General features: G+C 44.4%; 1 protein-coding gene across 1 annotated transcript; it reads right to left on the bottom strand.

Annotated features, from left to right (window-relative positions):
- Positions 1–7,145: 7,145 nt before the first annotated feature.
- Positions 7,146–113,594, bottom strand: CHD2 (chromodomain helicase DNA binding protein 2). Its single transcript, XM_029065848.2, is given in 40 exon segments — positions 7,146–10,747; positions 10,749–10,839; positions 12,064–12,313; positions 14,428–14,638; positions 18,012–18,111; positions 20,013–20,191; positions 21,600–21,734; positions 23,705–23,842; positions 24,418–24,546; positions 26,117–26,239; positions 27,336–27,486; positions 28,035–28,173; positions 32,108–32,247; positions 34,803–34,844; positions 37,640–37,815; positions 39,383–39,556; positions 43,842–43,934; positions 46,001–46,097; positions 47,838–47,986; positions 49,071–49,220; positions 52,831–52,902; positions 55,438–55,590; positions 55,981–56,143; positions 58,549–58,737; positions 62,656–62,846; positions 64,629–64,718; positions 65,569–65,785; positions 67,020–67,144; positions 69,275–69,453; positions 69,715–69,759; positions 70,281–70,381; positions 73,650–73,875; positions 76,637–76,770; positions 79,551–79,700; positions 82,749–82,904; positions 84,316–84,377; positions 85,021–85,107; positions 87,945–88,176; positions 112,455–112,586; positions 112,931–113,594. Coding segments are annotated over 39 exon segments (5,544 nt in total). The 5' UTR covers positions 112,517–112,586; positions 112,931–113,594; the 3' UTR covers positions 7,146–10,504.
- Positions 113,595–115,552: the final 1,958 nt, after the last annotated feature.

The following is a 115,552-nucleotide window of genomic DNA, read 5'->3' as shown; positions in this document are numbered from 1 at the left end:
TAAAGTGTAAGCTCCTTGAGGGAAAGAAATAAGCACTTAGGTCAATGATCTGCACACAGTAAGCCGCTGGATAAATGCGATTGAATGAATGTGTCTTGCTATTGCTGTACTCTCCCCAGGGCTTAGAATGGTGCTCAGTGATTACCATTGATTGATTGACTGAAAACAACCATCAGTTAAACATCAAAGAAACCACAGGGAACATCTTGACGCCTCTGCCCCTTCTTTCGTCTGCCTGCCTCCTCAACAGTCTGGTAAATAGAGAAATCCCCAGTGTTTGAACCTTGCTGGCCCATTTAAACTGGTACTCATTAGCCCCCTGATCAGCCTGATGGAACAGCAAAGATTGAAACAGCATGGGCTAGTGGTTAGAGCACGGGCCTGGGAGTCAGAAGGATCTGGGTTCTAATCCCCGCTCTGCCGCTGGCCTGCTGTGTTGGTTAAGTCACTTCCTTCTCTGTTGTCTCAGTTACCCTCTCTGTAAAACGGGAATTAAGACAGTGAGCCCCATGTGGGAGAGGGACCGTGTCCAACCTGACGAGTTTGTGTCTACAGTAGTTTTTGACACACGGAAAGCATTTAACAAATACCATCATTATTAAATGGGATTTTGAACAGGTGATCAGTATACCCACCAGGACCAGGACTCAATTTCCAGAGGAGTGAATTGCCCGGGGCCGCCTTCTTGGGGGCGCTGCCAGATGCGCCTGGAGAAAAAGAAGAAAAAGATTTTCTTCCTGCTTTTTCGTCCAGTTTCTGCAGTGTGGGACCTGAGCCTCGGGAAGGACACATGCCCTCTCTTAGGCCTATTTCTAGACAGAACTGATTTATTAAGCAGGCTGTTTCTTAGAAGTCTGCTACCCTCTGGTGGATATGTTGTTAAATAGCATATCTACCACTGGGCAAATCTGGGTTCGCCAGGACTTTTCCCTCGGATCTCCCTCGTCCTAGGTAATCTGAGCCTTGCAAACTGGGGCCAGTCAGTAGGCAGGTATTTGGGTGGGTAGGTGGGAGAGGAGCGAGGTCCTGCCCTCCATAATCCATTTGTTCAGTAGACATTTGGCCTAGTGACAAGGGCATGTGCCTGGGCATCAGAGGACTACTAGTACTACTACTAATAATTGTGGTATTTGTTAAACGTTTACTATGTGCCAGGCACTGTACTAAGGCCTGGGGTAGATACAAGGTAATCAGTTTGGGCACAGTCCTTGTCCCACATGGGGCTCACAGTCTTCATCTCCATTTTACAGATGAGATAACTGAGGCACAGAGAAGTGAAGTGACTTACCCAAGGTCACACAACAGATAAGTGGTGGAGCCGGGATTAGAATCCAGGTCCTCATAACTCCCAGGCCCGTGCCCTATCCACTAGGCCATGCTGCTTCAACTTATCTAAAACAAAACTCAGCATCTTCCCATCCAAAGTCTGACCTCTGCTAGACTTCTACATTTATTATTATTATTACATTTCTTATGCACTTACTATGTGTTAAGCACTTTTCTCAGCACCGGGGTAGATACAAGGCATTGTTGGCAACACCATTCATCCTCCCTATCTCACAAACCTGTAACCTTTGCATCATTCATTCATTCATTCATTCATTCATTCATTCATATTTATTGAGCACTTACCGTGTGCTGAGCACTGTACTAAGCACTTGGAAAGTACAATCATCCTCTACTCATCTCTTTCATTTAACTCGCATATTCAGTCATAAAATCCTGTCACTTCTACCTTTACAACATTTCTAGAATCTGCCCCTTCCGCTCCATCCAAAATGCTACCACATTAATCCAAGCACTTATATCCTGCCTTAACTTCTGCATCAGCCTCCTCGCAGACCTCCAAGTTTCCTGTCTCTGCCCACTCCAGTCCATATTTAAATCTGCTGCCGGATAATTTAAAAAAAAACAAAACCTCAGTCCACTTCTCTCTACTTCTCAGAAGCCTCTTGTGGTTGCCCATCCACCTCCACATCAAACAAAAACTCTCTACCATGGGCACATTTAAAGCACTCATTCAGCTATCTCCCTCCTACTTTACCTCACCAATCTATTACAATTCAACCTGCACACTTTTATCCTCTAATACCAACCTACTCGTTGTACCTCATCTCATCTGTCTCACCACCAACCCCTTGTCCACATCCTCCCTCTGGCCTGGAACTCCCTCCCCTATCATTCCTATCATGACCACCATTCTGCTCATCTTCAAAGCACTACTATAATCACATCTCCTCCAGGAGGCCTTCCCTTACTAATCCCTTGTTTCCCCACTGTATTTGCCTTTTAGTACTAAACCTACCCCCAATCCCACAGCACTTATGTACACATCCTTATACACTATCTTAAACTCAATCCCCTATTTATAATATATTTTAATGTTTGTCATCCCCTGAAGACTGTAAGCTCCTTGAGAGCTGGAATCATATTTACCAATTTCCATTCAATTGTAGTCTCCCAAGAGCTTAGTACAGTGTTTTGCACAAATTAAGCACTCAATAAATACCACTGTTTAATTGATTGACCTAGGTTCTAGTGCCAGCTCCTCCACTTGTCTGCCCTGTGACCTTAGGCAAGTCATCTAACTTCTCTGTGCCTTGGCTTCCTCATCTGAAAAATGGGGATTCAATGCCTGTTCTCCTGGCTATTTAGACTGTGAGCCCCATATGGGGCAGGGACCATTCCCAGCCTAGTTATCTTATATCTCCTTCAGAACTTAGTAGAAGGATTAGCATGTAGTCAGCACTTAAATACTAAAATAATTATTTTTCCAAAAACAAAAATCAGTCAAGAGGGAAGATACTGAGTGGGCGGGGAATGTGTCTTAATTGTTGTATTGTACTCTCCCAAGTTCTTAGTACAGAGCTCTGCACACAGTAAGCACTCACTAAATACGATTGAATGAATGAATGAGCAACAGCTGATGTCACCAGGCACCAAGGCATTGGAGGATTTGAAAATGGTGACCCTCCTGTAGTCTAGAAAACTCTTTGAGGGCAGGGATAATGTTTTCCAATTCTAGGGTACTCTCCCAAGTGCTTGGTACTCTCCAATTCTAGGGTACTCTCCCTTAGTACAGTGTTCTGTGCCAAGAAAGTGCTCAGTGCATTCTATTAATTGATGAGGATGGATGTCCAAGAGGGGAGGCAACCAACTCACAGTTCCTAACAGCAGAACAGTAGTGTTATGCTGCCACTGTCAAAGACAGAATGCTGGATTGGATGGATCACTGGGGGTCTGATCTAGTAATGGCATGGTCTTAATGCAGGAAAAGATAAACTCACCTTGATGGATGATCCAGTAAGTGCCTTTTATGGGTTTTAAAGGTGCTGGCACCCTGTTTCTGCCAGGAAAAACACTAACTGCCCTCAAGCCTCTAGACTGGAAGCTCATTGTGCGCAGGGAATGTGACAACCAACTCTTCCAAGAACTTAGTACAGTGCTCTGCATACAGTAAGTGTTCAATAAATACCACTGATGATGATGATGATGATGATGATGATGATGAAGTCCACCCATGGCCAATTTGGAGCTGATCCCACAGATGTCCCCTTCCAGTGCTGGCACCCCAGACTCTTTCAGGGCTCCATGGCTAGTCAGAATCTATGGCAGGAACTGGGGTGTCAAGGCTCAAGGACTGCTGGAGGTGTTCTATTATGCTGGAAAGGGAAACCCCTTCTGGAAAATTTCCACATCTTCCAGATTTGCTGCATCTCTTAGGTGAGCACACCGCACACTGAGGCATTTAGTATGGTGCACGGTAACCAGTAGGTGTTCAAAAAATACCAATACCACTTACTCCCCTGGTACTACTTAGCACAAGGTCCTGATGATGTTCCATGCTGAGAGATGGTTGGTTGTCTCCTGCAGCTGGGGTGGCCCCGCCATGACCTGCAGTGGGGTGGAGACCGTAAGCTCGTTGTGGGCAGAAAATGTGTCTACCATCTCTGTTATATGGTACTCTCCCAAAAGCTTAGTACAGTGCTCTGCACACATAAGCAGTAAGTAAAATGGGGCATAAAAATGGGGATTAAGACTGAGAACCCACGTGGGACATGGACTAAGTCCACCCTAATTAGCTGGTATCTACCCCAGTGCTTAGTACAGTGACTAGTGCATAATAAGCACTAAACAAACACCATTAAAATAGAAGTAAGCGCTCAGTAAATTCCAGTCAGTCCAATAATATGTTTTGAGCACTTACTGAATGCAGAGCACTGTACCAAGTGCTTCGGAGAGTACAATACATTTCCTGCCAACAACGAGCTTGCAGTCTAGAGGGGGAGATGGACGTTAGCATAAATAAAATTATAGATATGAACATAAGTACTGTGGGGCTAGGAGGGGAGATGGATAAACGGAGCAAGTCAAAGTAACACAGAAGGGCGAAGGGGAAATGAGGGCTCAGTTAGGGAAGAACTCTTGGAAGAGCTGTGCCTTCACTAAGACTTATGAAGGCTTCAATAAGGCTCATTGATGATGGTCGGAGTTGGAAGGTTGGAGCTATCTCTTTAAGACTCCTGGCTTTGAATTCCAAGGCTGGCTTCTCATCTGGGCAAACGTGCAGCACTCGTGTGAGTCTCCATAAATGACCTTTATGTTGGCGCTAATTGACGAGGACTTGCACGGTGCCAGGCGCTAGAGGCCCCCGATGGGGAGCCGGGCCCAGCTCTTTCCAGTAAAAGGCAGGAGCTCTGGCCGCAGACCATTTGGAAGCCTCGTTACTATTGTAAATCATAATAGGCTGATTATTGCAGCACTTGTTCTTAAAATAAAAATCTTCCAAGGCTGCTCCAGCTGGGCTGTGGGTTGCAATAGCCATTCTGAGAACTCTTTATGAACGGCAATAACCCTTTGCTTTTCTTCGCCTTGCACTCCAGTATGTCCAAACCCTTAGCCAACACTGACTAAAACACCCCCTATTTATAAGGATGGGGGAAACGGAGGGTGGTTGGCTACAAGCCTTGAACAACTGAGTCAAGGATCCAAGAGAACCCCAATCTCTGGTCTGAGTGGTACGTCCCCTCAACTCCACCTCCATCTTCCCGAGTGAGAACTAAATCGGCTTCCTGCCTTTGCTCCGGAGTGAACTTGAAAGAGAGCAGACCTGGGAGTTAGAAGACCTGGGTTCTTATCACAGCTCCGCCTCTTGCCCCCTGTGTGACCTGGGGCAAGTCACTTGACATCTCTGGGCCTTCGTTTCCTCACCTGTAAACAGGGAGCAAGTATCTGTTCTCCATCCCTCTTAGACTGTGAACTCCATGTAGAACTAGGACTGTGATTCTAGCTCACTGCTTAGCATACACTATGCACTTAAATATCAGTTATCATTATTATTATGTGCATCTAGAAGGCAGATCAGGAAGGAGTTTGGGTTAAACTGTGCAGGCTCTCCTGTTTCCCATCTCGCCAAGGCATCTCCTCCAGTCATGAACTTCTGCAGGCCGGGCCTCTTTGGCCAAGCCCACCCCCTGAGCCAAATAGCTTTAGTTCACGTCTGTGTCAGTGTTTCCATTATAAAATCCTTCTCTTTTTTTCAGGGTATATAACTCAGCTGTGAAGTCTCCCTTGCGGCTGGAACTTGGCTGTGGAGAGAGGAGGCTGAGTCGTTTTTATTCCCCCTCCTGGCCCCAGGTTGAGTTTAGGTTTGGTGCAAACAATTTCCAGCTCTTTGGAAACACCTCTGCTCCATCAGCAAGGCAGTGAGTGGGGCCGTGCAAGCCTGTGAGTACCCCTTATCATCCACAGGGCCTTTTGGAGAACCAGGGTCAAACAACCCACGACTACATGTTGGGCTCTGCCTGTGCTATCCCGCCTGTGGTTCTCCCATCTCCTCCACAGTGGCTTCCAACCTCCGTCTCTTAGCTCCTCTACAGCGGCTCCCAACCCCCATCTCCCAGCTTCTCTCTAGCAGCTCCCAGCTCCAGTCTCCCATGTCATGCCCAGTGCCGTTCCCATTAGAAACAGTATGGTTTAGTGGATGGAGCAAGGGCCTGGGAGTCAGAAGGTTAAGGTTCTAATCCCAGCTCTGCCACTTTTCTGCTATATGATCTTGGAGAACTCAATTCATTTCTCTGTGCTTCAGTTCCCTCATCTGTAAAATGGGGAATGACACTGTGAGCCCCAGGTGGGACAGGGACTGGGTCCAACACGATTTGCTTGTATCCACCCTGTGCTTAGTACGGTGCCTGGCATACAGTAAGCACTTAACGAAAGCCACGATTATTATTATGATTCTCCCAGCTCCTCCACAGCAGGTCCCAACCCCAGTATTTTAGCTTCTCCACGATGCCTCCCAGATCCCAAACTCCCAGGTGCTCCACAGTGGCTCCTGATCCTGTTGTCCCAGACCCTCCACAGCAGCTCAAAGCTCATCTCCCAGCTCTTCCACAGCGGCTCCCAGCCCGTCTCCTTGTTCCTCTGCAGACACTCCCAACCCTGTTCTCCCTGGTGCTCCAGTGGTAGGGAGGGGACATGATTTATTAACATCAGTCTCCCCTTCTAGACTATAAGCTTCTTGTGGGCAGGGAATGTGCCTGTTGTATTCTCCCAAGCACTTAGTACAGTGCTTTGCACACAATAAGTGCTCAATAAATACGATTGATTCTGATTCTGCTCCAGACCACAGCCTCCTCAGATCCATCATCGCCACAGCTAATTAAGCATGCTCAGCCTTAAAGGGCCACGGGGTCTGAGACCCCAAGTAAAGGTTATCCCAATTTAAAAAGCAAAGGCAGGGAGGATTGGATCATTCAACTTTTCATTACATGTGCCCAGGCACATTAATTAATACTGACAAGAATATAATAAACTTGGTTTGGAAAGGCATCAGCAATGACTACTCAAAGATGAGGGATAAAGACTCTGGGAGAAAAGTGGATTTTCTGACTACTTTCTTTAGTTCCCCCCTTCTTTATAATCATCAAATCACGGCCGGCAAGTCCCAGAACCACTGGCACTCATGGACTCGCAAAGCCTATGAGTCGACTTGGCAACAAAAAGCTGCCACAGCCAGGTCTGCCTTGAGTTTGGCTGAAAATGGGGGTTCCCCCCACCAGTTCTCTTCCTGAACCCTGTTGGAGAAAGGGGGTAGGGCACATCTACGTCATATGGGATACACCAGATACAGTGGACCAGCCTGGTTCTGAAAATCCTCAGTTACACTTTTTAATATACAATAATCAAAAGTACAGCAGTTTTACAATGTAGGAAAATTTAATACATACTATATAAACAAACATATTTACATCAGAAATCACTAGGACAGTGGCATTTTTCACAAATATAAATTAATGTTAATTACCATTTGCGTCAACAGGTGTTTTAAAAGTCCACAATCTTACAAGAAAGGGAAAGTCCTTCCCCAACAGCGTTGGGGCCCAAATGACCAGAACCTTCCGGATCAGTGGCCTCTATCTCCCCCTACTTCAATCATGGAGGGCCAGAAGGGCCACCTGGCCTGGCCACCTTATCAACCGTCCCTGCTGACAATAGGTTTTGGTCTATAGGGTTTCAGTGTGTTTTAGTGTAAATTCATAAATTGAATCAGATTTGCAGCACACTCCCTGATGCTCGCTTTCAGCCATCAGGCTAGACATTCTTAAGTTAAAAATACGGCAAGAGGAGAGAGGTTTGAGCTTTTCCCACAAGAGGCTAAAAAGATGAGGGGGGAGCAAGGGGGAGGGGGGAGGGAGGTTCAGGAGCCGCTGCACAAGATGTCACCCTAAACCCCAATACCGAGCACAGCTGAGTCTCCCCTTTGGTACTTCCACTGAGCATTTTCAATGGCTGATTTTTGGTTTCACGTTGTTCTCTTTTGAGGGTGGCAGCAGTTCACCCACCTTGATGCAACTCATGCTGAAAACAAACCAACAAGCAAAAAAAAACCACACAACAGAGATTGATTTGCCATTTTCTATCCTTCTTTCACACTGTCCACCAGGAATTCCAAGATCATTATCTCAAATTGGGTTCAAGCTATCATCTGGGTCCTGGGTTTGCCGTCCTTCTCCAGACAAGCCGGACTTAATTCCCATCACTTCTACCTTCAGGATGATTCGCATTTTCAGAGAGGAAATACCTTCTTTCTCCCCCTCTTTGGACACAGCTCAGATAAAGGAGAATTTGTACCTTTTATTTGGGATACTGCAATTTCACAATCAACTTAACACTGATCTGGCCAGTACTGCCTTTTGCTACATAATATGGCACTAAATGTCTTGCAACATTTCATACATGTGAAAAATGAGATTTTTCCCTCCTCTCCAGATTATAAAATGTCTTTGTGCATAGCTCATCCCTCCAGCCAACCATTTCACTTTCAAGACAGCAACACTGGTGAAAATCAGAAGTCACTTTCACCTCATCCCACCCACCCACCCCACCCAAAATAAAAGGAACTGAAGCCTGGGAGGAAAATACAATTTCCAAAGGGAAAATGAATGTTGCTTCTCATTTGTCCCCTTTCCTCATCCCTTTCCCTTCTCCTAAAAGCAGAGATGAAGTGACAGCATGATGGGAATTGGTTTGCTCTGGACAGGCCATGGGACCAGAACCTTGAGCAAAGCTTCCACTGTTTATTTCCCCATCACTTCCCCAGCAGCCTCAGTAGAAGAGAAAGCTGGATGATGTTTGCCATGGGCATGGTGACCCCAATGGGAGCTGGGCCTCATGGGCATGCTCTTAGCCCCACCCCCACTGACTTTGCAGACTGAACTCCTCAAGGCACCCATGGGGTTAAACCAAAAGATGCAGGGGAGATCCATGGGACAACAGCTGCTCAGACTGTGGACTAGGTGCCCACATCACAACCAACCAGGCAACAACAGACCACAAAACCACATCTGCCTTAGCGACCAGACCCAGATGGTCCCAGATGCTCATTTCTAAAGTTCTCCGCCCTTCATTTCTGGCGGCTTGACATCTCTGGCTCCTCAGGGTCGGAGAGGAAACCCACAGGTCCAGCCCAACGGGTACCAGCCTTGACCTTGAACTCTGGAAGTGGCGGCATCAGCAACAGAACTTCCTTGGGCTTTGCTACTTTCATCTTTTGCAGGTTCCGGTTGAGGCCCCCTGCTCCCTCCCGTCCCCCCGGCTCATTCTAGCTATTACTTTGGACTTTGTGCAAATTCAAGAACACTGACAAACCATGGCTGAAACCCCCAAATGGCCCATGGGTGCGCCTAATCCTCCTTCCCCATCTTGCCTCAGAATGAAGCAGCAAGTCCTTCTATAGGGAACCTGTCAGGAGAGCTGCCCAATCACATGGACTGTGTGGAACTTCTGACAGCTTGGGCATCGGCAGATGCGGCACCACTTGGCAAACCGACTGAACCGAGGCCTTGGCATCAGCCCGGTGAAACCCCGAAAGAGTCCAGGTTGCAGTGAGTGCCTCTCACTGCACCACACCCTCTCAGCTGCCCTGGGGACACTAAGTCCACCCAAGGTGGGCACTCTCAAAAAACTTGACGGCCAGCGACAAGTGCTGGGTGGAAGCCCGTGGGCAGCCTTCCCGCTTTACTTCTTGGACACAAGGGTGAGTCACCCATCAGTAATCCAAGTTTCTAAAATTCTCCTCCTTGCCCACTCTCCCTCTGCCCCAGCCCCTACCGCCCCCGCATGATCCAAGCTGATTTCAATCTGTCCAGGCTCACCAAACTGAAGTTCAGTCAGGCCCCGGGATCCCTTTCTGGGAAGATCCCAGCAGGGCCTCCGAAGATCCAGACCCTCCGAAATGCTCTACTGAATGGAAGGAAAACCATAGAGGGGTGGAACTCTGCTCCATTTCCCCTCTTACCCTTCCTTCCTGGGGTGATATAATACACGTGTTCCTCTCCTTCTCCAAGGCAGTTTGTGGGAAGGAAACATCGAGGTCCCACATGGTCATAGTGGGAGGGTGGGATCGCCTTTTCCTCTCCAAGCCTCGGTGCAAAGAACCACCTAAACATGTTTATCTCCCCACCCTCAGCAGCATCCATCATATAACGGTCCAGCAGACAAGCACAAATGACCAACCGATAACACCCTCAGCAGCAGTCTCCGACCTCTCTCCCCCATGGCCGCCTTCCAAGTCCGGGGTCAATTGCCTGGCTGTGAAAACGTTCACAAGTCCATCAGGCTTGCTCTTCGATGAGGGGGTGGGAAAGAATCCCACAAAAACCAGGGAAAACACAAACAAGACAAAATCTGCCCCCTAATGACACCTTTTTCCTTATTACCAACATCAGGGAAGGAAGAAGGAAGGAGGGAGGGAAGTTGGGTAGGAGTGTGTTTGGAAGGGTAGCAACCAAATCCATGTGGAACAGAACTAACAACTAAGGAAAGTTCTTCCCTTTTTGGCGCTTCCCCTCGGCATCCTCCTTCAGCCAGTGGGGTGTAGCAGCAGCAGCAGCATGCCCAAAGTCTCCGGTCCCCGGCCTATCGGACCAAATCTTAGAGGCTCGTTCATTCTCTCTCTCTTGCTCTCTCTTCTCTCTCTTTCTTCCCTTCCCCAACCACCCCTTTATGTTTTCCGAGCGTTCCAGTTATAGTCTGGGTTGTTTTTCTGTTCTAGGGATCTGTCCAGGGGCGACCTGTGATCCAGGGGGGATTTGGAATCGTGGGGCGATTTCTGAGATGGGGGCGAGCGAGGGTCGGAGACGGCCGGGTGCGGAGGGGGGAGCGGCTGTTTGTAGTCTCCGGATTTATCTGTGTGGAAAGACCGGTAATGGTCTGAGGGTCCCTGGCCGTGGTAGCCCATCGGGGGGGCGGTGATCCGACATCCTTCGGAAATCCTGCTGGTGGTAGTTCTGCGGCCTGAACTCATCTGACCTGCGTCTCTTCGAGTCGTGGTGATGTCTGGAAAGGGAGATCCAGAAAAGATGATGATAATGGTATTTATTAAGTGCTTACTATGCACCAAGCACTCTTCTCAGCACCGGGGTAGATACAAGGTTATCAGGTTGAACGCAGTCCCTGTCCCACACAGGGTTCACTGTCTTAATCCCCATTTTACAGATAAGGTAAGTGAGGCACAGAAGGGAAATGATTTGCCCACCCAGGTCCTTCTGGCTCCCAGGGCCACGTTCTATACACTATGCCACGCTGCTTCTCTAGACACAAAAGGGAGTGGGGAAGGCTCCCACAGTCTCTGTTCCCTGAAGCACAGGTCTCTCTGTAAGCCCATCCACAGTTCACAGGCGACCCTGCAAGAGTGACCCATTAAGTCCCCAAACAAGAGGTGCCCTTTAGGCCCCGCGAGAGCTGCTACTGTCTGATTTTGCTGACCAGGCCCCTTGGTGGGCTGGAGGAAGGAGGAGCCATTTCTGATAACTATCTTCCCCAGAGATCGCTGCAGTTGAGTCTTCAAAACCCCCATGGGCAGCACTGGGTGCCAGGAAACCTGATGGGGAATAGATTTCAGGGCTGAGTCTCTGAGGGTCTCAAACAGCTGCAGGCTGACAAGGAAACCTGGTTGGGGGGGGGTTAGGGAGATGGGGGGCCCGGGGGTAAGCTTTCTAACTCCACTGCAATTTTGCCCCCTGCAGATCAACTATTAGTCCAATGCTTTAGGAAGGGGTGGAGGGCTGGTCACTGGGATTGGAGTCTGTGTCTGAAGGTGGGGGCAGTTAAACAGAGGCCAGAGTGGAGGGTGTTCCTTCCAGTACCAGATCGGGGGCTCCAAATGCTCCTCCAGTGGTCTGGGGAGGGAGGGCACCTGCCAGCAGCCAGCCCAAGGGGTGGCACTAGACTGCACAAGTCCAGCCAATCACTCTACCCCACACAGGAAAAGAGGAGGAAGGACCCATGCTCAGAAGAGCCCAAGGCAAATGTCAATCTCCATCCTTTTTAGACCTTGGGTTAGGGGTAGTCCCAGACGCTCCAGAGCCTCCTTCTGGCAGCAAGCCACAGGCATCAGTGGAGCTCTGTAAGAATTTGAAAGGTCACCTTTCAAAACCTACAGGCCTCCACAGAACTTCTCCGGGCACCAGACCAGTCTGTATTTCTCGCCCTCCCTACATATGGAAGACCAGTTCCGGTTCTTTGCCCTTACTGTAAAGGCATTGTGGGCTGCCCACTTACCTGTCATAATAATCTCTGTGTCCCCTATGATCCCGGTCACTACTGTACTGGTCGTATGGCCTCTTCCGGGACAGGCTATTGGGCCGGTAGTTTCCCGAGCTTCGGTGGGGCTCGCCGTGGGACCGCCGGTCCCCGTAGTGGTGATCCTTGTACCAGTGCTGCTCGTACTGATGGTGCCGGTCTCCGCCCCACAGCTGGTTGCTGTTGCCGCCGTAGTTGAACTTGCGATCCCTCTGCCAGTCTCCTCGATCTGCAGGAAGGCACACCAGAACTGATGATGTCCTCGGTGGCAACTTATTTCCCTTTCTCCCGTGGTCCACTGGGATAGAGGGTCACCGGTCCCTGGTCTTAAATCTCCCACCCCCAGCTGAAGTAATCAATCAATGGTAGATAAAACTAGTCTGTAAACTCGTCCTCTAGACTGCAAGCTCATGGAGAGAAGGGACCGTGATAACCAACAGTATGTATGCACGATAAGTACCGCTGACACTGAACGATTGATTGAGCACATGTTATAGCCAGCTATCTTAAGAGACCTTTCCAAAATTTTCCAAACCCAAGTCTCTTTAAACCTCTTCCCCTCCCATCTTCTGACCTGCCAATTTCCCATTAACATACGTGCTTAACTTCCAAACCTTCAAATTCATGGCAGCCCCTCACAGGACAGAACTAAGGAATGGCTGTAGTTCGAAAAGCATCCTAAAAATGATCCTGGAGGGCTCCATATCTGTCCTCTCTCCAGGACATCCGGAGCCAATCTACCCAATTGGCAAGTCAAAAGAATATTTAAGCTGCCTGAGGTTTCAGAACTAACAGAGTTCTTGCTTCCTCTGACACCACAAATAATGAAAGAACCCTCATGGTGAATCAATAACTCTCTCTCTCTATCTCTCCAGAACACAAGAGGCAGAACTGAAATCAGCATTGGGTCTTCTGGAGTTCCCTCAGCTTCCCCAATTAATCGATCAATGGTATTTATTGAGCACTTATGGCGGGCCAAGCACTGTACCCAAAGCTGTTTAGTTACCGGCAAATGGAGGAAGAGGGAACAAGGGAAAATGGGGACACTGGTGGAGGATGTTAGATGGGAACTGAAATCACTTTGTGAACTGCACAAAACCCTCTGGACTGTCAACAGGCCTGACTTCAGTTCATTACTGATCTAGCCTGGCTCATATGAGGAGATCTAAAAGTGAAGAGTTATTTTCTCAATTGACTCTACAGCTTAAGAAATAAAAATACACATGAAAGCATTGCTACAGATGGTCGAAAGCCATCTGGAAAGGAAGGCCTTGAACATGTGGCATCAATGTCCATGGAATTACTTAAAAGTCAAGCCAAATGTACTTCCCCCTCACCCTAAATCAAACAGTTTGCTTTCTTCTTGAGTTCTCCATGAGGAAAGACTGGCTAGACCATTGGTCAGAGGGACAGAGGCATCAGAGAGCAAGGCAGGGGGAGGTGGCCTCAGCTCCTGAGACCCTAGCCATACTAATAATAATAATAATAATGTTGGCATTTGTTAAGCGCTTACTATGTGCAGAGCACTGTTCTAAGCACTGGGGGAGACACAGGGGAATCAGGTTGTCCCACGTGGGGCTCACAGTCTTCATCCCCATTTTACAGATGAGGTATCTGAGGCACAGAGAAGTGAAGCGACTTGCCCACAGTCACACAGCTGACAAGTGGCAGAGCTGGGATTCGAACCCATGACCTCTGACTCCAAAGCCCGTGCTCTTTCCACTGAGCCACAAAACACTCAGACACTCAGACAAAATGCAATGCAAAGAACACTCACATGTTCACCCTCTGATATTCCTGCTTTCAAAAAAATGGTATTTATGTCCTTATTAAGTGCCAGGCACTGTACTCAGCACTGGGATAGGCACAAGATGAACAAGTTGGACACAGTCTCTGTCCCACATGGGACTCACAGTCTTAATCACTACTTTACTGATGAGATAACTGAGGCACAGGGAAGTGACTTGCCCAAGGTCACACTGCCAAGTGGTGCAGCCGGGATTAGAACCCAGATCCTCTGACTCCCAAATACGTGCCCTTTCCACTAGGCCACGTTGTTTCATATAACTTGGCAACAGGATGCCTATAAAGTGGGATAGGTTAGGCATCCCAATCTGCTCCCTTCTGCCCAGTAAGAGGTGGAGAAATGATTCTGGATGATCCTGGTGGGAAAAATGAAAAAAGGTCAAAGGTAAAGTGGGGGACAAGCAGGCGTGGACCTAGGCCTGGACTTTCCACGGGAAACAGCAGCACCCTGGCATTTTAGGACCCGGCATATACCCCACTGACCTCATGGGACTGGAAGAATTCCCCTACGTACAACAGCTGGCCCCAAGGACCCACCTGCATTGAAGTGTCTTTTGTTGGGGTGATTATAGTTATCCCGCTGGTGTCCATGCATCTGGGGCGCATGGGACGGGGGAAGGTGAAGTTTCTGTGAATGAAGGTTGTGAGGCGTGTGGGACTGAGACATCAAAGAATCTCGGCTGGAGCCTGAAGGCTCTGGGCGAAATGGCTTTTTGCTGCTGGACGTATCATCTTTCTTTTTTTGCTCCTGTGAGATGAGACAAATAAATTGAAAAGAAGAAGAAAAAATACCTTAGAACTCGGAATTAATGGTATTTACTGAGCACTTCCTGAGTGCAGAGCACTGTACTCAGTGCTTCAGAAAATGCAATGCAAAAAAGTTAGTAGACAGGTTCCCTGCCCATAATGGGCTTACAGTCTAGAATCCAGAAGCCATCAAATGTCTGATTCTAGCTGCAGCCAGATTTTTCAAGGCAAGCTGACCCCACTGGTGGCTCTTCATGTTTCCTTAGTGCTCTCACAGAAGGGGAGATTCACCGCCAGCCCAGAATGCTCACACCTCCCATTGAATTACCCTTATCTTTGGGAAACACCCCGTATTCTGAAATCAATTTGGAATCAGTGCATCAATGGAAATGGGTTGGGGGGAGGAGAAAGGGGAGTTGGTGTGACTTTTTAATGTTTCGAAAATAATTCTCGGGGTCCAGACCTACATGCAGTTCTGAAAGTATCTCCGGGAGCAGGGGTGTTGGAGCTAGTCCATTACCTTAATCTCCCCTGACCTTGGTTTCAAACCATTAATCAATGGTACTTACTGAGTGCATACCATGTGCAGAGCACTGTACTAACAGGGTGGGGGAGAACAACACAGTAGAGTTGACTGTCATGTTTTCTCCCCATTAGGAGCTTAGGTTATGTTCTCCTTAGAAGTAACAGAGGTCAAAGCTTGAGGCCCGGTCAAGACATCAGAGGTGACTCACGATGCGCAGGGAGCAGGCTCTGGCTAATTCAGAGTCAGGGGATAGTCATTTCCCTAACTGCCCCAAACAAAAGCCACTCCCAAACCCATAGGCCCCATTTCTTCTCTCTTTGCTGGACATCACCATTGTTTTAATGGGAACTTTATACAGTTCTAAAAGTTTCCCCGGGAAGGCAGTACCCAGGAAGAGGTTACTGACACCACCACCAGAAAGATCGGGCTGCCGAGCTGCCTGGAACATGACTGTAAGCTTGTTGTGGGCAGGGAATGTGGCTAACAACTGTTATACTGAACTCTCCCATGTGATAAGTACAGCAGCAGCATGGCCTAGTGGTGTGGATTCTAATCCCAAATCTGCCGCCTCTCTGCTGTGTAACCTTGGGCAAGTCACTTCACTTCTCTGTGCCTCAGTTTCCTCATCTGTAAAATGGGGATCGAGACTGGGAGCCCCATTTAGGACAGGAACTGTGTCCAAGCTGATTTGCTTGTATCCACCCCAGCACTTAATACAGTGACTGGCACACAGTACACAGTAAGCATTTAATAAATACCACAATTATTATTTTAGAGCACGGGCCTGGGAGTCAGAAGAATCTAGTGCTTTGCATAGAGTAAGTGTTCAAAAAATAAGACAGAATGAACACGACTGGGTTCTAATCCCAGCTCCACTCCACATGCCCGCTGTGTGACCACTTAATTTCTCTATATCTCAGTTACCTCCTCTGTAAAATGGGGATTAAGGCTGTGAGCCCCATGTGGGACAGGGACTGTGTCTGACCTTATTACCTGTATCTACCCCAGTGATTAGAACAGTGCTTGGCACATAGTAAGTGTTTTAACAAATGCCATAATTATTGTTATTATAGTGCTCTGAACACAGTAAACACTCAATAAAAACGAGTGATTTATTGATGCACGTAGACCACCAGAGTGTTCGGGAGCTTGCTATTGTTTTTGTCTGTATCCCCCGATTAGACTGTAAGCCCGTCAAAGGGCAGGGACTGTCTCTATCTGTTACCGATTTGTACAGTCCAAGCGCTTAGTACAGTGCTCTGCACATAGTAAGCACTCAATAAATACTATCGAATGAATGAAAGAAGAGCCAGGCCGGGGCTGTAGGACACCTCAGGATCCAGACTGGCTGGGACGGGAACTGTGTCCATCCTGATGAACTTGCGCTTGGAACAGTGCTTGACACTTAGTAAGCACTTAACAGATACCATGGTTATTCCTCTCATTATCACGCCACTCATAGTTTTCAGATGTGAATGATTTCTCTGGCCCCTGACAGTTCCCCCATCATGGGTTGCATTGTGTTCTTATCATTTGAGGCTCTAACACTGGAAACCCCTTGATTAGCACTGCTGAAATCATTTCCCAGTAAAGGTTAAAGGTGTCTGCTGAAAAGGAGGCTGATTATTTCCTTCTCCGCATTTCCCTCAAATTAACCTCCAATGGAGCTTAGTTTAAATTTGGCCTGTCAAGCTTGTCTTTGGCATCTCCCGGGGTTAAGGCTATCTATGTAAACTTTGTCTTGGCGGAATGTGCATCTTCAGAAGTTGTGCTGAGAGGTTTTCCCATACCATGATTTTGTCAGGGCTTGTGCAGAGCCCACCCAGTCTGACTCGCCATCACAGAACTGGCACCCTCCTAGAGGAACCCCCTCCAATGGTACGTGACTGCTGCTGCTGCTGCAGAAGAACAATTACTGATTCCTGGGCAAGAAGCCACCAAGACTTAATCCCTTCGCAGAAGTTTAAGCCTTTAGTCTCCCAAGCTTTGATGCTATCGTGCCTGCGGGGTCACGGCTGGTGGCCCAAGGCCGCCCCCGGTGGTCCGCTGCCTCAGGCTGCCAGCCCCTAGTGCAGTTCCAAGGAGCAGCATTTTCCTCTCGTAACCGCCCCATGGGATGGGACTGTGTCCGACTTGTTTATGTTGTATCTACCTCAGCACTCAGCAGGGGGCTTGGCACATAGTGAGCACTTAAATACTACAATTATGAATTCCTTGCAACTCCTTGCACCTTTCAAAATTCATTCATTCAACTATTTATTGAGAGCTTACTGTGTGCAGAGCACTGTACTAAGTGCTTGGGAGAGTGTAGTACAACAATAGACATTCCCTGCCCACAGTGGGCTTACAGTCTAGACAGGGAAGACTCAAATAATACAAGTCAGAGCAGTGCACCCTTAATGGCCCATAGCAAATCTCCCAGAAGGCCCAGGGAGCTAGGTGAGGTCATGGTGGGGTCAGAAGTTACGAAAGGGACAAATGATGCCAAGGGTCAGGCTGGGGAGTGGAGTGTTATCACCAACGATATAATATGTCTGTGAATTCCTCCCTGCCCCCTCCCCAACCAGAGGGGGAAACAGAAGCCCAGGGTCTGCCCCTACCTCCACATCTCGATGGTCAAGCAGGATTCCAAAGGTGGGATATCCCAGTTCCTTTGCCAATATCATTTAAGTTTCTCAAAGCAGAAAAATGAAGCACTATGAAGGCATTTGGAAAAATATAACACTGCTTCCCAAGGAGAAAAAAAAATGGGCTATCTTCCCCACAGCCACTTATTTTTTTCCCTTTGAGAGAAAGAGAAGGATTTAACTGTGTTGGTTGGCAGGGTAGGATAAAATGAAAACTTTACCTCCTCCTCCTGAGATCTTTTCTTGTGGGCCATCTTGTATAATTTATGTAATTTTCGAGCATCAAATTCTGTGAACTTGGACACAAAAATCCATAGGTTTCTAAAAGGACATGAAGAATTCTGGTGAATCATGGAAAAGCAAGAGAAGCTTTTAAATATTCTAGTACCTGACAGATGGCTACCTCTGCAGTTCTGACAGTGAGGACTTCCCTTGGTTGGTACAATCTAAAATCAGGACATTATCCCTTCAGGGTTCTACGGTTATAAATGAGAACTTTTATTTCCACTAAGCCCAGTTTCACTTGTGTAAACTTTAAACAGGGCAGTAGAGCTGATGGGAGAACAGGATTGAGGTCAGAAGATCTGAGGTTAATTCCTCTCTTCAAAAATGACTCATTCCACTCACTGGTGGCAAAAACCATTCATCTCTGGGTTTCGGTTCTGCCTCCCCACATCCCCGCCCCTCTGAGGGGGGAGATTGGTGATCCCCACTTGGACAGGGGATCCATGAGATGCTGTCTATTAGGCAATGTGGAGACCCAGGAGAAAGCACCTCTGTCTGTATGGCGCAGACGGGTAAATAAGGCCAAAGGGTTGTTTTTTGCGTTGCTCCTTGTAAACTGGAGGTCAAAAAACAAGGGTGCGATTTAGAGACGGGGACTTTGGAACCCTTACTGAAAAACTTACTAGCAACGGCCTCAAGTCCCTGGCTGGCTTTCCTGTCTCATTTAAAATGAAATCAGACAGGGAAGAAAATCAGCTTGTTCATGGCGAGGCATGAACAGCAATGTTGAAAGGAAATGGGCTTGGGAGAAAGAATACGGGTGTGCTACTGGGGCCCGAACTGGACAAATATCACCTTGCCTCTCCTTTCCACACATTTCCTCCCACCAATTATTCTGTATGAAGGTTATATCCTAGAAGGGTTCAGAAATGAATGTATAGGTGTTACATGTTACATTATGTAAAAAACTTGGCAAAAAATGATTTAATTATGCAATCCCATAGTGAAAACTGGGACTCAAACTATTAAAAAAAAAAAAAGGAAAACATCACCTGGCCAAAAGAGACCTGATGAGAGCAGGAGAGATAAGTTCAGGTTTAGCACCCCTTGAGCACTGAGAAATGGCACCAAGCAAACCCGGATAGACCTCGTGAAAGGGAGCTGAATTTCAGGGCCCAACAAAACCGTGCCGGCATCAACTGGGCTGAGACAGCCAGGGTAGAAGAACTGCTTTAACTTCCAAGTTCAAAAGCCCGGCTGGCAGCTGAGTAATAACTTCTAACCTAGAGCTCTGGGTGAGCCAGGCTTGATTTGTGAGGTCCATATGGGAAGGGTCAGGTTGGGCTGAAGTTACTCAGATTTGGCTTGGGTCTGCAGGGACCCTCAGATCTGGTGAGATGGGACACAGGAATTGGGCAGGATGGTGGCTGGGAAGCTACTAGGATGGAGGTGGCCAAGGCCTCAGTTCCAGGGGAGTGCTGCCATGCACGTGCACTGGTTCCACATACGCAAGGCCATTCTCTGGCCCAAAAGACTCCAACTCCCAGAAACCCATGGGGAGCGGGGAAGAGGAGGAGGGCACTGATGTCACCCCCACACAGCAACATCCCCTGCAAGTGAGCCCAAACCTTTTTTCCATTTCATTCAGGACTCAGATACTCAGAACTGTACTGCAATAGTAGTCTGTGGCAGGACAGGGCCAGGTCCACCCTGTGTAAGGCTTTGCTCTGTCCCACCATTCATCTTGAGATAAGTATGGTGAGTGGTTGAGAACTGGGAACTTAGTGGCCTCAGTTTCTAGTCTCTCCACTGAAGGAGAGGACAAGGTGGCTGATGATACCGAATGGGCACATCTCCCACCTTAAGAAGCCAAGAGGTGCTTACCCTACTGCCACATGGAAATAAAGAGAGTTGACCTTTCACTTTTTCCCATCTACAAAAAGAGACTCAACCCAATACAACAAAGCAGCCCCAAAGCCAATTACAAGGGCAGTTACCTCCTCCACAGCTTGATGTGCTCCTGGTCAGAATAGACCTTAAGGCACTCGGATATGCGGTCTCCAATCTTGAGGAGGCAGTTGCGAGTGTGCTCCAGCTGTTCCTGCACACTGAGCCCCTTGTCTGGCTTATCCAGCTGTTTCAGTGCCTTTTTAACTGGCCTCATCCTCTCTTTACACTGGGGAAGAATAACAGGAAATGGAGAAGCATTTATTTCTCCCGAGACCCTTCTCCCTCTTGGGCTTGCTCTTCATAATAGTCCTAATCTAGACCGGCCTGAGCTACACCTTCACTATCTTTCCTATAGACCAGAGGTGTGGATCATGAATCAAAGATCATTTAGTTGGGTCAGAGACAGGGTCTGACTATATCTTCCTTAGCCAGCCTTTGGCACACAGTAAGCGTTTTTTAACACATATCATATTATTGTTTTTATTATTATTATTATTATTTAACCTTTAGTGATTTTAAGGCAGATGAAGGCGGGTGGCAGTAGGAGACTTAGTTTTTCTCCTGGCTGCTTCACTGATGGCTGCAATTATGTCATAGCCATCCCTCCTTAGTTTCCAACCTGATGAAAGAAGCCGCCCAGACAGCCCAGTTAGCAGCTGGAACAATAAACGCGAGGTACCTTCAGGACAACCCTGACCTTCTCCCATGCCACGCACAACCTCCAGCATGCTAATCTTGGCCTGAAGGAAACAGGCCCCATTTCTTAATTTGGGGCTCGGAAAACAACCAGAGGAATGTAAGCCTTCAAAGTACCAAAATACTAAGCCGCTGCCCTGCCTCTGCAGTCTATGCCATCCCCTGTGGCAACAAGCACCAAATAAAACCATCTGTTAATGTTTCAAGTTGGACAACAACAATCTGGCAACAAAAACATTCCAACCCAGTTTGCAATATAGCCGTGTTTTCTTAAAACCTAAACTCCTAGAGGGCAGGCGAGGTGCATGGTTGTGTACTTGTTCGACACCTTGATAAACCAGAGTGTTGAATAAATACTGAATATTCCCTTTTGGAGGCTTTCAGGCTCCCCAAGGATCTTTTTGGATCCCTGAGGACTCCTCTGCTTCCCACCCAGCAGATCAATGATGGGACCAGATGGGAGAGCCGTTCTGAAATCTTAACTGCTCTTAGACCAGCCCCATCACCCAGGCTCCACAGTGTACAGTAAAGAGCTGTGGGGCCTAAGAAAGAACACAGGCCTGGCGGTTGGGGTGGGGGGGTCCACCCCCAGCCCAGCCACTCTTGCCTGCCGGATGACCTTGGACAAGTCATTTCACTTCTCTGTGCCTCAGTTTCCTCATCTGTGAAATGAGGATGAATAGATGTCTCCTTTGTCCTTGGACTGTGAGCCCTTTGTGGAACAGATACTGTGCCTGATCTGACTATATTTACCCCAACAATGGGTACAGCGTTTGACATGATATAAGTGCTTCGTAAATATCACAGTCATTAGTATCATGACCAAAGAACTCCAAGGAATCTACACTGGTGCTTTGAGAGCACCCGGCTTTCACTGGCTGCTCCCACCCATGTTACTGACTCACAGAAGCCCTAGGTTCTTGAATTCCAGAACTTACAATGCTGAATGTTTCCTGATCCAGATCATCATCCTCATCTTCTCCAATAGGGATGGGTTCACTTCCTGCCGTAATATGGACCGGGCCCTGAGATCTCTTTGCTTTACTTCCAGATTTGGAATCCCCACTCTTAGGCTGCAAAAGAAAACATCATGTTATGCGAAGCCAGGCTTCAGTGCATGACAAGTGAGTCAAAAAGGTAGAGGACTTCAAAGTGATTTTAATTCATGATGCTCTTCTGACTCATGGGTGAGCATGGCCTCAAAGATCGAGCATGGGCCGAGAATCAGGAGGCCTGGTTTCTAATCCAACTCTCCCCAATGACTACCTTAGCCTCTCTTACACCTGTTTCCTCATCTGGAAAATGGGAATAAGACATCTGCCCTCCTTTCCTCTGAGACAATGAGCCCCAAGAGGGTAGGAATTGCATCAAATCTTACTGCCTTGTATCTACCTCACTACTTAGCACAAATACTCCACCTTCACCAAACCCAAACCGAGATCCCAAGAGATAAACCAAGGCTTCACATTATGTCAGGGGCGCCACTGTGAATGAAAACAAGAATCCTGCATCAGATTCACAACCATTTGAGGTTGTGGTCTTAGCTCCTCTCAGGGAAATCTTTTAATCAACCTTCGATCTAAATTTTCCCACTTTCAACCCAAAACTCAATGCCTTTCTGCCCACTTAGAACACCCTCTTTACTCAATGATGCCAAACCAAATCCCACTCCTTTAAAATTCCTCTAAAAGCTCACCTCCTCCAGGAACAATTCCTGATTAATCCTCCACTATCCTAGTCAGGTCAACCACTCGGCCAACTTAGAACTCCTCTGTCCCTATTTACTACATAGGCTTACTCTTATGTCTCCTCTCAAGCATTTTCGACTATTGTTTATTTGTTAATTTGTATGAGTCTTTCTGAGAACACTGATTCCTTGAGGGTAAGAACTGCATCTTCTACTCCATTATGCCCACTGAGTACTTAGTACAGGGACACAGAGAAGATGCTATGTAAATACTGTTGTTGCTGACGACTGGACTCTGACTTCTACATTACATCCTTTCCCTTGCCTGCCACTACATGTTCCCAGGTATTACTCCAATTGTACAAACTCCACATGCGCTTTACCCCTCTGAAAAAATATCCGGAACTCTCAGTTAGCAGCCAACTTGGCCACTCTCCTAGCTACTGGTTACTACTGCTTGGTGTGAACGCAATCCTGAAATGAGAGATCAGCAAGGAGCTGGGCCTTGTACATTCAAACATGGACCCTGGCTCCCCTCTCTCCACCTCACCCGCCCAGGCCAGCCTCAGATTTTTTACAGTGGTGTAAATCATTCTGCAGTCAATGCGGCTGGGGATTTCTCTCCCCAGCTGCCAGGTTGAGGATGCATTTCAGTACTTGTCTTTCGACTCAAACTGCTTTCTTCCGTTCCTTTTCTCATCAGGCTCCCACCCCAAAATAGTCAGTGGCTGATATTCCTTCTACACAAGACCTCAAGCAACGCCATTCTGAGTCCGATCACAGTACATCCCACTATCCCATCTCCAACAGTGGAAACAGAATTCTTGGATGAATAGTGCAAAAAGACTGTACATATCTATAAATTATATATTATACATTATTTATTTATATTAATGTCTGTCTCCCCCTCTGGACGGTAAGCTTATTGTGGGCAGAGAACGTGGCTACCAACTTGGTTGAATTATACTCTCCCAAGGACTAAGTACAATGCAGTGTTCTGCCCACAGCAGACAACAAATACCATTGACGATGATGATGATGGATACCCTCTTGAATATCCACCCTCAGGTAAGGGACAGCCCACCTCACCCCTTTAACTTTTCTCCTCTAACCAACCCATTATGGGTTCAAGCTATCCATGAATTTACCCAAACCTCTCTTGACCTACTGATACTTCTGCCTGCATAACTTCCTGGGGAGCAAATTCTATATGCTTATGACTGGTTGCTTCCTACTTCGAACAGCAAACCAAGCCCTCCTTGAGGAATCCACACTTCACTCCCATCCCATTTCCAAACTGCCAGTGGTAGCTGCAAGGAAGGTGCATTTCCTGACTGGCTATAAATGTATCAATACCTTTTCTTTCTTATCCTTTGATTTCTTGCGTTCTTTGTCTCCTTCTTTTTCTTTCTTCGAGCTCGCCTGCTTCTCCTTGTTCTCCTTATTTTCCTTTTTCTGCTTTTTTTTGGTGGGACTTTTTTCCAAGCCATCATCCTAGAAAATAAGCAATCGTCACGTGACCCCCACAAGCCACGATTCCCCCCATGAACTAACCCAAGGACCTCATTTTTAGTATTTCCACACTGTGAGGGATCCTGTTTTACAAGCCTTGGAGTACATTCCATGTAGGATCCCTTGTGTCCCCTCTGTGGCCTGCAGAACAGGAACCACATCCTCAGAGGCCGAGAGCCCAGAAGTGACCAGGGTTTTCCCAGTTCCTGGATACCTGGGACTGGTCCAGATTTGCAGTGTTAATACTTAATTGAGAGAGACTCTGAGAACAGAGATTCAGAGAATATTTGGGAAGGGATAGTGCTTGACTTTCTGGGTTCAACTCCCTATATCACCACCCTACTCTTAGGTTATGATGAGGTTCAACGGGCTTTTCAGTTCAGTCAGAGGCTCAGAATTCATCTCTGGCATCTTATTTAAACACCAGAAAGAGGTCCTGAACCACTCCTTCAAAAATCCCACGGATTGGTTGCCACTTGGGGAGGAGAGGGGCCTGGTCACCCATGGTGCCAAACTGAAAACCAAACCGCATGACCGGCTAAAACCTGGCCCTGTACCTTGACCTCCCCCTCTTCTGATGGGTTGTCTGAGTGCCGCGGAGAGGACAACTCATTTCCGTGTTCATCTTTCACTTTGGGAGCTTTGTTTTCCTTTTTCACACGGGGTTTCCGCTTCTTTAACTTGGTCTAGAGAAAGAGAAGAGAAGGAACTGCTGGTTTTTCAACCACTAACAACAAAATAGCCTCTCAAAGACCCGGCCTAGGCCAGGGCACAAGCCACACTAAGCCCAGAGCTGATTAACAAATCCAACCCAACACCCTGCACAAGGGACTAGAGTAATCCAATGCAACTCCTGCACAAGGGATTAGTGCAGGCCCGAATATATATGGGCGTCACAGACACAAGTTGGCTATTACTTGTTTTCCAAGGGCTGACTGTCCAATAAGTGAATTATCCAGACCCCTTTCTTCTCCTCCTCCCCCTCCTCCTCCTCTCTCCTGCTGCCAGCCCTCTGGCTTCAAGTCATTAAGCTTCACTAGTCACTTTTGCTTCTTGCAGGTAGCTCAGGTTTCATGAGTGAGGTTATTTTCTAATTGCTAAAACTGGAAAATAATTCCAACTGCATTGGATTGTCCTGTCCCAAAAACTTAGTAGAGTACTCTCCACATAGTAAATGCTCAATCAATACTACTGATTGACGAAATAAATTTGGGGGTTAACTGTTGATTTCAAATATCCCCGATATCCCTGATTTCATCATTATGGATAACAAATGGACTTTAGCTGCTTGTTGCCACTGATAGTCCTCGGTATTGAATTTTACATTAGAAGTAGAGGATGAGGTAAGACAAAATGAGTACACACGAGAACACTGTGAATAAATATGGTAGAAGGGAAAAACAGAGAGAGAATGATCTGGATAATCTCCCCTGGTTAGAGGGCCCCAAAAGCCTTCATCTATCAGTTTTCCGAAAAATGCCCATCATCTGCTTCCTTAGAGAGAAGCAGCCGTGGCTGAGAAGCAGCCGTGGTTCAGTGGAAAGAGCACGGGCTTTGGAGTCAGAGGTCATGAGTTCAAATCCCAGCTCTGCCACTTGTCAGCTGTGTGACTGTGGGCAAGTCACTTCACTTCTCTGTGCCTCAGTTACCTCATCTGTAAAATGGTGATTAAGACTGTGAGCCCCACGTGGGACAACCTGATTCCCCTGTGTCTACCCCAGCGCTTAGAACAGTGCTCTGCACATAGTAAGCGCTTAATAAATACCAACATTATTGAGAAGCAGCATGGCTCAGTGGAAAGAGCACGGGCTTTGGAGTCAGAGGTCATGGGTTCAAATCCCGGCTCTGCCACTTGTCAGCTGTGTGACTGTGGGCAAGTCACTTCACTTCTCTGTGCCTCAGTTACCTCATCTGTAAAATGGGGATTAAGACTGTGAGCCCCACGTGGGACAACCTGATTCGCTTGTGTCTACCCCAGCGCTTAGAACAGTGCTCTGCACATAGTAAGCGCTTAACAAATACCAACATTATTATTATTGTTAGAATGACCAAGCTTAAAATCCTGGGCTCTGCTCTTTGGCATCCAAATTACAGTGCGGCTGGTTTATAGTACATGTAAGTGGAGGGGGAGAAAAGAAAAACCAGAGGAATAGTTGCAAGACAGTCTAAACAGCCCCACTCAAATAAGATGGAATATCTCCTTAGGAACAGTCACAGATCCTTAAACACCTTTCCAGAACCGTCATCCTCCCGCACCTCTTCTCCATCTTTAACCACTTCCTTCTTCTCCAAATCCTTCTTGAGCAGCTTCAGCAGGTAGTCAGCTCGGGTCTGTAACTGCTTTCCCTGAGGTTTTTTGTCCGTCTCCATAGGGAGAATCTTTAGGAGAGAAGAAATGGATACATCCCATATCCAGATTAATGAGCTGGGGGAGCGAGATAGATATGTTGCTTTAAAAAAAAAAAAAGCAAAAAAACCTTCTCTCTCTCTCTCTCTCTCCCCACCACCCAAAACATCTCAAGACCTGGCTCTTCTTCAGGGCTCCCAATCACTGAGTTTCCCTTATGAGCTGTCCTAGCCTTTACAAAATGGGGGGATGGAGAAATCCAGCTCTCCCACTGGCTCCTACCTGTGCTGTTAACAGGGTAGAACAACTCAGGTAGGAGGACCTTGTTGGCTTCATCTGCTAGAGCATCCCAGCGGTCGTGGCTTTCCTCCTTCCAGGAGCAGGGAATCCCTGGAGCTAGGTTAAAGCTTCATTTTAGATGGAAAATGCTTCTTTGAGCATTGCCAGAGAGCACTGAGCTTCGCCGGGACACGATCCATTCCCTGCTGCTGCATTGGACCTGTCAGCCCCGACCGGATCTGATCCCAGTGCTCCCCGAGAGCTATGGTGTGGCGATTTCACCCTCTTCTACACCACACTTAAGTCAAGCATTCTATATGAATGGGCCAGGGGACAGCCCTGCCAGGAGCACCACACAAGATATGCTTCTGCCACAGTCGAGGCCGCTCTGCTTTCGCTCACTTTTTTTGCAATTTTCACTGAATTGGGGGAGTGGAATTTGCCTGGGATAGAATTGGGAAAATTAGAGACCAGGGGAAGATGTGTAGCTACAAAACTGACGTTTTCTCTCCTCCAACAACAACTGGACGTCCCCTGAAATCTTGCCTGGAAAGAGGGTCCCTTTCCTTTCTTTCTGGATCTATTACATCTTCACTTGTGAAATAGCTGCCATTTCCCACCCCAGGCAGAGGCTTGCATTTCCATGGTGGCTAATGGGATTCCACCAGCATGAGGCAAACTCTTAAGTATTATCATCATTGTTCTAACGCTGAGTTCCGCAGCATATCACTGTTTACTTCCAAGTGGAAAAAAAATAAACAAAACAAACCAAAAAAAGACTTCCCAACACAAGTATCCATTTAAAGCATAAGCCTCCTTAGAAACCTGCAATCTCATATGGAGACTTACTTTGTCAGTTAGTTGAAGTTCTGGATCTGTTTTAATGAGCTCCCAGTTTCCATAGCCATGCTCGTAGATCCCCAGCAGCAAGCGGGAATCTTCCTCCACTCCCCAGTCCACATCAAAATGGGCTGCTTTCACTCGGCAGGTTAAGCAGTATCTGGAGGGATTTCAAAATCAGAACCCTGGTGGTGAAGGGCTTCCTTTCAACCCAGGTAGCCCGAGCCTGGGAGTCAGGAGGACCTGGATTCTAACCCCGGCTCCGCCACTTGTCCGTGGTGTGACCTTGTAGCAAGTTACTTAACTTGTCTGTACCTCAATTACCTCATCTGTAAAATGGGGATTAAAATGGTGAGCCTCATGTAGTAGGTGGACTGAGTCCAACCTGATATGCTTGTATCTATCCCAGTACTTAGTACAGTGCCTGACGCACAGTAAGCGCTTAACATATACCATAAAAAGATACAGGTTTACCATTGTGAAACAGAAAAAAAACTATTATGCAATGCTAAAATAGCAGAAAGGCACAGAGATGATCCTTCTTAGCCAAGTGTCCTGTTCCACCATTGCACACCCTTGTTTATGGGTGCAGTCCAACTATTTACTTGTCTCCAAGTCAAACCCAGTCAAACAAGCAGTTGTACTACCCATCTGTCTCCAAATGTGTGTCTCTCTCTCCCTCTTATACACACATACACACACACTTACTTTTTCTTTTCCTCAGGGTCCACAGGAATAGATTTGTGCAACATCTCAAACTCCTCTTCGTGCTGGATAATAGATTTCACATTCACTTGAACCCCAGATATCTTTATAGTGGGGCCCCTCCTCTTCCCCGGGCCCTTCCCTGAAGTAGATGAATTTAGAGTAAAGAACATTAGAGCAAGTACCAGTTTCTCAATGCTGAAACTTGTAACAGACACCCAAGTTTTTAAGAGGATTTTAGGGGACTATCCTTTACTACAAGATCCCTCTAAACCATAAGTCTGCTGTTGGTAGGGAACATGTCTACCTACAGTATTGAACTGTACTCTCCCCAAGTGCTTAGTACAATGATCTGCACACAGTGCTTAATCAACACCACTAATTTATTCATTTTGGCTCCTGACTAGTATTCTTCGGTGCCCTGAAAAGTTGGCAGTTTACAATGCCTGTCTTCAGACAATCCACTGCATAGACATTTCTTTAAATGTCACGATTAAAAAATGTCTCAATGTTTGATTAAACCTTTGGAAACGTTTCCTGTTTGCTCTGTCCTGTTTGGGATCAAATTTAACTTTTAGAGGTGTTGAACAGTGGAAGTGGATTTCTCTCTCAGGATTCCTTTGAACATTGATCATACCCTCCACCTATTGCAGAGGAGTTTAACATGCTTCCTGATAAATCACTCAATGAATCCACCACTATCCCAGTGGGTAATGAGTGAGTTCTGGGCATGCTTGAAGTTTTACAGATGGGGAAGTGGGACCTAGAAAAGGCAACAAATGCCAAAAAAGACAGCAGTGGAGTGAAATGTACTAATGCTCAGCGACCTCACTAATAGTTCTGTACTTTATTCATTCCATTGATGGACAAGATGGTTGAAAGGCTAAAGAAGTGCAGCTCTTCACTTCCAAGACTGATTAATCAATGGTATTTATTGCACTCTTCCAGCATGCAGAGCATCTAAGATCCAATGAATGTCTCTGGTTTAGTTTCGGTCAGCCAAACATTATTTGTGGCCTCTTATATGAAATTGATTGGGCTAGCAGACTGTTCTCACCAAGAATGCAATAACTACAAACTGGTGTCTACGTAAATAGTCCATTTGGTTCAATAATCGCAATCCATTCATGCATTCAATCATATTTACTGAGTGCTTATTGTTTGCACAGCTCTGTACTAAGCGCTTGGGAGAGTACAATATAACAAGAGAGACATTTCTGCCCACTACAAGCTCATAGTCTGTGCTATACTTCGGCTTATAGGCTTCGCTCTTCTCAAGCCAAACTACTCACCAGGCCTTGTTCCATCTCTTTGGTTGCTGATCTCTAGCACATGCCCTCCCATCTACCCGCACTTCACTTGTCTGGGCCTCAGTTACCTCATCTGTAAAATGGGGATTAAGACTGTGAGCCCATGTGGGACAGGGACTGTGTCCAACCTGATTAGTTTGTATCTATCCCAGTGCTCAGTACAGTGCCTGACGCATAGTAAACACTTAACAAAAACCAGAAAAAATAATTTCCTCCCTCTGCACTGTTCTTCCCATCTTCCAGGTTCTTCTGCAATCACATCGCTTCTGGGAGGTCTTCCCTAATTAATCTCTTCTTCCTAATGTATTCCCCCCACCAACTGCCAATGGAGTATCCCCATGTCATCAAACCACTTGGGTTCTCACCCCCCTGCATTACACTTACATTCACATCTTTCTACTCTCCTGCTTCCTTGAACCTAAAATGTAGTTTAGAGTTCATCTCCCTCACTAAATTGAAAACTCCTTGAAGGCAGTGATCTTATTTATGAACTATTGTATTCTCCCAAGCACTTAGTACAGGATTCTACACAGCGTAGTAGCTCAATAAATATTACTAAATTTACTACCTGAGTCTTCCCCAAGAGTGATTTGATTTGTACTTTTACTGTAAGCACCCATATAATTAGTACAGTACTTTGCACACCATAAGTTTTGGTTATGAGGGCATCTCCTAGCTCCAGAACCTGGCAACCTTCGTGCTTGATTCCTCTCTAGCATTTATCTCTACATTCAACACATCTCTAAAGCCCACTGGTTCTTCTTCTAAAATACTTTCTGCATCTGCCCCTCCCTCTCCATTCTTCCTTCCCATTACCCTGGTTCACAGTCCTATTGCCATCTGGTTGGATTCTTCTAACAGATTACTGGTAGCTCTAATCCCCTTTGGTCTACCCTCCAGCCGGTTGGACCTTTTATCTTCTTAAACCCAAACTCTCTCCCCCAAAGCTATGGCTATCCAATCCTCCCACATAAAATTCAAAAACACTCCTAGCAATTGGCTTCAAGGCTTTCCACCAGCAGACACCCTCTTATATGTTTTTTTTCTCACCACACCTCACCCTGCACTCTTCAGTCCACCCAAGAAAATCATCTATTTCTTGCTCACAATTCTCATCTCCAATACACTATTCACACTTTTCTTTCTGCTTGGGACTCCTACCCACTAAATCCATCCCCACTTTCAAAATCACCTCCTCCGTGAAACCTTCCCTGGCCAATCTCTCCACCTTCTTGGTAATGCTAGCTCACCAGTCACCTTTGCACTCAAATAATCAATCAAGAGTATTTATGGAGCAATTATTGTGTGAGGAGCACTGTACTAAACTCTTGGAGGATTACAATACAATAGAGTGGGTAGACATGATCCTTGTCCTCAAGAACTTTACAATCTAATGGGGGAAACAGACACTCAAATAAAGTACAGATAAGGGAAGCAGCAGAGTATAAGGATATGCTGGGACTGGGGTGAGAATCAAAGTGCTTGAAGGGTACAGACCCAGGTGCTTAGGCACAGAAGGGAGGGTATTTACCTGTTAAACTTCATATTTTTTTTGTTTTTCAGCACGTATAATTATTCTATCCAATATAGTCAAAAGAGCAAATCTGTGTCAGTTTACCTCTCCAATTACATTGAAAGCTTCTTGAGGGTAAGCAGGTCTTTTATTTCTGCCCTATGCTCCCACGGGCAATTTGTGTGCAGTGCTTGGCCCACAACAGAGTTCAATAAATGCCGCTGTTACTGCTGCAGCTGATGATGATGACAGAATGCAAAACCCTTCCACCACAAGTGGACCAGGTGTGAAATAACTCAGCAAGAGATGGCACCGAGGTGGCTGAAGTGCAATAGTCACTGTCCAACCTAATTGAGTTGTAGCAGTACCGGGCTTAGTGCAGCTTACACAGTAAGTGCTTAAATAGTATTAACATTAACAGTCAGAGGACTGACCTGGAGTAGGACAATCCCAACTCCACTGCTTCCTGCCTCTACTCAAGTTCCTGAATTTCAATTTCCCCATGAAAACTGAAGATAAGGATACCTTCCCCACTTTCCTATACATTACACATGTGAAACAAAAATGAAATTTTGAAATCATGGCTGCAAAATCACCTTGAATTCCTCAGAAGACACTAAATAAATGCAACAACATTATTATTTTCCTGACAGTAATGAGCCTTGCCTGTATCTCTTTTTTTAAAATGCTCCAAGATATGCATGCCAGGATGCAATTGCTGCAATTGCAATGCAGTAAGCAATTTTCAATCCTAATTGAGCAAACTGTCCACCTTTTGCAGAAGAGGCAAACAAATACACATCCTCCATTTTGAGATGTTCAATCTGCTGCCCTCCTACTCAAAGGCTCTGGCTCTCACCTGGCCCTGAACATTCCAGACTATTGGGAACCCATTATAGAGACCCATACCTCACAGATCTTTTTTGTCTTTATGTTTAGTGGGTTTTTATCCTCTCCCCTTTTACCTGCCTCCTCTCCATAGCTTCTGTATTTTTAGAGTGAGAACCCCTTGAGAGTCAGGGATAATGTCTAATTCCCACCTGTTTGTTCTTTCCAAGAGGTTAGTACAGTACTCTGCACACAGACTACTGCCACATTATGACCTTTCACAACCAAAAGCATGGCAGGAAAATAAAGACATAGCCCCTGCATCCAAAGAACAGCTTGGTTACGTATTTGGAACCTCTGGAACCTTTTAGGACACAGGAACCTGTGTTTTCAAATCTCGCTGGGACCAGACGTTGTCTACTTACCCTCGCTGGCATTCTCTCTCAGCTGCTCCTCGTGCTCCTGCATGGCTGACACACAGCTGTTGTGAATCAATTCCCCCAATCGCTTCAGATCTGCAACAGACTTGTCAACCAGCTCGGCATCCCGGGCTATGCACTCCAGCCTGGGGAATAACAAATGAGGGACACTTCAAGGCCCTGCTTCTGCTTTTTTCTGCATCACACACACATACGGCCTGTCTTGGAAGCCAGTTCTAGAGACCGAATCTCCTTCTTCTGCCTTCATTTTCCTCCATTTAATTACTTGGTGAGGGAACCTGTTGATTCATCAATCCTGTGCCACTGATGAAAACACTTAACTATGAATAAGGCACACAAAGTTTTCAGAGTTATCTTCAAATGAATCCCTTTGTAACTGGGAAGGGAGATGTGGAAATACCCCATACCCAGGAAAGAAGTAGCCAAAGTTTTTCTTTCCCTCTTTCTTTTTAACTCCCTGAGCCACATGCTAATAACCTCTGAGCTCTACCTCAGTGGCACAACTAACCCGCTGCTCCTTTCCAGCTGCTCACCCCTTCCTCCCCTGACACCTGCCACTTTCTACGGACTCAATTAAGGGCTGAGCTCAAAAATCACTTCTGTTTCATTTGAGGTGAGAGAGCGTATTCAAATGCCCCAGTGACTGCAAATTTGGTGGCCATTTGGGGACCAGGATGAGCTCCAGTAGCTGTTTCTCCTGCTGAAGGAGGTCTGGCACCAGATTGGCTTCCGGCTCCTGACCCGATCATCTGATGTTCTCTATCACAGAGTGTCAGGCCGGCCCAGCTCTGAATTTCCCTGGGACCGAGACCAGCGCTCTACGCTTAATCTCCCATAGCTATTCAGCAGGACGTGTCACTGCCACCAAACCAGCATTTCCAGCTCACCCTTCCGGGCCCACAGGTTCACAAACTACAGATCAGTTAGGATGCACAACATCTCCACATATCCTACTGCAAAGGGAAATATCCATGTTGTTCTAAGACAAGTGGTGCTTATGCTAGTTCCTTCTTCTTTAGGTCATGAGGAAATACCAATGCTTGAGGAATAAGGGCTCTGGGGCAAACCTGACATTTGTCTTTTTTTTTTTAAATAATGTTTGTTAAGCACTTACTATGTGCCAGTCATTGAACTAAGTGCTGGGGTAGGTACAAGTTAATCAGGTTGGGCACAGTCCCTGTCTCACACAGGGTTCACAGTCTTAATCTCCATTTTATAGATGATGCACTGGGAGGGAATACAAGGTAATCTGCTTGTCCCATATGGGGCTCACAGTCTTAATCCCCATTTTGCAGATGAGGTAACTGACGTGCAGAGAAGTTAAGTGACTTGCCCAAAGTCACATAGCTGACAAGTGGCAGAGGTGGGATTAGAACCCATGACTTCTGACTCCCAAGCCCATGCTCTTTCCACTGAGCCACGCTGCTTCTCTGCTTAACAGAAAGACAATGCCTTCCTTTCAGTTCCCTACAGCAGGTGGCAAATACCTGCCTTTGCCTTCCCAACTCCTCTCCTCGGCCCCACATCCTATTCTCTCTACAAGTGAGTTCAGGAGACGAGAGAGGAGGCCTCTACATTCCTCCCCTCCCTTTTGCCAATCCCAACCAGTAGAAGTCTGGTTGTGAAGAGGATAAGGAAAGGGAAATTTACCATCCCTGCCTAGCATTAGGGACCACATTTTTCCAGGCCAGGAAGATGTGTTTCTGTGGATTTTACCTAGATGGGCTGTTTTCAGCTGTCATCCTTCCACGGCTTCCTCAATACCTATATCTTAACCCAGCCTCTGCATTGGGAATCAGGATTTCTCGGTTCTAATCCCAGGCTGGCAACGGGCTCACTGAAGTCCTTAGGTCAAACTCGATCTCTTGAGTTTCCATTCTTTTGCCTGTAAACTGTGTCGACCTAATGTTTTCTGCCACCAATGACTTCGGTTGAGCACTGCAATCGTCCAGTTAGGAGTCAAACACATTCTGATCACTTCTAATACCGTCTCTAATACCACCATTTCTTCTCCAAAGTGCCTCTCACTAGTTACAACCAGAAACCTTACATAGGCTCCTAAATCCCATTTGCTGAGGCAAATATATTATCAGCAGCAATGGCCAGGAGAACAGTTCCCTTGAGATGGCTCTGGTATAGTTTGGCGTTATTAACATCAAACTGAGGAAACATAAAACTGGCTGGTTCCAGCACAAGTCTCCAAAATTCCCATCCTGGTTTAGACTATAATGGGCTATGACAAGTCCCAAACTAGCCTTAATAATAATTATTTGTTAAGTTCTTCCTATGTGCCAGGGACTATTCTATGCGCTGGGGTGAATACAAGCAAGTCACGTTGGACACAGTCCCTGTCCCACATAGGATTCTCAGTCTTAAATCCCATTTTACTGATGAGGAAACTGTGGCCCAGAGAAGTTAAGTGAATTGCCCAAGGTCAAAAAGCAGACAAGTGGTAGAGCTGGGATTAGAGCCCATGACCTTCTGACTCCCCAGGCCAATGCTCTATCCACTATGCCATGCTGCTTCTAAGTGCTGCCTTACAAATTCAGGTAAACTGACTCACAGTTCACAGTTCATGGCAGAACAGCAGACTCCAAGTGCTAGGCACAAAGGAAAAACGCAACACTCACCAGGGCACATGGAAACACTGGAGGAGAAACTGGCAGAGGTTTGGACTTACCTTTCAAGGGGGAGTCCAAACTTCTTGTAAGCCTTGATGAATCTAAACAAGAGGGAGAAAAAGAGCGGGAAGAGTTCCATAAGAAAGATATCCATGTCAATACCCGCTAAAATATGCTGGGATTGTGGATTTTCAGCTAAAATCTGCCCTTTCCTCTCCATCCAAACTGCTACCAAGTTACTCCGGTCCCTTATCCTATCCCGTCTTGATTACTGTATCAGCCTCTCAGATGATCTCCCTCCCTCCTGTCTCTCCCCACTCCAGTCCATACTTCACTCTGTTGCTAGGATCGTTTTTCTACAAAAATGTTTAGGCCATGTTTTCCCACTCCTTAAGAAACTCCAGTGGTTGCCCATCGAACCCCACATCAAACAGACACTCCTCACCATTAGCCTTAAAGCATTCATTCACCTTGTCCCCTCCTACCTCACCTCACTACTCTCCTACTATAATCCAGCCAGGACAGCATGCTCTTCTAATGCCAGCCTTCTCTCTTTGCCTCCATCTCATCTATTTTGCCACCAACCTCTCATCAACATCCTGACTCTGGCCTTGACCACCCTCCCTCCTCATATCTGAAACAATGATTCTCATCCGCTTCAAAGACTTACTTAAGGCACATCTCCTCCAAGAGATCTTCCCTAAGGCTTCCTGTCCTCTTCTGCCACTCTCGTGTCACCCTGATTTGCTCTTTATTCATCGCTCCTCCCAGCCCCACAGCACTTTTGTACACATCTGTAATTTATTAATTTTAATGTCTAGACTGTAAGCTCACTGTGGACAGGCAATGTGTCCATTTATTGTTGTACTATACTCTCCCAATTGCTTTGTACAGTACTCTGCACACAATAAGCGCTCATTACGTACGACTGATCTACTTCACTCCCATCATTTTAGGTAGTATGGAAGGTTGGACATTTGGACATCTTCCCAAGTGACTTCCTGATTATGCAAAATAAAAAATCTGCTTTTGGATGCTGTTCCACCCAGATTTACTAAGAATGCCCCAAAATTGGCTGAAAAGGGGTAACTGAAGAATCAAGCTTCTTAAAACTACCCTAACCAGAGACTGGGTTGTGAATCCTTGCTGGAAACAGGCCCAGATCATGCTATCTGACCTTGCTGATAGGTATTATCTTGGAGTGGGCTTCTATTTCAAGAACATAGGACTCTCTTCTCAGAAGGAAGAGATCAAGGGATTTTATTTCTAAAGGACACCCCAGGTACTATTTGAGTTAGAATGGGACGAGGCTTCCTCAAAAGCAAAATATCCATAAGCAAAACTTGCTTGGCCTAGAAAGTTGTTTCGGTTTATCATGTGGAGGGGGTGAGTGTGTTTAATCCTAATAGAATAGGACTGGAAGGGAAGACCAAAGTGCAATGCCAAAAAGGGATCTTGAAACCTCTGTGATGGGAAGCATGCTTGACCCAATTGGCAGTTCCCCTAAAAGATAAGGGATGAAGACAAGGCATGAAGCGGGGTGTTGCAGGATGGAGAGGGAAATGCTCCCATCAAGGTTTTTAAATTCATCCATCACTCATATATGTTGAGTGCTTACTGTGTGCAGAGCACTTTAAGAAGCTTTTGGCCTAGTATGATACAACAGAATTGGTAGATAATAACAATAATAATAAAGTTGGTATTTGTTAAGCGCTTACTGTGTGCAGAGCACTGTTCTAAGCACTGGGGTAGATATAGGGTAATCAGGTTGTTCCACGTGAGGCTCACAGTTAATCTCCATTTTACAGATGAGGTCACTGAGGAACAGAGAAGTGAAGTGACTTGCCCACAGTCACACAGCTGATAAGTGGCAGAGCTGGGATTCGAACCCAAGACCTCTGACGCCCAAGCCCGGGCTCTTTCCACTTACTTTCCCTGCCCACAACAAGCTTAGTCTAGAAGGACTTGGATATATCAAGGGACAAAGGACTAAGAAAAGGGGCCTCGAGAAAATATTCTAAATGGAAACCCCCCTTTTTCTTGGATGCCCGATTCATTTTTGGGTATAACCTTTGCACTCCACTTTCACTTACTGCTTCTCACTCCTTCCCTCTCTTTTTCACTTCTGGGCCCTCCCCAGAAAGTTCTTCTCCTTGTCATCAAAACGGGGTTTGAAAACTGCTGATGTAAAGCTGTGTCTATGCTATGTAACATGGCCAAAGCAGTTCCATGCATTCCACTGGGCACCTGGATTCCACTCAAGTTTTCTTCTAGCCATACAGAAAATGGATGGCTGAGGACAATACTCCTGATTGGCTTGCTTGAGCAGACACTGTCTAAAACTGGAAACCTCTTTAAAAATATCAAGCACTGCCCAACTGTTGTTTGCTACAGGGGATGGATGATGACTGTTTACTTCGGGCAAACATGCCTGGACTCTCTATAGAACAGCATTTTTTAGAGAAAAAGCCAGTCACACGCCTGTCATTTTAATGAATTTTGCCAACGTCTACCATAAGCCACACAAGATTTTTGCTCAATGCCACTAACTAGGGAAGGGGGGAAGCAGATAATCAATCTTATCCAATGTCAATTAATTAAATTTACTGAATACTTATTGCGTGCAGAGCACTGTTCTAAGTGCTTGGAAGAGTACGCTATAACAGAGTTGTTAGAGGCAATCCCTGTCCAAGAGGAGCTTACAATGTCAGCATTAAACACCTTGGGTGTATAGGGAAGAGCCACTCCACTTCACCAGGGCTCCACTCTCCCACACACCAAACCACAACTTTTCTCCCGACAAAAGGCGAGCAGCCATCTGATCCCATGGCTGATTTGAGATTGGCCAACCAAGTGTAGGCTTTGCAGCTGGGCCTAAGCAGGAGCCCACACTGACCTCCTGATCTCAGCATCGGTAAAGCCCTCTACAAGGTCCTTCCTGACACTCCGGGGACGTCCTCTGCGCTTGGGCCTCTTCTCATCGTCCGTGTCGTCTGTCTCGCTCTCAGAACCGGAGGACCTCTGGGCCCTTCTTTTCGATTCAGCATCCGAGTCGCTATCGTTTGCCTGGGCCTGAAAGAGTCGGTTTGGGAGGGGTATAATAGAAGATGGAAGAAATTTTTAAGAATGTAATTTTTTTTAAAAAATGGTAATTGTTAAGCATTTACTGTGAGTCAAGCACTAAGTGCTGGGGTATATAGAAGTTAATCAGGTTGGACATAGTCCCTGACCCACATGGGGCTCCCTGTCTAACTATAAGGGAGAACAGGTAATGAGGCACAGAGAAGTTGCCCAGAGTCACACAGCAGGTAAGTGGTGGAACTGGGATTAGTTTCCCCAGTTTTCCTGGCTCCCGGGCCCATTCTTTATCCAATAGGCCATGTTGCTTCCCTGAGATGGTTAAGGTATCTTCTATTTGTGAAGCACCGGGCTGATGTATAAGGGTCTGCCCGCTATGGGTCTTAGTGGTGAGAGATGGAAACATTCTGGGTAACAGGCTGATATAGCACAACCAATGGGCTTTCCTCCTGTTAACTCTTTTGTCCTTCCACTAACACAACCCATGATTACTTTGGGGCATGCATTCCAGAAAACAGTAAGTCGAAAAGATGGGAAATAATCCACCCTGAGCTTCCAGGAATGACCACAAATCCTAGGAGAGATGGAGGCTCACAGTGTTGAGATGCAGGTGGGGGCAGGACGGGTGATGAGGTGTCATAATGGACTTTGAGTCTCACGCCAGGAGGAGAGGTGAAAGGCAGAAAGAGATGGCTTAGAGGGATGTGGGAGGGGCAGATCACCTACAATGACCCTGGTACTCTTACCATTTCAAACCCAGGCTCATGCTCAAAACAGAACTGAGAAGAGTTAGGTTTCTTCCAGGTCTCCTCCACCCTTGGGAAATCATTTCTTATGACGAGAAATAGCAAATGAGATCTCAGACTCCTATCTCCTTTTCCCTAGCCCCCCCATTTATTATTATTATTACTATTATTATTATTATGGTATTTGTCATTTGCTTACTGTGTTGTAAGGGCTAGGGTAGATTCAAGTTAATCAGGTTGGGCACAGTCACTGTCTCAGCTGGGGCTCCCAATCTAAGCAGGAGGGAGAACAGGTATTGAATGCCCATTTTCCAGATGAGGACACTGAGGCAGAGAAAAGTTAAGTGACTTGGCCAAGGTGCACACCAGGTAACTGGCAGAGCTGGGACTGGAACCCAGGTCCACTGACTCCCAAGCCTATGCTCTTTCCACTAGGCCACACTACTACTATTTCTCACTGGGCCACAACATGTCGCTTCATAGGGCGTACTACCTTCCAGAGACCCAACCACACTGCAAAGGAGGTTTAACTGACCTTCCAAAAGATGACATCCCCCTTAAAAATGGGGGTGGGCGGGGAAGAGAGGGAAAAAGGCAAGGGAGGTTGTGCAGAAATAGAGGTGGAATCATATTTCAGAAGTCTTATCACAAATCCATGGGTTTTGCTTGGAACAGGAATTAAGAGCTCAAATCAAAGTGTGACTTCTCTTTGTGGCAAATAACACCTTCTGCCCCCTTTAGAGTTCTTGGTTTCTTCCCTGCAACTGACTCCCCACCCACTGACCCCCCAGGGGCATCCATGAACAGCACTGCACCTTTTTAGTAGAACTCCTGATTCGGGGCAGCATGTAGATCTCCTCCAGCTCCTTCTGGCGCTCTTCCTCCTCCACTTTCTTCCTTTGCTCTTCCGGGATGATCTCATCCCAGTCCTTATGGGATCGCTCTTCCAACTCTGTCTCGTCATCCTCCATAGTTGCAAAGTTGGCCACCTTAAAGCAAATGCACCCAAGTCAGCATGAAAAGCTTCTCCCCCGTCAACAAACATGCCAGCTCATTCTATTTAACCCATTATCTAGTACCTATCAATTCTGTTCCTGTTGAAGTCCACTGTGAAGAAACTCACATTCTAGGAAGCATGCTTTGATAGATGCTGTGTCCATTTTCACAGGTACACAAGCATTTCTTCCAGAATCGCTTTGCACTCCATCTAGATAGTTCCCTAATTCCACAAAAAATCCTACCCACAACACACAGTAAAAACATACGGCATGGAAGAGCTGGGAGTACTAATAAATGCTATCATTACTACTATTACTGCGGAACTCATTCGCTCCCGTGGCTTTAACTACCACCCCTATGCAGATGGTTCCCAAATCTACATCTCCAGCCTTGATTTCTCTAACTCTCTGCAGTTTCATATTTCCCCCCACCTTGAAGACATTTATACATGTATGTTCAATCAACACTTCAAACTTAACACATCCAAAACAGAACTCCTTATTTTCCCACCTAACCCCTGTCCTCACCTTGATTTTCCCATCCCTGAATTTCCCTCACCACCATCCTTCCTGTCTCACAAATCCATAACCTTGGTGCTATCCTCAACCTATCAGTCTTATTCAAGCCACATATTCAGTCTGTCACTAAATCTTGTTGGTTCAACCTTCACAGCATCGCTAAAATCCACCCTTTCGTCTCCAGTCAGTCAGATGTATTTACTGAGCGCTTACTGTGTGCAGAGCATTGTACTAAGCATTTCGGAAAGTACAATATAACAATAAATGGACACATTCCCTGCCCACAAACTGTTACCACATTAATCCCAGCACTCATCTCACCCTGATTACTGCATCAGCCTCCTTACTGACTTCCCTGCCTTCTGTCTCTCCCCACTCCAGTCGATAACTTCACTTTCCTGCCTGGATTATTTTTCTACAAAAATGTTCAGTCCATGTTTCCTCACTCTTCAAGAACTTCCAGTGCATCAAACAAAAATGTCTACTGGCTTTAAAGCACTCAATCACCTTGCCCACTCCTACCTTATCTTGTTGCTCTCCTAGTACAACCCAGGCCACTCACTTCACTCCTCTAATGCCAACCTACTCACTGTACCTCCACTTCTTCTATCTCGTCACCGACCTCTTATCCGTGACCTGCCTCTGGCCTGGAACGCCTTCCCTCTTCATATCCAACAATGACTCTCCTCATCTTAAAAGGCTTATTGAAAGCACATCCCTTGAAACAAATTAATGGATCCTTAAATGAAAATACATGGAACCAAACAGGATGTATTTTAGCTAACAGTAATTGACCTATCAGTCAATTGAACTATCAGTCAAACAATGGTATTTAGTGAGCACTTGCTGCGTGTAGAGCACTGTACTAAGTACAATACAACAGAGTTGATAGATACAATCCTGACCCACAGGAGCTTATGGTCTGAAGGGGGAGATGGATATTAAATTACAGAGAGGAGAAACAGTAGAGTCTAAGGATATGTATATAAGAGCTGTGGGGCTAGAATAAGTATAAAAACACTTAAACGGCACACAGCCAAGTACATAGTTGTCACAGAGGGGAGGGCAGATAGGAGAAATCAGGGCTTAGTCAGAGAAGGCCTCTTGGAGGAGGTGGATTTTAGGACTAAACTGTGATCGACCAAAATTGGCTCACTTCACAGCTGTTCGACCTCCAAGGTCATCGTATCTACTCGAGGCAGAAATCCGTAACAGTATTCCTTGGCAAAACTGGAGTTTACAGTAGAAAAGTTTTCAGATGAAAACATTCCGGCTCCGCCACTTGTCTGCTGTGTGACCTTGGCAAGCCACTTAACTTCTCTGTGCATCAGTTACCCTCATTTGTAAAATGGGGATTAAGACTGTGAGCCCTACGTGGGACAACCTGATTACCTTGTATCTACCCCAGCGCTTCGAACAGTGCTTGGCACACTGTAAGTGCTTAATAAATACCATTATTATTATTATTATTATTATTATTATAATACATAAAACAGGTATGAAACAAGCCACAAAAGATGACTCCGACCTTCAAAAAGCAAAAGCAGTACAAGAAAATGGAGAGCAAGAGAGAGAGTTCCTGATTGTCACTGTGTCGAGTGTTTCTAAGCTGATGCTGACTCCAGCTCTACTGACAGTTTCTGAGATGGGTGATATGTCCAATTAAACCAGTTAAGTTCAGCCTAGCTCTTTCTTTTCTTCCATCCCCAAAGAAATGTTATTTCTTCAAGAAAGAAGAATGCAAGTGCCAGGCTAATAGTGTCATATTAATATAGCAGAGACAGATATGGAGTTTTAATACTTTACAAACCTGGGAAGGGAAAGACAGTGAAAGCAAAGGTAATAGAAGTGCCTTTTCCTCTTCACAAAGGTTGGAACAACATACTGTGCAGGGAGAAACTGATATCTAGCAGCTGGAATTTCTGACTCATATGGAGATAGAGGTCCTGGCACAAGTGGAGGGGCTACAAGTTAGTTCCCGCATGTTTGGTTGTTAAGACTGAGATAGATGATAAGCCCACTTAATTTTAGAACTCTGATTACATGACGGAAAAAAAGGTCCTGGACACATGTACACTAATTGTAGCTCTGACTCTGGGCAATTCAGTACTTGGGTATAGAAAGGAAACCATGTAGAACTGAAGTACATTCTCATTGCCCACAAATTAGGAGGAAATGTCATGGCCTAGTGGAAAGAGCCCAGGCCTTGGAATCAGAGGACCTGAAATCTAATCCTGGCTCAACCATTTACCTGCTGTGTGACCTCGGGCCTCAGTTCCCTTATCTAAGAAAGTTGGCATTTGTTAAGCGCTTACAATGTGCAGAACACTGTTCTAAGCACTGGGGTAGATACAGGGTAATCAGATTGTCCCACATGAGGCTCACAGTCCTAATCCCCATTTTACAGATGAGGTAACTGAGGCACAGAGAAGTTAAGTGACTTGCCCAAAGTCACACAGCTGACAAGTGGCAGAGCCGGGATTTGAACCCATGACCTCTGACTCCCAAGCCTGTGCTCTTTCCACTGAGCCACGCTGCATCTCTGCAAAATGGGGATCCAATACTTGTTCCCCCTCCTACGTAGACTATAGAGCACTACCCCGGCATTAAGTATAGTGCTTGGCACAGAACAAGCACATAGCAGACACCACTGTATATACAAATACAAGCATTCTTTTCCCTTCAAGTTGACACACTGGGATGACTGGCAGACCATTCCCAGCTAATCCTAAGGCTTTTGTCTAGAATGTTAACTGCTTTGTCTGCCTCAAAATGGCAGCACACACCCATCTGAAACAAAAGCTGTGATGAACAATTCATTGGGCAGAACCAGTTCCCAGATTAATAAATTACCACCCATGAATTCACTCCTTTCCATTCTTTGTTCTCACATACACTCAGTCCCTGAATCTCTTTGCCCAGAATGAAGCCACGTGGAGTGAGCCAAACAGTCATTAAGGATTGCTGGTCTCCCAAGAAACACCTGAAAACATTATGACTAATTCTGCTCTGAACTGAATCACTCTCAATCCCACCCCATCTGACTACTCTGGGGGAACTGTCAGATCAGACTATGTCAGTCCCCGCCATCTACACATACCTGGACCTCTGCTGACCAGGGTGAGTGGAACTGGCAATGGGAATAGAAATCATTAACTCTCCACCACTCCAGGAACTACATATTAGATATAAAATTAAGGCATGAAAACTGGAGAAAGGCTGAAGTGTCTGTGGTTGCCATGGATTTTGCCGAATCAAATTGGGTAATCAACAACCCCAAATTCCAGGCTTCAGAGCCCAGTAAAACTCAAAAAAAAGACTCATGCTCAGGCCAGTGCTAAAGAAACAGAATGTGCATGTGACAATTATCCTAAACAGGCAAGAAAGAAGTAAAATTTTCCATTTTTACTTGATCCCAACCAGTATACATTTGATTTTGTCTTTTCTTGTCTAGTTCTCCCAAGGAAATCACCCGAAAAGGGACACTTCTCCTCTATACCTAAAATTAGTTTTCCAATCCCAATATGTTACCAAGGGACCACAGAATCCACCAAGAAAAAGGCCATCCTTCTCTGCTGCCTCTCCCAAGGAGCAGAATGTGCTAGAACTGGCTAGGACTGCACTCCTCCAGCCTGGAAGGGGTGATGACATATCTCCACCAACTCCCTGGGTTATCCTGGCCAGGTTAAGCTGCCTGGCATATTCTCACAATGCCAACAGCTCTTTCTTTCTTATGAGGAGTTGGTAGCTGCCATACCTTGAACTGGGACAGGAGTTCATCTGTAGCACTCGTGGACACTTCATTCTCTCTGGTTTCAGCCAAGCGCAAAATTTCATCGATGTCCATTTCCTAATGGTTAGAGAGCAAAAGAAAGATCTTTACCCAAGAGAAGAAGGGAGGGGGGCAGGTGATGCTTGGCAGTAGAGTGAACTTCACTAAGTACCCACACTAACCCATGTAGGGTATGAGTGGGGAAGCAGGTATTCCTCTTGCTAAGGGTGATTCTCATTTTAGCTTTGAGGGGTTCTTGTCCCCTAATCCTCTGTTCTTTGAGATTTGAATAACAGTGCACAGGGTCTGCCTTTTTCTTCCCTTTAAAATAAACTTCAGCCATAATCAGAGATGGAATGACTTGATAAATGGGGTTAGCCATTAGATCAGGAAAGAGAATGGGCCTGGGAGTGAGATGACTTGGGCGCTAATCTCGGTCTCGCCACTAGCCTGCTGTCACCTCGGACAAGACACTTGAATTCTCCGTACCAAGGTTTGCTCATCTGTAAAATGAGGATAAAATACCTGCTCTCCCTTCCTCTTACACTCTGAGCCCCATGTGGGACAGGGACTTAGTCTGATCTGATTATTTAGCATCTACTTGAGCATTGGGTGTAGTAGTTGGCACATAATGATCCTTTAATACCATCATATCATCATTATTACTAATGTCGTGAACCAAAATGTCATGTGACAGCTGGACTGGGAGAAAGGGTAAAGAACAGTGACAAGTTCTGTGGGCAACCCTGGGTGAAAGTAGACAATGGCAAACACAAGCAAAGGGAAGAACAGAGAAACCTTTGCTAACTTTTTTATCTTTTTACTGAAAGGTGTAGAATGGTAACTGGGGACAGGGAGATAATGGGAAAGTCACTGAGCTCCCTGCAAGGCTGCCTCAAAATCTCAAAATAGCAGTCACTACTATTATGACCATCAAGCACTCAGCATGTGGTAAGCACTGGGGTAGATAAAGGATGATCTAACTGGACAAAATCACAGTCACTGGAACACATGTCCCCCGAGGGGCTCATGGTCTCATTCTAATCTATGATGTTTCTTGCTCCAATCTCTGGTTGCTGCTAAAGATTATTTTTACATTTCAAATATTAGTTTTATCTACTCTGCTTTGGGGTGCCCAGACTGAATATGGTCAAAACCTAGCTGGGCCCTAGATTTCTGCAGGGAGTATCTCAGTTAGGTGCCATTCCCACCAGGGCTTTTTCCTAAAGAGGCTAACACATCCCCCTCCAGTCTTACCCGACTCAACAGAGTCAGGATTCTCATAGTAAGAGACCAATTATAATCAAAGTAATCAGGCATAATATGGGTCTAGTTGCTAGGTGAGTTCTCCCTATTAGCAGGTCAATCAAAACAAATCCTCCTATAATCAATAGACTTTATACATGTTAACAGCAAAGCTCTCCATGCCAGGATGCCAGGGAGATGAGAAACAGAATAGCCTACGGGAAAGAGCATGGGCCTAGGAGTCAGAGGGCCTGGGTTCTAATTCCAGCTCTGCCACATATCTGTTGTGTGACCTTGGGTAAGTCTCTTAACTTCTCTGTGCCCCAGTTACCTCATCCATAAAATGGGGATTAAGACTGTGAGACCCACAGGGCACATGGACTGTGTCCAGCCTGATTAACTTCTATTTTCCCTAGTGCTTACTACAGTGCCGGGCATATAGGAAGCACTTAACACATAGCATTAAAAAACATAAAAAAAGTCACCAGACACCTATATCAGTTTATTCTAATAATAAAACCTTTGGTATTTGTTAAGCGCTATGTGCTAAGCACTGGGAAAGATAAAGGATAAGGTTCTGAGGGGGAGAATCTGTATTTCTTTTTCTTATGTGAATCTCACCTCACCTTTCACAGCCATTCAGATACAATGAGCCCAACAGTGCCTCCTAAAACCCAGATCCATCTCTTGGGTGGAAATTCATTCATTCATTCAATAGTATTTATTGAGCGCTTACTATGTGCAGAGCACTGTACTAAGCGCTTGGGATGAACAAGTCGGCAACAGATAGAGACAGTCCCTGCCGTTTGACGGGCTTACAGTCTAATCGGAAATGCCCAGGGACCCTCAAATTGTAGATCACCCTTCTGAAAACCATTTACTTCCCACTGCTTAATCACCTGAGGCTCCGATTCCTCCCCTTCCAGCTCCTTAAAGAGATCCTCTGCGCCGAACTTGAGAATAGCCGTCAGCTCCTCTTTGTTGAAAGGATTTGAGCTGTAGGGGTAAAACAAGAATCGGTTCTGTCTCGGGAGTAGATGGATCCCTAGGGTGCTTTGGTATTTCTAAGATGGCTTTCCTATGCATCAAACCCCCTTTCCCCATCAGGGCCTGTGGGTGGTGAGCATAATGTTTGGGAGCCCAGAAGGAGGCCCTGGTGTTCCCAAATGGCCAGGCACTGCTGCTGTGAAGGAAACACTTTTTGACAGGTAGGAGCTAGGAGAAAGGAGGCGATGAATCAGAAGAGGAAGAGAGGTAGGCAACATAGGGTGCTGCTAAGCAATGATTCATCTGGGCATTAGCGTGTTGGGGCAGTGACAGTGGGGATCCCAGTCAAATGTCTGTCTTAAGGACTGTGCCCAGCTAGAATGAGGCAGAAATTAAAAGGGGCAGGTTTGCGACAAAGATGGCAAAAGCCACACCTTAACCCAGCCCCTTCATCCTAAAGTGCTTTTCCCAAGTGTTTCTCCTGCCGCCGCCTCCCCTCCCCAAAATATGCTATCTTCTTCTACTACAAAGAATTCCTTCAGGAGTTGTATTTTCCACAGGATAACTGTATTGCCACCTCAAATCTGTACCCCAGAAGCCTCCTTTAAACTGCTCTAGGTTAACCTGCAATTTATGTCAGTGCCAGTCCCCCTGCACCCATCTCTAGATGATTAGATCCTTGACAACAGGGATCGTGTTCCACAATTCTACTGTATTCTCCATGCACTTAGTACGGTGTACTAAGTGCACAGAGTATTTGTTCGATATTGATGGACAACTTCCATGGAAGAGTATGTGTGTGTTTCTCGTCTACCACATCAGAGAATTCCTCCACCTCTTTCCTCCCACTGAGGATGAATGGGAGAAATGCTTTTCATCTCTTCCAAAGGCAATGCTAATTAAGCACTGTCTATCCAACTTCCAGCCCTCTCCATGACATCATTTGAGAGCTTACCTGCAGAATCAAAGTGACCAAGGATCAAAGCAGAGACATTTTCATGAAAAAAAAAGAGAAAGATGCTGACTAAGTGGCTTACATCAGGCTTTTAAACCTTTCCAATGTGCCACTGGAATGATAAAGTCAGGTAAGGGAACACAACAATTTCTGAGGTTGCCAGGAGGCAAAGAAAAAGAGAGGACCAAGAAAGAAAAAAAGAAGAATTCAAAGAGGACGCCCCCCCACACCCCAAAAGGGGAGGGGGGACACGGATTGGAGATGGTGGAAAAAAAGACAATACAGATAACAGAAAAATCAGGGAAATGTTCTGCCATTTTCTTTTTGCAGCTCACCTATATTTCCATCTTAACTCTTAAGTGAAGCCCTGATTCCAAGTGTAACACCAGCAACCAACTGAGCCCTCCACCAAGAAGAAAGTTACATTCTGAACATGGTACGTAGCATAATGGGGAAGCAGCGCGACTCAGTGGAAAGAGCCCGGACTTGGGAGTCAGAGGTCATGGGTTCTAATCCCGGCCCGCCATTCGTCAGCTGTGTGACTTTGGGCAAGTCACTTCACTTCTCTGGGCCTTAGTTATCTCATCTCTCAAATGGGGATGAAGACTGTGAGCCCCATGTGGGACAACCTGATGGCCTTGTATGGCCCCTGCGCTTAGAACAGTGCTTGGCACATAGTAAGCGCTTCACAAATGCCACCATTATTATTATAAATTCCCCCAACATTATTTACTGAGTGCTGGTGGGAGACGGGGATCTTCTGCTTCCTCCCAGCCCCTCCCTGTGAAACTTACTTCGACCTGCCTGAGTTGTTATCCAAGACAGTTCGGCCTGTGGTGTCCATACGCTGGATCACAAGGTGATCCAACACCATCTTCTTTTTGGCCCTTTCAATGATCTCCTCTTCCACTGTCCCCTTGGTGACCAAGCGATAAATGTTCACCTGTAGGAAGGAAGCATGATGACCCTTGCACATGGATGCTCCAGGATACGTGGATACCTGGAGCATCCATGCTTCCTGGCCCTGGATCAAGGTGGACCAAAGAAAGCAGGGTCATTCGTTCAGTACCGGGACACCTCCCATTTGGCCTTAATTTTGGGCTCCTGTACCCCACCCAAGCTCTGCATCCTCTGGGCTATGACCCATCCAAACAGCATTCTTAGAGCAGGTTACATAAGAGGATTGGAGAAGCCAATCAATACTAATGGAGTAAACGGCCTTGTGGGTAAGTCCTGGTTTCCAGGAATTAAAAATCTGCTGCCCTATCCCAAAATGTCCCTTAATGCCAAATCTTTCCCTAGGTTTGAAACTATTAAATTATCAATGTAGGTTACTGGCTTTTCTGGATTTATATGAGATGGCAGTAGAACAGGAAAGGAACACTGAAGGGCTAGCAGGAAGCTGCAAACTCAGCTCTTCATAGGTCCAGCACCTACCAGACCATGGCAGAGGCTCCGGCACACCTCAGTATTGGGCTTTACATACCCATTTGGTTTTCCAATGGGCTATTGGGTATTATACCAAGCATGTAGTGCAGTACTCTGCACACAGTAAGTGGTCAATAAATACAAGTGAATGAATGAAAAAGCCAACAGCCCTCTGGGATATCAGAGAGACAGTGGCACCACTCAGAATTGAACCAAGAACTAAGTCTGGTTTAGCCTGGGCTCATTTCAGGTCCAGCTCAGGGATCAGATGCTATGATGCAGAGCTAGATCAGATTGGAGCGGCACCTCAGTTTCCACCCTGCACAGGTCTCTGGCTTGAGAATACACCAAATGGAAGGAGAAGCACAATAAGAGCTTTCTCCAACAGGGGGCACAGAGAACCACCGGCTTTGGGATGCTGATACCAAGATTTCACCTAGTTGTAGTGTTTCCTTCCTAGCTTCCCAAGTACAGTAAGTTTCACCTTCAGATCCAAGTCTACCTCAGGCCCGGCTCCTCCCAATGGGGAAAAGAAAGATGAAAACACTTTCCAGTTTCTGCGCCCCTTACTTACAAGAACTGAGACGGCTTCCACGTACCTGCTTCTTCTGTCCGATTCGGTGAGCTCGGGCCTGAGCCTGCAAATCATTCTGGGGATTCCAGTCGGAGTCAAAGATGACCACAGTGTCGGCAGATGCCAGGTTAATTCCCAGGCCTCCAGCCCGAGTGGAGAGCAGAAAGCAGAAGTCCTGCACACAACACGTCACAATTGTATTACCATATTCTTTGTAGGAGCATTTTCGCTGGGTCTGTTAAATTTTGTATATCCCCAAAATATTGCAGATATGCTGGGGAAAAAGCAAACTCATTTCTGAGGAACACTGCACGTGGCTCAGACTCCCTATGAATTGGGCACAAGGGGAAAGATCTCCATGAGAAGGTGGCTCTCATATGCTGCAGTTGTATTAACCCAAGCACGTATGGTGCCCCAGATTGTGAGTGCACTGAAGGCAGGGATTGTGTCTATGTACCCAAGAACTGTACTCTCCCAGGGGCTTAATGTAGTGCTCTGCATACAGTAAGTGCTCATGGACTGATTGAGTCCCTATGAGAGCAAATAGTCCCCCATGTTTGAAGAGCTCCTTTTATGAATGGTATTTGTTATCAGTGGTATTTAATCAGTGCTTACTATGGGCAGAGCATTGTTCTACTTGCTGGGGTACACACAAGTTAATTAGCACAGGCAAAGTCCCTGTCCCACATGGGGCTCACAGTCTAAATAGGAGGGAGAAGAGGTGCAGATCATTCACTTAACTTCTCTGTGCCTCAGTTACCTCATCTGTAAAATGGGGATTAAGTCTGAGCTCCACGTGGAACCACCTGATTACCTTGTATCTACCCCAGCACTTAGAACAGTGCTTGGTATATAGTAAGCACTTAACAAATACCATCATTATTATGATTAGAACCCCCATTTTGCAGTTGAGGAAACTGAAGCACAGAGAAGTGAAGTGTGTGCCCAAGGTCATATAGCAGGCAAGTGGTGGAGTCTGGATTAGAACCCAGGTAATCTGATTCCCAGGCCCACACTCTTTCTTATTAGGCCACACTGCTTCACCTCTTCACCTCCCTACCCCGAAAAGCACCTTTAGAGCCACCATCTGATTTTATCTTCACAATGTCCCTCTTCTACAGACGAAAAAATTAAGGCACAGACAGGTTAAATTATTTGCCCAGTCTAGGGACTGAGCTGGAACTAGAATCCAGTCTTCCCAACTCTCTGCCCTACGCTCTTTCCCCAAGGACACGAACAACCGTGCTCAGACAAGCTCTCTCCTCTCACTGCATGTCCCAAAGTTAGGTCAGGTCCAAGCAGCCCTGACTGAAAGAAAGACAAGAATCGGATTTCACTCTCCTCCCCTCAGATTAAATTGAGTAACAGAATTTTGGCCAGGAAAGGGCCTGGTAGCAGAGAGGAATTTGGTTATAATAAGGAGGAAAGAAGTGAATATTTCACAATGACTGAAGAGTAGGGAGGGAACAGAAAAACAACCCAAGAAGATGGTTTTAAGCAGCCTCATCTAGAGTTTTGATTTTGTTTTACAAAATCAATGGAATTTCAGGTGAGCTCATTTCCAAGGATAATTAGTAATTATAATTATGGAATATTATTACTTGGTACTAAGTGCTGGGGGGAGAAACAAGTTTGGAAACAGATTTAACACAGTCCCAGTTCCACATGGGGCTCACAATCTATTTGATCCTTATTTCACAGATGGGGAAACTGAGGTCCAAGAGGCTAAGTAACTTGTCCAAGATAATAATAATAACAATGTTGGCATTTGTTAAGTGCTTACTATGTGCAAAGCACTGTTCTAAGCTCTGGGGGGATACAAGATGATCAGGTTGTCCCACGTGGGGCTCACAGTCTTAATCCCCATTTTACAGATGAGGTTACTGAGGCACAGAGAAGTTAAGTGACTTGCCCAAGTCACACAGCTGGCAAGCAGCGGAGCTGGGATCAGAACCAACGACCTCTGCCTCCCATGCCCGGGCTCTTTCCACTGAGCCACGCTGCTTCTCTAAGATCACACAGTGGGCCAGCTTGGTTTCCTGACTTCCAGTCCCATGCTCTATCAACTAACTAGGCCATCGGTCTCTAATTAAACTTTAATTTGTGAGGGCAACGCCCTAGAAAATTCGATTCACAACTCACTGCATATGGTGGATGACTTTTTTGTTTTAAAGACTTATGACAGGTCACATGAGCAAATATTCTCTCAGCTCGGCAATTCCCTAAGGGCTAGTACTCAAACAGAAAAATGGCACCTCGTGGGAAGTGGCAATCTAGGCATGTGAAAAAGGCTCACGAAAGAACCATCAGCAAATGTGTCCAATTGGTTTTTAGGGGGGTGTTCCAGATTGCAAGGAACATAAGAGCCAAAGGAAATGGACAATACAGAAGAATCATTCTTGTGAGAATACTGTGCGATCCTATCTATGAGCCAAGGTTGGAGCTTATGATGGAGGAAGAAAAAGGAAAGAGAGGATATGCTGGAAATAACAGGTCATGCTGGGATGAGGGAACAACATGGGGGGTAGAAAGTTTAAGGTTTGGGGAGCCCAGAGGAAGGGTGAGGAAGAGGAAGAGTTGTTACATTAGGTTCATCCAGATTCCCAGTTCTGAGAACAGCGAACCTTTTCATCAATATTTCTTTTTCAACAATACTTCATTTTAGAACTACCACTGAAAGATAGACCTAGCCTTCCAAGGACTTCAGCGACTCCAATAAGTGTTAGACCAGCAGGACTTTCTGTGGGCATCATATGGGGCAAAAAAACCCAAAAACCCAAAACAAAAAAAAACCCAGAAAAAGGCCCTTGGGTTTTTTGTTTGGGATCTACACAACAGAAAACTCCCAAAGGAACCCAGAGGAAGACAAATGACTCACCTTCCCTGAACAAATTCATTTTAAAAATTAGCTGCCAAAGCCTGGGGTTTGGACTCCCCACCTCTAAGCCGGAGCTCATCCTTGATGAATATACACCAAGATATTCTCTGAAGAATTTTCCTTGCTTCAAGTACCCCAATTATTGGGGACCCCTGGGCCCCTCTCCACCCATAAGCCTCCTGTCCATCTCTCAACTACAAAGGTTTACTTTTCCCTGCCACCAAAAAATTTGGTTTCCATGCCGACCACTTAAAAGCACAAATATGGCTTGCCTGTTGAATGTCTAAAGTGGGCTCTGTGGATCGCTTCTTCCCTAACTGGCCTGAGGGAGGCATGGGAAGGGCTGGGCACTGAAGTTCTGCTCTAAGTGACTCCATCACGATTAGAATTTTTGTCTTCCTATGTGCACACACTGGAAGGTCCCACTTTGCTACAATCACTCCTGCAAGCCCTAATGCTCTTTCCACCCCATAGCAATTTTACTCACTTGAATCTGCCCAAAGCAGACACTGTTGCTGACATGAAAATGTTATTTCAATCCTGGGGGCTGGGGAGATAAACAAATCTGAGAACGCTTGTTCCTGGAAGGCAAGTGGCTTACATTGGTGGGATTCTTTTAGTTTCTATTTTCCTTTGCCCTTGACCTTTTTTTTTTTTTATGGTGGAGGGAGGGGGGGAAAGGATTTAAGCATGGATCTGAAAACTCTGCCAGCCAACCCCTAAGAAATTAGTAACAGAAATCTCCCGGCCCAGACCAAGAATTCATGCTTTTTTTTTAACCACTAATTCCTCCCGGTGGGTTACACCCCTCCCAGCAACCGAGGCAGTGAACAGTCTCGGCAGCACAGCCTGTGCATCTATCCCCTGGACCCAGAGCCCAAGGCGCAACTACAGGGGGAAGCCATACCTCAGACCCATCAGCATTGAAGTGGTCCAGTGCCTGCTTTCGGATTTCTCCCTTAATCGAACCGTCCAAACGCTGCAGAGAAGAACCACGAAAGGATGAGCCAGCTAGAAGAGAAGGCCAGCCGGCTCGACAGGCTGGGAGACCCCCTGATGTCCAGGCTCCAACTGCCCCAAATACCTGCTGATCAAAAATAACCGGAACGCCCCAGCCGGGGCTGTGTGCGCAATAGCCCCACTGGGCACGTGTCACAGTGTACGTGCCACAGGCTCTCTGTTCCAGGCTCAGAGCCAGGAGCTTCAGATTCAGGGTTCTCTCTGAGGCCAACCAGAGAATCAGCACTGACGCCGTAGTCCACACGGAGAAAAAGGGCCAGTCCAACCGCAGTCAGAGCTGCTTTATTTTAAGTTGGGGTATCTGAAGCACTTGTCTGGGGAGGAATCGGAAGCTCCAGAGCTGGGGACGCAGTGTCCGGTGCCAGCATTCAGTGCTAAAATTTCCCTAGGTAAAATTTCCCTACTAAAGCTTGAGGTAGATACTGATTTAGGGCTTAACAGAAAGAATAGCATCAATTAGCTAATTCCACTTGTGACCCTTCTTATTGGGCTGAAATGTGGCTATTTAGTGAAACCTGACAATCAGAACGGTCCCCAATCCCTGGGGACTACCCATTTCTTCTCTCCCAATGGCTACAGATTCCCTTCAGCTGTTAAACCAGAGTGCCAGGGCCCCATGTTCATTTATATAGTCTTTCTGCCTTTTCACGCCCACCATGAATAGAGAGGTGGCACTTTTACCTCCACTGCTCCATTGCTGAATGGATGCCAGCTCCTGGCTTCCATTTGCTGCCCTGGATCCACTGGAGGGATGGGGGGTGGGGCGGTGGGGAGGAGAGTAGGATTTCACACTTGTTTTGCTTGCTCTCAAGTTAACAGCTATGGGTGCAATGGTCTCAGGGATCAGATACACAGGGGGATAAATTGTCTTTTTTATCAGGGTGTTACTTTTCTCAGAATAACAACATTATAAAACACGTCCAAGGAAAAGAATCAACTGCTCAGAGGCTGTGGATGTAATCATAGCTTTTTGGAAAAGGATCTGCTTGCGAAACTAAAGGCTAGGAGGCCCATGAGAAACTCCATCCCATCAGCTAAACACTCACCCTTAGCACTTCTGTACTTTCTTCCTGACTTCAGTGCTCATACCCGTGTATGCTTTTATTTGTTTGTTATATACTTAATTGTATGCTCAGTTACTTGTCAAGTTCTTCATCCTGATGGGTTTATACTACTTTCTGTTCTAATCCTGTTTTTCTTCCTGCTTTCACTAGCTGCAAAGGATTTTGGTCTGTCCTCCCAATTAAAATGTAAGTTTCTCAAAGATAGGAAATATGTGTCTTCCTATCGTTGGACTCTGAAGCACTTAGTATGTGCTCAGCACTCAGAAGGTGCTTGATAAATGTCATTGATGGACTGGAAGTACGACTATGACTTGTATGAATTTGAAAGCTATGGGCACATCTGCTCAGTTCCAGCTTAAGTGCGATGCTTTTCTATAGGGAATGGGATATCCAGAACACTTAATGCCATATCATTTAGCTCAACCCCCAAACAACTATAAAATAACAGAGTTTGAGATCTTGTTCTCCTATTGCCCAGAATTAACCTTTCCCCTAACAGTGGATAAATCTCCTTTGGGACTCACCATCCTGAATGAGAGAAATACCATCTGATGGGACAAATTTTATCCTTTTAAATTCTATATCCCCAAATTTCAAATGAGTCCATTTATCATAATTGAGCCAGAGTCTCCGCAGGATTCAAGCTGCTTCCTGGTAATCAATTTGATACTTTTGCTACTGCAGTTAAACCCTGAGCACATTACTGCTGCAGTGTATAAATGGTTCCTGTGTGGTTAGAGGTGGAGAAGGGCTCCCCTGAGGTAACTTGATGGGAATAATATAGAACCCAACCCAAAACAAAACATATTACCAGTGACTTGGGCATTGAAGAGAATAAAATCTACTATCATTATTCCTTTTATAACTTCAGGTCTGTGGACATGATATTCCTATATCTTTGCAGGGTGATAGACTGACATACTGGCACATATCACAGGATCATCTTTCCTAGGGAAGGTAAGCTATCCCTCTAAACTGTAAGCTCGTTGTGGGCAGGGAACACATCTACCAACTCTGTAATATTGTACTCTTCCAAGTGCTTAATGCAGTTATCTGCCCATAGTAAGTGCTCAATAAATACCAACTGACTGATTCAACCACTTTTAAAAATTATTTTGCCATGCTTCTTCAGGAAGAGCTGGAAACTACTGCTAGCACTGACTTAGGTTAAAGATCAGTCCACATCTCTCCAGTTCAGTCTAAGCAAGAAGAAACGACTGCTGTGTGAGTATTTCCCTTAAAGGGAAAAAAAAGGGGGATTTCAAAAACTGACACTACTCCCTCGCACTCTTTCTTCAGGCAAAATTCCCCCTGTGTATGGCAAAGATATAACTTCTCTTCATCTCAGGGCAGGTTACCTTGGCAAAAGAGCAGCCTGGAAAGCTACCCACCCAATTTCAACTTCTGTATTCAGAGTGAAGTAATCTTACCTGAAAAGGATAGTGCTTAATGGTCAAGTATTCGGCCAAGATATCCAACATCCTCACCATCTGGGAGAAAATCAGGACCCTGTTCCCCCTCTCCCTCAGCCTGGTTAACAGTTTGTCCAATAGAATCAGCTTTCCACTGCTCCGGATCAGGGACTGAAGAAGTAAAAAGTCATTCCAATCAACATTTTCAGAAAATCCCTATGTGCCCCCCAGATTAACCTGATCTTATCCCTAAGTTTTACAGATACATTTTATGTATTTGGTTGGGACCTGATGAGAGAACTGAGGTATAAGGAGAAGGCCCCATAAAAGGAACCTTTACGTTTTTTCTTTTTCATCTTGAGCTAAACATCTCCTCTACCCAGATGCAGAATTTCCTCACTGAGGAGAAAAGCTTCCCCAAGAAAGGAAGAGTGCCAGGAAAGGGACAGGTCTACGATGCAAATTTTTGGTTTTGGGACTTATCACTGATTGGAGGGTTTCTCTAGAAGGGAACGGAAGAGGTTTGGGCAGGAAGTAGTTATGCACAAAACAACTACCTACCAGCAAAATCTCCTGCCCATTTTCCCGTTCATTTTCTTCAGGGGGTTTAATCAGGTAGCAGTGGTTACAGCATTTTTTCAACTCCATCACAATATTAAGGAAACCAGATGTGCTGCCTCTTGTTCCCTTGGAGAGAGCCTTGTAGTTCCTGGTTAAAATCCACCTGCAGGCAGTGACAGGGATAGAAATCTACATATCAGATCCAGCAGTTGAAGAGTTTCAATTAGTTGTTTTCGATCTAGGTACCGGGTTCACAGGCATACTGGAGAGAGACATATGATGGAGGGAAAACTCACTGTTTCCCCTGGTTATACATGAGCAAGTGAAAATAAAGCAGCAGTGTGGCCTTCTGGAAGGAGCACGGGCGTGGGAGACAGAGGACTTGCGTTCTAATCCAGCCTCTGCCAGTCGCCTGCTGTGACCTTGGGCAAGTCACAGGATTTCTCTGCACTTCAGTTTCCTCCTCTGTAAAATGAGGAATCGATACTTGTTCCCCCTCTCACTTAGACTGTGAGCCCCCTGTGGGACAGGGACTATGCCTGACCTGATTATCTTGTATCTACCTCAGCGCTTAGCCGAGTGCTTGGCACACAGTTAGCACTTGACAAATACCACCATTATCATCACTATTATTAGAGACCAAGCATTTTGAAGGATCAGGATGGTAGTTTCAGAATCTCAAGAAGGCTTAGATAGAAAAGATAAACTCCCAGAACTCTTTCTGAAACCTGTGATGTTAGGAAACAGCCTCACATCTATGAGCAGGAATTTCAATATATGTGAGGACCTCAGCTGTTTCCTCCAGTAAAATGCTTTTTACCCTATTCCTCCTTCAAACCCCTTTCTCCTTTTCTTTTGCCAGCTGGATCACGGGGATCAAAAGCAGAGAAGCAGCGTGGCTCAGTGGAAAGAGCATGGACTTTGGAGGCAGAGGTCATGAGTTCGAATCCCAGCTCTGCCACCTGTCAGCTGTGTGACCGTGGGCAAGTCACTTAACTTCTCTGTGCCTCAGTTACCTCATCTGTAAAATGGGGATTAAGACTGTGAGCCCCACGTGGGACATCCTGATTCCCCTGTGTCTACCCCAGCGCTTAGAACAGTGCTCGGCACATAGTAAGCGCTTAACAAATACCAACATTATTAAAAGCCATTGTGCTGGGGTTCAAGAGCTACTCAAAATTTGGGGACAGCACACGGTCCTGGGAGTCAGGAGACCTGGATTCTAATTTCAGCTCCACTACTTACTTAACTGCTAAGAGACCTTGGGCAAGGCATTCAACTTCTCTGGGCCTCAGTCTCCTCGTCTCTAAAATGAGGATAAAATACTTGCTCTCCCTTCCTCTTAGACTGTGAACATTAAGTGGGAAAAGGACTGGGCCAATCTGATGATGTAGTATCCACCTCAGTGCTCAGCACAGTGCGTGGCAAATAGCAAACACTTCCTAAATGCCATCCACATCACCATCATCATTAAAAACGATCACCAATCTTTTAGGGTCAATTATCAGGCCAAACTATCCTTGCTCCAGGGCCTCTTTGGGAGAGGAAACGTTTCTACTGGGCAGTGGCATCAACTGCATAACAACAAGCAGGGGATGGTGACAGCAGCAGGCAAGAGCAGGTAGCAGTGATAAACAGTGGGGAGCTTCCCAGTGAAAACAGGGAGCAGAAACAACTCTCTGCTCTATCCTCCATTCTCTCCCCAAGTCTCCCTCCACAGAGAGAGAGGACCTCAAAAGGCAGAAAAGATATTGTTGGGGAGGGAGAGAGCAGGAGGGAAGCCAGAGCCAGCCTGTGCTCTTGGGCGCCCTAATTCCTTGTCATTCACAAGTTGAATTTTAATATGATAAGAAGGAAAGGTCTGAATTAAACTTGCTACAACTCCCTCTTCCTCATTACAGTGGTCTTCTAGCAACTGATCATGGCTCCCATAAGCAGCGTGGCTCAGTGGAAAGAGCCTGGGCTTGGGAGTCAGAGGTCATGGGTTCGAATCCCGGCTCTGCCACTTGTCAGCTGGGTGACTTTGGGCGAGTCACTTAACTTCTCTGTGCCTCAGTTATCTCATCTGTAAAATGGGGATTAAAACTGTGAGCCTCAAGTGGGACAACCTGATCATTCTGTATCTCCCCCAGCGCTTAGAACAGTGCTCTGCACATAGTAAGCGTTTAACAAATACCAACATTATTATTATTATCCCCTCTCCTACTCTATATCCTGGTATTCTTATGGTATGAAATAATTTTTCTCCTCAGGGGTCCAGGTTTCTGGGACACACTGAGGATAAGGCCTTTCCAATCTGGTTTGTTTCCTGAGATGGATTAGTACAGTTTTTCCAGGTATTTGATATTTTCAAGCATTTTCCAAAGAAGGAACTATGCCAATTGTGTCTTGCCTAAACAGGGAGGTATGGGTTTTACAAGCCACCCCAAACTAGGTTTGAAAACAAACTCAACAGTAATCACCAGGAGTTGAGCATTAAGCTTCTGGAACAGAGCAAGTACCCCAGTTTTGGTATCATACTGAATTGATAGCCTTGACCCCTGGGGCATAGCTCAGAGAATGACTTACTTATAATACTGTTTCTGGAGGACAGACATCTCCACCCTGAGAATCTGTTCCACTTTGGCTGGTAGGGATTTCTCCACGTCCTTTTTCACCCTTCGAAGGAGGAAAGGTTCTAACACCTTGTGAAGGCTCTGATAGCCATTCTCTCTCCCTTTGCCATGGTCATCTTCGAAATCTTCCCAGAACTCAAACCTTAGAGGGAATAAAGAATTGATTACTGCACCTGGGAAAACAGCAGGTTCTCCAATTAGCATTTCCAGTGCATGCATACCTGAACAGGGGAAATCGACAATACAAAGACGCCTATAGACAATGAGAGTTCTCTAACCTTGGAGAAATGCATGTCTAGGGAAACAGAAAAGGTAGCATTCATATGGAAAAAGAACCAGTTTCTGAGCAAATCATCAGAACAGCAAAATAAAGGTCTGGATTACTCAGAGATTCACAACTGGGTTAAAGAGATGGCCCCGTTTCTGAGATTAGAACTGAAGCCTAGCTGTATCTATGGGCCCACAGCAGGGAAACAAATAATAACTTGGGGAGTCCCAAAAGGATTAATTACAAACAAATGAATCCAAGGGAAAATGTCTATAATTGTTGCTTTATCATTGCTAGCACTTACTGTCTCATCATCATTTTTACAACAACAATCATAATGCTACCTCTTGGCCAAGGAGCTCAAAACTTACAGATCTAACTTTCATTCCTAATAATAAAGTCCCTTTGAAAGAACTAGGGACCAGTATTAAGCCCTTAGCCAAAAGACACAAAAGTAGAAGCAGCATAGGCTAGTTGTCAGAGCATGGGCCTGGGAGTCCAAAAAAGAACACCTTATTTTCCCACCCTCCCCTCCCCTCCCCTTGACTTTTCCATCCCTGTGGAAAGCATCACCATCCCCCCGTCTCACAAGTCCATAACCTTGGTATTTTCCTTGACTCCTCTCTCTCATTCAAGCCACATATTCCATGTATCACTAAATCCTGTCAGTTCAACCTTCACAACATCGCTAAAATTTGCCCTTTCCTCTCCATCCAAACTGCTTCCATGCTAAAATCCAAACACTTATCCTATGCCTTGATTACTGTATAAAGCTCCTTGCTCACCTCCCTGCCTCTTGTCTCTTCCCACTCCAGTCCATACTTTGCTCTGCTGCCCAGATCATTTTTCTACAAAGACGTTCAGGCCATGTTTCCCCACTTCTCAAGAACCTCCAACCGCCTCCGCATCAAACAGAAACTCTTTACCATCGCCTTTTAAGCACTCAATCACTTTGCCCCCTCCTATCACCTCACTCCTCTCCTAAAACCCAGCCCACACATTCTGCTTTTCTAATGTCAATCTGTACCTCAATCTCATCTATCTCAACGCCAGCCTCTCTCCCACATCCTGCCTCCAGCCTGGAACACCCTCCCTCTTCATATCCAACAATCACTCTCCCTACCTTCAAAGTTTTACTGAAGGCACATCTCCTCCAAAAGGCCTTCCCTAAGTCCTCATTTCCTTTTCTCCCATTGCCTTCTGTATCGACCTGATTTGCTCCTTTTATTCACCCCGCCCCTACCTCGTCAGCCCTAGAGCATTCATGCATATATCTGTAATTTATTTATATTAATGTCTGTCTCCCTCTCTTAGATTGAAAGCTCATTGTGGGCAGGGAATATATCTGTCATAGTGTCATAATGTGCTCTCCCAAGCACTTAGTACAGTGCTCTGCACAAAGTAAGTGCTTAATAAATAAGATTGATTGGGGTTCTAATCCTGGTTCCACCACTTGCCCTGTGTGACCTTGGTCAAATGACCTAACTTCTCTGTGCCTAAATTTCCTCAACTGCAAAATGGGGATTCAATACCTGTTTTCCCCCCCACTTGACTGTGAGTCCCATGTAGGACAGGAACTGAATCTGGTCTCATTAATTTGCATCTACCCTAACACTTAGAACAGTGTTTGATACATAGTAAGCGCTTACTAAATACCATTTAAAAAAAAGTGACTAAAAGCAAACGTATTTTGCAGAGTCCGCACTCTTTTCGGTATTTTCTCCTCATCTATCACAATATCTTAGGTCTAAGATAAATTGCATAAGAACCTGGTTGCTTTCCTGTATCTCACAAATCCTATTTTCATCAGTGAATTCAAAACATTTTTAAAGGAACAGATTTCATCCCAGTTCCCTATGCTTTTTTTTTAACCAATCTAATCCTTTTTTCCTATCTATCTGGTTTTTTTTGGATCCCCACATTCATGATTGCTTTATATTTATAAAGCAAACGTTTAACTTAAAGGAAACTCAACCACGGCTCAATGGGATATCAATCACTATTAGATTGCACCCACCTGTAGGGCAACCAATTCATACAGTAAATCAGGGCTATAGAAATTTCTTATCCTCTCACATAATACAGAATACAATTCATACCTCACTCCGTTGGAATGGCAAATAGTCTTTTCTAATGCCAGCTCCACCAACATCATATAACCATTGTATCTACCTTTTGCCCCTTGTCCTCTATTATTTTTCTCAACTACTTCTATTGGTTCTCTAACAGGTGTGATTTCCACATATCCTTCCAGTTTCCTTAAGTCTTTCACCACCACCAACTCCTTTAATAGCCACAAAAATTAATCTGGGTTATGTCAGCTCAAATGCTCGCACCAAGTCACTTGGGATTTTTTGTCATGCCTTTATTAAAACTGGCACAGTTGGCTAGACACTTGAAAGGTGAAATCTATCCCTTTATCACTTTAAAAATGGAATGGCTTTTCAATTCTTTCCAACTGGGAAGATGCTGCAAAGTGTTTTGATTTGGGTCTCACCTGCATCCTGGAAACCTATCCTATTCTAACAGCAAAGGGCAAAACATCAGGGGGAGCTTATACAATATGTTATGAAAATGATGACCCCCATCTCTCAGCCAGTGTCACATTGATGGTTTGTGTTTCCAGTAAAAAAAATAACACTTCTTCCCTGGGTTATCATTTTAAAGTCAGAAGAACCAACTACAGGTGTAGTTACGTGTGTGTGTATCTATCATCTAGTATATACTTATATGCAAGAATACAAATTAATGTATAGCTATATATATCTATACACCTGTATTCTTACATGTAATAAGCATAGGGGAGAATTTCAACAGTCTCTTAAAAAGGAGAAGTTACAATGAGCATCTTGTTTCAAATTCATTCATTTCGTAACTATTAAACATTAAGACTCCCACAATATGCTGATTATTTATAAACCCATAAAGCATATACTAATTCCAAAAGTGGTATACAGTACTTCCCCTCTATCTGTGGCACTTTCCAAAATCAGCACGCAGTTCTCTAATTTTAATCAGAAAGTTAAAACACTGATTGGTGACAAGTAATCACTACTTCTGATGAATGATCTAATTTCCTTCAGGACTCTTCCTTTCTTTCCCTGGGATATTTGATGACTACCAGTCTTGATCTTCCCTAGTAAAAACTAGAGCAAAGAAATCCACATTTTCAACCAAAACATTACCAACAACATCCCCACTGCTTTTTTCCCCTTTTCTTCATTGACTTCTGCAAACAATCTCATTCTCATCTTCACCTTCTGCAAAGCCTTCTCTTTATACTCTTTTAAAGAATGAAAATACCCTGGTTTCATTACCAAATCCTATTACTTTCAATTTCACTGTACATCTAGTTCTCCTAAATCATGGGGGTCGGATTCTCACATCCCACAAAATTTATGTCAGAGTACTCACCGTGTACAACACTACATCTAATGCACACAAAACTGTTCTTCATGCTGTATTCAAACAGGCTTGTGCTGTTGGAAGAATGTGCCCCAGTGTCCTAACAACGTTCTAGTGACAATACCCGCTATGGCTCCAACTTCCCTGTTCATCTTCCCAAGCTCACATGAGATTTAAATGTTGCTAGTCAATAGGCAAAGCATCACAAGATTACCACCCCCTGGGTATTTATTGTTGTTCACCCATAATATGGTATAACTCTCAGGCTTGGATCCCCAATAGTCACTTTCACACTATCCAGTCCAAGTATTTCCCAGTTAAGAGCAAGAAGAGTTATTGGCATTTCAGACATTCTAGCATCTTTTAAAGCACACAAAAAGATCTTACTTCTCCGGCATAATAAAGTGCAACAAGGACCAGAGCTCTTTGAGGGAATTCTGAAGAGGGGTCCCAGTAATCAGGAGCCTATGGTTGGACTTGAAATCAATCAGAGTTTTATACAATAAAGAGTCATCATTCTTCAACCGATGGGCTTCATCCACTCCCAGAAAGGCCCAGTTAATACTGCCCAGCACAGTCTAGAGCAAAAACAACAACAACAAAACAAAAAACAAAAACAAAAAACAAAAACAAAAAGGAGCCACCAGGTCAGAAGGTCACCAAAAGTTCTGTTTTGTGCTACTCATCTTTGCACCCTTAAGCTTAGGAGCAACTACTTTGCCCTGATTTGAATGAGCAGAGGGGCCACTTTGGTTTTGTCTTTTAGAGCTAGGTTGGCATTCTGTTCTATTTGAAAGGGAACCCAATTGTTTGGAGAAACAGATATCCTCTCTTCCCAGGCTCACAGGTTACGATTACAGGGGAAGACATGTACAAAAAAACCCCAATCAACTGCAGGAACCACCCTTTCCCTCTTCTTCATCCAGAGGACCAGCTTTCCTCCTGCCCCTTTACCATTCTCTACCACCTTCAAGATTCAGAAAATCCAGCCTGGGCCCAACCTTTAACATATTCCCAGTCTTTATGAACAGGCCAGGGAATATGCTTAGGATGCTACCTTCTGACACTTGGTTAATTTACCCCTGTAGAAGGATCTTGATCAAGCTACCAGGCTGAACTATTGATCCACTGAGACAAACTTACAACTTTGAATAGTCTTAAGTATCACCATCCCAATACTGCTTTGTATTTTTTTTTTTTTAAGTAAAGGAAGGAAAACTGTTTGGGATGATCAAATACTGGCCATGTCTGCAGGGGGCTAAAGAATGTATCTTCAAGACAATATTTCAGAAGACAAATCGCCGACTACCTGGGACTAATGTAAAAGACTAAGCTAAAGCGAATAGAGAATGTGCCCTTATATGAAGGCATGGAAGAGTATTTACAGCCACCTCAACACTCTGGAGTCTGTGTCTATTCAATTACCTATTTTGACTACCCCTGTAAATTCTTTTAGGTTTCCATTCCCTGCATTAGAATGTAAGCTCCTTGTGGGCAGAGAACATGTCACTTCTTCATTCTCTCCTGCCCAAGCTCCTAGGACAGTGCAGTCCATCAAGTGCACCAAGAGAAACAGTGTGGCTTAGTGGACAGACCACAGGACTGGGACTCAGAAGGACCTGTGTTCTAATCCTGGCTCCGCCATTTGTCCGCTCTGTGTCCCTGGGCTAGTCACTTCACTTCTCTGTGCCTCAGTTACCTCATCTGAAAAATGGGGATGAAGGCTGTGAGCCCCACATTGGACATGGACTGCATCCAACCCGATTATCTTCTATCTACCCCGGTGCTTAGTACAGAGCCTGACAAAAAGCAAGCACTAAGTAAATACCATTAGAAATAGAGTGGGCACTCAATAAATGATACTACTACTATAATTGTTTATCTTTTGTCTAACTTCACAGCCCATCCTGAAGTAAGCACACTTAGCTGTCTTGCTGAATTCTTCCACTCCTCCACTACTACTCTGGGTAGCCTAAGGACAGATGTCAAAGCCCAGAAAGGCTGGTGACAAGATAGCTGCTGCTTTGGTGAGCCGTTGGTCCTTATTCTCCTTCTCAATGGGTCTGTCTATCCATGCTAAGCCAAATAGGAGGCAGGTGTGAGGACACCAACTCACTAAATAAAACCTGCTTCTATGAAGTTAACCAAATGCTCCCTAATGCTTTGAACTGTGACAAGCCATACTCTGGACAAATACTACCAATGCTAATGTTGTCAAAAAAGTGCAGCAGCCATTTGGTCTTTCCCAGTGGGTCTTAGGCTTGTCCCGTGCAGACACGGGTATTGTGTCCCCATGGAACCTGGTTAGGGGGACGAGGCCCAACCCCTTGTGGTGGTCACACCAAGAATGCATTACCTACCTTATCTTTCAAAAGGATCTCATATGTGGTTATGAGTGCATTGAACTTCATCCTTTTGGTCTGAGAATGGATCCACTCATACTCTCGTATCTGCCAGAAAAGAAATTGGTTCACACCCAAACTTCCTTTCATACTTTTTCAGATGCCTGAAACATTTGATCTCACAGATAGTATTTATCAAAAAGAAGACATCTGGGAAGGCTCAAAGAAAAGGAACATGATAACTCTTGGGGATGGAGACCTTCTAGGTCCATCAATCGTATCAAGCTTTTTCTTTGCAGAGCATTATTCTGAGCACTTGGGAGAATACAATATAACAGATATGGTAGACATAATCCCTGCCCACAATAACCTTACAGTCTAGAAGACATATAAGCCAGATGATGAGGCAGGTATATCAAAGAGGAAATGTTTAGGGTAGCAGATCTTGGACCCCATTCAAATTAAGAAAGCATACCCACATTCATTCAGCACCAAGATAGCATTCCTATAAGATCATTAGTTCTCATCATTTCATTACTTGAATGGCTCCTCCTTACTTACGCCTTACTGGTGTACTGCAGTAATTTGATTCCCTACCCATCTAGACAACCCCAGATTTGCTAAAATGTTCAAAAACCCAAAAGGCCAATAGAAAATTTCAGCTACATCTCCTTGTTCAAGAACTGGGTAACATTCATGGGATGCCAGATTTAATTTCATCATTTCTGAGCAAAGTGAGAGGTACCCCCACCTCACTTTCTGCTGTGTGTAAAATAAATGTATTACATTCCATATTTATTCCTACATAGGAAGAGACAATTGTTTTTCACAATTTGCTTGTGCTTCAAAAATCCCATCCTATATATAGGCACAAAAGGTCATAAAGTCACAATCAGAAGCAGAATATGGCATTCCATAAGTTATAAAACTTTTGAATCCGCTCTTTTGTTTCACATACCGTGTTTCTGCTCATCAGGTCTCCTATATAAACCACCACATTGATCTCTGGTGCCCAGATTTCAAACTCCCTCTGCCATGAAGTGAGGGTTGACAAAGGTACCACAACAAGAAACGGGCCATAGAGCTGATGCTGATGGAACAGGTAGGAAAGGAAAGAGATCGTCTGGATAGTCTTTCCCAAACCCATCTCATCTGCAAGGATCACACTGTTATTTCTGGGGATTAAAAAAAAATGCATATATAGATCTGATCATGTATTGAAAAGAAATAAAATCACAAATATCCATACTGCCATCATTCAGTCCCTGAATGCTTACCCCCCTCCGAACCTTGGTCTTCCTCACTTCTAAATGCTTGGTGTCCCTCCCTAGGGGAATATATTGAAATCTTTAAAGCTCCTTGAGGGCAAAGATCCTGCCTACCAAATCTATTGCATTGTCCCCTCCTAAGCACTTAGGTCACAGCTCTGTACACAGTAAGCGGCAGCACAGCCTACTGGACACAGAACAGCCTGGGAGTCAAAAGACCAGGGTTCTAATTGCAGCTCCACCTAGTACCTGCTGTGTGAGCTTAGGCTAGTCACTTAACTTCTCTGTGCCTCAGTTTCCTCATCTGTAAATTGGGTATTCAATACTTGATCTTTCCTACTTAGACTGTGGGAAAGGGGCTACTTTCAATGATTAACCTGTATCTACCCCAGAATTTAGCAGAGTGTTTGAAACATAACTAGTATTTGCTAAACACCATAGTTATTATTATTAAGTGCTCAATAAATTACCACAGAGTAATTAATCCTAGTTCCTTGTATTCAATCAATTGCAGGCTGACTAAAGAGTTTTGCTTGCATGGGACAAGAACAGCATGTTCTTATATTCATCAATTGCTTATTACTAATTAAACAGCTCCACCAAATGAAGAGAACAGAGGGAGTAAGAGGAAAGAAAAGCCATACTGAAGTGGTAGAAACAACAGGGCCACTTTCCCAGGAGAGGCTTGGCAGGGTGGGAGGCACACAAGGTGGAGAGAAACTGAGGTAAGAAACTTGGCTCTTATTTCCCCCACAACCCACACACGCAGTTTTTTTTTTTTTTCCTCAAATGGTATCTGTTCAGCATTTACCACGTGTCAGGCGCTGAGCTAAGGGCTGGGACAGACACAAATTGAACAGGTTGGACATAGTCCTTGTCCCACATGGGGCTCACAGACTCTCTTTGCTGAGCTGTGGGGAGACACCTTCCCTGCAGGCCCAATTGTCTGAGAAGCTTCCCTGGTTGGCTTTCTCTAGAGGATCAATGGCTTAAAGACACCAGGCAAATGTATGGGATTTCTACAGGCTTGCACTAGCTAGCCTTACTGCTTTAATGCAGCACATTCCCAAGCACTGGCCTCCGTGCCCCACAGCACCTATCCCAGTTATCCATGCTCTGTCTTTAAAACGTCTCTACCTACTTGCACCAGGAATGAGCGAGCCAGTTGAGGCCTTCCAGCTGATAGTCGCGAAGTTCCAGGTTCTCTCCCCCTATATAAGATGGTTGTTTCTTTAAGGCAACAAACCTCGGTCTCTGTTTCAGGGCCTGAAAAAGCAGGGTTGTCAGGAAGATCTAACACAACCCAGAGCCCGCCAACCACTTACGACATTTGATTCTTCTTTAAAATGCCTTCCATCACGTTCTGGACAATTTGTAATCACCCAAATTCTAGTTAACAACACGCTTTGCTACTAGCATGTTTTTCCTCAAACCATCTGTTTTCTCTGTTTTTTTTTAAATGATCAATCTACAATCATCTACACCCACTTCCCTGAAGAACTAATTTGCTCCTATGGCTTCAACTACTATCTCTATTCAGATGATTCCCAAATCTACATCTCTCTCCTCCCCTGCAATCTCACATTTCCTTCTGCCTTCAGGACATCTCTATATGAATGTCCCCGACACCTCATATTAAACGTGTCCGAAACTGAACTCCTTTATTTTCCCATCTAAACCCTGTCCTCCCACATCTTTCCCAATACTGTAGACAAAAACTATCCTCCCTAGCTCACAAGCCCATAACCATGGCATTGTTCTCGACTCATCTCTCTCATTCAACCCACATATTCAACCTGTCACCAAATGCTGTCAGTTCTGTCTTCAGAACATTGCTCAGATCTGCCCCTTCCTCTTCCCCTTCCCCTCCTGCTCCAGAGAAGCAGCCTGGCTTAGTGTAAAGAGCACGGGCTTGGGAGTCAAAGGACTGCCACTTGTCTGCTTGTGTGACTGTGGGCAAGCCACTTAACTTCTCTGTGCCTCAGTTACCTCATCTGTAAAATGGGGATTAAGACTGTAAGCCCCGTGTGGGACAACCTGATTACCTTATATCTACTCCAGCACTTAGAAGAGTGCTTGGCATATAGTAAGTGCTTAACAAATACTATTATTATTGTCCAAACTGCTACTCATCTGATCCAAGGACTTAACCTAGCTCTCTTCCTGCCTCCTCACTGACCTCCCAGTCTCCTGTCTCTCCCCTTTCCAATCCATACTTCACTCTGCTGCACGAATCATTTATCAACAAAAATGTTCAGTTCATGTCTCTCTACTCCTCAAGAACCTCCAATGGCTGCCCATCCACCTCTGCAAAAAAACTCCTTACCAGGGGTTTCAAAGCACTCAATCAGATTGCCCCACCCTACCTCACTTCATTAATCTTCTACTACAGCCCAACTCACACACTCTGCCCCTCTAGAGCCACCTTACTCAGTGGATCCCAATCTCATCTATCTCGCCACCAACTCCCTTTCCCACATCCTCCCTCTAGTCTGGAGCTCCCTCCCGCTTCGTGTACACCATACCACCACTGTCTCCACTTCAAAGCATGTGTGAAGAACGCTGTACTAAGTGCTTGGGAGAGTACAATATAACAGACACATTCCCTGCCCACAGTGAGTTTACAGTCCAGAGAGAGAGACAGTTCCAGCCTAAGGGTCTACTAGACAACACCTCCTTCTTGGCCACAAGTGAGATCCTCTCTAGGCTGCAAATTCCTTGTGGGCAGGGAACATGCCTACCAACTTTAATGCACCATACTTTCCCAAGTGCTTAGTACAGTGTTCTGCACACGGTAAGAACCCAAGGATTACTACTGATTGAAATATTGTCTGGTCTTTGCTGGGGTTTGTTTTTTCTACCCACTATTCAATATTAACACTGTCAAAGCGACCAACCCAGAGATTTGGCCACCCATCCACAGGTCTTATCATTTAGGTTTACTGTTTTACTTCTAGTATGTCAGTAAATCGTATTTGAGAGCTTACTTGTGCACAACACTGTATTAAGCACTTGGGAGTGTACCAATATAACAGTAAACATACATTCCCTGCCCACAACGAGCTTACAGTACAGAGGGGAGACAGACATTAATATATATGTCAATTATAGATATGAAAATAAGCACTGTGGGACTGGGTGGGGGCAGAAATGAATAAAGGGAGCAAGTCAGGGCGATGCAGAAAGGAGTGGGAGGACAGGAAAGGAGGACTTTGTCTTCCACTCCACCCATTTTCATTTTTGTTTTATTTTTCACTTCCCACTGGAAGAGAATGAAGCGACCATCTTTTCCTTCATTTGGAATTAGCAGACCTTCATGTCCACACCCATCATTGTGATGCTGCTTCCCACCAACCAACCACCACCTCCCCCAAATAAGAAAGTCGTGCCACACACCTTGCAGTCCCTGGTGGGGATGGTTTTGGAGTTGTTTCGATTATGGAAGCTGTCGATGCAGTTCTGAAATTTCTTCCCAATCAGAGCCTCATCTTCCCAGCTACACTCTGCATAGGGTAGCCCCATCCATTTGCACAGATACTCGGGCTCGTTAGAAGATGAAGGTTTCCGACTGTGAGCTATTTCATATTTAAAAATCTACATATGAGTAATTGGCAGCTAAGGGGGCAATAAATAGGGCACATTCCATATTATAAGTAAAGGGAAATTAACAGGATAGCTAATAATAAGACTACAAATCACTCTGCACCGTGGTTATCATTTTTATATTTACCATTTTCAATTAATACAAGTATATGTGTAGAGAGAGCTGTCCTTTATATTCAAGATGATGCAACTGAAGGTAAAATCAGACAGTAATAATATCAGAAGTCTCATACCTGGGAATTCAGAATGTCCAGATGCGGACTTGCTGGTCTTTACAGCTAGTTGAGCCAAAAACAAGACAGAAAAAACCCTTCAACACCTTACTAAGTAGCACAGCAGCATATGAAAACCAACTTTTTACGCGCCATGTGGCAATACGATATAATAGGCTCTTTTTCCATAAAATTAAAAACAAAAACAAAAAAACCCTCCACTTTCAGAACAAAAGATAGGTTTCACCTCTCCGCAGTGAACAAAATGATTTTTATACATAAAGTTGTGGAAAAAGGACTCCTACACTTGGAAGTGGTGTTCTAGGGATGAAAGTGAAGCAGGGACTCAAGAATACTCTAACCAAGTAAGAATATGATATCCATCCAAAAAGTCATATCTGAGTTCAACAATATTGGCCGAACATAACTTAAAAATCGCCCCCCCGTCCCGAAACACCCAGCTCTCTGGCTTTCAAAAATGGGATGCACAGTGTTAATTCAGTGCCAAAATAAACATTTGTCGAGCACATAACCCAACTATTTTCTCCCAGAACTGCACTTTTAGACACACGTCATTGGACACTTACCTATTACTCGCTCTACAATCTGATACTGTTTGTTCAATTCTGAGGCTAGCTCTTGCTGACAGTTGAAATACTCCACATCTTCTGGAGTAACTTTTCCCAGCCTGAAAAGGAAGAAAGTAGAAAGAATATAGAGTGATTTTTACTTCTGTGTATTTATTTCATGGCTGCCCTCTTCAACAGCTTTCTGAAGGTTCCTTCCAACACACACACATCTCCCTTAGCCTTTAAAATCCTTCCCAGAATCCCACCGAATCATCCATCGATCCTCATCCCACTGCCCTGTTCCAAGCTTCTTGACTGTGTTGAATGCACCTGCTGCCTTCACTTCAGTTTCCGGGAAGTCCAACTTCTCTCCTCCAACTCTACAACCTGATTTCAGTTCTCTTCACTTCCCTGGGACTTCTCTCTCAGGGGTCACCAATGACCCCTTCCATGCCAAACTGAAAGGATTCATTCATTTGATTCAATTGTATTTATTGAAACCTTACTGTGTGCACTGTACTGCTTGGGAGAGTACAGTACAACAATAAACAAACACAATCCCTGCCCACAAGATTCTACTCTACCCTAATCCTCCTCAACCTCTTGGCTGTTTTAGACACTGAAGTTACTCCCGTCTCCTGGAAACACAATCTACTCATGATCACTGGCACACATCTCTCATGGTTACCTGTCAGCTCTATCCTTCTCCATCTATTTCACCGGCATTCTCTGCCTCCCACCTATATTTGTGGATTTCCCTCAAGGCTGGTTCCCTTTCTCTTTACACTTTCCACTCAATCCCTTGAGCAGCTCATGTGCTCCCCATAGCTTCAAATGACACCTCTATGTAGATGACTCCATGATCTATCTCCCTAGACCTAACCTCTCCCTTTTTCTGCAATCTTATATGTCCCTCTGGACACATATGGGTGTCTCGCCAGCATCTCTAGCTAAATTAGTCCAAAACCAAACTCCCAAATCCGCTCCTCCACCTGATTTCCCTGTCACATCACCATCCTCCTCATCTCAAGTCCATAACTCTAGTCCTCTAGACTGTAAGCTCAATGTGGGCAGGGAATGTCTGTTATAATGTTGCATTATACTCTCTCAAGTGCTTAGTACAGTGCCCTGCACACAGTAAGTCCTCAATAAATACAATTGATTGATTGATAACTTTGGTATTATCCTTGACCCCTCCTTCTAGTTCAACTTCAAATTTTGTCAGTTTTCTAGCATCCAAATGGCCACTACATTGGTGAAGTCACTTGTCATGTTCTGGCTTGATTAAAGCATCCGTTTCCTCACTGGAATCCAATGCCCCAAATTTCTCCTCTCTTCAGTGCAGACTTCACTCTGTTTTTCACAGATCATTTTCCTGCACATTTTTCTGTTCTGCACATTTCCCCAACTCCTTAAACACCTCCAACCTGATCCTCTCTATATCAAGTATAAATTCCTGTTCTAAGTCACTCGATCAGCTCTCTCCCTCCTACTTAACCACTCTTCTCCCACTCACCCTAGCATGCAGTCTTTGTTCTTCTCAAGCTAACTTACTCACACTGCCTTGTTTTTTCTGTCCCACCACCAACTTCCTGCTCATGTCCTTCCTTTGCCTGGAACTCCCTCCCACTTCATATCCCTCCTCAAATCTGACAGAAGATTACTCCCCCACCTTCAAAGGCTCAGTAAAGGCACATCTCCTCCAAGAGGCCTTCCCAAGCTAAGCCTCACTTTTCCTCATCTCCCACTCCCTTATCACCCTGACTTGCTCCCTTTGCTCTTCCCCCGCTCCTAGCGCCACAACACTTATGTGTATATCTGTAATTTTATTTATTTCTATTGATATTTGTCTCCCCCCCATCTAGACTGTGAGCTTGTTATGGGCAGAGAATGTCACTGTTTATTGCTGTATTGCACTTCCCCCAGCACTTAGTACAGAGCTCTGCATACAGCAAGTGCTTAATAAATACGATTGAATGAAGATCACTGCTCTCCCCATTTTTAAAGTCCTCCTGAAATGACAAGTCCTCCAGGAGGCCTTACCCAATTAATTTCTAATCTCCTCAGATTATCAAGCCCCAACTGCCACTTCAATACTTCTGTGCTATTTATGCATATGTGTATTCACAACCTCTTATAATACTCACATACAAGTCATTTATTCCCTACTATTTTAGCACTAATTCATATCCTTCCCCCATCTGTAAATTATTTTAATGTCTGTCTCCCGGCTAGATTCTAAATTCCTTGAGGGCAAGGATCCCATGCACCGACTCTACTGTATTCCGCCAAGTGCTTAGTACAGTGCTCTATAAATCTGAATTGATTGAGGATGAAGTACTAATGTCTTCTGTGGGTTATTTATGCAAGAATAGCATTGATGAAGTGTTTCTTGGACACACTAGATCAATCAGTGGTATTTATTAAGTGCTTACTATGTGCAGAGCACTGTACTAAGCACTTGGGAGAGTACAATAAAACAGAAGTAGTGGACAGGTTCCCTGTCCATAATGAGCTTACAGTCTAGGGGGTGCCCAGAGCTCATGCTCTATGGACACCTCACATTTCAGATAAAGAAAGAAAACCAAGGAGGTTATCCACGGTCAACCCACAAATCTCTCCCAAGACCTTAAGAGGTCTCACTGGATGGTGTGCTTTATGCAAGGATCTATCTTGATGCAGAAACACAGGTACATTGGAGATGTGGGCCCTGAGCTACAAGGGCAGCAGACATTGCCACAGCACTTAGGTACCTATCTGAAATTCATATATTTATATTAATGCTTGTCTCCCCCTCTAGACTGTAAAATCGTTGTGGGCAGGGAATGTTGGCTACCAACTCTGTTATACTGTGCTCTCCCAAGGGCTTAGAATAGTACTGTGCACACAGTAAGCGCACAATACATACAATTGATTGATTCACTGAGTGGGGTTTCATCTTAGGCTAACTGGGATGAATCTTTGGGCCCATAAGTGGGCCCATAAAGGAATCGCCAGACAAGCTATCTGGTCTGGGCCATTTGCTTCCTTGTTATAAATAATAATAATGATTATGGTATTTGTTAAGCCCTATGTGCCAGGCACTGTACCTAGCACTGGGGTGGATACAAGTAGGTCGGGTTTGACAGAGTCCCTATCCCACAGTGGGCTCACAGTCTTAATCCCCATTTTACAGATGAGGTAACTGGGGCCCAGAGGAGTGTGGTGACTTGCTCAAGGTCACACAGCAGACTAGTGGCGGAGCCAGGATTGGAACCCATGACTATCTGACTCCCAGGCCCATGCTCTTTCCATTATGCCACATCTCTTTGTCCCTGACCCACAATAATGTTTCCAGTCCCCACTGCTGCAAATACATTAAACCTTATTCCATGAAATCAGAGGTACCATTGTTTGATTTCATCCTCTTTCTTCTTGAAGTTTTCTAGTTTCTTCAGGCCCTTCACTTTCTGCTGCTGCAGGGACTCTTCGCTCTCCCACGTGCTGTGGATATAGGACCAGCCCTTCCACTTGATTAGATACTGAACTTCTCCTTCATCCTTCTCAGGGTCAAAGTCTGCGCCGGGGTTCCCGTTGGCTTCTGTTGCGTACACTGTGGTGGAGGCTCCTGTAGCTGAGAAGGGTTCAGTTAGTGTACCTGCCCAGAGCAGGGAAAGTCTTACGCCAGACACTAGACATTGCAATGACCACTCGGTCCTGAAGCCAGTTTGTCAGATGATCTGTAGCCTGTAAGCTCTGTGTGGACAGGGATAGAGTCTACCCATTCTGTTAGACTGTACTTTCCCAAGCGCTGAGTACACTCCCCTGAACACAGTAAGCACTCAATAAATACCTCTCACTGACTAATCTCTGATTGGAGATTTCCAACAGTTAGTAGCTCCCTGATTCCCAACCTGAAATAACATTCTCTAAGTATTCATTCATTCATTCAATAGTATTTATTGAGCGCTTACTATGTGCAGAGCACTGTACTAAGTACTTGGAATGTACAAGTCGGCAACAGATACAGTCCCTGCCGTTTGACGGGCTTACAGTCTAATCGGGGGAGACTGGCAGACAAGAACAATGACAATAAATAGAGTCAAGGGGAAGAACATTTCATAAAAACAATGGCAACTAAATAGAATCAGGGTGATGTACATCTCATTAAACAAAATAAATAGGGTGATAAAGATATATACAGTTGAGCGGATGAGTACAGTGCTGAGGGGGTGGGACAGGAGAGGGAAAGGGGGGAGAAGAGGGTTTAGCTGCGGAGAGGTGAAGGGGGGTAGAGGGAGCAGAGGGAAAAAGGGGGAGCTCAGTCTGGGAAGGACTCTTGGAGGAGGTGAGCTTTAAGTAGGGATTTGAAGAGAGGAAGAGAATTAGATGTATGAAATAGCTACACGGCCCTAATCCACACTCACTCCTACCCAGTTCCACAGCATTTAGGAACACATCAATCTGTAATTTATTTAATAACTGTCTCCCCCTCTAGACTAAAAGTTCCTTGTAGGTAGGATTCATCTATACCTACTCTTTTCTCTTGCGCTCCTCCAAGCACTTAGTACAATGTGCTGCACACAATAACCACTTAAGTGCCACTGACTGACTGACTGATCTTGAGCATATACACAGGAGTAGAAAGGCTACCCTATTTTTTAAAGAGATGTCCATACTACCCCATAAACTGTCTGTAACCCTTCTGAATGACACCTCATCGGACCCTGTAAATGCTAGCTGCCTCCTATTGAGTTCCATCCCAGGGAACAAACCAAATCTCCCCCAAAACATTCCTGAGGAACCAAAACACAAATATATTAGCTCACAACCTCTCTGTAAATTCTCAACTTTCCTAACTTCTCCACTCTTTTCCACCAAGTTCCTTCTCAGCACAATTTATCAAAATCATTTTTATTGGGGATTAGACGATTATGCTTTGCCTCTAGAAATGGCCTGCAATAGTACTAGCCTACACTCTGGAATTTACAGGAATAAAAATAATGCAATTGTTTTTAGAAAATATAACCATAAGAACAAATCTCTAGAACTGAATAATCATGCTTTTGTTCCGGTTTGATTTACATCCATTAAAAACTAGCAATGGAAAAACTCCAAAGTGAGCTAATAGTACTGAAAAAGTTTTCTATTTTTATTGATGTTCTTCACAAATACTAATATTTTATCTCTACAAGTTTAATACCTTAGCTAGCCATTTGGTTCTTATTAACCAGAAAAAATATTTTACTTTACATGCAATGCTTGGAATACAGAGTAATTTGAGAATTTCAGGTTTTCAGAAAATATCTGTAACAGCATAAAGATTATAATGATGTGAGTTATTCCCAATCTTTAATATTGGAGTGCTCATGATTTTCCAATTTGCTTGTAATAATAATTATGGTACTTGTTAAGCATTTACTATATGTCAAGCACTGTTCAGATCATTGAGATAGATACAAGTTAATCAGGTTGCTTACAGAAAAGCAGCGTGGCTTAGTGGAAAGAGCACGGGCTTTGGAGTCAGAGGTCATGGGTTCGAATCCCGGCTCTGCCACTTGTCAGCTGTGTGACTGTGGGCAAGTCACTTAACTTCTCTGTACCCCAGTTCCCTCATCTGTAAAATGGGGATTAAGACTGTGAGCCTCACGTGGGACAACCTGATTGCCCTGTATCTACCCCAGTGCTTAGAACAGTGCTCTGCACATAGTAAGCGCTTAACAAATACCAACATTACAAGGTTGGACACCGTCCCCTTCCCAGACTGGGCTCACACTCTTATCCCCATTTTTTACAGATGAGGTAACTGAGGCACAGGTAAGTGAAGTAACTTCCCCAAGGTCACACAGCATGCAAGTGGCTCAGTCCGGAATAGAACCCATGACCTTCTGACTCCCATACCCGTGCTTTATCCACTAAACCATGCTGTTTCTCACCCTACCCCAGCTCACCCCACCTCAGCGTTTAATACAGTGCCTGCCACACAGTAACCACTTAAATACCACTATCATTATTATCATCATAACATAAACAAGATTCAATGTAGTGTAGCGGAAAGAGCACAGGCCTGGATCAGAGGATCTGGTTTCCATCCAGCTCTGGCATATATTTACTATGTTATCTTGGGCAAGTCATTTAATTTCTCAGTTTCTCAGTTACCTCATCATTTGAATGGGGATTAAATATCTGTTCTTCCTCCCCGCTTGACTGTGAGCCCTATGTGGGACAGGGACTGTGCCTGAGCTGAACATCTGGTATGTACTCCAATATTAGTTAAGCATTTACTAAGTATAATCAATACAATGCTTGGCACATAGTAAGTGCTTAAAAAGTAGTAGTATTATCATTATTACTATTTTTACATTTTTATTATGATGAATGTTTTAGACAAATACCTCCTTTCTTTCCAAGCCTGGTATCCATGACTTTTTCTATCGTCTCACTGTTGTCTTGTTGTTCATCCACTCCTTCTCCAGTCATCTCAATGAGGTCATCAGAGTCTGTTTCAAAATCATCATCTTCTTTATAACTGCATGAGAGAAATGCAACTGGTGAAGACTCTACTCCCTCAGCTCCATACCACTCAAGCACTCCAAACCTAAATGGTAGGTGAAAAATCCTTCTACTGCCACACTTTCAGGTAGCATCCAGTTTTTCATGTAAGCCATTCATAATCAATCAGTGGCATTTACTGAGCACTTACTATGAGCAGAGTACTGTTCTAAGCGCTTGGAAGAATACAAGAGAATTAGCAGATATGCTCCCTGAAAGCTAGAAGCTATTCCCTGACGATACGTCCTAATGCAGGAAGTGGATTAACCCAGATCTCCTGCATTCTTCCCTGAGCACTATTCTGCTATAGGTGACAATATGACAAACACTCTATTCATTAGAGCTCAAATCCCCGTAACATGAATGCAATAGAAATAGAGTTCCCAGAATTTCAGTTTCTGATCAAATCAAAATTCAAAGCACTTAATCACCCTGCCTCTTTTTATCTTACCTTGCTGATTTCCTATTACAACCCAACACACTCACTTCACTACTAACCTCCTCTTGATACCTCAACCTTGTCTATCTCCCCGACCCTTCACTCATTTCCCACCTCTGGCCCAGAACTCCCTCCCGCTTCATAAGGCAGGCCACCACTCTCCTGTCCTTCTAAGCCTTATTAAAAGCACATCTACTCCAAAGGCCTTCCTACACTAAGCCCAAATTTCCCCTACTCCATCTCCCTTCTGCAGCACCCTTGCACTTGGATTTGCACCCCTTATCCACCCCACACTTATCCCCTAGCAGTTATGTACATATCCATAACATTTCAACATCTGTCTCCCACTCTAGACTGTAAGAACCTCGTAGGCAGGTAACAAGCACATCTACCACCTCTGCTATATTGTACTTTCCCCAGAGCTTAGTATAGTGTTCTGCACAAAGTATTCAATAAATGTGACTGATTGATTTAAGGACCCAATTACATAAATACCAGAAAAAAGCCAGTGAAAAGCAAAGCTAGCCCAAACCAGTATGAAATATAAAAACCAAGAGAGAAGCAGCAGTGGACAATTCTATGGCAGGCAACCTTTAAGCTTCATCTCAAAGAAACAAAAATTACCATTCTAACTTTCCTGTACATTGTAAACTCATGGGGAGCAGGGACTGTGCCTACCAACTCCATTATACTGTACTCTCCCAGGAGCTTAATACAGTGCTCTGCACACAGAAAATGCTCAAAAATACCAGTGATTGAATGATAACTTAAGTTGATAACTTGAGTTTTTTGAAGATTATCCTTCTTGGTAAACAGGAACCTTGGGCATCTCTTAGCAACAATGTCTTGTTCGAAGCAAAAGAAAGTGGGAAAGGAAGCTGGTCAGATTTATAAATGTCCTGGCATTTATTTCATTAATGACCCTGTGGCTCTTAGTCACATAAAACAAAAGTACACAAGAAGAAACTTTCACTCCCAGGCAGGGAATGCGCCTGTTTATTGTTGTATCGTACTCTACTAAGTGCTTAGTACAGGGCTCTACACACAGTAAGCGCTCAATAAATACAACTGAATTGAATTAAAAAGCAAATTGAATTTGTACAGTGAATTTTTATTTTCAAAAGCATTTCTGCAATACTCATGTCAGTCTGCCTTCACAACAACCCTATGAACTAGGGAGTGGTGCACATTATTAGCTCCATTTTACAAATGAGGAAACTGAGTCCCAGTCAAGTTAAATGGTCTGCCTAAAAGCTCATAAAGAGCAAGTGGCAGAACTGAAACAGAATTCAGGTCCTCCAACTCCCAGGGCCCACAACACAATATCTTATTGCTGTCTGTTGCTAAGATTACAAGGACTATGGGTCTAAAAGGCAAATGTCTGCCCTTTTGCAGTATTTTTCACAAAGCATGAGAAAAATTATGTACACAAATCCATAACCCACCTCAACTGTCTCAGTCTCCTTGACTCTCTGCCTCCTCCAATCCATAATTCACACTGCTGCCTGGACCACTTTTCTAAGAAAACATTCTCACTCAAAAACTTCCAGTGGTTGTCCATCCATCACCTCATCACACAGAAGCTCCTTTCCATCAGCTTTAAGGCGCTTCAGTCAGCTCTCTCCCTTCCTGTTCTATCTTATCACGCTGATCTACTACAATCCAGCCCACACATTTGCTCCTCTTTTGCCAACCTATTGTACCTTGATCTTCTCTTCTCTCTCCCCCCACCCCCTTCCCCCCACTCTTGCTCACATCCTCTCTCCAGCAACTCCTTTCTACTTCATATCTGACAGACCACCACTCTCCCCACTTCAAAATTCTACAAAAATATTTCCTCCAAAAATCCTTCTCTAACTAACCTCATTTCCACACTATTTGCTCTCCTTTCTGCTTCCCTTTACACTTGGTTCTGTACCCCTTAAGTACCGTGATAACTCACCCCCAGTCCCAAACCACTTATGTCCATATTCTTCTAATCTACTGCTTCCCCTATCTGTAATTTATTTTAATGTCAGGTTCCCCAACTAGAGTGAGGTTTTTGAGGGCATTTCTACCATTTCTATTGCACTGTACACTCTCAAGTGCTTAGTTCAGTACTCTGCACACAGTAAACACTCAATGAATATTACTGATTGATCCATCAATTGAAAATGCTTACATCCATTTTACAGGTCTTGCCAAAGGCATTCAGCAATCCAGGAACTGAAATGAAAGCATCTTTTCTTCCCAGCTTCTGCTCTTCATCCCCATACATGACAATCACACTGCACTTCCCTGACCTAGACGTCATCCTAGGCACATTCCTCTCAACATACCTGACATTTTTGGCTGCTCTGCGGCGAGTTTGTCTTTTGGGAGTTTCATCATCTTCGTCGTCATCCTCATCTTCAGATGAGTCTTGCTTCTTTCTCCTCTTACCACGTTGGGGCTTATGCTGCTTTTTAACACTGGGTTTGGCCACTGCTCTGAAATGAGTTATTAATAGGAAAATAAAATGGTGTGATACTATGCAAGTATTTCAGGTTTCTTCGAAAAGAAGGCACACTCCCTTAAGCATACAAATGCATGTGTTAGTCACAAGTCATAGAAATCAATCGAGTTTATATGCCACTATGCCCTAGTGGAAGAAGCACAAGACTGAAGTCAGGAGATCCAGGGTCGAGTCCCTGTTCTACCTGAATGACCTCAGCCAAATTACTTAAGCTCTCTGAGGCTCAATTTTCTCATCTATAAAATAAGTGATAAGATATGACGTGAACCTTGTTTGGAACCGATTCAGAGCAGCATGGCCTAGGGAAAAGAGCATGGGTCTAGGAGTCGGAGGACCTGGGATGCAATCCTGGCTGTGCCACTTGTCTGCTGTGCGACCTTGGGCAAGTCACAACTTCCCTGTGCCTCAGTTACCTCACCTATAAAATGTGAATTAAGACTGTGAGCACTATGAATCCAACCTGATTATCTTGTATTTAGCCCAGCGGTTAGTTCAATACATGGCACATAGTACGTGCTTAACAAATACCAATAACAAATTTTAAAAAAACTATGTCCAATCTCATAACCTTATACCTGTGAAAATGGAAGTGAAATTTAGGGAGAGCACTGAGGTGAAGGAATGAAAAGGGGAACCAATGAAGGAGGCAGAGGAAGAGGTGGAAGAAGAGAAAAAAGAGAAGACTGTTCTCCATCTATACTCATTCCCTTGGTGAACTCATTCGCTCCCATGGCTTTAACTATCATCTCTACGCAGATGACACCCAAATCTACATCTCCTCCCCTATCCTCTCTCCCTCCCTCCAGGCTTGTAACTCCTCCTGCCTTCAGGACATCTTCACCTGGATATCTCCCGGCCACCTAAAACTCAACATATCTAAGACTGAGCTCTTTATCTTCCCTCCCAAAATCTGTCCCCTCCCTGATTTTCTGGTCACTGTAGACGGCACAACCATCTTTTACGTCTCACAAGCCCGCAACCTTAGTGTCATCCTTGACTCCCCTCTCTCATTTACCCCACACATCCAACCCATCAGCAAAACCTGCTGGACTCACCTTCACAACATTTCCAAGATCCGCCCTTTCCTCTCCATCCAAACCACTACTTTGTTGGTACAATCTCTCATCATATCCCAACTGGATTACTACATCAACATCTTTCTGATCTCCCATCCTCCTGTCTCTCCATGCTTCAGTCTATACTTCACTCTGCTGCCCGGATTATCTTTCTACACCCACTCCTCAAATATCTCCAGTGGTTGCCTATCAACCTTAGCATGATGCAAAAACTTCTCACTATTGACTTCAAAGCTCTCCATCACCTTGCCCCTGCTACCTCACCACCCTTCTCTCCTTCTTCAGCCCAGCCTGAACACTCCGCTCCTCTACCGCTAACCTCCTCACTGTGCCTCATTCTCACCTGTCCCGCCGTCAGCCCCTGGCCCACGTCCTACCTCTGGCCTTGAATGCCCTCCCTACTCACATCTGCCAAACTCTTTTCCCCCCTTCAAAGCCCTACTGAGGCCAGACTGAATTCCCTTTTCCTCTGCTCCTCCTTTCCATCGCCCCTACTCCCTCCCTCTGCTCTACCCCCTTCCCATCCCCACAGCACTTGTGTGTATTTGTACACACTTATTATTCTATTTATTAATGATGTATATAAATCTATAATTCTATTTATCTATTTTGATGTTACTGATGCCTGTGTACTTGCTTTATTTTGTTGTCTGTACCACCCTTCTAGAATGTGAGCCCGCAGTTGGGTAGGGATTGTCTCTGTCTGTTGCCGAATTATAATTTCCAAGCGCTTAGTACAGTGCTCTGCACAAAGTAAGTGTTCAATAAATACGACTGAATGAATGAATGAAGACAAGTTAGAGAAGAGGAGGAGAAAAGTAAAGGAGATAGGAAGGGAGAGGAAAAAGGGCACTTGAAATTCATTCTTTCTTCCATTATCCTCTCTCAGGTAATTAGTACAGTGATCTGCAAATAGTAGGTACTCTAAGTTAATTTATCCTCCTTGCTGTAGTGGCACTGTCTCACCCTCCACCTCTTCCTCCTCCTATGGTAATGTTGCTGAGCTTGCCTTGACCAGAACGAAGGGCTGGGCTGGAGGTCACTCTCACTCCCCAGCCCCAATGCCAACGTGGGCGACTCTTTTCGTGCCACTGCCATCATCATTAAGCAGCTGCGGTGCCAAGGGTGGGTCAGCTGGGACAGCCTCTGCAGCACGCCCTTCAGCAGCTCCAACTCAGCGAGCTCAACTGAGGCCTCTACTGACTATTCTGATGACAGCGGCAGGAAGGCAGGCAGCAGCAGGGCATGTAGGGAAGTGTGTGACGGCTCTGGATGACACCTTCAAGGGTAATAGAAGCCTTCTGTTCAGTGCCCACAATGCAATGAGAACAATCAGAAACCCACTGGTCCCAGGGTCAGGCCAAGGACCGCATTCCACCAGCAGGAGCAAGGGGTTGAGCCACCATTTTGGCTGAACCCCTGGCCCCTTTCTGGCTCCAAGGGGTGGGGGCGGCCTAGCTACTGCTGCCTGTCATTCAAAATGCTGTGAGGGCACCTGCTTCACCCCCAAGGATTTGATGACTCTGATGTGAGGAGGTGGCAGGGAAACAGGCAGCATTATCTACACTTGACAGGTGGGAAAGCTGACTCCTTGAGAGGATTTATATGCCTAGCCCCAAGTCTTTGTGCAAAACCAGGACTAGAACCCAGATTTCCTGACTCCTAACCTGACACTCTTTTCACAAGGTCCAGGTAGCTAACTACGTAGAGAAGAAAATACCTTTTAAGTCATTTAGTCCCTGATACAAGGAAGTGTCCAATGTTAAATTCCCATTGCTCATAATATGTTCCTCACTTAGGGAGAATTCCATCCCTTCACTCTGGATTGTAATTACCCCTCTGGAGCTGCTGTGCCATGGCAGATGGCAAGAGCCAGCGAGCCTTCAAGAACGTCCCTAGAATGTCCCTGTCATGTCCAGAAGCCCAGTCAGCGGGGAGCTCCTCACCTCCTCAGTATGGGTCGCCTGGCTTTGACTTTTTTTTGTTCCGGTTCACTTTCTGCACTGGTGCCTTGATCCTGTTCGTCGTCCTCCTCCTCCTCTTCCTCCTCCTCCTCCTCCTCCCCATCTTCTTCCTCTGAAGCTTCCCTTTTCCACTTTTCCCTAGGGTGCAAAACAAAAGAATCATACTATCACCTTGAAGGGAGATGGCTAACAGGCCAAGGCAACTGGACAAACCAGACATTTCTAGCTGCAGTATCTTGGGCCTGAGATAAGATCCAACAGGCAAAATGGAAATGATCTCCAAATTTTGGTGTTACAAGGAAATTGCCCTGGGCCTGCCTAGTTGTAGTTCAGTGGCTTCCTAGATTTCATTATCTTATCTTCATGCTTACTGGTGCAAAACATTTAACAATGCTGATGTTCTCAACTTGCATTTTGAGGAGTAAGGTCCTCATATGAAATTCCACATTCTCTATGCTGAAAATCCTGCAACTTTTGCCTCCATATTCAGTGATTCTCTACAAAAGTACCAAGTCATGACATCTCGATATCTTTGGTTTGGGCAAATCCTTGGGAAAACTAGGATTTAATTAAAATCTTTCTTAGAGACTGCCATTACTCTGTGAGCCTTAACATCTTTGAATGGTCTATGGAACTCAAAAATAAAGATTTAAAGCTGCACATATGTAAATGGAACTTGAACTAGGCTGGCCAATATTGAACGCTTCAAGGTCTTCCAATCCTCATATATTGAGGTGAAGAATGTGTTTAAAAGAGAAAAGTTAACATTTAGATGAATTATGAAACTTGTGATGGAAAATAAGATTTTCTTTAAGCCTTTAATAATTTCACAAAATAAACTAAGTGGATTATTTTACTAAACAAAGGTAATTGGGATTTTGTGATCCCAAAGAGAGGCCAAGGAACCATTTGTGGGATCTATTCCCAAACATTTCAATAGCTCACTGACATAAAGGGGAAGTCTTCAGTGACCTCTTCTATTAGACTGATCACCCAGTGCAGTCATTTTCTTTCTGCCACATGAATGAAGCCCGAAGGAGTGGAAGAGGGGAAGAAAAGAAATATTTGAGTTTTTTCAATCCATGCACTTTGCCTTTCAGGGTTCAGACTGCAGATAAAAAGCAGCGTCACTCTTATTACATGCTTCCAAAAATGGGCTAAAACCTAAATCAAACTTTGCTGAAACTGTTTTTGTTTTCATAGAAAACGAGCAGAAGAAATACTTCAAGGTTAGCCAATTTCAGCCCAGGCCCCCCTGGGGAAGTTCCTCAGGGTCAAAATTGCTGCTGAGGGCTTGAAGAGAAAGATCAGCCGCAAGGATGAATGAATGCATGATGGGGAGCAAGGGCTGGAGAGTTTATTCAGGAGGGAAAGGAGCAGGCCCTGGCTGGGAGTCAGGAATGGGGAAAGGAGCGAGGGATCCTAGAAGAAGGCTGCCATGCCATTAAATATGGCCCTGAAAGCTAGTGGTCATCATAAAATAAAAAGTCATTTGCAGCAAAAAGTTTGAGATCCCAAGGGATAAGCACTCTCCCCCATGAAGACTTACTGTTTCTTCAGTAGCCTCTGGCCTCTTCTTTTTGGGCTCCCGCTCTCAGACCCGCTACTTGCCTTTAATTTGAAAAAAACAATCAAGTTATTTTATTTTAATCAACCGGCAGCCTGGATGTTTGAGCCTATTCAACAGAAGAGTCGCTCATCTGCAGGCAATCTAAAAAGCCTATAGTGCTCAGGAATGATGTTGCTTCTTCCCGGCTGTGCCCTTTCTTCCTTTTTCCTAAAATGGACAGCTACTGGTGTCATTTATGAAGCCTCTACAGTGGAAGACAGCAAATATTGCAACTGTTTCCTGAGTTTGGAAGATAAAGGAGGATTTCCCCCAATCTAAAGCCATTACGCCACTGAGGAGATACACTGTTCTAGAGTTTCTGGAAAGTTCCTTTTTTCCCCCCTCTATGCTCATTTCTGCCAAAGTCATATTCACTTCACTAACCCTGCCTGCCTCTTCGCTCGCTGTGTAACTGGCAGACAAGAGAATACGAGTGGCCCTGCATAAGCCACTAGTATTACAATCCATTCCTCTGCCCTGAGGTCTTAGGACCTGGGCTCATCCATCATTCCTGAAGGGTCAAAGGGCAGGGAAGGAGGATCCACCATCAACTTTAACTTGAAAGGACAGAACAGATCAGAAGTGGGTTTCAGGGTGGGGGTTTGTTGCTAGAGATTCCCTCAATTTTTTTCTTGGATTTCTTACCTCTTCTTTTATATTAAAACGAGAGGGCTCTTGTCGACTTCGGTTTGACCTCCTCACCCCATAAACATCAGGATACTCTTCCCACATCTGCAAAATAAACAGACCATCGGAGGGCCTGCTTCACCCCACCATCAACCACTGTCATTTTAGGAAAATTCAATAATGGACTCGATGCCAGGGAGGCTGGATTTCTGTTTGCTTATTTTGGGTGGCTGTGTGATTTTTTGGCGCCTGTGTTATAATTAGGTAATATTTTCAAGAGGACTTGGGGGGGGTGGGGGGGGGGAGGAAGGGGGAGTCCTAAGGAAGAACTCTCCCCTATCACTATGTATTTTAAGACCAATAAGACCCCCCCCCAGCTTCCCCTAGAGTCACTTTCCTTCCCTAAATAGCGAAACAACCATAAGTAGCTTTCAGATTATGGTTCCCTCCAATATCTCTAAACTAGCCATTTGTAGTTAAGTAACAATCACAGAAAAAATCATCGCTTCTGCTTTGACAAACAGGGCAATTACTGACTGAGCCAAAGACGATTTTGTAATTCCCCAATCACTCTGCAAAAGGGCTTTCTTTTTTTTCTAACCCAGTTTCATTCTTAATGAATCTGCTTCCAAACTGCTCATTAACTCTCACCATTCTATTCCTTTTCAGTAACTCGAGGCTCTAGTACCACCCACACATATTTAGAGACACAAACCTGAGCAGTGGGATTCCGGGGAAAATAGCCACAGAGTATCAATTCCTGCAAGTGTACACACTAACACTCTGATCACCATATAAAGCAATAGGAGTTTCAAGGTCATAAGGACTGGTGGCACACTAGGCCAAATCAGGGGTCTCTTATAGCAATTTTTCCACCTCACAATTGAGGGTGTTAAAAGAAATAATCCCCGTCTTGGTCAAAGCAGCATGTAACTTCAGCAGCAAAATACTAGCTCCTCCTTTCAGCCAGGAGAGGGCAGCCCGGCGACGAGGCACCTGCCCTTTTTGACATTCCTCTGGCTCCATTCTGACTTTTGCTAGGTAGCTTTTCCGCAGAATACTAAATTTCAGTATCCCTAAAACAGATCAGCTTCTCAGAGGACAAAGAAATAATAATAATAATAATAATAATGTTGGTATTTGTTAAGCGCTTACTATGTGCCGAGCACTGTTCTAAGCGCTGGGGTAGACACAGGGGAATCAGGTTGTCCCACGTGGGGCTCACAGTCTTAATCCCCATTTTACAGATGAGGTAACTGAGGTAACTGAGGCACCGAGAAGTTAAGTGACTTGCCCAAAGTCACACAGCTGACAAGTGGTAGAGCCGGGGTTCGAACCCATGACCTCTGACTCCAAAGCCCGTGCTCTTTCCAGTGAGCCACGTTGCTTCTCTGAGATCCTTGTGGGTCTTAAAACAGAACATGGATGTTGTTCTCTTCCTCCAGGAATTTCGACACTGTTCTCCTCTAAAGGGATTTCCCTAAAACCTGAGTGAAAACATCAGAGCCCTTTCCACAATGAATGGGCTGCTGCTGGATATTTACAGAAACATCTTCAGCCACAAACTTTGAAAGATTTAGGTCCTTGGTTACTTTCTCGTGGTGGAGTGTGCAACCAGGTGTGGCCTTCTCAACGAACTAGCTGTAACAAATTAGATTTTCAAATGACACTGTAGGAGGGAAAATTCCGGCTAGTTCTTCTTGCTATTGGTCCACTTTAATTAGCCTTGAATTCATTTCATCCTAGGTTTCTTTGTTGAAGTAGCCACATTCTCTAATGAAACACACCCTGACTTGACTGGGTGAGGGGAAATTACCTATCTCGAATCTGCCAACCACTTCCCTTTTGAGTAAAACTTAAACTGAAAAGAAATGACACTGTAATCCTGATTACAAATAGCTCACCTTCAGGAACATTCTGTCAGGAAAAAAAAATTAATTTCTGTCAAGGCAATCATTGCAGACATGTATTTGGGTGAAATATTATGAAGTGTTTGCTCGGTTTTACTTAGATTTATTCAACCCTCTATTTTAAAATGAATTCTCTGCCACCTTCTTGGCTACGGTCTTTTTCTGCACAAAGTACACAATGCGTAGCAATACCCATATCCACGGTCCCAAACCACAAAATGATTCAGAACAGGCCCATTAAAAGGCTTGAATGGGTTTGGATCACCACTCTTCACTTGGGGACCTGAAGGGTTTCAACAGCAGGAGCTCTTCTGGACTTGTTTGGTAGTGGCCTCTTAATACATATTCAGCATCACCCTGGAAGCAAGGCCTGGCTCTGCTTTGTTCCAAGGTCTCCAGCTCCAGCAGGGCACAGCTAAGCTCTGGAGGGACTGGGGGAGAAATCTTGAGTGCTGTAGACTACAAGTGGTGCTGTCACACACATGCAATCATTTCAGTGGGCATTAAAATTGTGAACCCCATGTGGGACAAGGACTTTGTTCAACCTGATTAGCCTGTATCTGCCCCAGCGCATAGTACAGTGCCTGGTGAATAGTAAGTGCTTGACAAATACCACAATTATTATTATTATTATTAAGCCCCTGCAGCCCACTGGGACTACTCTACAGGGGTAGGATACCAATTTGTGGGTGAGGTGGGGTGGGGGATAGAGTGTTGGCTTTTGGGACCCAGGCAATGTGCTAGAAGGCTAGGCTGGGCCCCAGCTGAAAAGTGTTAGAACATGGGGTGCCCTATCATGGGTACAACACTGAAGGGATGGGCTATTCACAACCAGTTTAACACCCCAAATCCTTCATCACCTAGCTAATCCCTTCCTGCCACCCATAATTTGGTTTTACACGTGTTGATTGATCGCTTTAAATAACAGCCAGCTAAAAATCAGAGGCAAGGTGACCATTTTCTATTCAGGGGAAAATTCAGTTTTGACACTGCCTCTAACACAAAACTTGCTTTTGTCGCATCCGCAAATACCTTTTTAACATCAGCTATTCGCTCCTTCTTAGAGGCTGGCTTTTCTTTGGCTTCTGGTGGGGTCTGCTGGGATTTGGAACCGGTGGACTCGCTTTCCGACTCAGAAGGACTCTCTGAAGATTCGGAACTGCTGTTCGACTCACTGCCATGACCGCTGCCTGGTTCGCTGCCCTGTTCACTTTCAGACTGGCTGGCTGAGTCTGAGCCAGATGCATCTTCAGATGCCGAATGACTTATTTTTCAAAAAAAAAAAAAAAGTAAAATTAAGTATGCCTTATATAGACCAGGTAAAAGAAGACCTTCAATTTTGGTAGCAGAAGAATACTTTGTTTACACTTTGCCCTTGTGTTTTTGTCACGTAAAATGCCCCAAATTCTCAACTATTGTTAACTGTCAACAATTAAGTGCTTTCCCAAGTGCTTAACACAGTGCTCTGCAGGCAGTAGGCACTCAACAATTGTTTGAACAATCCACACAAAACCTCATTCTACAGACAAAATGGGGGACACAAAAGAACAAGTAATTAACTAGTTATATGCCCCCAAGGTATCAGAAATATGTCCCAGAACTCCCCCTCAATTGATCAAATGTGTATTTTGGAAGACTACCCCATTTCATCACCATCATCATGATCAATATTAACTAATAGAACACTGCACTACAGAGTAGGGAAGAGACAAGAAAAGTGAAAGACTCATCAGGATGATGGTATTAAGTGCTTACCATATATTGGGGTAGATGAGATCATCAGATAATAATAATAATTGTGGTATTTGTTAAGCACATACCGTTCTAAGTACTGGGAGAGATACAACTAATCGGGTTGGACACAATGTCTGCCCTACATAGGGCTCACAGTCTTAATCCTCATTTTACAGATGAGGGAACTGAGGCACAGAGAAGTTTAGTGACAGGCCCAACGTCACACAGCAGAGAAATTGGGGAGTCAGGATTAGAACTTGGGTCTGTCTGACTCCCGAGCCTGGAAGCTATCCACTAGACCAAGCTGCTTCTCTGCAAGCTCAAATAGATTACTTTCATTAAAGCTGTTGGCGCCTATGTCAGTCCTCGCAGAACATATCTACTGATTCTGTTGATCTGTTCTCTCCCAGGCAGAGTCCCTAGCAAGCATGGGGCTCATAGTCTCAGAGAGAGGAAGAACAGTGGCCTGATTAAGGTCAAAGGGCAAGCAAATGGCAAAGCCAGAACTAGATTACATGACTTTCTGTCCTTTGCTAGGTCAAGCTGCTTCACTGTCCCTGAGAAGCTTACAATCTTATGTGGGAGACAAAAGAACATATAATGTCAAATATACAGCAAGTACAATAATATGAGCAGCGATACACATGATAAAACCCAAAGCAAGCAAAGAAATAAACAGCATATATAAATAAGTATACATGGACAGAATGATGGAAGATTAAACAAGGTATTTCTCTTGGGTGTGACTTTTAGGAAAATTTTAAAGGTGGGGAGAATGGACAGAAATCAGGCAGAATTTGGTTGGAGGGAGGTAGGATATGGCCGACAGGCATTAGACAGAAGAGGAACGGGTTAGCTCGGAGAACACAAAAAGAGTTGAGGGGCATCAGGAGAAGGGAGCAGATCAAATCATTAGCATTTTAGTGCCTGTGTGCACAAAGCACTGTACTAAGCTCTGGAGAGGGTAATAGTAGATCATTCTTGTCCTTGAACACTTTCAATCTACTAGCTAATAGATAGCTAAGAGGAGCTGGTGGGAACTTTGAAGCCAATGGTTAGAAATTTGAGCTTAGAAACTACAAGCCGTTTAGCATGACGGACTCATGACTTAAGTGACAATCTCCGTGGTTTTGTGGGGTTTTTTTTTAAAAGGGGCCATTTTTAATCCTTTGAGCAAAGTATAATTTGAGATCAATCAATGATAGCATTTATTGAGCTCCTTACTAAGCACTTGGGACATGAGTATGCCTTTCCTGGCTTTCCAGTAGGCAAAGTAACTCAGGAAACCTATAAGGATGAAGTAATGTTTGTATACCCAAGTTCACCTTCACTCTTCAAAACACCTCTGCAGATGGTGAGGCTCACAAGAGGTGAACATATGTGTTACATGTTACAGCATGTGTGGCTGTAAAGATCACAGTTCAACCCTATACAGAGGCTCTCATGTGTGTTATATTTGTTTGCAGAGGCTAGCCTGTTGCTGTCTCCAAAGCATCTTCACTTTCCATTTAAACCTAACATCTAGGGGTACAATCGATATGGAAATCAAAAACTTTGTATAGGAACTAAAATGTTATGAATAATCGAACTCTTCTGAACACTGCATTCCCATTCAGTTGTTCTTCAGTTCAAAGATGAGGTTTCTGACACAGTGGGTCTGCAACTATGAGGATACGTGTGAGAGAATCATCCTAAATGGTATTTGAGTGCTTACTGTGTGCAGAGCACTGGACTAAGCACTTGGGAGAGTACAATATAACAGTTTGTAGACATGCTCCTTGCCCACAGTGAGCTTACAGTCTACAGTCAAGCGTAGAGTCAAGGTTACAGTCAAGCGCTCCTGCACATTTTGGCCATGAAAATATAACAGTGCAACTTTTTGGGTCTCACCATTTGGGAGTACATCACTGAGACACCATGTTTAAGAGGGGAAAGATAGGTCCTGCCCCAAGGTGCATGAACCTGACTTGTTTTTTGCTGAGAATGATCATTTTAGCCTTAATATGCCAGGTACAACAGAGTAGTTCCTCCCTAACAAACAAATCACATCGGCTAATGTTTATTTGCAAAAAGCACAGACATCATAAATAGTAATAAATGATCATTTAAGTTAGCAAACCCCTAGAGAAAATTGGGGGGTGGGGGGAAAGGGAGAAAGAGACAGAGGAAGAGAAAAAGTAATGGTCTTTCTTCAAGGTTATATCAATTCCATTGTTTAAAGTCAATCCATGATCGACAGTGGCCACGTCCAGAATTCACTGTGGACCTTAAAGGTCTATCAAGAAATGAACTGGGCCAGCCCCTGCTTTCGAGCATTTGAATAAGTGGATAGACCTGGCATAAGAGGAAGCCTTTTCTTAAGGTTTTCGAGGGCTGGAAATGCCACAAACTCCCTTGGTAGCCAATTCCTTGGTTTGATCGCCCATAAGATTCAAGTCCAATCCTCTCTGACTTTAATTTTAACCCCCACTTCCGCTGGGATGGCCCTCGGTGGTTCTGGAGAACAGCTGGTTAGAGACTCCCCTCCACAAAATCCATGAATGCCTTGGAAGACAAGACACCACTTTTACCCTTTCTTCTCTAGGGTGAAGAACTCCCAGTGGTGGAGCTTTTCTGGGAGCACTAACCTTAGCCCTTTATTTTATTGGATTGTGCAGTTCAGGGATGGCCATCTGGTGAGGCCACCAGACAAATGTTTCTTAAAAGGAATGTGCTACGATCCCCTCCCATTTGTTCCTTTTCCCCAGGCAAGGGAGCACCTCTGATGCTGGAACAGAACTAAATTCAGAAATCTGGCATTGCTACCACTGCAAAAGAGCCTCACCATGCATCTCTGTCTCCTCATCCAGCAAGCACTTAACACTTAAGAAGTCCCTGCATGTCTCTACCAGTCTGAAGTAGCAGGGTGCCCATACAATTCTCCAACCTTAAGAAGTTGGCCTCACTCCAGTGTGCTTGTTAAATTAACTTAATGTTTCTTTACACTTTTTACTTTCTACCCAATTGTTCCCTATTTAAGCAGGAATGTTGTTAGGTGGTTAGTAGGGCCCATGCATTTCAAAATTAGGACACCTGGATTCTACTTCCTCAAAACAAAACAAAAAACACCCACACAGTTTGGTCTTCAGTTTCCTAGTAAGATCTGCCTACAAAGCTAAACCAGGAAGTTCAATAAAAGAAATCTGTAAGAACTTAATAATCCTGAAGTACAATACTTCTGCCCTAATCCAAACTTGGAACTGGCAAGTAAATTCTAAACAATTGGGAGCATTGTTCTAGCAACACGTGTGGACTTGCAGGAACAAGGAAGAAACTTCCCCCAAATTAAATGAAACCTGATTTTTTTTTAATGCAGAAGAGCCACCTGAAAAGCCTCATTCATGTATGCTTACATCCCTCCTTTAAATAATGATCAGAAGTTTCCGTACTGGAATGTGAAAGCAAATCCAACATAACACGTCCTTAAAGGAAAAAGGGGAGGGATTTAGGAATGGTCAGAAAGGAAACTTTTACCTAGTTATTTAACACACTTTGCTTCCTCAGGGAACTTTCTTATAAATTACAGTATACTGCTGCAGCTATAAATTCAATCCTAGTTGCAAGTGGCAAAACTAGCTCTCACTCTCTTCTCTCACTCTACATTTCTTAAAAATGGAAAAAACAAACTTGTAAGGTATACTTGTTTTTCTTAATAGTAAAAAATGATTGTACTTTAAAATTCCATCAAGGATCAACTGTCAAGGAATGAAATGCCTTTTTCAATTAGAGGGAGTAACAACCCCTCACAAAATCCTACTCTATAGAAGCTTATATCTTCTGGTTCAGCTAAGGAAGTGATCAGGGAAGAGGTGAGAGGACAGAGATAGCTTTGCATTTGGCAACTTATCACCTTGCGGGACAAAAGCTGACTACAGCCACAACCCTAAACTTAAGAATAATAAGATGTTGTTTTATTAAAGGGAGGGAGATCCCAGTTCAGTTGTTGGGGGTGCGCAACTGGTTTTATTTTTCCACTTTCCAATCCGATGGGGTTTGAAATGGTATTCAGTGTGGGACCGGAAATCAACTGCCAGTAAGACTTCTCCCAAAAAACAGGCTTTGGAGGCCTTTATCCAGTTGATTGATAGTGTTCTTTCTTCCAGCCTCGAGTGATCCATCTGTTAGGAGTAAAACTGTTTTTGAGGTTGCGTTCTTCAGAGTAGCTACCAGAGGGCAGCACTGAAGCACTTCAAGAAAGAAACTAGAAATGCCTGGTTGTCCAGGGCTAGCAGGCAAACTTCCAGGCGCCATTTTACAACACTGGCTCCTCCTCACCTCCTCCATCTTACAATTCCACCCCTGAGAAATACAGTTTCAGTACACTGCAAAAAATAAAAAAATAAAAATGGGAGCGTTTTTCCTGGTTTTTTCCCCAAAAGCTCTTTGTGTCAGGGAGTCTCACCTTCTATAATACCTGGTTAGGTTCCATTCGAATGATATTTCTAGTAAATCTGCACGGCCCATCGAACCAGTTTTTAAACCATTTCACCCAAGTTACAGAGTGGAATAGGTTAAAAAAAAACCCTGGGACAACTTTCAGCACAAATACTGTGCTCTCAAGTTTTAAAGTGATCCAGGTAGCTCAGGAAGCAGTGAGGCCTAGTGCAAGCACATACCTGGGGTCAGGAGACCTAGGGTTCTGGTTCCAGCTCCATCATTTCCCTGCTGTGTGACCTTGGGCAAATCCCTTAACTTCTCTGTATTTTAGTTTCCTTATATCTAAAATGTGGATTACCTACCATCAGCTCACACTGTGATTATATTGTTGATTATACTGTAGGTAACTATTCCAATGATTAGGACAGTGCTTAAATAAGCAGTGGAGTAGTGTGACCTAATGGGTAGAACAAGGGCCTGGGAGTCAAAAGGCCGCCACTTGTCTGCTGTGTACACACCACTTCACTTCTCTTTGCCTCAGCTACCTCATCTGTAAAATGGGGATGAAGTCTGTGAGCCTTAATGTGGGGCAGGGACTGTGTCCAAACCTGAGTTTCTTGTACCTACCCCAGCACTTAGTACAGCACCTGGCACATAGTAAGTGCTTAACAAATGCTATAAAAATGAGTTATTTTATTCCCACTTTCCAGATGAGGAAACTCGAGGCCAAGAGAAGTGAACTCGCTCAAGGTCACACAGCAGGCCACACAGTGGTAGAGCCAGGATGAGAATCTAAGGTCCACTGGCTTAAAGGTCCACATTCTTTCCACTAAAATATGTAGCTTTATAAAGTAATGAGTCCAGTTTGGGATTTGATATGTATGGAATTTGAGAGAATTCCAGAAAAGCATGTGGAAAAAAGGTGGGGGGAGGAGGGGTGGAGTCAAAGGGGTATGGAGAGGGATTTACATGAGAGAAAAAAGGGACAGAGAAAGAAGAGAACGTTGAAGAGTAGACTAACTGAATTCCCAATACAGCCAATTCTCACATAACTGAGCTAGTAGGGGGAGAAGGAAAAATCTCAAACCATATTTGCGATATTTGCTATTACTTAACTTTTCCACCACACCCAATCTCTTAAACAAGCTAGACTTGCAGTGTCTCATTTGAGTTATAACCTCTTTGTCCTTTTATAGTCCACACACTGGATGGTGGTCCCCGAAAAATCACGGGTGGGTCAGCTTTATATGAATAAAAAGTTTTATAGAGGGGCTATTCCCAGCTATGTTGGACAGAGAACAAAAAGAAAGCACGCCTAAACTGCTCAGAAAGCTGTGAACCGAATACAGTTCGGAAACTTCTGATCCCGCAGGTTGCTAGGCATTGGAACAGCTTCCCCAGGGGATGGTGAAATCTCCTACTCTGGAGATCTTTAACAATAGGGCAATCATTTGTTTGAGAAGTGCCTGATGCATGCCTGAGGACAAGTGGGCCAACACTCCCCTGAGGCCTCTTCCCATCCTTTGATCGTATTATTTCAAAGTCGCCTTACAAGGAATTCAAGTTATTTCTCACCCCAATCTGCCGCAAAAGCTCCTTGGGCCCTAACTAATGCCAGTGCTAACAGGCTTCCTCATAAATTGGAATCAAAGTCTTGGGATTTGCTTTTTGGGCAGACTCTGGCAATAGCTCTTGGAACCTCGGAAGAAAATCGAGCTTTTCTAGGCGTACTAATATGGCCTCCAGAAGTTCCCTAGCCAAGGCAGCTTTGATAGTGGGCTACAACAAGCCCAAGAGGGGTGGGAGGGCACAGACAGCCGCATTTCCACCCATTTATTTAGCTTCATAAACATCTAGGATCAGTAAGAGCTCTCTCAACCATGCATATTTTAAGGCCATGCTACAGAAGCAGTGTGACCAAATTCATTCATTCAATAGTATTTATTGAGCGCTTACTATGTGCAGAGCACTGTACTAAGCGCTTGGGATGAACAAGTCGGCAACAGATAGAGACAGTCCCTGCCGTTTGACGGGCTTACAGTCTAATCGGGGGAGACGGACAGACAAGAACAATGGCACTAAACAGCGTCAAGGGGAAGAACATCTCGTAAAAACAATGGCAACTAAATAGAATCAAGGCGATGTACAATTCATTAACAAAATAAATAGGGTAACGAAAATATATACAGTTGAGCGGACGGGTACAGTGCTGTGGGGATGGGAAGGGAGAGGTGGAGGAGCAGAGGGAAAAGGGGAAAATGAGGCTTTAGCTGCGGAGAGAAAGAGGGGGGATGGCAGAGGGAGTAGAGGGGGAAGAGGAGCTCAGTCTGGGAAGGCCTCTTGGAGGAGGTGATTTTTAAGTAAGGTTTTGAAGAGGGAAAGAGAATCAGTTTGGCGGAGGTGAGGAGGGAGGGCGTTCCAGGACCGCGGGAGGACGTGACCCAGGGGTCGACGGCGGGATGGGCGAGACCGAGGGACGGCGAGGAGGTGGGCGGCAGAGGAGCGGAGCGTGCGGGGTGGGCGGTAGAAAGAGAGAAGGGAGGAGAGGTAGGAAGGGGCAAGGTGATGGAGAGCCTTGAAGCCTAGAGTGAGGAGTTTTTGTTTGGAGCGGAGGTCGATAGGCAACCACTGGAGTTGTTTAAGAAGGGGAGTGACATGCCCAGATCGTTTCTGCAGGAAGATGAGCCGGGCAGCGGAGTGAAGAATAGACCGGCATGGGCCTGGGAGAACCTGGGTTCTAATCCCAGCTCTGCCACTTGTGCGTTGTGTGACCTTGGGCAGGTCACTTCATTTAGGTGTGCTTCAAGTTACCTCATCTGTAACACGGTGATTACGACTATGAGTCCCATATAATAATAATAATAATGTTGGTATTTGTTAAGCGCCGAGCACTGTTCTAAGCGCTGGGGTAGACAGAGGGGAATCAGGTTGTCCCACGTGGGGTTCACAGTCTTAAGCCCCATTTTACAGATGAGGTAACTGAGGCACAGAGAAGTTAAGTGGCTTGCCCACAGTCACACAGCTGACAAGTGGCAGAGCCAGGATTCAAACCCATGACCTCTGACTCCAAAGCCCGTGCTCTTTCCACTGAGCCACGCTGCTTCAGGGACTGTGCCCAACCTGATTAGCATGTATTTACCTCAGCACTTAGTACAGTACCTGGCACCAGACACACAAAAAGCTATGGTTCTCAAATGTGGCCATCAACCACAAAAACAAAAGTCCCTGATTCTTTGCTGTACCAGTGGGGTTTGAGACAGGAAGGAACCTGTCCTGCTTGATCCTGTCGCCTGGGTATATGCTCCCTGTGGAGCCGAGTTACCTGTCCAGTTCGATCCCAGCTGGTTACAAACCGTCGTCCCTTCCACACCTGGGAGACCACCTCCTCCTTCCAGGTGGGAGTGGGCAGGGATAATAATAATAAATGTATTTTTTAAGTGTTTTTGATGTGCCAGGCACTGAACTAAGCGCTGGGGTGGATACCAGGAAACCAGGTTGGACAAAGTCCCTGTCCCTCATAGGACTCACAGTCTTAATCCCTATTTTGCAGATGAGGTAACTGAGTTCCAGAGAAGTGAAGTAACTTGCCCAAGGCCACACAGACAAGTGGCAGAGCTGGAATTAGAAAAAACGACCTTCTGACTCCCAGGGCCATGGTCATGGCATGGTGTGCTTTGCAGCTGCCCATCCTGCTATAGAGCCTCTAATTTCTCATCAGTTAGACTGGCATTTGAAAAAATGTCTTTTGCCTTTATGATACACCTTTTCCCTTAAATCACAGCCACCTCTGCTGTATAGTACTCTCCCAAGCACTTAATACAGTGCTCTGCACATAGTAAGTACTCAAATATCAGTGATTTGTTGTGAGCAGAGAATGTCTCTACCAACGGTTATACTGTACTCTCCCAAGCACTTAGTACAGTGCTCTGCACATAGTAAACACTCAATGCATATCAGTGATTTGTTGTGAGCAGAGAATGTCTCTACCAACTGTTATACTGTACTCTCCCAAACACTTCGTACAGTACTCTACAAACGGTAAACACTTAAATACCATTAAAAATATCCATTGCATTTGTTATGTGCTTACTATGTGTCAGGCACAGTATTAAGCACTAGGGTAGTTACCAAATGATCAGGTTGGACACAGTCCATGTCCCACATGAGGCTCACAGTCTTATTCTCCATTTCACAGATGAGATAACTGAGGCACAGAAAAGTTAAGTGCCTTGCCCAAGGTCACACAGCAGACAAGTGGCAGAGCAGGGATTAGAAAACAAGTCCTTCTGGCTTCCGTGTTCTATCCACTAGGCCATGCTGCTTCTCTTGACTGACCTGCTCCCCTCCCACCCCCTCAAAAAGCATTCTCCACAGAGGTCAATAAATCAGTCATACTTATTGAGCACTTCTGTGCAGAGCACTGCTAATAGGCACTTGGGAGGCTACAATATAACAGTTGGTAGACAAAGTTCCTGCCCAGAAAGAGCTTACAGAGTAGAGGGTTCTCTTCCTATTTATATTAGAGATGCTTTGCTCTTTCACAAATTTCAATAATTTTCAACGCCTTACCTCTACAAGCACTTAACAGTAGGAGCAGCAGCAGCAGCCTGGTTTTAAGTTCGGGGGACGGGGAGGGGGACGAGGTTGGGGGAGACAGACATTTTTGCAGTGGTCCCAGTAAGCCTTTTTTCAAAACCACTGTTTTAATACTTGTAATACAGAATTATACTGCAATTTCTACCAAAATAATAATAATGATAATAATTATGGTATTTGTTAAGGGCTTAGTATGTGTCGAGCACTGTTCTAAGCGCTGGGGTAGATATAAGGTAATCAGGTTGTCACATGTGGGGCTCACAGTCTTAATTCCCATAATACAGATGAGGTAACTGAGGCAAAGAGAAGTGGCTTGCCCAAGGTCACACAGCAGACAAGTGGCGCAGCCAGGATTAAAACTCACGTCCTTTGATTCCCAAGCCCATGCTCTTTCCACTAAGCCATGCTGCCCCTTCCTCTCCAAACTGCTACTACATTAATGCAAGCACTTATCCTATCCCGCCTTGATTATTGAATCAGTCTCCTCACTGACCTCCCTGCCTCCTGTCTCTTTCCACTCCAGTCCATACTCCTGTCTCTGCCCAAATTACTTTCCTTCAAAAACGTTCAGACCGTGTTTCTCCACTCCTCAAGAAACTCCAGTGGGTGCCCATCCTCCTCCACATGAAGCAAAAACTCCTCATCATTGGCTTTAAAGCACTTAATCACCTTGCTCTCCCCTGCCTCACCTCGTGGCTCTACTACAATCCAGCCCGCACACTTCATTCCTCTGGTGCTATCCTTTCTCAATGTACCTGAACAGGTTTATCTCGCTGCTGACCTTCTCGCCCATATCCTACCTCTGGCCTGGAACACCCTCCCTCCTCATATCAGACAGAAAATTGCTCTCCCCAACTTCAAAGCCTTCTTAAAGGCATATCTCCTCCAATAAGCCTTCCCTGACAAGCCCTCCTCTCCTCCAACTTTCTGTTCCGCTCATACCTGCTCCCTCATTCAGCCTCCCTCCCTTTCCCACAGCACATATGAATATATCTGTAAATATCTGGAATTTATCTATTTGTCTCAATGTCTGTCTTCCCCTCTAGGCTGTGAGCTCCTTGTGGGCTGATGTGTCTTGATGTTATATTGTACTCTCCCATGCACTGAGTACAGTGCTTTGCACAGAGTAAGCACTCAACAAATACAATTGAATGAATTGGCTTTTAAAGACTGGCTAGCAAGAGAAACTTATGAGGTTCGTAATCACAGGGTTTAGAGTTGCAAGAGGATGAATGACTTGGACATTCAACAAAAAGACAAGAAGCAGTGTGGCCTAATGGATAGAGTATGGATTTGGGAGTCAGAGAATCTGGATTCTAATCCCAGCTTTGCCACTTATCTGCTGTGTGACCCTGATCAAATCACTTTTCTGTGCTTCAGTTACCTATCTATAAAATAGGGATTAAGACTGTGAGCCCCATTTGGGACCTGGACTATGTCCAACCTGATTAGTTTTTATCTACCCTAGCATTTAGTTCAGTGCCTAACACTTAGTAAGTGCTCAAATACCACAAAAGAAAATTACAAATTTATCTTCCACAAACAATAAATTTGACTTTACACTTTCTGGTAGAAAGTATGAGTCCTAGAAAATGGGTTCTACCTTGCAAAAATCTCTTAACTATCCTGGTTGAGAAAATATATGGGTGATTTTTTTTAAGTGACATGAGCAAAAGCTACATTTATCGAGTGCCTGTGTTTTATATAAACGGTGATGAATACCCAAGATATACTACTTTCCATGTCCGCATTCCTTGATGAACTAAGTGCTAAGACTGATACCCATAAAGTGTCTGAAACTTCTGTTGTATGTGTGTCCCCCACATGTCTAGACCCATAGGGAAAATTTAAAAAATACATGAATTACTTTAATGATTTATTCACTATCATCTCTTAATCAGGATACATAGACACCAAGTTGTATTTTTTTCTGACCTCAATAAAACTAACAGGAGACATCTTTAACTTTAAGAATGCAATCTCTACTTTCCCTATGGGTCTCCAATTCTGAGCTAGTCTTTGTAAATCATTTTACTAATAATTTTTAAACCTAGGGCAAGTTTCACCTACTATGCTCCAATTCTGCTCCTCACCTCAAAGCGACCTCCTCCCCTTACCCACAGATCTAGAAAGCAAGGGAAGAAGAGGTTGATGGTACCAAAACACTCCCACTCTCTCTGCTGCCTCCATGAACAGATGTAGTTCCTCCCACCCCTACTATCCAAAGTTAACTGTCTTCGTACATGGAAGATCTATATTCCGGCAATATTTGGAACTCTCCTTTCATTAGAAATGCTTGTTAAAGGCATTTAACCCCAACTGAGGGAAAACACCAAACGCCTCCCATTTTACATCAGAAATTTCATTATAAATATCATTCTGCTTTTTGCACATTACTGTCCTACTTAACATGACATACATATTCTCTCGTAACTTCTACATTCATCCAAGAGTCATTCTAATAACTGGGTATGTGGGAAATATTTCAAGCTTTAACAGGCCTCTGAAGCATTTACAATTAGACCCATTGTACTAATAAAAACAGAAGTCAAGTGATATCTAAGAATACATTACACTGGTTAGTATATTCAAAGAAGGAAGTGCGTGGCCTGAATGACACAGATTCACCTACTATATACTAGGCTCAAACCAAAAACATTCAGAGCAAAGGCATTCAGGGTAACAAAAACCCTGTAAATGATTTTTAGATAAAGTGAATATGTAAACTTCCATAACGAGCATGAAGCAGAGACTTTAAAAAAAAAACCACCAGTATTTGTTTAGCACTCGCTGTGTGTCAGGCACTGAACTAAGCTTTTGGATACATAAATCCTCTCTACATCCTACTCTCTGATGGTGGGGAGCTCCCTCAAGGTTCAGTTCTAGGTTCCCGTCTACCCTCCACCTACACCCGCTCCCTTGGAGAACTCATTTTCTCCTAGGCTTCACCTACCATCTCTATGCGATGATTCTCAAATCTGTATCTCCATCCCTGACCTCTTTTTTTTTCCTCTGCAGTCTCATACTTCCTCCTGCCTTCAGGACATCTCTACTTCCATGTCCTCCCATCACCTCAAACTTTAACATGTACAAAGCATCTTCCCTGCCTTCCCCGCTGACTTTCTCATGCATGTAGACAGCACAGCTATCCTCTCTATCTTACAAGCCCATAACCTTGGCATTATCCTCAACTCATCTCTCTCATTCAACCTACATATCCTGATGGTTCAAACCTCCATAACATCACTAAAATCCATCCTTTCCTCTCCATCCTAACTGCTACCATGTTAATCCAATCACACCTTATCCCGCCTTGACCACAGTATTAGCCTCCTTACTGACCTCCCTGCCTCCTGTCTTTCCCCACTCCAATCCATATTTCCCTCTGCTGCCCAAATCATTTTTCTACAAAATGTTCAGTCCATGCTTCCCCGCTCCTCAAGAACCTCCAGTGGTTGTCCAAACGCCTCCGCATCAAAATCCTCATCGCTGACTTTTAAGCTCTCAATTAGCATGCCCCTTTCTATCTTACCTCACTGATTTCCTACTAAAACCCAGACTGGACACTTCACTCTTCTAATGCCAACCTACCCACTGTACCTCAGTCTCGTCTCACCACCGACCCTTTCCCACATCCTGACTCTGTCCTAGAATAAACTCCCTCCTCATATCTGACAGTCGATCATTCTCCCCACCTTCAAAGCCTTACTAAGAGAACATCTTGTCCAAGAGATGAGAGCAACGTGGCCTAGTGGATAGAACACGGGCTATTCTCTGCACTTGTTACCTCATCTATAAAATGGGGATTAAGACCCAGGCCCATGTGGGAAACAGACTGCATCCAATCTAATTAGCATGCACCTACCCTAGGGTTCAGTACACTGTCCGGCACAAAGTGATCACTTAATACCACAAAAAAGTAAGGAGGCCTTCCCCAACGAAGCTCTTTATTTCCTCTTCCCCCCTCCCTTCTGTATCTCCCTTGCACTTGGATTTGCACCTTTTATTCACACTCTCTCAGTTCCATGGCACTTATGTACATATCTGTAATTTATTTACATTAATGTCTTTCTCTCCCTCAAAACTGCAAGCTCGTTGTGGGCAGGAAAGGTATCTACCTATTGTTATACTGTATTCTCCCAAGCGCTTCATACAGAGCTCTGCACACATTCAAAATCGGCTGATTCATTTTAATTCTGCATTATGCTAGTGCAGGTTCCCTTTCAAGGAGGTCCCAAGAATTTTAGGAATCTAATCTGAAATTAGTACCCAATTAATGCCTTCTAGTGCATAAATTCCTTGTGAGCAACCTACATTTGTATATTAGTACAGCACCCTGCACACAGTAAGCCCTCAATAAATAATATTGACTGGCTAACAGATTCAGTGGCCCAATGAAATTTAGAAGCACAATGGTTAAAAACCACTTTTTTATTGTATTTGTTAGCTGCCAGGCATTGTTTTAAGCACTGGGGTAGATACAAGCAAATCAGGTTGGCCAAAGTTCATGTCCCACTTCGGGGTCTCTCAGTCTCAATCCCCATTTTACAGATGAGTTAACAAGCACAGAGAAGTTAAGTGATTTCCCCAAGGTCACACAGCAGATAAATCACAGAGTGGGATTAGAACCCAGGTCCTTCTGACTCCTAGACCACTGCTCTATCCATTAGAACACACTGCTTCTCATCCAGAAGCAGCCTTGTTTATCCAATTACCTTGTATCTACCCCAGGCCTTTGTACAGTGCCTGGCACACAGTAAATGCTTATATACCACAATTATTATTATTAGATCCAAGTGACAATCACTATTCCTCCCAGATTAGCATATGTGTTGGAAAATCAGGAAGGCAGGATGGCCTAAAGGGGAAAGAGTTCAGGACTATTCACTCACTCCAATCAAGCAATGGGATTTACTGAGTGCTTAATATGTGTGGAGAACAGGTACAATGCAACAGAATTAGGAAACGGGTTCCCTGTCCATAATGAACCTACGGTCCTGAGGGGAAGACAGACATTAATATGTCATTTATAATATATAAAGATGTGCACAGAAGTGTCGTGGGGCTGAGGGTGGGGACCTGGGCTCTGTCACTGGCATACTGTGCACCTTGGGCAGGTGAAGTAGCCTCTCTGGGTTTCATTGTTCTCATCTGTAAAACATGGATAAAGGAGATCATGAGGTCCATGTGGCGCAGGGACTGTTTCACCTCAGAAACAGTTTGTCTCTTAATGGAAAAAGCACAGGGCTGGGAGTCAGGAGAACTGGGTTTTAATGCCCGTTTTGCCACTTGCCTACTCTGTTACCTTGGACAAGTCACTGAAATTCCGGGCTTCAGTTTTCTCAATCTTAAAATGGGAATAGAATATGTTGTGTTGCCGCTACCTCTTAGCCTGGGAGCCCCATGTGGGTCAGGGACTGTATTTGAATATATCTACACTAGCTCTTAACATAGTGTTTGGCACACAGTTAGCCCTTAAAACAACTGTACTGACCTTGTTTCTACATTACTTAGCACAGGTGCTTAATGATGACATTAAAAACAAAACCAGAAAGGTGGGATACTTTAGAGTTTAAACACATCTGCAGTTGGACCAGGAAGTATACTTTGTTAAGTTTATGCATTACCTAACCACACTTTTTTTTAAAAAAAATAAGCAAACTCTTAATTCCCATGGGTTCAGATAAAATACCCGTTTGCTTTCACTTGGAACCTTAAGATTAACTTTTATATAAGGCAATAAGTTTAAGACTTTTCTAGTCGGATGTGGCAATAATCGCCAGGCAACCAATACTTGGAATAAAATGCCACCTGACAAAAAAGTACCAGATACCCAGGCCAAGACCCTTCCCCCAATCACTAGTACTCTCCTGATAGCAGTTGGGCAGGGAGGAAAGGAGAGAAATAAACACTTCCCTCCTCATTACCTAGTTTTGCATTCCACCTTCAGCTCCCACTTAATTGACAGAGAACAGCCCCCTTCCTTTTCAAACTAGTTCTCTTACCCAACCATATTAGTGAAGGCTTGGTTCCTGCAAATTACCTTACCTTATTCACATACCTGTTCCGCCCTGCATCCCCCATCCAGCTGGCCTCAGAGAAGATGGCAATAGTCCTCCCACAGTATCTGGCAGGGCCAATGGCTGCCTCAGTATTTGCAATTAAAGCAAACCAAATAGCCACCCCAACAGGGGTGCAAACATCAAATTCAACAGACCCAGGTGTTAGACCCATGAAAATGGTGTCTTCCTTTGACCTTGACTGGGGGTGGGGGGGAAGGGGGAGATTCTCTGCAAGAACTCTCAACAGGTTAAGTCAGATTGCTAATGGCACCTCGTTTACCCCAGGGGGAGAAGAATGAGCACACTTTCTTCCTGCAGTGCTTATAACTCCTTCCCCATAGCCCCCCTAAACCCCACTCTTAACATTCCCTTGTAATCCTCCACTATCTGGTTGGCAAATGTTACACCATGCCAGAGAAATGAGGCATCCGGTGGGCAATGTAGCCAAGGCAAATAAATAGCTGCTGACCTCTCTACATAGTCCAACTTTAACTCACTCTAGCCCCAGGCCACAGGCTAGAAACTCCCCCACCCCCCTCCACACCAGGCCTTTCTTAATTACTTGTCATGGAACCACTGGGAAAATGATTTTCACTAGGACCCAGGATTAGCACACCACCTCTAAACACACACACACACACCCATCCCCCCCCCCCCCAACACACACACACACTCTCTCTCCAGCCCCACCACCGATTATGGGAGTGAATCCCAAGATCTGACCAGTCCAGATATGAATCCCTGGTGTTCAATCAATCTTAAGATTCAAGATTCAAATCAATCTTAAACATGTAAATAAGTCCAATTGTCATATAAATCTCTTCCTCCAGTTCCTTGTGGATCACATGAGGTAGTAAGAGGAATACATGAATAACAGGAAGAGTAGGATGAATAAGGAAGCAGAATGACCTAGTGGATAGTGCACTGGCCTGAGTCAGAGAAGGCCCTGGATTTTAATCCTCGTTCTGCCACTTGTTTGCTGTGTGACCCTGGGGAAGTCATTTCACTTCTCTACTATGCCTCAGTTACCTCATCGGCAAAATGGGGATTATGACTGTGAGCCCCATGTGGGACAAGAACTGTGTCCAACCTGACTAGCCTGTGTTTACCCCAGCACTTTGTACAGTGCCTGGCACACAGTCAGCTCTCAACAAATACCACCAAAAGAAAATGGGAAAGAGATGTAAATCAGCAACAACGAGCAACTATCTCTTCACCCTTAACTACATTATATTAGTATTTCACTACAAAAGTATATGAAAGAATTAACTCCTCAAAAGGGAAACAGCCAAATTCAATTCCCCATCTGCTACATTTCCCATTGGCTTTTACTGGAATTTTGCCTACCACCCAAGGCTTACCTATTTACTATCAAAGTGGTTATTTTGCTTACTAATCTTAAAAGGTAAAAGACTTAGGATACAAAAGCATTTCAGAACCTAATCATTACTCAAAAGTGTGTGGAAGAAAGCTATCCAGAGGATCTTAAATTGTTTATAGCTAAGACTAGATATTGCTCTACCTTTCACTGGCTTCTCATCAAGCCCCTTTATCAGTTAGCTTTAGGAGAAAGGGGTGACTTCCAGATAATAATTTCAAACAATAAAGATTTAACAGTTACTCTACAAAGCAGGTTGAATGGTACCACCCACCCAAACCACAAGAAGTTTACATATAGTTTGGAGGAGTCTGAAGTGCCTCAAAATAATCTTTAGTGAATTTGTGTTTACTCATTTCTTGTGAGAATTCTAAAGCATTCTGGGAGCATATGTCTCCCAGAAGACTTTCAGCTAACAGCAAAAGGGTTCTGTCACTAATTTTTAAAGATAATTCTGATTAAAAGAACACTCCCTAAAAACCACACTTTCTTCATTATTCAGTGGATACGATACTCAATACATGAAAGATGATCACAAATTACGGCATTCCATGAATGTTATTCTCCCTCTCCTCACTAAACTCTGGTCCACGGCTCAACAGTAACAGTAGTTCTTGAAGTGGAAGAGTGCCCGCTGGGGCAAAAAAAGTCTGACCAATCGGACCCAACCACCACCTTCAGGGCCTTGGAAGCAGTGTGGAAAACAAGCTGGCTGCCCTACGTGGTGAGGTCTCTGGGGCCAACGATGGAGCCCGACTGGCACAGTCTTCTGAGGCTCTTCAATGCTGCAAGTCGCTTGGTCCACAAATGTGTTGTGTAAGTAAATCTGGAAGCCATGTGCTATCCACCTCTGCCTGGCTACTCCCTTGCTGTACCTACTACACCAGCAGCAACCAAGTGTATGAGGGGTGCTGCACAAACCCCCAGCCCTAGGATCAATTCCTTTGCATATGGTTTCTCGGCTTGCATCTCCCTTTGACAGACGCTCACCTGTTGCTCGACTGGAGATTTCACACCATTATACTGCATTCTCCAATAAAAGCGAAGCACTTCTACTATTAGAACTATTCAGAAAACTCTCCAAATAAGTTTGCTCTAGCTTCTCTCTGAACTAGTTACTCAGAGTAACCAGGAAATTCAGAGTAATGACAGAAAATAGGATACATCTCGGCACAATGTTCAACCTCATGGCATAATCCTGGACATCCACTTCAAAATTGTAAAAGTTGGGGGAGGAATGCCATTGCAGAGCACAATTCCTCAAATCGTTCTGAGTTTTTGATAGGGTCACAAACCAGATTCCCTCAAGAGAGGAATTTTATTACTTAATTTACAATCAATGCTCATTTCAAACAATTTGCCTCTCCCTCCTCCCCCTGTGATTACCCATTAGAACAGGTCAACAATTCCTCTGGGGTGTAACTGGAAAGCAGCAATGTAGGCACCAAACAGCAGGCAAAGGGAAGAACAAAATAACTGAAGGGCAAACCAGTCTTTTCTATTTATGCATCTCCTCTATACAGAAAAATACTCAATATGCAACAAACATAGAAAAGGCTTTTCAGCTCACAGAGCAGCATCACAGCAGATGTCTGTATGCTAACGAGTCATATAGGGGAATTCTGTTTTACTCAAAGCGATACATAACACGGGAATTTCTACTCTAGCATAATGTGCAAAACTTAATGAGAGTGTGGATTCCACTTAGCACATTAGCAAAAATCAGCAAGTACTTGGTTTCTGCTTTTATCCTAAGAGCTCGACAGTGTGTTTCCTTTTATGCTCCCAATTGTATTGGTGTAGAAATAAACTGAGCAGTATACTGAGTACTGGTTTCTTACTTCCTTTTAAGTTACTTGCTTTAGGCCACACAGCAAAGAAACAACTAGAGAAAAATGTTTGAACTCAAATTCCTCAAATTCCAGTGCACAGGTTCATTTGGACGAACCTACTCAGTTAAAACAGCAAGGACTGGATTTCATTTCTGCTGACTTGACTGTAAAAGACAAAATACAGGCAACCTGCAACTCTCTCCTGAACTCAGGAGGTGGTCCTACTATTCAGGGATCAAAATATATGGCTGTGCTTTCTCTATATACACTTGCTAGCAAATTCCCACAATCTGGAATTTCTTCCCCAACATTACTATTTTATCACACTTAAAATTGCAAGTAGTTGGTGCTCCTTAAAGAGTAAGGTCAAAGTAAGCCTTTCTTTTTCAACAGGCTCACAACTAAGCAATTTCTACTTCACGCAGTTACTGAAAAAGAAAAAAAATATTATTAGAATATAATCAGTTCACATTAAAGCTAATTACTTATACTTTGTGGATGTGTAAAAAAAACAAAAAAAACCCAGCTCCAGTACAAGAGAAACAAAAGCAAAGGCTTAACTGTAAAATCTGAGAACCCTCTCCCTATATCTTTCCCTTTTGTAGTGACAAAAGCTGCAATAAAATTTGCAGTAGTATCTTCAAGCTTTATTTATTGCTCCAAATGCAGCGGCCAATTAAGTTAGAAGAAGCTCAATCAGAAGTTTTCCAGGGTGTTGCCAAGGTTACCTGGAATACAATAGCATGTTTAAACTCTCTCCTGAGATCTACCTCATTTCAAAATATTCTATAATAAAACTCCCTAGTAATAATAATAGTACTCGTGGTGGTGTTGAGCACTGTGTGGCAAGCACTCTGCTAAACTCTGGTGTCTAAAACCATCAGAGCAGACACAGTACCTGTTCAACATGGGGGGCAGGGGGGCTGTGAGGGAAAGGGGAGTCACAGACAATTCCCTTCAGAATTCCTTTATCGAGTCACCTAGTAATACTTCAATGTCTACTATTCAACAGCTTTAAGTCTTGATTTTTTGCAGATGGGATGGATTTGGGAATTATACAGGTCAGCATCAGAGAGCCAACCAACGTGGATCCCTTTACTTGCATCACTGACATGCTTTTTGATATTAAGCAAATCATTTAATCTTTCCATCCCCCATTTGTTTTCTTGGAATTTGAGGGGAAGGAACAAAATAATAGAGTTTAATGAGCTTCCCTTTGGGGAATCAGCCCTTGAAAAGCACATCTGACATCCCTGAATAATGAGAACTGAAAGAGAACATCTTATTTGCTTTTAATTTTTGGAGTACATTGCGGGTAGGGAGAATCCAATCCTCGAATCAGGTCCAAAGCATCATTTAGGATCACAAAAATCCATCTGCGATTTCAGGTTGAGAGAGCGAAAGCTATCACTTCCTCCCCGCCAAACAAGCTCGGTCACTTGAGCAGAAGGGATCCACATGAAGCAATTCAGAGATTTTCCCAAAAAACCTCAATCTCTTGTTACTCTCTTTCCATCTGTTGCTTCCAAGGTAAACGGCAGCAGCGTACAGTTAAACTAAAATCGCCGGTCCGTCCGTCGGCTTCTTCTTCCTCCATCCCGGAAGGCAGACTGTACTCTCAAATGCTGTTCTCCCAGCTGGCTGAGTGAGCCAGTGGGTGAGCTAGCGAGCGAGCTAGCTGTAGCTGTAGTGCCAGGAGAAGGAGAGGCTTTGACAGGCAGCGAGCGAACGCTGACACGACTGGGAAGCAGGGCTCTGCTGCTGCTTCCCTTACAGAGCCTCCACTGTTGACCCTCCTGTTACCAAGTGAGCTCACAGCCAATGAGACTCCACAGCACACACAAGACGGCCTTTGAACTCCCCACCAGCAACTTCCTGCTGTTTTTAGAGTACACAGTGCAATGCAGTATGTCTGTCAGCTATGCGGCACAAAGGAACAGCCATTTTGTGACTGAACTGGACCTGCACCAAGATGCCACGAGCCTTTATATTTCTGTTGCTCCGAATCCACATCGGATTATTTTCCTTTTTACTCGGCTTCTAGGGCTCCCTCTGCACACCTCTGTGTCGAGAGGAGGGTTCAAAGCGCACCCCTCTTCGAAAAACTGTATTTTCGAAGAAACTACATAAAATGGCTGCCACAGACTGCATGTCTTATTCCACATTCTGCTGCATTATGCAATCCCTGAAGCCACTGCCTCTGGCAGCAACTGTTAAACGTTAGCTTCTTTATGAAAAACAAGTTTCCACGTAAAGGGTCCTCTCAACAGAAAGGACAGTCCGAAACAAATACAAACCATTTTCACATTAGAGGAGTAAACGACGACACTTTAAAATGAAGAAAAAGACCAGTCCCGAAACAACCAAATACCCCTGAGAAATGCCTATTTTCCAAACCTACTCCCTTCCTCCACTTACCAGTCAGTGTCATTGTAAACTAAACAAAAAATAACCCAAATTATTTAAGTAAAACCTCGCTGCACCAAGAGGTAGGTTTTTATTTAAAAAATTGGGAGCTACATCCAAATGCAGTACTGTTCTTAAAAATGCGGTTCCATATGGCCAAAATAGGTGCAGCATTTTAATCTGCACTTCAAACTAAGAGTTTATATGCCCATTTAAAAATCAGAATAAAATATTAAAACATCTTAGAGAGTGAAATCCTAATTGCAGTGAAAAAATAGGAAGAGTGCACTTCTGAAATGAAAGTAACTTCCACAACTGCCTGCCACAAATTTGCTAGCAAATACAAAATGGCTGGAAAGCCTTAAAAGCCAAGTTGGAATCAAATGGCATTCTTACCAAAATTCAGTGTGACTACCAAACATCTGCTCAGGCACCTATATTGAGTTCCCTAATTCCAAAGAGATGCTATGTAAAGACCCACGGTTCTGCTGAACACGTGACTAAATGGTTCCATCAATCAATCGATGGTATTTACTGAGCTCTTACTCTGCGCAGAGCGCTGTAGTAAGGGTTTGGGAGAGAGTACAATGCAACAGAATTAGCAGGCGGGTTTGCTGCCCATAAGGAGCTTACAGTTACCTCCAAGTCACTTTGAAATTAAAAATGTTTTTTCTTCCCAGTTAGTTCTCAGAGGACTTTGCATTCTAAATATTTCTTGCTTTTCTTGATCTTGAACCTAACAATTCAAGTAACATACTCCAAGCATGAGACTTCAAAGGCCCTAAGCACAATACCTACAGTTCCATAAAAAGTCGAGAGGGAGAAGTGGGAGGAGGGGAAAGGGGGGAGGGGGTGGAGTGCTGCCAGAAGTTCAGAACTTTCTACTTTACCTCCACCCTATTTACTCACTTTTAGCTCACTAGTCTATGATAGAGGAAGTCATATTACACAACCACATAATCAACACAATACTGAGGTGCTTTGGAGATGGCTCCACCAGTGAAGATTGTGTAGTTGTAACTATGTACTTGGTATGCATGTAATTTTTTCTGGGTAACAGTAGCACAAGTAGGTCATTTTTTAATGTCATGTGTCCACATTTTGAACTGAGTTTCTCAGAAAAAAAAATAATTTATGACATTCAGCAGTCCCAAGTTCACTTCAGTTTGATACTGATGGAATCAAATGTACAAATATGTTTTTTTTTTCCTCGGTTGTTCCCACCCTGCCAGTGGGGAAGTGCATATTAACAGCTTCAAGTGTTTTTCCAGTTAAGGGCAAGAAAATAAAAGTAAACATAATGTTGTGCTTTTTTTTTTATTTGCAACTCCAAGGTGAAACAGCTTGAAGAATGATATAAACACATGATCTTTGATACATGAAAGCAAAACACCCATGTGAATCTATGCAAATCTTACACCCCTGGGAATAAGAATTAAAAGTGCTGAGTCTATGATCCCACCTCTGATTTGTCGATTTAACTAGATAGCAAATCCTCCCTTTCCTATTTGTCAGTGTTTCCTATTCCTCTCGGTTTCCCCTCAACCACCACCGCCCCCCCCCACCCCCCCAATCTTAATTCAAGATTTTCAGTGGTTCTCTTTTCAGTCCTGTGTCTTTTTTAAAAACTTGAACTCTTATTTTCAAAAGCTAAGGGATCCAGCTTGTGTGATGATTCAGTAAGGCTTTGAAAACTAAGGTACATAAAAAATAAAAATGTAATAGTTCAAAGTTTTATCCCAGTATATTTAAAAAATACCAAGCCTATTTAGTTTGGGCATAAATTTAATGTTTGCAGAGAATTGGCCAAGATACAATGCACGCTATGTGATAAACTTGCCTAACATTGTTATAGTATTAGATGTATTAACACATTTCCAAAAAGGATGGAATGCAAATCTGAGAAGCCGGAGGGGGGGAAAAGAGGGGGGAGGGGAAAAGAAATTCCAAAATAATCTTGTCCACTTTTTGCCATTATACAATATGAAAATTGATAATACTCTACAGTAAGTACTAGACATGTTATAAACTGAATTCAGACTTTTCAAAATATTTCACAAAGGTTCAAACACAGAATACATTTTGTTATCTTTTATTATCTATTCAGTACAAGACACTCCAACGACAGTGGAGAAACAGAACAGGTTATCATAGTTACATTTGAAACTGCAAAAAGGTTGCAAAATACACCGAAAAAGCTATTGATATAAACTGACTGTTTTTTAAAACGTGGGCAACTTGGATAAAATATTTCACCTACAAATAAAAAAGCAGTCCTGTTACTTTTTTTAAAAAATCTAAATTTTGGAACTCTCTCCGAAAATAAACATCCCGATTTTAAAGCAGAAAAGTAAACAAACAAAATCACCGTAAGTAATAATGCCACCTAAAACAAAGCCCGCAAACATAAGCATTCCGAGATTCCTGTGAATAATCCCATATTTGAATTTATATACACATGAACTACAATCAGGAAGAAAAGGTTGGATAAACAGCATCAAAATGTCCTAAAATGCCAATACTATCAAGAAATAGACCGGTCCACTAAAAATATAAACTAAAGTCCTTCCGTGAGAGAGACCTATTTTGATTTTGGCTTTAAAATGAACATTTTTTCATTCATCTAACTTTCTCCGGTACCTATTTACTATAATTTACTACTACTAGGCTCCTCTATGGCCCTCACTTAAAGTTTAGACATCCTAGATTCTTCAAAGAAAAAATTTGCCTTGTATGTAAAATGGTGCAATGCAGCAATGGCTAAACCGACAAGGTCATTTTTCTGCAGCACAAAAACCTAAAAACTGAAATTTAGTGACGGAAAAACTGTGCTTCACAGGAAAGGCTTCCCTAGATCAAGGTACATTACCTTTTGACTACTACATGGGCCTTTAAGTCACATCACAACTTTCAGAAATCGCTACGAAAAAATTAGGGTGTGGCATATTAGGAACCTCAAGGTCATCGCTTAAAAAAAAAGTAATTCCAAACACCAAAATGTTCGGTATTAAATGCAGACAAAAATCCATGGCTGTCAAGGTAAACAATGTATGCTGAGATTTTCCCCCCCTCCCCCTCCCAAAAAAAGGAAAAAGGGAAGAAAGTTGATAGCTCATACCTCGAAGCATTGCTGTGGACAGAACCGTCCTCTTCTTGGCTTTTGTCTTTATTTCTCATCATCTTTTAATTCTTAAATATTATGGGGGGAGGGGGATCTGTGTTGCTTTGAAGTCCTGTGCCCAGGTATTTACTGTCAAAAGTTGAAAGAAAGGTAAGGTCCCAGCTTCTATCATCGGTTTCATTATCAGGAACAATGTCCTGACGCTGCAAGGATAGTTATAACAATGCCACAGCTCACACCACAAGTCAGGAAAAAATAAAAAACCCGGTAAGGTATGTTTTAAATCGAAGATAAGCCGTCCAAGGGGGAGCATCCTCCTCGGTGGGGAAAGTTTCCCAAAGTAACACCACTCCATACAAAAAACAATCTCTGTAATCTTATTGCGTCATCCGAGAGCCGCTCAAATGAATCGCAAATTAAACCAACTTCGGCCTAAAAATCCTTAAAACCATCAAAACCGATCGTGAACCTACCTGCTCCATGTAGCCGGTCCGAAGCGAGAGTCCTATCTAGCAGTGGGAGCAGCATTCGATCCCGAATGATTTTTCCCCCAAAAACGCTAAGTGCTCTCATAAAAAAGCCCGAAAAAATAAATACCAACGATCCCCAAAGTGCTGATTGTTCATGCAGAAGCGGCGATAATTAATACCCCCCTAAAAAAAAAAAAAAAAAAAGAAGGTCCGGGAGGAGGAAGGGAAAAAAAAAAAAGCTCATTAGGAGAGCGCACAAAAATGGAGGTGCGCCATGGCTTCTAAGCTGGAAAAAACAACGACCTGGGCTCTCTCTACGGCTTCTGCTTTCCAACAAGGCACGAGCAGAGAGCCCCCAAAAGCTGCTTTTCTCCCTGAAAAAGGGTCGGATCTGCCCCAGTAGGTCTCCAGAAGAGGCAGGGGCTTGCGGGGGCCCCCTGAGGCGGCCCCAAAGTTGGGGAAAGTTGCGGAAAGTGTGGAGAAGGCAGGGAGCTGAGCGCTCTCTCTCTAAGGCACAGCCGCCATCTAGAGCCTCCTTCCCAGCTCTGAGAGCTCTGCCTTTGATTGACACTCTCTACATTTACCCCACAACTCAGGTGATGTACCATAGACCCACCCCTTCATTTCTACCAAAAAAAAAAAAAGAAAAAGAAAAAAAAAGAGAGAGGGCTTCCATCGAAAGGGAGCCTGAGGACCCCCCAGCCCCCCACCCCAGACCCCTGGATTCTTCAGATCACCCCACGGAGAGGGGGGGAGGGGGGAAGGGGTGGGTGGATCTTAACCCCATCTGTTTCTGCCACCCTTTCCCAGCCAAGGAGAAATGTAATTTGTTCCTTTTGTTTAAAAATCAGATGAATATTGCAGTCCTCCAGCTAAAATTACTTCCTCTCTGGACAGGAAGTGGGGCTCTAACAAGCCATTTTGAAAGAATGGGAGCTCTTGGACTCAACCACGGCTTTAACACCATTTAACCTTGAAAATTTACCCCCGGTGGGTGAGCTGGGTTTTTCGATCCAGGCAAAACGAGTCATCTTCCATCAAAATATCTCCACTTCTTCCTTAATTATAACCCCTGAAAATAAATTTTCAAGGAAATGCAAAAGCTCCTTGCCACCCCCTGAGGGGGAGGGGGAGAGAGGGGAAAACTAACATTTCTACTCAAGAGCGCCTCCCTGGTGTTCCATTTTATTACCACCAAAAACTCAAGTCATTCTTTTTCTCAACACGAATCCATCGGTGGTATTTATGGTGCGCTTCCTAGGGGCGGAACACTGTTCAAAGCGCTTGGGAGAGCTCAGTACAACAGAATCAGCAGACGCGTTCCCCACCCACAACGAGCTTACAGTCTAGGTGCGAGCTTTTCTGTTTTCCAGGGGGGCGGGGGTTTAACCCACTGGGGAGAACGTCGGAAAGTCAATAAAAGGAGTCTGGTAACCAGTTAGTTGCCAAAATAAAGGGTGAGTTGCAAGCCAAAGCTTAAAAACAGTGCTTGGCACATAGTAAGCGCATAACAAATACCATAATTATTATTATGAGCCAAACACACTCCAGGAAAATACCCTAGTTCTATGAAACTGAACCATTCAGTACATTCCTCGCACGAGACCACACCCATAACATCCAACCAGAAGGGACTATTTAAGGAAATGAACCAGAATCCAATCTCTTAGTGAATCTGCTTTCTCAAAAATATACAAATTACCAGTAATTCATCTGATCAAGGCTACGAAAGTACAGTCAACAGGAGAGTTCTAATAAATCTAGCCCCACGAATCCATCCAAAACTATTTGCTATCAAACCCTATTCAACAAACATCCTTTCCTTTAGCCATCCATGGAGGATGGGGGGACAAGGAGGGAGAGTCAATCTTCCATTGTTCAACAAGTTATCTGTCAAAGGCGGCACATCAACCAAAGTGCCTATCTGAAGGAAACTCCCAATGGAGGTACCATCCAAAAGAAATCAACAGTGAGACTGGGGGGTTGTTCAATAAAAAAAAAAAAAGCCATTCAAGAAAAAAAGCCAAAACTGAAAATCCTGACCATCGTTTTTTACTAAACAGAAGTCCATCTGGCCAATCAGAATCATGAACCAAGCTGCATTTATGAAATTGATTAGGCCTACCCATTCCACCTTCACTACACAAAGGCATTTTCCAATGAATGCCTTGGACGACAGGTAAAGATCTGGGAAGCAATAGCAACCTTTGGAGGGTCACGAAGAACAAAGATGAACATTTATGACCGATTAGTTCCATCAACAAATTTTAACATGCTCTATGGCTTGTTTCCTGTCCCAGAAATCCCCCAGACATACATTTGGACTGTAGAAAACATTCTGTACTGAAACAGAATTTGTTTAAGGCTGGGTGCTGGTAGTTCAGGCAGAAGAAAAAAGCAGGCTATATTGGCTGAAGCAGTTTAGTATGATAGGTAGTTTCCACAAATATCTAAACTTACTGAATTTGCAATTATGGAACATTTGTTCTCATTGAACAGATACTTAAATTTAGCTATTGTAGGTAATCTGTATTGGGTTGTATTATGACCCATGAAATCTCAGTTATGAAACTCTAGGTGGCACAATGATAACCATCCAACACAAAATTTACCACCTAAAATATA

The sequence above is a fragment of the Ornithorhynchus anatinus genome, chromosome 5 (genome assembly GCF_004115215.2).
Source record: "Ornithorhynchus anatinus isolate Pmale09 chromosome 5, mOrnAna1.pri.v4, whole genome shotgun sequence".
NCBI classification, from domain to species: Eukaryota; Metazoa; Chordata; class Mammalia; order Monotremata; family Ornithorhynchidae; genus Ornithorhynchus; species Ornithorhynchus anatinus.
This window is presented reverse-complemented; position numbering and strand designations above follow the sequence as displayed.